Here is a 144,179-nt window from a genome sequence, read left to right on the forward strand (position 1 = left end):
GATATACCACATATAAGAAAGAAAGGGATTTCCTTGGTGGTCAGGGACTAAGACATCGTGCTTCCATTTTCAGGAAGCTCAGATTCCATACCTGGTCAGGGATCTAGATCTCACTGGCAGCAACTAAGAGATCCCGCATTCTGAAACTAAGACCCAGCTTAGCCAACTAAATATATTTTTTTAAAGTATCGCATTAAAAAAGAAGGATGGAGGTGTTTCTTTGGTGCACAAAGCATAGAACTCATCCAACTCCATGGAATAGAATTCCTCCACCACCTCCCATAGGTTCCCCACAGTCCTCCATTTGAAGCCCTCTGTCAATACATATGGACTTCCCTGGTTGCTCAGATAGTAAAGAAACTGCCTGCAATGCAGGAGACTTGGGTTCAATTCCTGGGTCAGGAAGATCCCCTGGAGAAACGAATGGCTCCCCACTCCAGTATTCTGGCCTGGGGAATTCCGTGGACAGAGGAACCTGGTGGGCTATGGTTCATAGGGTTGGTCGCAAAGAGTCGGACATGCCTGAGTGACTAACACACCCATCACTCCGTATAATTTGCATATCTTAATTCCAGTATTGTCACTGGACTTGGTGCTATCCTGCTGTTACCTTTAGTGCCCAGAGGAGAGCTGCATCCAATGGGGACTTGTCATATGCAATGAGCCCTGCTTCCTCTGCTTTCTCCAGACCTCCCGAAAGGAACCATCCACATCCCAGATCTTTCAGCCCTTTAGTGGCATCGTGTTCCTGCAGCCCTCAGTGTTCTGTGGGCGGCCCCTGGAGAGAATGACATATCCCTGCCTATCTTGTCCAGAGTGCTCAGATATGGTCTCAGCTCCCAGCTCTAGGAACATTCGGCAAGACCGATCTCTCCTTATTGTCCAAAACCCTCTCTCCCTTGGCATGCTCTACCTTCTTCCTTCTCTTTCTTGGTTTGGTTCTTTTAAATCCTTTTGCTCCCCCCTCGTTCCTGGGGTTTAAATTGTTCTCATTGCCTGGGTTATCAAATGGGGCCAGGGATTTCCAGATTCTAAAGGCGCTAGTGGTAAAGAACCTGCCTGCCAGTGCAGGAAACATAAGAGACACGGGTTTGATCCTTGGGTCAGGAAGATCTCCCAGGGGAGGGCATGGCAACCCACTCCAGTATTCTTGCCAGAGAATTCCATGGACAGCGGAGCCTGGCAGACTATCGTCCATGGGGTTGCAAAGAGTCAGACATGACTGAAGAGATTGATCACACAAAGGTAGGACAAGCAACAAGGAAGAGGCACTTTCTGTGCTCTGGACAACTGATGGAGTACCTCAAAAAAAGCCAGCCTTTCACACTGTTAAAATTAGCCTACTGTCAACATAGCTCCAATAGGCTGAAAAGACGTCTGTCTCCTTCTTGGCCTTAATTTGCATTACCAAGGCTCCTGTCTGTTTTCACAGCCTTAGTACATACCACGAGTCATAAAAGAAATGTGAGGAAAAAAACTTGCCCAGCCATGCCCTACACCACTGTGTCTCCTAGAATTTTAAAGAAACTATTTTCAGTTTTTATTTACAGAACTTCACTCCCCCTCTCTCTCCTCCTCTCCTCTGCCAGTTTTCCCCAGCACACCCTGGGCATGAACCCATGCGGAGAGTAGAGACTTGGCTCAATGAAAAAAGTGAGTAGAAACATCATGTGTTACTTAAAATCCCAACTTCCCAGTGGTGACTAAGGCTTTGGTACTAGATTAAAAGCTTGTCTGCTTCTCTCTTTAAATTATGACATATTTTAAGCATACAGAAATGCCAAGTTATATAAAAGATCCCCAGTTCAATTCCCACTACTCAGATATAATGAATCTTTATGTTCTGTGGTGTTTAATATTACAGATAAAGACAGTTCATTCCCCTAGTTCTTTCTGGAGAGGTAGCTCCTCTTTTGAAGTCTTGGTGATCTTGGTGTATGCTTTTATAATTTTACCACGTTTCTGAACATATAGCTATGTATAATATTGGTTATATAATATTAGATATACAATACATATGTATATGGATGTTAAAATATTAGCCATATTGGTTAATGATTTAATCATTATAACCAGATAAATATTGTTCACAGCAGAACCACACACATAGATTTTTCTCATCTTTTATTATATTTACTTGTCTTAGAATTTATCATGCATCTACTAACTCCAAAATGACTTCTCTGTTATTTGTTTGGCCTGGTGATCATTAGCTATTGGTTCATATTTAAAAGAAGGCACTGAAAGGCTGGCTTCAGCCTCTGAGGGTATCAACAGAGTTTGCTGACCCATGGGTATTACTTTAAGGTTATCTATTTAAATTACAATTGTCAGTGTTTGCTCTCAACTATTCTGAGTTGGGGTGATGCTATGAACCAGATGTTTGTGTCCACCCCACCCCTAAGTTTATATGTTGAAACCCTAATGTATTTGGAGGTAGGTGCTTTGGAAGGTCATTCATTCATGGATATGGAGACCCTATAATGGGATTAGTGTCCTTGTAAGAAGAGCAAGAGGGTTAGTCTTTCTCTGCTCTCTACCATGTGTAGATACAACAAGGACACATTCATCTGTAAACCAGGAAGTGGGTTCTCACCAGTCAGTCACCAGATCTTCCGAGCACCTTGATGTTGATCTTAGCCTCCAGAACTGTGGAATAAATGACTGCTATGTAAGCCACCCAGTCTATGATTATTCATGTTACAGCATCCCAAACTGAATAAGAGTGGAAGGAGAAGTGTAAAGGAGTTATAAGCAACTCATCAGGAAAAGGAGCTGCAGGTTTTCACATTTAATAACATATCAATTTAATCCTTCTGTTTTCAACCCAGTTTCCTGCTAAGTTTAGGGCTTGGAATCCAGTGGCCACTCATGACAACCTTTCCTCAGAATACATTTCAAGTCATCTTTCAGAGAGTGGAGGCATGGGAGGGACAGACCTGCCCATACGAGCCTCACACAAAATTTGATGAGGTGTATACAGCTTCCTGCTGCTGCTAAGTTGCTTCAGTTGTGTCCGACTCTGTGCGACCCCATAGACGGCAGCCCACCAGGCTCCCCCATCCCTGGGATTCTCCAGGCAAGAACACTGGAGTGGGTATACAGCTTCCTAGTCAGATGTTGAATATATTCTCTTGTTTTTAGTGCCATACCCCTTCCCCCCTGTTCACAGTTACTCCAATTCCCGAATCTCTGTAGAATTCTATTTTCTTATCAACATTTTTACTGTGAGATTAAAAAACAATTTTTTTTAATACAAAAAGTTGGCAAATAACATAATACATGTCTGTTCCAATATTACCCCCTCCCACTCCCAGTTTCTTGTTTGTTTTTTTATTTTATTTATTGGGTATTTGTCATGCAAAAAATTTTTTTGTTTGTTTTTTAAAATGAAGTAAAAAATGATGGCTTCTGTGTTTGTGTTATAAAACTCTTTCCCACTTCAGGAGTTAAGAAATACTGTCATTGGAATTCCCTGGCTGTCCAGTGGTGAGGACTCTGCCCTCTTATTGCTGAGAGCCAGTGGGGGAACTAAGATCCTACAAGCCCCACAGCGTGGCCATACGCATACACATATAGGAGTTTCCCGCTGGCGAAATGGTAAAGAATCCGCCTGTCAACGCAGGAGACACAGAGATGCAGGTTTGATCCTTGGGTTGGGATGATCCCCTTGAGGAAGATAAAGCCACCCGCTCCAGTATTCTTGTCTGAAAAATTCCATGGATAGAGGAGACAAGCGGGCTTCCATCAATGGGGTCTCAAAGGGTCAGATACGACTGAGCACACACACACAAACACAGACACATACACACAACAGCAGTTCTGTCTTTTCTTCCAGAGCTTGATAACCTCTCCTCGCCTTTAATTTTGAGAGAGGATTAGCAATTATTTTAAGATCTCAGGTAGTGGCAGGTATCCCACACAATTCTTTCTTCCCAGATGACTATTTAGTTGTTTCAGCACAGTCCTGTGAATTGTTTATTCTTTTGATGATGATTAGAAATACCACTTTTCCTTTAAATCTTTAACTGACTTAATGTCCTTTCTAGGAGGCTTCTATTCTTTTCATAGATTTTTTTTTTTTTTGGTGTGTAAATTCATGCTCCGTTATCACACTATTTCAATTATCATTGTAGCTTAATAATAGGTTTAGCTATCTGAGGTTGCTAATTTGGGGTTTAATAATAGGTTTTGCTTTCCTCCTACAGCAATCTGGAGAATGCTCTGTAAATGCTCAGGTCAAAAGCCTTGCAGTAATCCTTTCTGTTTTTCTTACAGGCTACATCCAGTCTATCAGTAAAATCCAATCTATTCTAGTTTCTTTTTTTGTGTGTGTGATTTTTTTCTAATTAGTTGGAGGCTAATCACTTTACAATATTGTAGTGGTTTCTGTCATACATTGACATGAATCAGCCATGGATTTACATGTATTCCCCATCCCGATCCCCCCTCCCACCTCCCTCTCCACCCGATCCCTCTGGGTCTTCCCAGTGCACCAGGTCCGAGCACTTGTCTCATGCATCCAACCTGGGCTGGTGATCTGTTTCACCCTAGATAATATACATGTTTTGATGCTGTTCTCTTGAAACATCCCACCCTTGCCTTCTCCCACAGAGTCCAAAAGTCTGTTCTATACATCTGTGTCTCTTTTTCTGTTTTGCATATAGGGTTATCGTTACCATCTTTCTAAATTCCATATATATGTGTTAGTATACTGTATTGGTCTTTATCTTTCTGGCTTACTTCACTCTGTGTAATGGGCTCCAGTTTCATCCATCTCATTAGAACTGATTCAAATGAATTCTTTTTAATGGCTGAGTAATATTCCATGGTGTATATGTACCACAGCTTCCTTATCCATTCATCTGCTGATGGGCATCTAGGTTGCTTCCATGTCCTGGCTTTGATAAACAGTGCTGCCATGAACATTGGGGTGCACGTGTCTCTTTCAGATCTGGTTTCCTCGGTGTGTATGCCCAGAAGTGGGATTGCTGGGTCATATGGCAGTTCTAATTCCAGTTTTTTAAGAAATCTCCACACTGTTTTCTAGTTTCAAACTATATCCTGCATCTGATCAATGCACTACTATTCTATCTTAGATGAAGCTGCCATCATTTCTCTCATTTGAGTTATTGGAGCAGACTCTGGAATGGGGTCCACATTTCTGCGCTTGGTGTCCCTATAGTTATCTCCATACAGAAGCCTGTGTTGTGTGTAAGTCAGATGTTAGCCTCCTGATCAAAAACCTCCAGTAGCATTTGATCTTACTCAGAGTAAAGACAAATACAAAGCCCTAACCTCATCACCTCCCACTCCTTCCTTCACTCAGCTGCAGCCACAGGGGCCTCTTTGCTATTCTTGAAACACATAAACAAAAAACACTTAGCATAAGTTACTCCAGGTCTTAAAAACTGCTGATCTGCCACCCATAACTTACTTCCCTCAGATGCCTATTTCAGTGGGCAGCAAAGAGGAGAGAAAGGGAGAAAGAAGCGCAAATATGCTCATGTCATAATTTTTGAATAGATAGTAGTAAGACTCTACCTAAAGAAATAGAGGAGAAAATCTATTTTCTGATAAAGGTAACAACTAAAATAAAAATATGAACTTCCCCAAACTGTCAGATGAAAAACAAAAACATGTACCAATACAGAACAAGCAGAGAGTATATAGTGAAAACCTATTGTAAAAAAACTAAAAATAGGAAGGAAATCCTTACAAAAACTATGGAACTGAGACTCATCTAACTATTGTATCCATAGGTGGAAATATGTTAAGGACTACCTATTAAACAAAAGACTCCTATTGAATTATAAAACAAAGAACTTTATGCACTTCTCTATGTATATTCTGCACATAGAGAAAGTACTAAGTTAAAATTATTCAGAAACTTTGTAAAGAAAAGGATGAACAAAAATATCCCAGGAAAATACAAATAAAAGGAAGTGAAATTTGCTCAGTTGTGTCTGACTCTTTGGGACCCCATGGAATATACAGTGGTGTGAAAGTTGCTCAGTCATGTCTGACTCTTTGCGACCCCATGGACTACACAGTCCATGGAATTCTCCAGGCCAGAATACTAGAATGGGTAGCCTTTCCTTTCTCCAGGGGATTTTCCCAACCCAGGGACTGAACCCAGGTCTCCCACATTGCAGGTGGATTATTTACCAGCTGAGCTACAAGGGAAGCCCGAGAGTCCTGGAGTGGGTAGCCTATCCCTTCTCCAGTGGATCTTCCTGACCCAGGAATCGAACTGGGGTCTCCTGCATTGCAGGCAGATTCTTTACCAACTGAGCTATCAGGGAAGCCCAAAAGGAAGTAGGGTTTATGATATTAATATCATATGAGATTAAATTCTAGAAAACAGTTACAAAGATGACACTTCATAAACTATCCAATATACAATGAAGTTCTTACAGACAGTTATGTCCAACTCATATGTACAATTTAACCAAAATGGTTGGAAATTACAGGTGAGGATGGGGGTGTGGTAGCAATGACAGAGAATCTGGAGGCCCCTGATTGCTTTCTATGGCCTATTGTTCAGTAAGTAAGTTGTGTCCGACTCTGCGACCCCGTGGACTACAGCATGCCAGACTTCCCTGTCCTTCACTATCTCCCAGAGTTTGCTCAAACTCATGTTCATTGAGTTAGTGATGTTATCTAACCATCTCATCCTTGAATTATCACTTGAGTACCATGTTCACTTTTTAGGATGTATACAGATACTGCCTGTACAGTTATTTACCTTATGCTTTTCTTTGAAGTGACATATTCTTTAACTGAAAAGTTTATGTAATATAAAAACTAGTAAATGTGATGAAACTGGAGCCCATTATACAGAGTGAAGTAAACCAGAAAGATAAAGACCATTACAGTATACTAACACATATATATGGAATTTAGAAAGATGGTAACGATAACCCTATATGCAAAACAGAAAAAGAGACACAGATATACAGAACAGACTTTTGGACTCTGTGGGAGAAGGCGAGGGTGGGATGTTTCAAGAGAACAGCATCAAAACATGTATATTATCTAGGGTGAAACAGATCACCAGCCCAGGTTGGATGCATGAGATAAGTGCTCGGGCCTGGTGCACTGGGAAGACCCAGAGGGATCCGGTGGAGAGGGAGGTGGGAGGGGGGATCGGGATGGGGAATACATGTAAATCCATGGCTGATTCATGTCAATGTATGACAAAAACCACTACAATATTGTAAAGTAATTAGCCTCCAACTAATAAACGAAAAAAAAAGAAAAAGAAAAAAAAAACTAGTAAATGTGAATGTCATATCTAAGAAAGGAAGCTATTCCTCAGGTCTGAGAATGTAGTTCTATGTTACCAAATTATTAAAATAAAGCCAAAAATCTACCTTATTCTATAAAATCTTCTGATTTCTTTTGATGTTAGCTTAAAGGGGCAGACAGCACTTGCCTGTGGCGCTTTGGGCCATGCATCTACCAGTTCTTTGTGTTCAGGAGGTGCTGGGGACACACAAAAGGAAATCTCCCTCTCCCTCTTCTCCCTTCATCCTCAGCCACTGATAACACCACCTGTGACTATTAACTCCTCTGAACTGTAAACGCCTTAAGAGCAAGCATTATGTCCTAATTGCATCCCTTTCTCCCTCCCCTCCCCTACCAGAGTTTCTGGTACTTACCAGGGGTCCATTCATTCATTTTTTTTTTTTTGTTCAACAAATGTTAGGTAGCAGGGAAACAGAAAAGATTTCACAGCTTAATTGAAAAGGCTTATAATATAATTAGGATTCAGAAAATAAGCAGAGTTCTGTGGGCTGCAAAGAAGGGACACCTAATCCTAACAGAGAGAGTAGGGATGGTTCCCAGAGGAGGCATTAATTGATTGTTTGATTCTTATTAAAAAAAAAAAAAAGTGTGGGGAGGCATTCCAAGAAGAGAAAGCAGAGTGGTATGAGATCTAAATCAGACTGGGATTGCTGATTCCTAGAGCATGCATTGGGAATGATTAATGATGGTGCTGGAGGATAATCAGCCTTGGTCACAAACAACTGTGTTGAATCTATAACTTCATATGACAGCTAGCACTCTGCACAACTTGATGACTATTCACTTTTTTTCCTCAATGGGTTTTCTTCCCTGCATTCTATAATTTCTTCTTATTTTCTGACTGGGAACATCTCATTTATCCTTCATGTACCAGTTCAAATGCCAGTTTTTTGGAAAAATGATCTCACCCTCTCTGTAACCTCTTTTATTGTTGTTGTTCAGTTGCTCGGTCGTGTCCCTAATAGTGGAATTTGAATTGATTGAACCACTGTACTTTGCACATTTATTTTAGCTGTAATTATTTTGTTTATGTGCAAGTGAAAGTGTTAGTCACTCAGTTGTGTCTGACTCTTTGCGACCCTATGGACTGTAGCCTGCCAGCCTTCTCTGTCTATGAGATTCTCCAGGCAAAAATATTGAAGTGGATTGCCATTTCCTTCTCCAGGGGATCTTCCCAATCCAGGGTTTGAACTGGGGTCTCCCGCATTGCAGGCAGATTCTTCACCGTCTGAGCCATTATAGTTATTATTATTAATTCTCAAACTAGGCTGGAATCGTTTTGAGGTCAAGGGCTGTTTTTTTAGTACATGTTTGTCTCCAAAACATCTGTTAAGATATTTCATATTTGTTCCTCTAATGACTATGTCCGTATTAGTGTCTTGGAAGTGCAAAAGCAATGGGAGATTGTCATTAACTTCTCAGGGGAGATATCATGTGTGGACATTGAACAGAAGCGATATACACAAAAAAGAGTGAAGGAGGGCATATATGCAAATGGAACAGCACAAATGAAGATGTGACTTTTTAAAGAATATAATTAATTTATTTTTTATTATGTATTTTTGGCTGTGCTGGGTCTTCGTTGCTGCAAGCAGGCTCTCTTGAGTTGCAACGCTCAGGCTTCTGTTTTTGGTGGCTTCTCTTGCTACGGAGCGTGGGGCTCTCGGCTGCTTGGGCTTCAATAGTTGTGGCTCACAGGCTTCAAAGAGGGGGCTCAGTAGTTGTGATGCATGGGCTTAGCTGCCCCTTGGCATGTGGAGTCGTCCCAGAGGGTTAGAAACTGTGTCCCCTGCCTTGGCAGGTGGATTCTTAGCTACTGGACCACCAGGGAAGCCCCCAAATAGGATTTCTTATTAAATCATTTGGATTAAAATGATTGCCCAAGTGATGAGTGGGGATAAAGAAAATCTGATAATATTTGCATAGGAGGAAGATTGTAATAAAATTCCATTTCACATTGATCGTCTTCTTCTATTACTTTACCCTTGTTCAAACATTTTTGAGGTGGTGGAGCAATTTGTTCCTGTGTGTGCGTGGGCTAGTGCAGTTGAACAGAGTACTGTGACAGGTCTTCTAGTCCTGTGTTATTGTTTAGTCACTAAGTCATGTCCAACTCTTTTGTGACCCCATGGACGGTAACCCACCAGTCTCCTCCATCCATGGGATGTCCCAGGCAAGAACAGTGGAGAGAGTTGCCATTTCCTTCTCCGTGGATCTTCCTAAACCAAGGATCAAACCCTTGTCTCCTACAGTGGCAGGTGGGTCCTTATCCCTTACTAAATGTATTTTGTTTTTGGCTCTCCCATGAAGTCTTTTCCAACTATTGAAACCTCAAGGGTTCCTTTATCCTTTCTGATTCCTCCGGACTTTCTGCTGGTTCAGTTCAGTTCAGTCACTCAGCTGTGTCTGACTCTTGCAGCACACCAGGCTTCCCTGTCCTTCACCAACTCCCGGAACTTGATCAGACTCATGTCCATCGAGTCGGTGATACCATCCAACCATCTCATCCTCTGTTGTCCCCTTCTCCTCCTGCCTTCAATCTTTGCCAGCATCAGGGTCTTTTCTAATGAGTCAGTTCTTTGCCTCAGGTGACTAAAGTATTGGAGTTTCACCTTCAGCATCAGTTCTTCCAATGAATATTCAGTACTGATTTCCTTTAGGGTTGACTGGTTAGATCTCCTTGCAGTCCAAAGGACTCTCAAGAGTCTTCTCCAACACCACAGTTTATTTTTTTTCCATTTATTTTTATTAGTTGGAGGCTAATTACTTTACAATATTGTAGTGGTTTTTGTCATACATTGACATGAATCAGCCATGGATTTACATGTGTTCCCCATCCCGATCCCCTCTCCCACCTCCCTCTCCACCAGATCCCTCTGGGTCTTCCCAGTGCACCAGGCCCGAGCACTTGTCTCATGCATCCAGCCTGGGCTGGTGATCTGTTTCACACTAGATAATATACATGTTTTGATGCTGTTCTCTTGAAACATCCCACCCTCGCCTTCTCCCACAGAATCCAAAATTATGTTCTGTACATCTGTGTCTCTTTTCCTGCTTTGCATATAGGGTTATCGTTACCATCTTTCTAAATTTCATATATATGTGTTAGTATACTGTATTGGTCTTTATCTTTCTGGCTTACTTCACTCTGTATAATGGGCTCCGGTTTCATCCATCTCATTAGAACTGATTCAAATGAATTCTTTTTAATGGCTGAGTAATATTCCATGGTGTATATGTACCACAGCTTCCTCATCCATTCATCTGCTGATGGGCATCTAGGTTTCTTCCATGTCCTGGCTATTATAAACAGTGCTGCGATGAACATTGGGGTACACGTATCTCTTTCAGATCTGGTTTCCTCGGTGTGTATGCCCAGAAGTGGGATTGCTGGGTCATATGGCAGTTCTAATTCCAGTTTTTTAAGAAATCTCCACAGTGTTCTCCATAGTGACTGTACTAGTTTGCATTCCCACCAACAGTGTAAGAGGGTTCCCTTTTCTCCACACCCTCTCCAGCATTTATTGCTTGTAGACTTTTGGATAGCAGCCATCCTGACTGGCGTGTAATGGTACTTCATTGTGGTTTTGATTTGCATTTCTCTGATAATGAGTGATGTTGAGCATCTTTTCATGTGTTTGTTAGCCATCTGTATGTCTTCCTTGGAGAAATGTCTGTTGAGTTCTTTGGCCCATTTTTTGATTGGGTCATTTATTTTTCTGGAATTGAGCTGCAGGAGTTGCTTGTATATTTTTGAGATTAATCCTTTGTCTGTTGTTTTGTTTGCTATTATTTTCTCCCAATCTGAGGGTTGTCTTTTCACCTTGCTTATAGTTTCCTTTGTTAGCAAAAGCTTTTAAGTTTCCTTAGGTCCCATTTGTTTATTTTTGCTTTTATTTCCAATATTCTGGGAGGTGGGTCATAGAGGATCCTGCTGTGATTTATGTCGGAGAGTGTTTTGCCTATGTTCTCCTCTAGGAGTTTTACAGTTTCTGGTCTTACATTTAGATCTTTAATCCATTTTGAGTTTATTTTTGTGTATGGTGTTAGAAAGTGTTCTAGTTTCATTCTTTTACAAGTGGTTGACCAGTTTTCCCAGCACCACTTGTTAAAGAGGTTGTCTTTTTTCCATTGTATATTCTTGCCTCCTTTGTCGAAGATAAGGTGTCCATAGGTTTGTGGATTTATCTCTGGGCTTTCAATTCTGTTCCATTGATCTATATTTCTGTCTTTGTGCCAGTACCATACTGTCTTGATGACTGTGGCTCTGTAGTATAGTCTGAAGTCAGGCAGGTTGATTCGTCCAGTTCCATTCTTCCTTCTCAAAATTGCTTTGGCTATTCGAGGTTTTTTGTATTTCCATACAAATTGCAACATCACAGTTTAAAAGCAACAATTCTTTGGTGCTCTGCTTTCTTTATGGTCCAACTCTCCCATCCATACATGGCTACTGGAAAAACCATACCTTTGACTAGATGGACCTCTGATGGCAAAGTAATGTCTCTGCTTTTAATATGCTGTCTAGGTTGGTCATAGCTTTTCTTCCAAGGAGCAAGTGTCTTTTAGCTTTGTGGCTGCAGTCACCATCTGTAGTGATTTTGGAGCCCAAGAAAATAAAGTCTGTCACTGTTTCCATTGTTTCGCCATCCATTTGCCATGAAGTGATGGGGATCATGGATGCCATGATCTTAGTTTTCTGAATGTTGAGTTTTAAGCCAACTTTTTCACTCTCCTCTTTCACTTTCATCAAGAGACTCTTTAGTTCCTCTTCGCTTTCTGTCATAAGGGTGGTATCATCTGCATATCTGAGGTTAGTGATATTTCTCCCAGCAATCTTGATTCCAGCTTGTACTTCATCCAGCGCAACATTTTGCATGATGTACTCTGCATATAAATTAAATAAGCAGGGTGACAATATACAGCTTTGATGTACTCCTTTCCCTATTTGGAACCGGTCTGTTGTCCCATGTGCAGTTCTAACTGTTGCTTCCTGACCTGCATACAGATTTCTTAGGAGGCAGTTCAGGTGGTCTGGTATTCCCATCTCTTTAAGAATTTTCCACAGTTTGTTGTGATCCACACAGTCAAAGGCTTTGGTGTAGTCAATAAAGCAGAAGCTGAACTTTTTCTGGGACTCTCTTGCTTTTTTGATGATCCAACAGATGTTGGCAATTTGATCTCTGGTTCCTCTGCCTTTTCTAAAACCAGCTTGAACATTTGGAAGTTCATAGTTCATGTACTGTTGAAGCCTGGCTTGGAGAATTTTGAGGATTACTTTGCTAGCATGTGAGATGAGTTCAACTGTGTGGTAGTTTGAATTCTTTGGCATTGCCTTTCTTTGGGATTGGAATGAAAACTGACGTTTTTCATACTAGACCATTCAGGTACGACCTAAATCAAATCCATTACAATTATACAGTGGAAGTGACAAATAGATTCAAGGTATTAGATCTGATCGAGTGTCTGAAGAGCTATGGACAGAGGTTCTGCTGGTACATCTTCCGCAAAGGCAGGATTATTTCTTTTGCAAGTGTATACTTTTTATTTTGATTTGTATTTGTAAAATGAGTTTTTTACTTGGAGCTGATACATGCAAAATATAAATATTTATGAGAAAGAGAAGACAAGGAAAAAATAAAAAAAGAAAAACAAAACAAAAAATATGTAAATATTTACCACATATATACATACACAGAGAGAAAGAACTGACTCTTAATTTCACCTTCCCAGAGAATTATGAGTATATTGAATCCTTCTTATCAAGAACAAAAGGGCTTTCCTGGTGGTCCAGACAGTAAAGAATCTTCTTGCAATGCAGGACACCCAGGTTTGATCACTGGGTCAGGAAGATCCCCTGGAGAAGGGAATGGCTACTGACTCCAGTATTCTTGCCTGGAGAATTCTATGGACAGAGGAGCCTGGCAAGCTACATACAGTCCACAGGGTCAAAAAGAGTCGGGCATGACTGAGTGACTAAGATGGAAAAATAAATCTTATTTCTCTTTGGAAATTAGAAGATTAAGCCTAGAGAAATGTACTTCACTTAGGAAGTATATTATTTTAAAAGTTTCCTATCATTTAAGATGTGTTTGAAGGCAGTAGGAGATTAGAAATATTATTTAATATTACACATGGACTTTTATGAAGCTCTTCCCCTGCCAGTGTGCATTTTTCTGTGCTTACTGATAAAGAACAGTCTCAGATCCACTTGCTTTGATCTGCTTATTATTTGGGTTTTAATTCTGCCCTTAGGGTTTACATTCTCTTCTTCTTAGGACACTAATAAAAACTTAACTGGATGAAACGGCTTCTTTGAAATCCAGTGGTACTCCCCATTAGTCAACAGTACTGAAGTTCTTCTCAGTTCAGTTCATTTCAGACGCTCAGTCGTGTCCGACTCTCTGTGACCCCATGGACTGCAGCACGCCAGGCCTCCCTGTCCATCATCAACTCCTGGAGTTTACTCAAACTCATGCTCAGTGAGTCAGTGATGCCATCCAACCATCTCATCGTCTGTTGTCCCCTTCTCCTCCCGCCTACAATCTTTCCCAGCATCAGGGTCTTTTCCAATGAGTCAGTTCTTCACATCAGGTGGCCAAAGTATTGGAGTTTCACCTTCAGCATCAGTCCTTCCAATGAACATTTAGGACTGATTTCCTTTAGGATGGACTGGTTGGATCTCCTTGCTGTCCAAGGGACTCTCAAGAGTTTTCTCCAACACCACAGTTCAGAAGCATCAGTTCTTTGGCGCTCAGCTTTCTTTATAGTCCAACTCTCACATCCATGCATGACTACTGGAAAAACCATAGCTTTGACTAGATGGACCTTTTTTTAAAATTTATTATTATTTTTTCTTATTTATCATTTATCTTAAAAAAATTTTTTTCCATTTATTTTAATTAGTTGCAGGCTAATTACTTTACAATATTGTAGTGGTTTTTGTCATACATTGACATGAATCAGCCATGGATTTACATGTATTCCCCATCCCGATCCCCCCTCCCACCTCCCTCTCCACCAGATCCCTCTGGGTCTTCCCAGTGCACCAGGCCCGAGCACTTGTCTCATGCATCCAACCTGGGCTGGTGATCTGTTTCACACTAGATAATATACATGTTTCGATGCTGTTCTCTTGAAACATCCCACCCTCGCCTTCTCCCACAGAATCCAAAATTATGTTCTGTACATCTGTGTCTCTTTTCCTGCTTTGCATATAGGGTTATCGTTACCATCTTTCTAAATTTCATATATATGTGTTAGTATATGTATTGGTCTTTATCTTTCTGGCTTACTTCACTCTGTATAATGGGCTCCAGTTTCATCCATCTCATTAGAACTGATTCAAATGAATTCTTTTTAATGGCTGAGTAATATTCCATGGTGTATATGTACCACAGCTTCCTTATCCTTTCGTCTGCTGATGGGCATCTAGGTTGCTTCCATGTCCTGGCTTTGATAAACAGTGCTGCGATGAACATTGGGGTACACGTGTCTCTTTCAGATCTGGTTTCCTCGGTGTGTATACCCAGGAGTGGGATTGCTGGGTCATATGGCAGTTCCTTTGTTGGCTAAGTAATGTCTTTTTTAAAATAAGCTGTCTAGGTTGGTCAGACTTCCCTGGTAGCTCAGATGTAAAGCGTCTGTCTACAATATGGGAGACACGGGTTCAATCCCTGGGTCGGAAGATCTCCTGGAGAAGGAAATGGCATCCCACTCCTGTATTCTTGCCTGGAAAATCCCACGGACAGAGGAGCCTGGTAGGCTCCAGTTCATGAAGTGGAAGAGTCGGACACGACTGAGCGACTTCACTTTCACTTTCTTTCTAGGTTGGTCATAGCTTTCCTTCCAAGGAGCAAGCGTCTTTTAATTTCATGGCTGCAGTCACCATCTGCAGTGATTTTGGAGCCCCCCAAAATGAAGTCTATCACTATTTCCACTGTTTCCCCATCTATTTGCCATGAAGTGATGGGACCAGATGCCATGATCTTAGTTTTCTGAATGTTGAGTTTTAAGCCAACTTTTTCACTCTCCTCTTTCATCAAGAGGCTCTTTAGTTCTTCGTAGTTGTACTAATCTAGATTAAATGTTAATAAGAAACTTGCAAAATGAGATTGTTCCACTCTACCTAGTACCTTGCCATAGAAATGTGTGGCCAGGGCTCCCCCTTGTGGTTATGGTAAAAAAAAGTACATGGGAGTCTTGAGAACTTTGCATTTCTCACTAGGATTTTTCATTCTTTGGAGTAGACATTAATAGAAAAGCTGCTGCTGCTGCTGCTAAATCGCTTCAGTCGTGTCTGACTCTGTGCAACCCCATAGACCGCAGCCCACCAGGCTTCTCCGTCCCTGGGATTCTCCAGGCAAGAACACTGGAGTGGGTTGCCATTTCCTTCTCCAATGCATGAAAGTGAAAAGTGAAAGTGGAGTCGCTCAGTCGTGCCCGACTCCTAGCGACCCCATGGACCGCAGCCTATCGGGCTCCTCCGTCCGTGGGATTTTTCCAGGCAAGGGTACTGGAGTGGGGTGCCACTGCCTCCTCTGTAATAGAAAAGGCTAAAGGACAAAAGGCTTTCCTGTTGGCTCAGTCAGTAAAGAATCCGCCTGCCAATGTAGGAGACAGGGGTTCTATCCCTGGGTCAGGAAGATCCCTGGAGAAGGAAATGGCAACCCACTCCAGTATCTTTGCCTGGGAAATCCCATTAGTAAGAGGAGTCGGTGGGCTACAGTCCATGGAGTTGCAAGACTTGGGCACGACTGAGTGACTAAACCACCAAAGGACAAAAAGGGAAGGAGAATAATGTAGCAACGTTTGGGTTACTTCTCTCAGCTTAAATTTCCAATCTCATTACCTTTGTGTGGTGTGTTTATTGTTTCTGTTTTTTTCCAGCTTCTTGTTCAGGATACTGATCAAATAAAGCGGGTAACAATCCAAATCTCCTTACACTCAAATCTAAATATGGTTGGTTGACTATAGTTCTAACCAAACAATAGTTTTTTTTTTTTTTATTAAGAAAAGGTTTCTTTGAATTGAAATGGTCATGGCAGATGCAATAGTAGTGATTCCTACGGCATTTTGATACACTGTTAAACAGCTGAAATTCAATAAAGGACAATAATAATTGAGTACACCTACCTGGGGCTGAGCACAGTGTGAAGTGCTTTACATGCATTTCATGTTCATGACAGCTCTGTGAGATAGCCCTATTATTGCTGCTTTATGGGGCTCAACTAGGTTAAGTGATCTGATCAAGTTCACACAGTGGAAAACACAGAGTCCCTAGCTCTTAGTCACTTCAGTTGTGTCTGACTCTTTGTGATCCTATGGGCTGTAGCCCACCAGCCTCCTCTGTCCAGGGGATTCTCCAGGCAAGAATATTGGAGTGGGGTGCTGTGCCCTTCTTCAGGGGATCTTTCTGACCCAGGGATCCAACCCGTGTCTCTTACATCTACCTGCAATGGCAGGTGGGTTCTTTACCACTAGCACCACATGGGAAGTCCTTTCACTTCACTATCTTTCTGCTTTGCTAGGGACCCTCTAGCAGGCTCATGGATGGTCAGTGAATAACTAGGATGATTTTAGTATAAATACCCACTTAACCTTCTTCAAAATTACTTTGTAGTGTAGTAATTTCAGTACACTGCAGTACCCCAGTTGTTTGGGGGTGCTGGGCAGATTTACGTAATGATTAAAATTTGAAACACTTTCTTTCCCAGGGCTGAAAAAAAAAAAAAAAGCAAGTCATGTAGCATTACCAATGTCTTGGCAAACCAGACACCAAAAGCACATGAGAATCACAGAACTGTAAAATGGACTTGTAAATCACCATTCTGGGGATACAAAGGTTCTTACAAACAGCTGAGAAAAGAAGACAAACTAAACGCAAAGGAGAAAAGGAAAGATATTCCCATTTGAATGCAGAGTTCCAAAGAATGGCAAGGAGAGATAAGAAAGCCTTCCTCAGTGATCAATGCAAAGGAATAGAGGAAAATAACAGAATGGGAAAGACTAGAGATCTCTTCAAGAAAATTAGAGATACCAAGGGAACACCTGATGCAAAGATGGGCACAATAAAGGACAGAAATGGTATGGACCTAACAGAAGCAGAAGATATTAAGAAGAGGTGGCAAGAATACACAGGACTGTACAAAAAAGATCTTCATGACCCAGATAATCACGATGGTGTGATCACTCACCTAGAGCCAGACATCCTGGAATGTGAAGTCAAGTGGGCCTTAGGAAGCATCACTACAAACAAAGCTAGTGGAGGTGATGGAATTCCAGTTGAGCTATTTCAAGTCCCAAAGGATGATGCTGTGAAAGTGCTGCACTCAACATGCCAGCAAATTTGGAAAACTCAGCAGTGGCCACAGGACTGGAAAAGGTCAGTTTTCATTCCAATCCCAAAGAAAGGCAATCCCAAAGAATGTTCAAACTACCGCACAGTTGAACTTATCTCACATGCTAGTGAAGTAATGCTCAAAATTCTCCAAGCCAGGCTTCAACAGTATGTGAACTGTGAACTTCCAGATGTCCAAGCTGGTTTTAGAAAAGGCAGAGGAACCAGAGATCAAATTGCCAACATCTGTTGGATCATCGAAAATGCAAGAGTTCCAGAAAAACATCTACTTCTGTTTTATTGACTATGTCAAAGGCTTTGTGTGAATCACAACAATCTGTGAAAAATTCTTAAAGAGATGGGAATAGCAGACAACCTGACCTGGCTCCTGAGAAATCTGTATGCAGGTCAGGAAGCAACAGTTAGAACTGCACATGGGACAACAGACCGGTTCCAAATAGGGAAAGGAGTACGTCAAGGCTGTACATTGTCACCATGCTTATTTAATTTATATGCAGAGTACATCATACAAATTGCTTGGATGAAGTACAAGCTGGAATCAAGATTGCTGGGAGAAATATCACTAACCTCAGATATGCAGATGATACCACCCTTATGGCAGAAAGCAAAGAAGAACTAAAGGGTTTCTTGATGAAAGTGAAAAGAGGAGAGTGAAAAAGTTGGCTTAAAACTCAACATTCAGAAAACTAATGTCAAGGCATCTGGTTCCATCATTTCATGGCAAATAAATGAGGAAACAATGGATACAGTGACAGGATTTATTTTCTTGGGCTGCAAAATCACTGCAGATGGTGACTGCAGCCATGAAGCTAAAAGACACTTGCTCCTTGGAAGAAAAACTATGACTACCTAGACTACATATTAAAAAGCAGAGACATTACTTGGCCAACAAAGGTCCATCTAGTCAAAGCTATGGTTTTCCCATTAGCCATGTATGGATGTGATACTTGGACCATAAAAAAAGCTGAGGGCCAAAGAATTGATGCTTTTAAACTGTGGTGTTGGAGAAGACTCTTGAGAGTCCCTTGGACTGTAAGGAGATCCAACCAGTCCATCCTAAAGGAAATCAGTCCTGAAAATTCCTTGGAAGGACTGATGCTGAAGGTGAAACTCCAATACTTTGGCCACCTGAGGTGAAGAACTGACTCATTGGAAAAGACCCTGATGCTGGGAAAGACTGTAGGCAGGAGGAGAAGGGGACAACAGAGGATGAGATGGTTGGATGGCATCACCGACTGGATTGACATGAGTAAGAGTAAACTCTGGGAGCTGGTGATGGACAAGGGAAGCCTAGCGTGCTGCAGTCCATGGGGTTGCAAAGAGTTGGACATGACTGAGCGACTGAATTGAAAGATTCTTCAGGAACAGGGACTGACCTCTAGTGCATACGCTGGGTGGCACTGTTAAATGAAGACATGTAATTCATGGTATAATATTCCCATTACAAGAGAGTCTACAGCAGGTGTTTTTCAGGGTCAGGATAGAAGCAGTAACCAACAATGCAAAGTCAATATTTTTTTAGCTTTTGTGCTAGAAGCAGCTTCCCAGTGGGTCCTGAGGAATAGTATTAAATGAGGAAGGGATGAGGTTGCTTTATATGATGATCAAAATGCTCCTTGCCCGAAGGATTGCAGAGATGGAGAAACCCAAGGTTCATGTGATGATTGCCAGGCAGACTGCAAGTTGGAAAGATAAAGGCTGACCAATTCTAAAAGTATAAAGTCATAATGATATTAAAGGGAACATATCTTATTGTCTAGAATGAGGAAAGGGAGTCAGTATCAAGAAAGTTTACGGTTAAAGAGTGCTGTGCAGAGATGGAATACATAAGTGGAACTCTACTTTTCATAGTTGGGAGATTTTGAAATAAATTTAACACATTTCGTTAGCTAAGTTTAATGGTTGATACAGACATAAAAGACCATCTCTCATGTCTAGCTTATACATGGAATGAGATGAGCTGCTGCCTAACCCAATAATGAAAATGTTGACAGGCAGTATTACCAGCAAAAAAATCAATTTATCCTATAGTAATGAGCATGTAGAGGCAGTGGGCAATGTTCAAAGTTATTTTAGATTGAAAATAAAGCTGAGAATCTATAAAACTCTATATGCTTACAAATGAAAAAAGCTTTTGAAATAGTGCTTGAAGAACCAAGACTTGACAGAAATTGACTTGTTCATCTGTAAGGGACAAGTTGAAAGAACAAGAAAGATACAGACAATCCTCAAAGACACAGGTATTACTGCACTTGAAGAACATGCAGTTTCTACATGGCCTAGCTGACAACATTCTCAGCCTGGCACTGTTCAGTTCCATGTTTGAGGTCAAATTGCCTGTAATGTTGTTCAAAGACCTTAGGACAAACATCATACCAATACCCTTAATTTATAATCTGAATGATATTTACCCATTTACTGATTAAAATTTGATTTCTAGCCTCTCCCCTTGAGCATGATTACTGGTAACTTCAGCTCATGCATGTAATTCTTTCATTTATGAAATACTGCTTAAGTCCATAAAAAAATATTTTCTCAGAAACATAAAAAATACATTTTCTCAGAAAATGCAGATGTGCAGTTAACAGTCATCCTATGTAAATCTCAGTGTTATTTTATTTAACCCTTTAATGTCATCAGTTGTCAAGGGACTAGGATGGATTGACGCTATTCTTGTTTATTTTTTGGCTGTGCTGGGTACCCACTGCTGTGTGGGCTTTCCTCTAGTTGTGTTGCGCTGCGAGGTTCTCATCGTGGTAGCTTCTCTTGTTGTGGAGCATGGGCTGTAGGGCTTGCTGGCTTCAGTAGTTTTGGTTGATGGTCTCAATAGTCCCAGCTCCTGGGCTCTAGAGCACAGGCTCAGTACTTGTGGCTCCTGGGCTTGGTTGCTCTGAGCCGTGTGGGATCTTCCTGCACCAGGGATCGAACCCACGTCTCCTGCATTGGCAGGTGGATTCTTTACCATGGAGCCAGTAGGGAAGCCCGGATTGACATTACTCTTAAGCTGGATTATGATAGTAAACTGAGTGGAAGTAAAATCCACTTTTCTTACATTAATAACTTTGCATGAAGGTTCACTCATTGTCTTAAGTCATATATGAAAAATTTCAAATATACAAACTGTCAAGATCAATGAACCTATTGTGTTAACATCTTCATAAAATAATAACTAAGTCCCAGAACCTTAGAAAAACTCCTGGTTTAGTGGTTCCCAGACTTTTAGATTTCATGGAGCAGTTAAAGTGGGAGTTAATATGGGGCTGTCAACATTTTATTTTGCCAAGAATATTGAAACCAACTAATACTACTAACAATAGCATTTCATAAAACAATACTTCAATACCATAAAAGTAGGGATTAATCATGTAATAAAAATGGAGTTCGGGTTGATCATCTGTCAACCTTTTTTTTGCCCCTTTAGGGATGCTGAAATTTTAGTTGTAGCCTAGAATTGGGGAACAAATGCCTAACAGGCCATTTTGTCCATCTGTTCTAATTAAAAGGCTAAGAGGTGGCTTTGCCTGACATCAGTTGGTGTTAAAATTGGGGAGGAAAAGCATAGCTCCTGACAACTTGTAGAGTAAAATACCCTGACAGATACCCAAGCATTAAACAGTTGCTAATTAGGAGGAACCATAACCAATTTAAAAAGTTATGTATTTATTTGGCTGAGCCAGGTCCTACTTGCAGTGTGCAGGTTCTTTAGTTGTGGCATGTGGGATCTTCTACTAATAGTTGCTGTGTGTGAATTCTTAGGTGAGGCATGTGGGATCTAGTTCCTTGGCCAGGGATTGAACCCAGGCCCCCTGCACTGGAAGTGTGGAGTCTTACCCACTGGACCACCAGGGAAGTCCTACCAATGTTCATCTTAAAATCTTTGATAACTGATATAAAATCAAATAAATCCACCTACTTGGTAGAAAGAATTGGTATACTGACTGCACCTGTTACAATGTCAAGGAAAATAACCCCAAGTCATAAATTATCATAATAATATAACCTATGTCATAGATGATATAATCCAGACTGTGAGCTTTTAATTCTATAAAGTGTTTTGTTCTCAATTACACAGTCTATAATAAATGCTTACTAAATATCTGTATGAATAGGTGTATATCACTCTAAATAGCTGCAAAACAATTTCTTCATAACATTAGAAACTTCTCAACCTGGCAGATTCTTACTGCAGAAATCCATCAAACATAAATGATATAAAGAAAAAAAGATGGTGATGGTATGGAGGAGTCCCACTTGCTTGATCTCTAATCAAAGGAAAAAGCAGTTAGAAGTTTTAAGGTGTTTAAGTGAGAGCAGTAACTGTATACAGCACTTACTTTAACTTTGTAGGTTAGTAACATGAAAAGGTTTTAAAATCCTAAAGGAATTCTAGTTCAAAAGCATGTAATAGAATTTTACATGACCCTGGAACTACATTTATCTAATTAAATGCTACAGTAGATCTGCCTTTCACAATAAGGTCATCATTTCCAATTTTACCATAAACATACTCACCCACCTATACCATTCATAAAGTTTTGAGAATTGGCACTAGTTTTTTTTCCTCCCACTAGCTATAAAAATGCATGACTCATAATTTATAATTTTAAATTCAAAATTAAGACTACAGAAGAATTCACTGGTGGTCCAGTGGTTAGGACCCACAACTTCCACAGCAGGGGGCACGGGCTCAATTCTTTGTTGGAGAACTAAGACCCCACATGCCATGGCCAAAAAAAAAAAAAAAAAAAAATACAGCTTAGTCTGTTTAAAGGATGTCCTTTCATCAGTAAATCTGGGAGCTCATAGATGTATTTTTCTTTAAAGCAATTCACCTTTAAAAGTATGATGCTATTGCTGACCTAGTCATACTTATTAAAAAAGGGGGGGGAGGGGCATGAAAAGATTCATCCTAAGAATTTTACAGGTAGAATCAGTTTGTAGTACTATTACCAAAGCTCTGCCTCTCTGTACAACTGGTGCCACTCAAACCCCAGAGATGGTTTTGGATGTAGTAGAAAGGATGACTTTTATTGTTTTACCAGGCAAAGGGAGACAAACCTGGCCTCACCCTTGAAACACTGTCTCAACTGGAGAGCTTGATGAGGGTTTTTCTAACAGTGGATCAAAGGTGGTCTCTAAGGGACTCCTAATCTTGATGACTATGCCAAAGCCTTTGACTGTGTGGATCACAATAAACTAGAAAATTCTGAAAGCGATGGGAATACCAGACCACCTGACCTGCCTCTTGAGAAATCTGTATGCAGATCAGGAAGCAACAGTTAAACTGCACAAGGAACAACAGACTGGTTCCAAATAGGAAAAGGAGTATGTCAAAGCTGTATATTGTCACTGTGCTTATTTAACTTATATGCAGAGTACATCAGGAGAGACACTAGGCTGGATGAAGCACAAGCTGGAATTAAGATTGTCAGGAGAAATATCAATAAACTCAGATATGCAGATGACACCACCCTTATGACAGAAAGAACTAAAAGCCTCCTGATGAAAGTGAAAGAGTGAAAAGGTTGGCTTAAAGCTCAACATTCAGAAAACTAAGATCATGGCATCTGGTCCCATCACTTCATGGCAAATAGATGGAGAAACAGTGGCAGACTTTTATTTTTTGGGGCTCCAAAATCACTGCAGATGGTGACTGCGGCCATGAAATTAAAAGACGCTTACTCCTTGGAAAAGTTTTGACCAAGGTAGACAGCATATTAAAAAGCAGAGACATTACTTTGCCAACAAAGGTCTGTCTAGTCAAGGCTATGGTTTTTCCAGTAGTCACGTATGGATGTGAGAGTTGGACTATAAAGAAAGCTGAGTGCAAAGAATTGATGCTTTTGAACTGTGGTGTTGGAGAAGACTCTTGAGAGTCCCTTGGACTGCAAGGAGATCCAACCAGTCCATCCTAAAGGAGATCAGTCCTGGGTGTTCATTGGAAGGACTGATGCTGAAGCTGAAAGTCCAATACTTCGGCCACCTGATGCAAAGAGCTGACTCATCGGAAAAGACCCTGATGCTGGGAAAGATTGAAGGCAGGAGAAGGGGACGACAGAGGATGAGATGGTTGGATGGCATAACTGACTCAATGGACATGAGTTTGGGTAAACTCCAGAGTTGGTGATGGACAGGGAGGCCTGGCGTGCTGTAGTCCATGGGGTAGCAGAGTCGGACACGACTGAGTGACCGAACTGAACTGAATCTTGATGAGCTACTTTGCTCCCTTTAATCTTGCCTCAGGTGATTTCTTGGTTGCTTTTCTCTTGATTTGCAACTGTTCAAATCCACCCTTTGGGACTCATGGAAGGTCATAATGGCGGGCATCTTGCCTAATAAGAAATGGGGGACAGAAAGGCCTGGGAGAAAGCCCCACACGGTCCCACTCAGTTTCAGTAACTTTAGATTTTGTGAAGATGTGTCTTGAAGACAAGTTCAACTAAGTCACGTGCACTACTTAAAAATTGGCACACACAATTTTGGGATCAACTCTATCTATCGTAATATACAAAGCCATATGTTAAAAAAAGTACCAATGACCATATTTAATACAAGAACACTGATGTTTGGTTTCACTGACTCCTGTTACTTCCAAGGAAATTCTGGGTTCTACCAAGTAGAAACCTGACTGATTACTACTGAGAATTCAAGCATCTGCAAAGAAACGAGTTTACCTGTTACCTTTGTCAATTTCCAACTATGTCTGCCTATATATGTGTGTGTGTATACATATATATATATAAACTATTCCTGTCTTCATTATTTTATTGCTCCTAATTATTTTTTCATATTTTTTTCTAAATCAGCAATGAAATGCAAAGTTACTGGTCTGTCTTTGAAGAATATTACATAAACAAAAACTTGTCTTCAAATTTTTGCTTTTAAGATTATATAATTTAAAAGAGGATATGATTCTTATTTTTCTCCCCCAAATAGTTTCTTTTGTAACCATATGCCTGGTGATTTAAAATGAGGGAATAAAAACCTTCCCATGCCTTTGATCTACACTCATCATCACTATTTCTGCCAAGGATGTGTGTTTAGCATTCAAGAGACTTGGCATTATGTGCCCCAATTCCTTCAGTGTCCCCAGTTCAAGTGCTTGCCACTCCTTGGTGAGAATTCTGGAACATAACATTTTAAGACATCCTTCATGACAACTTAAAATCTCTTATTAATTTGATCTAAATTTCCACTATTGGTTTCCTTAATGGATTGATTAAATATCCAGGAAGATGAATACAAAAAAGTTACTGTCCCTTTATTACTGACCTGGCCCACTTATAATTAAGCAGAATTAACATTCAAAGTTCATTTTGATTGAAAACACAGGAACTGTATTTTCTTAGTATCAGTACTACAATCAAGAAGAAAACCAAGGTCATAATAGTTTTTCCTAGATTGTTATTAGGAGATTAATGTAGCTTAATCACACCCATTTTACTTTCCAGGCTAAGTAATATTAAATGGTGATTAATTCTTCTTTGAAACTTACAAGTACAATCTGCACATACATGATTTTGAGAATAATTTAATACGTTAACTTTGACATACAACTATATTCTAATGTCAGTTTTAATTGTAAAGAAACATATCCTTACAAGACCAAAATAACCCACAGGCCATGAGATTGGTGTTTTGTTTTTCCTTTTTTGTTTCAAGAGATGTGCACCACAATGGTTCCACATGTAAGGCAAATGCCGTGAATATGAAAGCTATAGTTTACCACACATCTAGAACCCAGGGGAGGTGAATTAGATGGAAGTGGTAGTCATTCTAATTAAACAATCAGGAAACATCATGACAAGTTGGTTTGCAGCATCAAAAGTGTCCATTTAAGTATCTTTTTTCTTAATGATCAGAGGTCCCACGTTGTCTCCAGTTTCTTCATTGTGTTTTGTGTGAGATCCATCACAGAGTGGGAACTAGGAAGAGAAAGAATGTGAAATGTCTAACTGCAAAATCAGTATTATGTTTGGCAGAGTAGGGTGACACTTAATTCACATGTATAACTCGATATCTCAGTAGACTTTTCTTGGCTACCTTAGTGATGGTTTTCTGAATGAGCATATGTAAAGTGAACATACTAAGGAGGAGGAAGAAATTGACTTGTGGATAAAACACATTAACTGCATTTCCATTTGTGATATCTGCTCATGGATGAGAAAAACCTTTTTAATGTTTATGTATTAGTCATATTTCCTTTCTAGTGAATAGTATCCCTGACCTATCTACTGGAAAGAGTCTAAGTTCATAATTTGTTCAAAATCAGTCTGTTCATTATCCTTCTGCTAATCAACTTTATAGCAATTTTTCACCCCAGCCCTTTTTAATTTGCTTATTTGTTCATATACTTAATTTCTCTATTTTCATACAAATAAGCAAGTATTTCCCTTGTTAACATCCCTCATGGAGACTTCTTTCTCCTGGAGATGTGATAAATTTCCATTTGTTTTCCTTTTTTATTTATTTTTATTTATTTTTCATTTATTTTTAGTAGTTGGAGGCTAATTACTTTATATCATTTGTTTTCAAGATCTCACATTTTAGATAAAACAGACATTTTGGTGTCCAGTGGGAGGAAAATGGACAAAATTAAATACCTAACACGGTGTTTCCCCAAGTGAGCTCTATAAACTAAGAAGTCCTGCAAAATATTCTAATTTGGTTTCATTTCGTACACAAAAAACATATACAGTTCTCTTGATTCATAACATATACTGTTATTTTAAAGAGGATCTACTATTAAAAACACACATACATGGGGTCGGAGATGGGAGGGCTGGTTCAGGAGGGAAGGGACATATGTATACCTGTGGCTGATTCATGTTTACGTATGGCAGAACCAACACAATATTGTAAAGCAATTATTCTCCAATAAAAACATACACAGATACACACACAATTTTAACCTCAAATTTCCCAGGCTGACTGGGTTTACAAACACTTCTCCTTTGATGTCCATTATCATCATGTTCTGCGGAATGCAATTTGCAAAATGCTGTTCTAAGAACAGCACTAAGAACCTGTTGCTTCAGTATTACTAGAAGTGGTTACCTCCCAAATTGTTATACCTTTATTCAAAATTTTATCAAAATTAAGTCTACATATAAAGTGTTTATTTATAGGTTCCACATTATCATATTCATCAGCCTACTATGAGATAATGACTGTGTTTAAAACTGCTTCAATATTAGGCAGGGCTGGTTTTCCTTCACATTTCTTCTTTGTTAAAACTTTCCGATTTATCCTTTACCTATTTATTCTTCCAAATAAATTTGAGAGTTTTTGGGCCAAGTCCTATTTTATTTCTCTCTGTTCTTCATCCTCAGGTCTCATGCATTTTTCTGATAAGAACATTTCTGCTTTATATGTTTTACAGGTATTAAGTATATATTTTCATATCTGACTATTCTTGATATATATCACATATATATATAAATAAATATTTGTGTGTGTGTGCCTGTATATCACTTGTTTTTTGCAAGTATATTATATACTTCTGTTGTTAAATGATAAAAATAAGAACTCAACAATGTTTTTAGGTGTCTCCTCAGGATTTTACAATTATCAGTAAATTATTTTCTTTCCTTCTATATTTTACCTTTGATTTTTATTTCATGTCAAATGATGATACCTAGCATATTTGTTTTATTCTTTTTGTCTGGAACGTACCTTCACTCTAGAATCTAGCTTCACTGTTTGGTATAAGGTACACTCTTCCACTGAAGGAACCTATTTAGAAGAGTAAAGTACTAGGAGTCTTGGTCTGAAGAATAAAATCACCTTATTACTCCATCAAGGAAGTATAATTTTCAGTACCTGAAACTAGACAATGATGGTATATAATCTTTAACTTTGATGAAATGTGTCTAAGACTAAAATAATATTTAGTTGATGTTAAAGAAATTCAATCTTAATTTTACTATCTGTATATATTTCTGAGAGGCAGTAAATTAGTTAAAAACTACCTTGAAAAAAACTCAAAAAACCCCCCCAAACTCAAGGTATTATCATGTTGTAAATTTCTAGATGTAAAGTCTATCCTGGGGTAGCAATACAAATGTGATATATATAAAATTTATGTTGTTTCTGTCAATAAGATGTGGCACAGTATATTCGTATTAAAAACAAGTCCTTGCAGCAAAAACATGAACTCAAAGCTTTCAGGGTTTTCTTGCATGGATGACAAAACAGGCCATACAAAAATCAAATCAAAATCAAATGTATTCCACAGCAAAGAACAGCATTTCAAAGTGACATATATTTAATATACAAACACAGGTGATTTTACAGTGAGAAAAAAGGTTTGCATTGTAAAAAAAAAAAAAAAAACCCTCCATTTTTATAAATTGGGATCGACATATACACACTACTATATATAAAATAGATGAACGACTCTGTAATGATTTATGCGGGAAAAGAAACTAGAGTGGGTATACATATATGTGTAACGGATTCACTCTGCTGTACATCTGAAACTAACACAACACTGTAAACCAATTATACTCCCCTCCCCTCTCCCAAAGGGCTGCCCTTGTGGCTCAGCTGGTAAAGGATCCGCCTGCAATGCAGGAGACCTGGGTTCGATCCCGAAGCTGGGAAGATCCCCTGGAGAAGGCAACAGCTACTCACTGCAGTATTCTGGCCTGGAGAATTCCATGGACTGTATAGTCCATGGGGTCACAGAGTCTGACACGACTGAGTCATTTTCACTTATGTTTCTCCTCCAAAAAAAAAGAGTGACTAAGTAGACCTTGGCTATTTCTTAATTAACTTTTATGCTTTTTTAAAAGTATATAAAGCTTTGCATGCCTTTAAAATGTAAACTCAGGATTCAAAATCATTCTGTTCAGAGGCACATATATCTTTTAATAGTACTTCCTATATTACCTAACATTAGTCAGAATAATCTCCCAAACTTCATGTGAAGATCAGGCATTCTATATTTATCCATTAGAGATTTCTTATTTTAAGATGATGAAAAGACCTGACTTTTTTTTCCCCCACAAACAACAAAGAGCCAAAATGAGTTACTTCAAGAAAGGGTTAGCATTAAGAATATGCTGTATGTATTAAAGAAATATATTTATTAAAATTAACTCATATTCTGAATACAGTATAAACTAATGAATGGTAATTATTGGTACAAAAATTCAAGTGGCAAATTATCTGACAATATTTGTGTTTTTCAGAAAATGTCTCATTTCATTTTTAACCTTTCTGTGCAGGAGAAAGAAAACATGTGGTGGATATATACTTTTGAGCATAATCTAGGAAGTACAGCAGTTTTTGTATTAAATAATAATGAAAACATGAATTTTATTAGCCCTCTTTCATTTAAAAAAATGTGTTAAAAATGTCAAGCAAAGGGCTGAAATTAAAAAAAAAACACAAAGGGTATATTTAATTAAGTTCATGTAGTACCAATACTTAAAAGAATCAGAAAACTGATGAGGAGAAAACGTTTAGCTCACAGATGATTCTAAATTTGTTCTAAGATTTCACTGTTTGTTTATTAACAAATCCTGGAGAAAATTTTGAGAATTAAATTGGCTGAATTCTCTGTATGTTCAGAAAATATCCTATCATTTGTTAACCCAATTAGAAAATTACAAATCCCAAACAGCTTTACAACTAGAGAAGACAGGGTGTGGAGAAGAGATGGGAATAAATGTTTAGGGGAAAAAAACTCTAGAGATTCTAGAAAATCTTGGAAAGCTAGCTTGAAAATCTTGCTTGGAAAGCTAGCAAACTCGGCAGGATGTTCATAAGAAAACACAAAATGTGTTTCTTCTTAATGGTTGGTTCTAATGGTTGGTAACAGAAATTAAGCTGTTTCTGTTTTTAGGGAGATTCAACATGGAGATAAATAAATACTCCTTATTGAATTATCTATTCTACTTGTAAAAATTAAAAAAAAAATTGAATCTTCCTTCTCTAAACTCTTTATTTTTAGTTAGAGTTTGGATTATAATTTCCAAGGAGGCTGCCTGGGGCCATTTGGCTCATTACCATAAATTGTTCTGAGGAATGAACTTGTTTTGGTAGAGAAAGAAAATAAAAGCAAAGAGATCTTTCAGACTACAAGAGAGAATATGACATTTTATACCATTCTTATGTACTTAACTTTAGCAAAGTTAAGCATAAGATAATAGGAAAATACTTAAGAAGAAATTAAGACTTTACAAGACTGTCTTCATATGGATTGAGCAAGTGATGTAACCAATGTTTAGAATATCGTGTCTGTGAAGAAAGGGAGTCAGCTCTAACCATTAATGGGATGGAGACTTTCCATAATCACACCCCAGCCCCCCAAGCAGAAACAAACCCACCACAAATTCTGAAGTTGTAAAGCAAAGAAAATGATTCTCCAGTTACATTTCATTTCAGTTTCAGCTGAGCTCCTGATGAGAACTGGCTCATCTTTCCTCTTATTTCCTGGTCCGCTTTCTCCTTCGGTCCTTGTTCAAACTTTCTCCTGCCTACCCAACGGCCACCACACAACTGAGTAAATGATGTAACCTATTGGAGGTGCGTAGGGGGTGGGGATCTAGTAAGACTGCTGAACACTGTTCCCTCTGATATCAAGGTTCCCTCACCTTGTCTGGAAAGACTCTTTCTTGTTAAGGCCAAGTCTCAAATCACTGCTTATACTCTTGTTTCCTTCCACTGTCTCCACACACCACTGTCTCCGATGGGATTTCTCCCGGTAGTTGTTCTAATCATTTCCTCGGTAGTGGCTCCCCTTTCTCTCATTTTACTTAGGGATAGCCCTCTTGTGAAATACCAAGAAACAGGCCAGTTTCTGAAGAGCAGAGCCAAGCCAGCGGGGCGGGGTGTGGGTGGGAAGAGAGGAGCATGCATGTTAAAAGCATGTCATTTCTGAACATGACTAAGAGATCTGATTCATTAGGTCTGAGAAAACTGCTCAAAATGTTAGAAACACCCAACAGATTACTAGTGACTGTACCTTAAGAATGAATGAGAGGAGAGATGGACAAATTAAGAGTATGGGATTAACAGATATAAACTACCACACATAAAAAACAGATAAGCAATATGGATTTACCATAGAGCACAGAGAATTATATTCAATATTTTGTAATAACCTATAATGGAATATAATCAGCAAAAACTCCCCCAAACTGAATCACTACAGTGTACACCTGAAACTTACACAGTATTTTTTTTAACTTTTTATTTTGTATTGGGGTATAGCTGATTAACAAGCAGTGTTGTGATAGTTTCAGGTGAATAGCAAAGGGACCCAGCCAAACATATACATTGAAACTTACACAATATTGTAAACTGACTATACTTTGACAAAAAAAGAAGGAATTAAAATTGAATTAGCTTATATCACATGCAACTCTTTTTTTTGGATAGGAGTTTAAATTTTGTTACATTATTAATATTATAAAAAACTGGTTTATATGAAGAAAAACTACTGAATATAAACAATATAGCCATCTAATCAAAGTTATTGGTTATAAGCCTTCTGTGCATAGACATGTAAACATATGACTTGGCACCTGTGTGACAACCTTAAGAACCTCAGGAATGTGCGGACTTTCCAAAAATTTCTGGAGAGCAAGCACATCCACTAATTTGGAAAGCATTCAAAGTGATCTCTGAATTCACTCATGTGGGAATAAAAAGTGCCCAAGCTTCAGTGAAAATTTAGAACTGACAAATCATAGATGCAAAGAGGATTAATAATGACATAAAAGACTAGCTTAAAAAGAAAGAAGACATTGAGAAAATTGAAACATTTAAACCATTAGCTTGTGTCCATTTGTGATTTTTCCTGAAATACTTGAGATTTTAGTTTGTAAAAGTCCATATTTGAAAAAAAAGTCCATATTTGCTTTACTGACCTTTTGTTGCTGTTGTTCAGTCACTTAGTCGTGTCCAACTCTTTGTGATCCCATGGACTGCAGCATGCCAGGCTCCTCTGTCCTTCACCATCTCCTGGAGTTTGCTCAAATTCATGTCCATTGAGTTGGTGATGCTATCTAACCATCTCATCCTATGCCACACCTTTCTCCTTTTGCCTTCAGTCTTTCTCAGTATCAGGGTTAATTCCAATGAGTTGTGTCTTTGCATAAGGTGTCCAAAGAATTGGAGCTTCAGTTTCAGCATCCGTCTTTCAAATGAATCTTCAGGGTTTATTGCCTTTAGGATCAACCGGTTTGATCTCCTTGCAGTCCAACCAACCAACCAAAGAAAACACTCTTTACTTGGCTTCACTCAAGCAGTCATTGTATTTCTTTTTCTTTCCATTCAGTGTCATATTTACACATTCATACTGGAACCAACTTGGACACAGCTCCTATTCTAATTATTCTGTCCAAATGATGCCAAAAGGTCAATTGCTTAACCCCACAGTCTTAGTATAATAGTCCATTCACCTTCTTGTCTTTTGCACATGCTGATGTTTATAACAAAATCTTCTTTGAAATTTTTCTCTTTTTCACACTGAAGCCATGATATTCTTAGTTTACATTTAACTCTGGTGTCCATTTCATCTCCTTTTTTGGCTCTTTTTCCTTTTTAGAAGACGCAGAAAATTCTCCAAAGATTTCTTACTTAGCCCTTCCTTGATTTTTATCTCTATCAAGGATCTGCTGCCTTCCTACCCTTGACTCACAGTTCTGCTGATTGCCATCTCCAAGCCTGATGTCTCAACTTTAGTCCCACACTTTAGACTGTCTGCTGTATGTTTCCATTCAAATGTCACCTCAATGTCACTCTTTGAAATTGCACTCTTCATTGGTGTGCTGAAAAATCAGCCATTCACTCCAAATTCCTTATTTCCATTGATGGTACCATCTCGTCTAACCCTACAATCCTACCTTAAGCAAGACACTTCAGTGAGCTTCAGTTTTCCTCCCTCAATCTTCTGCACAAATCATTCACAGCTAATCCTCCCTTCACTGGCTACTCCTTCCTTCAAAATGTTTCATGTATCTGTTCATTTTTCTTCATTCCCACAGTAAGCACTCTGGTTTAAGTATAACTTTATGTCTGAACTCCCTGACAGGGAGCTCCCCCATGTTGGGAGGCAAACTCCTTGCGAAGGTGCAACAGGAAGGAAGGGGGTAGGGCACAATCTTGAAAAGAATGACGTAGCCCAAGGACATGACATAAACTGATTAGAACCAAACAGGTCCAAGATGGCGAACAAGTCGACTTCCACTAGAACTTAAGCCCCCATATAAGATTACTGTAATACTGGGTTCCAGTCCCCACCACATGGGTTTAAGTCCCAGCCACATGGGCTACAGTCCCAAGCAGGGTTCTCGCTGAGCTCGAGACCCAGCACATGGGTTCAAGTTCCAGTCTGAGGTGAACTGTTTCCTTGGTACTTAAGATTTTTGATTTGGACTTATTCTTTCGAGGAAGGAGGTGCAAGGACCAGACTAGAGTCTTCACTGATTCGTCTTCCCAGGGGGCAATTGAACTCCTATGGATATCACTACGTTTTTCCAGAAAATTCGAGCCCATAGTGTAACAAGCTCTTTCTTTATTTAAAGCACCCACAGTGCACCAACTATACATATCTATGACACCTGCTGTTTCACTATTTAAGTGTTCCCACGCATGTATCTAGTAATAGAAGCTAAATGAACTATTTAAGATCACTGACTAAAGAACCAATACAACTCTGGACTTAGAAATTCCTTAATTTCTAAAGATATTACTATTTATATCTTGGTGAGCAACTACAGAATGAAACCTATTATAGGTGTTAATTAAAAAAAAAAAACAGATCTAGTCTATAGAATATTATTGAGGATTATTTTCTAGCAACCTCAATAGTATGTATAAACAATCCCACACTCCAAATGAACAGTGCTCTTCTGAAGGAACAATTTGTTGTAATGTGACTATTAATTTTTGGTTCATATTCCGTATGTTTATCAAGCAGTTTTCAAGCAGAATGACATAATCTAAGTGGTCTATCACCTTTGGATTATACAACATCAACTGCAGCCAGAGAAGGGGGTAAGTAGAATATGCTTTCTAGTATCTGGTATGTGACTTCTTCCTTATCTGCAACATGTAATTTGTGATAATGGCTTTCCACTGTGGGACAAGGTCCCTGATACAACTTGCTTTCAGAAATAGACACATCATTTTTATTGTCTATGTTCTTAGGCCTGATGGTGTCAAATCTATTTTATTTAAATGCTAAATAGTGGAAGTACGCACAGTATGTCATCATATTTCTCTAAATATACCAGAAATTCTAAAGTCATTCAATGTATGAAGCTTTTCAAGATGACCCTAGAAGAACATTTTACCATCTTTAGGTCACTAGCTGTCATCACAATCTAGAAGCTGCAGGTATCACAGAGATACTTCCAAATGGAACTTGATAAAATGCAATTCTCACAAAAGAAAAAAAGATACAAAAAAATCTTGGGTTAGATATTCAAATGTAGGAGTTGCAACTTAAAGAAAGCTTAGGATACAGGGTCAGTACTAGGTAAGAAATCTTCAGGGGCAATTTTCTAACAGTTTCTCTTGATATTTCTTTTTTTTTAACCTAGCATTTAATTTTTATGTTTAAAAAGAAACAAACTTTTTATTTTCTGTTGAGGTATAAAGCAAAGTAAAGTGAGTCACTCAGTCATGTCTGACTCTTTGCGACCCCATGGACTGTATAGTCCATGGAATTCTCCAGGCCAGAACACTGGAGTGGGTAGTAGCCTTTCCCTTCTCCAGGGGATCTTCCCAACCCACGGATTGAACCCAGGTCTCCTGCATTGTAGGTAGATTCTTTACCAGCTGAGCCACAAGAGAAGCTTAAGAATACTGGAATGGGTAGCCTATCCCTTCTCCAGGGGATCTTTCTGACCCAGGAATCGAATCCAGGTCTCCTGCATTGCAGGAGGATTCTTTACTAACAGAGCTACCAGCTGATTAACAAACAATGTTGTGATAGTTTCAGGTGAATCTCTAGATATTTTCAAAACTTGTCCTAGAATCCAGGAGCTTGAAATCCCAAGAGGAAAAAAAAAGAAAATGAACCTCTTCTATTTCTCTTTGTATTTATTATTTTATTTAATTTTTTGTTTTTCTTTTTATTTAGGCTGCATACTCCTTTTCCTGGGATAGTGGACACTAAGACACACTTGGGGAGGAAATTCTAAACATAAGCAAAGGAATTTTTCCCTCTTCTTTGGCAAAAAATATGGTTACATTTACCTAATTCAACGAGGGTGTGATGTAACTTTACTGCATGGTGGTTATATATTTCAGTAAATATATTTCTGAAGAGTACACAGAAAATAGAGAAAACAGAGATTCCATTAAAAAGAGAAAGAAAAGAAGAAGGGGTGGTGGTGGTGTAGTTGCTAAGTCGTGTCTGATTCTTGCGACCCCATGGACTGCAGCCCACCAGACTCCTCCGTCCATGGGACTTTCCAGGCAAGAATACTGGAATGGGTTGCCATTTCCTTCTGCAAGGGATCATCCCGATCCAAGGACTCCAGGTCTCCTGCATTGCAGGTGGATTCTTTACTGATTGAGACACCAGGGAAGCCCAAAGAACAGATATCTTAACAATTCTTGATGATGCCAGCTTGACAGAATAGTTTAAAAAGAAATGTTACATAAACATGACATTGACATGAAGGACTTGTTTCTCTTACCTTTTTGGACCTCCAACAACGGCAGTACACGGCTTTATCTCCCAAATCCTCCATGTCAAAAGCATGTACTACCTTGGGGTTGTCTTTCTGGATGTGAGGGTTTACCATAGATTTGTTGCGATGATCTTTAACATAAAATCTTTTGTAAGCTAGATAACCAATTGCAGCTGTTCCAGCAGCAATGGTAACAGCTGCGATCCATTCAACTAGAGTAGGGAAGGAAAACAGGAATAATTACTAAAACCAAAAAGCATACTAACAATCTAACAAGAATGTTCAGGAAATCCAAGTTTTGAGTATTAAGCATCCCACAGTCAAAGGTTTTTAATGTTAACAAAATGATCAGAACACACTGGTGTAGTAGTCCCTTGTTAGAACTTTCCCCAGCCCTTACTGAGGCAATTGTATATTTTCTATTGAGTGACGTTAGCTAAATTAAGATAGAAGAGAGAAACGTAAAAATTATTCCATGGTTGGAGAAGGAAAAACAAGGCTTAGTAATCATTTAAAAGTGTTCATAAATAGATTTAAAGTAACCTGTGAGCCTGCACATACCTATTGCTTAATAAAAAGAAAAAAAGCAAAATAACTCTGATACATAACGAAATTCAGATTACAAAGAAGGCCATAAAAATTCAGGTTACAAACAAGACCCACTTATCCCTCTTACTATCAGGAGGTGATTATGTTAACAAAATGACTCATCAGAGTTCATTTAAACAGTAGGTCCTTTAGTCATTTAAAAATGAAAAACCTCAAAAAAATGCTATCCAAAGAAAAAGCAAGAAAGGACAAATAAAATTAAACCAACCCTTAATAGCAAACATTCAAAGGAATATATCCAGCAGTATTCTGGTCTTCAAGTCATGCAAATTTTTTTTGTTTGTTTTTTAATTTCAAAGTGTCTCATTAAAATAAAAACCAGAATATACTAATTTCATAGAAAACATAATTACAGTTAGATCCTCCTTTAATAAATTTTAAATTTCCATGATCCACTTGTGGATGATATGAATTCTCTACAAATTCATTTTAAATTTAATGACTGTTTGTATGGCTGAGTCCCTTCACTGTTCAGCTGAAACTATCACAACATTGTTAATAGACTAAACCCCGATACAGAATGTTTTCAGTGCTAAAAAAAAAAAAATTAATGACATTTTCCTGCCCAATTATTTGCTTGACTAATAGGCCATCTATTTATTCTTTTTTAAAGTAGCTTTTCAAGGATCCGTTGGAAATCCAAGCACTTAAAAACTACCCCAGTTCCAGAGAATTGTGGAGAGAAGAGGGTGCTGCATAGTCTGGTTAGCTTCAGCCTCAGAGGAGAGTTGTCTAGTCCCAGCATGGACTGGACTGCAGGAAGAAGTTGAACAGGGGTCAGGATAAACACACTGGACTTCGTCCCAGCATTTCCTGAGTCAGATCTTCTCAGTGTTTGAAATAAGTTCCCAGTCTATCAAGTAAAGCCCTAGAGAAATAAGTACAAAAAACACATTCCAAAGCCAAATAAAAACATAAAATGAATAATTAACTGTATGGCTTACTTGCACTACTGAGTCAAATTTCTTATTGTACTAATGTGAGTAATCACTGAATCTAATTGTACCTTACATAAAATTGGAGCTCATTCTTACAAAACTCTAGTGGAAGGAAACAAGCATTCTACACTTAGTTTCTTTTATCTTAGTCTTCTCTTCTAGCTTGTTTAATAATTTAGTTTTTATCAAGTGTTTCTAATTAGTATGTTTCTTGGCTCCTGTTTTCAACCACAGTATTTTTCTCTGCGAAAAAATTTAGTTTGTTTTTCTGGCAACATAACCCTTCTATTCCTCCCTGCTATAATCCCCTAAAACAAACATTAACTTTATACCCTTCCCATGTGCTGCATGACTGAGAAAAGTTAATAAGTCATTTGAGAGTTTCAAACCTTTGGCCTCATTGAAAGATATTTTCAGCTACACACCTTGTATAGATTTGTCTTGAATGTTATGTCTCATTAATCAAAAATGTTTACAAAATTCCTTTCTGTATTACAAATGTTATTTTTTTCCCTCAGTGATAAAGGATATATATTTTTTGTTTTTGGTGCCACTGTATATCTTATGGGATCTTAGTTCCCTGAGCAGGGATTGAACCCAGGCCCATGGCAATAAAGGCATGGAGTCCTAACTGCTGGATTGACGGAGAGTTTCCTGCCTTGAATTTTACCTGCTTCATAGTATCATTCTGTGGCAAATCTAAGCAGGGCTAACACTAGCTCTGATTTCTAGTTTGATTCAAGATCTTCCTTTCTGCCGTATTTTTTCAATCACGGAATTCCCTTGAAAAAATGTCAGGAGGTATGGGAATCCACTTCTTAGCTAAGGGAAAGCCACTCTGAATAGCTAATTACCCATCACAAAATGGGCTAAAATAGAGCTTTGAAGGTATATTTTCAATTATGTCTTCTGAATGCTGAATCCTTAGGGCAAACTTAAAAGTGGGAAACAGCCAAAAGACTGAAATAAAATAATTCCCTAAATGCTGTTGATCTTAGTTACTCCTTACTTTTGAGGTGAAATCTGAAGTATTGCTAACGTATTTGTTTTAATGGTGCCTACATAGTACATGAAGGTCTGAGATTGAAAAAGAACTACAATAGGCTAGGATTAATTTGTCTCAAAACATGTACTCTGTTACCCTAACCCAACGAGGGTCACTTATGACAGTATATAAATTTCACGGCACCATATGTGTGCTAGGGAAATGTCTTTGCATTTGCTCCAATGAGTTTGATAGAATCATACAGTCAGATAAGGTCTTAAGAAAACAACTTCCATCCCTCCCTCCTTCCCAAATTCTAATTCTCTAACCTCATTAGAGACAAATGTAAAAGTTCCCAGAATAAGAAAAATGTTGCTGTTTTATCATTTCATTACTGCAGCCTGAATCAGTCTTTCTGGCAAAAAGCTATGGATGCCACTGGCAACTCTAGGGAAAAGAGAGAAAAGGGAACTATATGGAGATAGACAAGAATGATGGATTCAAAAGTCAACAATTACAATGGACAAAGAATTGAAAACTCAAGACAGTAAACAGATAAAAGCAATAAGCAAAACCCAAGTAACATTTAGTTCTTGATAGTGTATACGTCTATGAAGAACAGACACAATCTCAGGGTAAACAAGGGATTTTATCAAGACCTTATTTCTAAAGATATTTCAGTTGGCACCTTTCAGACATTCTTTCAAAATTGGGGTCCAGAAATATCCTAAGCTTTATTTCTGCCTCTTCTAGTTATCCTTACTTCCCTTTTTTGTACGCCTATCTCAATGTACAGTAGTCCTATAGTTAGATCAAATGCTTACTTTGCTTAACAATGCTTTCTATCTATACAAGTATCACATGTGCCAAAATAGAAAATACAAAAAATACATTTCGAAATAATCCTTCCCTTTCTTACTCTTCCCTTGGTTTACAGTCTTTGTATATAATCTTTGGTTTTCTTAGTATTAATTACAGATAGAGAAAACATCAACTTATTCCCAAATCCCACACCCTCATTTATAACTTATTTCTTAACTTTTCTTTACTGTGGGAATCATTTGCTTTAACCCAAGACAGAAACCTCACCCTGCTTCTTTTCCTTTAGCCCCTTTTCGGCCCCAAACTGTCCTCTCCTGACCAGTGTCAACTGCCATGGAATCAGAATGTACCCTCCGCCTCAGGAGACGGGGCGGGGAGCTGGGCTTAAATCTCTGCCTTTCTCGGGTCTCCCTCAGCTCCGTAGGCTATGCTTGGTAATGTTTTTCTTTCCAGGCCCAGTGTACAGGCAGTGTCCAATGTTAGTTCAATAAAAAGATATAACAGATTCCTAATTTGAATTTGCTACTCCATTTGTCCATCCTACTATCACATTGCTCTCACAAAAATGACTTCTCTATGGCCTCATCTTATCCTTCAGTATCAAAGTGTGGAATTCAAGTACTTCCTGAGATTAAAAATAAAACTTCATGATGGAACACTTCAGACCAACACAGAAAATAATGTACTAAACTCCCATTTATCCTCACTCAGCTCCAACAAATATCAATTCTCTGCCAATCTTGTTTCATCGATAGCTCCCAAGTCCCTTCATTATTTATTGCTTATAACCTATAGGAGCTATCGCCTTTATTTGCAGTATGATCTGCACATCCCTTCTCAGATAAAAAAACAAATCCTTGAATAGTTACTTTAAATGACTCAATAAATTTATTGAACCCAAGCAGTATTTTTATATGTTGAGATTAAATGGAATGGAAAATTAGAGTTAGTTTCAATAAAAGAGACAACAATATAACGGTCAGAGGATTAGTTTTGGTTACATGCATTGTAGTGCTGATGGCTTCCCTGATGGTTCAGTCGGTAAAAAATCCCCCTGCAACATAGGTTGGAAAGATCCCCTGGAGAAGGAAATGGCAACCACTCCAGTATTCTTGCCTAGAAAATCCCATGAACAGAGGAGTCTGGCGGGCTACAGTCCATGGGGTCGCAAAAAGTCAGACACCACTTGGCAACTAAACCACCACCTCCATTGCAGTGCTCAGGGTTTGGGTTACATAACAAAGCACAAGGCAGATAGCCTAACACCTATTTCATACCTTGAGAGTAAAGTAGAAGGAAAGGTATTAAGGATGGGAGCAGATTCAATGAGTTTTAGAGATACAGAGGAGCAAGAAGTTTAGTAAACTTCCTAGAAGTAACCTATTGGGTATGAGGAAGACTCCTTCGAGAATGGGACTCTGTAGCAGTGAAAGCTGCTTAATGTTTCTTATAGTTTCTAAAACTGTAATAAAGATTTGGTGTCCTATAAAAAGGGGTTTTTCAGGTGGCACTAGTGATAAAGAATCTGCCTGCTAATACAGGAGATGCAAGAGTCTCAGGTTCAATCCCTGGGTCAGGAAGATCTCCTGGAGTAGGAAATGGCAACCCACCCCAGTATTCTTGCCTGGAAAATTTCAAGGACAGAGTCTATCAAGCTATAGTCCATGGGGTCACAAAGAATTGGACACAACTGAGCACACATACAAATACACGCTCACAGACATTACATAAAAAGTATGTTTGGTATAAGAATGTCAATTATACATCAGTAAGGAAAAAAAGTGGGTACCAAAAGCTATCTCTCTGACTGGGATTGTTGGATTATAATTCCAATTGCTCATCCTCATTGCCTCTCCCAGATTCAAGTCCTGACCTGATCTGCATTCATTTTATTTCCAGCCCAACCATTATTTTTTAAAATTTATTATTCTTATTGTAATTTATTTAATTTTTGGGTGAGGCGAGTGGCATACAGGATCTTAGTTCCCCGACCAAGGACAGGTCCCAGGACCCCTGCATTGGAAGTGAGTGAGTGAGTGACGGTCTCTCAGTAGTGTCTGACTCTTTGCAGCACCACGGACTGTAGCCCACCAGGCTCTTCTGTCCATGGAATTCTCCAGGCAAGAATACTGGAGTGGGTTGCCATTTTCTTCTCTAGGGGATCTTCCCGACCCAGGGATCAAACACAGGTCTCCAGCATTGCAGGCAGATTCTTTACCATCTGAGCCACCCCGGAAGCTTACTATTAAGAGACACTTCTAAGTATAAAGATAGGTCAACTTAAAAAGTATCAGCAGATACCTGCTTGACTTTATCTTATACCTATAGACAATATATTAGAATATGTAATGAATCCACACACCTTTTCCAAAGGCATACCTGAAATAGAAGTAGCAATAAAGTTATAAATGACAATCATCAATCAGATGAAATAATTTAGATAAAGATTTTCTCTAAGAGATTTGCTACTCCATCCGTCCGGAGTCCTAACCACCAGACCCTCAAGGAAGTCTCCCACCCATTATTTCTTTCCCTGAATATAAACAAGAATTCTGCAAGCATATACACACCCTTTTATTTTTTATTTAACATTTATTTATATCGCGCTTTGTTGTTATGGTGGGTTTAGTTGCTAAGTTGTGTCTGACTCTTTTGTGACCCCATGGACTGTGGCCCACCAGGTTCCTCTGTCCAGGGCCAAATGCCATCCTATTCCCTTTATAACAGTATAATATATATAAAAACTATAAAACACATATATATAAATATATAATTCACTTACTTAACTGAGGAAAGACATGATCATCCTCCCCCAAATCAAAAGATTTAAGCTGATTTTCAATCTATAGCAATGAACAGGTTTGGTTTAAAAACAGAGTAGAAGAATTTGAGATCTAAATGGATATTCTGTCCCTTGCCACACCACAGTATTTGTGGAAGACGGCACCCATAGAGGTGATTTACAAAGGCTTTGGGCCCCTCCCCATAGTCCTCACAACAATCCTTATGCTTTTAGGTGAAATAAAAACTTTCGAAACTTCAAAATAAGTTGTGCAAATAACCAGCTCTTCTATACTGCATTAGTAACTTAAAAATGTCATGCGTTATCACTCTCATTCAATTAGGTGACTTTTGGCTACAAATGAATTTGCCAATTTATAGAATCTATTACAAAATTAGGGCACAAGTTATCAGGGATCTGTTACAGAACCTGGCAGTAAATGAATCAATAATGCTATTTTAATTAACTTCTGGACAATCTCTTTACCTAACTAATTTTACAGGCAACCAAACCCCGAGGTGTGGTGTTTTATATCTGGGCAAAGATTACTTCTATCACGCACCGGGTATACATTATTATATTAACAATTATATTACCACTAAGAGTTGCTATAAAGTGAAGCTCCATACTAATTGACTTCTAGAAAGTCCCTTAATTTTAATCGGACCTTCTGTGAAGTAAAATTTCAGAAAACTAGGTAGCAGCACTAGGGAAGCAAGGTTGAGAAACGTGAAGGCTCAACGAGCTGTTTTCAAATCCTCTCTCCTGGACTACCACCACCTAGAGCCAGATGCCAGGGGCATAATTGAAAAAAAAAAAAAAAAAAAAAACAAACACCCCCAAACTGGTAAAACTGAAGACTTCGGATTGCGTTTCTTCCTTTTAAAAAAATGTGCAAAACTAAGATGTGATTAGTCATGCCTCGCTTGAGAGCTGCAGGAAACCCACGTTTTCACTCCACGGTGATTTAAACCTTGAGAAGGGGAAGGGTTTTTTTTTTTTTTGCTTTTGTTTTCACCTTTCCTTTTCCCCAAGCCCTGTGACCTAACAGAGAGGAGTTTCAGGGAAGAACAAGAAAAGCTAGCAGAGTAGCGGGATCATTAGGATTTAGAGTTTGGCTAGCTAGGGGAAACGAGGTCTAGACCTGGGTAGATACCTGCATGGCCCCCACGCCATTTACGCCCCGCGATCGTAGCCTGATCTCGCCCCTTTGTCCCATGCGGCCCGGGGAAGCTGCAGGCCCGTGGAGCTTTTGCCCTTCTCTATTTCAAGGTTATAGGACTGGCGGGAACGCACGGCAGCAGTAACAGTCCAAGGAGGTGCTGAGTAAGCTGCAACCAATGCGCAGGCCGCCAGGCGCACCCACTCCCATGCCCCACTTCACCTCGTACGCTGGAAGTCATAGTCATGGCGCCGTCACTTGCAAGGGTGTGCACAGGACACTGAGCACAAACCGGCTCGCGCGGACAGCAGGACTCAAGGTGCGACAGGCGTACGTCCTAAGGTCACTGACTCCAAGCAGCTACGCGCAGGCGCCGCGACTGGCCGTCAGCACGTGTGTATTAAGCACCCGGGCTGATACTGAGCATGCGCGGAGCTGAGTCCCGGCCCTTTAGGAAGTGTGGACTACGGATTTTGACAGCCACAAGAGGAGGGAGGAGGAAGAGACCTAGAGAGACAGCAACTGAGTTTGCGCAATCCTGAGGGGCTTGGTCCTAGGGCCCAGCGGACCCACCTTTGGAATAGGGAGTCCGGGCCAGGTTTTATGTCTCTCCCAGGTGTGCGGATTTATGGGGGCGGATTGTCTGTGCTGCTATAACACTTGCCATAGTCGGATATCTAAGATTTCACTCCCAAATTTCTTGCTTAGTCTGGTACCTGGAAGGCCAGGTCCAGTTTTCATTTGAAATGCCAAACACAGGAACCAACTGTGGTGTCCCATCCCAGAATCTCCCCCTCGCTCCCAGTGTGCACCCCCGCCCCTTTATTTTTCTTGATTTCGACACAATTCTCCATCTTTTGAGCATCTTGGAACTTGCTCTAAGGGTCCAGTGGGAGAGAGGAAAAAAAATGCGGCTCATTTCTGTTAAAAAACGTTCTCACTTAAAAAAATTTAAGATTTCCTATCTTCTACAGTCTGAAATTAGTGTCGGTTTCAAAATTTTTTGAATAAGTTGTTTATAGCTTGTTATAAGTTGTTTAGAGGCACCAATTTGGTGAGGAAGTTAGGATTACTTAAAGGGTGTTTCGAAGGCTGCCTGGTTTTACTCCTATTGTATCTTTCCGGAGCGGGAATTGGAGGAAGGTGATTGCGGTAAAAGGTGGTCTCCCAAAACACCCAGGGCATCGCTTCTGTCTCCCAACTCTTAACCAGTGACTGACTGACCCTTAAGACTGCGAGAACCAGACGTCTTTAAGCCGGGGACGCGCTAAAACGCGTACTGAATGAATGAAGGACTAGCCCGTGCTGCACCAAGAGGCCCATCGGGTGGGGGTGAGAATAGCTCCGCTCGTGCTCGCCCCTTCCAGGTCCTTCCGCTCGCCGGGGCAGCGCCGAGCGCGCGCCCCGCCGCGGGGGTCCCGTCGGGCGGCCTCTGGGCATGCTCAGTAGCGGCGGCTGCCGCGGGTCGCGCAGTAGGAAGCTCGCGGCGGAGGCGGCCGTGCAGGCGGCGCTGACGCGCGCGCGGCAGCTAAGGGGACTGGAGGACGGCGGGAGGGGGCGGGGGCGCGGGAGGTGGGGCTGTCGTCGCCGTCAAGGCCCCGGGGAGCGCGGGGCGCCGCCGCCGCCGCTGCTCTTGGGCTTGGATCTGTCTCCAGGGCTGCACCGGGATCGGCAGCCGCGGCGGCAGAGAAGCGGGAGCCGAGAGCCGCCCCGCGCGGAGAGTTGGGCAGGGGAGCGCCCGCGCCTCCGCGGCGTCATGGGCCCCCTCCCCGGGCCACAGCGGGCACCAGCCGCAGGAACCCCCGGGCCTCCTCGCGGCCGAGCCTGAGCGACCCTCGGGTTCTCCGGCGCCCTCTCCCTCCACCCTATTTTTTTCCCTGCTCTCGCCGCCGCTGCCGCCTCAGCTCTCCGTTATGGCAACGGAGCCGCCATCCCCTCTCCGGCTTGAGGCGCCCGGCCCCCCAGAAATGCGGACCCCACTGGCGAGCGAGACCGCCCCCGAGGGCACCCCAAAGCCGGCGGGCGGCAGGCTCCGCTTCCTCAACGGCTGCGTGCCCCTCTCGCATCAGGTGGCCGGCCACATGTACGGGAAGGACAAAGTGGGTAAGTGGGGGTGGCGCGGGGCGCGCCGCTCCCCTTCCGCCTTCGCGAGACCCCGGCCGGCGGAGGCACCGGGGGGGCTCACTGACTGGGCAGGACGCCTGTGCTGGGGTGCACGTCGCACCCTGGGTCTCTTTCGCTTCCCCCCAGAGCCTCGCGACCGGTGCAGCAGGGGCTCGAAAAGTGGGGCGATTTCTGGGATGTGGGGTGTCAGGCCCGCAGTGGGAGGTGGCGAGAAAGGAGTGTCTGGTCTCCCCAGGGAGGGTGGATACTGATTGGAGAAGGCGTTCGTTGTTAGTGAAAATAAGGAACTTCGTTTTTACTGGATGGGGAAGTAAATTTTCCCTTGAGCACAAGGTCTGTTTATTATAGGCGGGTAGCTAGTATTGCAAAAGAAAAGGAATGAAACGCAGATGATGCTAATCTAAGGGCTTCTCTTTTCGGTGCAGCTGCATAGCTGGAGGGGAAGAAAAAAACAGTTTTGTTTTTTTAATGTTTGTTTGTTTGGGTTCTGTTTTGTTTTTGGAAAGCTTGTCCTGGTTTATCTCTCTCCCCCGCCCTTTGGAGAGGTTATTCTGATAGCTCCTGGATTTCTATGGGAGGCGTGGTTTCAGTACTGCTGAAACTCGGTTTCACGGTCGAAAATACACCCTGCTGTTGTACTAGGATGGTACACAGTTAAGACAGTCATTCTTGATCATCTTTTTAAGACTGTATCTTTAGCTTGTGTAATACATTTTTTGAGTCACAGCGTTCAAAGCACAGTCCAGGGCCTTATTATTCTCTTGGTGATGTGAAAGTTCAGTTTAGGAACTGGAATTCACCTAGCTTACTCACACTGGTTCCTAGGCCATGATTACTGGGAGAATAAGATGAGTATGTGAGTAATGCGGATCTTTGACCTGGAAACCACTGAGGACGATTTGGTTTGTGCTGGTAAGATGATTCTGGTTTAGGCTAGTAAGACAGTACTGACATTTTAAGGTGAGATAACAGGCCAAGGCTGGTTAAGTGACAAACCTAAGGTCATACAGCTACTGTGTGGAGAATCTAGAAACCAAGGGCCCTGCCTGGTAGCACTTTTTTCCCACCATGTTCTCAGGTGGCCCAGTGGTAAAGAATCTGCCTGCCGCTTCTGGAGACTGTGGAAATGGGTTCCATCCCTGGGTGGGGAAGATCCCCTTGAGGAGGAAATGACAACTCACTCCACTATTGCCTGGGAAATTCCATGGACAGAGGAGCCTGGCAGAGTGGCTACAGGCCATGGGGTCTCAGAGAGTTGAACAGGACTGAGTGAACACACACACATTGTGCTTGCAGAAAACCACTCAAGGATTTTTGAAAGTGGATGGGACAATGTATGTGTGTTAATTGTCAAAGAACAACATTTCCCAGTTCTTTTCTCTGCTTTTCTCTTTTTCAAAGTTACGGGTTAATGATGAGTCAATTGTATTCCTTTTTTTCCCTTTAAATTGTTAAATTGTTACTTCCTTAGAGACTGAATCTGTTTATCCCAGCTGCCTCCTGCGGCCTGTGGCTCAGTTAAACTCCGGAAATGTTGAAAGAGTGAAAATTATCAGTTCTCTTGATACACCCAGGTTAGAAAACAAATAATTGTTCTCAAGTGCTTAGCTTAAATATAAGGAAACATTATCAAGGTGCTTAGAAGAGAGACATTCTCCTGTTTGTCCCCTCTGTTAATGGAAGTTAGTTATGGAATAGTTTTTAATAGATTTATACTGCATACCTATTGATTTATATTAATGAATTGTAAGGATGCTATTCCTAATAATATTCTAGAAGCATGAAAAAAATAATTGCTTCCCTAAGGGCCCCTAAGATGGACTTACATACAAAGGAGAATGAACAAAATATCCGAAATTAAACCACAAACACGTTAGTGTAACTGCTGCTTATTAAAGTATGTAATAGTGAACCTGTTCAGAGTTATCTCGGACTAATAGCAAATGTACCTTAAAGCTACATTGCAAACAGTGACTGAAAGAGTTTGTCATTCAAATGAACTAATAAAAGGAATAGTAAAGATTCTGGAATCTGGAGTCCTTACTTATTATTACATTTAACTTAAAATGTTATTAGTGAAAGGACACCTGAATGATGATAATCTACTTTATTCATAGCATGGACAACAAGATGGTCAGTAATTCAAAGTTCAAATTTATTATGTCTCTGTACTATCATAAATCACTTAGAGTTGTAAAGTACATCTTGTGGTTCATACTTTGGCTATCAACTGAAATTCTCAGAATAAACTTTGCTAAAGACATTATGGAGTTTTTAAAAAAAAATTATTACTACCCTTTAGTAAACAGGGTTTTTCAGTTTAGGATTAATGTCTTACCTGTTTCCAAAAGGGATTTGTTGGCTTTATTAAATTAAAATTTAAAAACATAGAACTAATAGCACCAAGTACTTGAACAGAAAAATAGATCTTGTTATATCATTATAACTGCTTAAGAAGCGTATGTTATAGTTCTGATATCAAGAGCTATATTTTTTGTTCTTCAGTGAAATCATTTCATCCAAGTATTTTTATGTCTTATTTTTAAGAATACAAAATATTTGCATTTTCAAGTTGTAAATTGTACATGATCTTTCAGGAAAAAAAGTTTAAACATTATATCAGTGCCTTTCCTCCTGTTTTCCCTCTCCCAGGGCAATCACAAACACTGGTAACTTTCTTGTGTATCCTTTCAGGCCTTTGTTTCTGGTCACATATGTAAACACATTAACACACTTCTAATTTTCATACAGTATATCTGCAACTTCTTGCTTTCATTTTGTATTGTGTTATATAGTATGTCATTTTCATGCTTATAATATACTTCATCTATAAAACTTTTGTATTCTATAGTGTGGATATGAAATTTATAGTGTGATGAAATTTTAGATTTTCACTGTTAAAAATAATGTATTACACATTCTTGTACATTATAGTATACCTTGCACATTATACAGCCTTTTTTTTTTTGGCCATCCTGCGGGCCTTGTAGGATCTCATTTCCCTTAACCAGGGATTGAACCTGGGCTTCAGCAGTGAAGGCCTGGAATCCTTACCACCAGGGAACTCCTGGGTCTTGTTTTATAACTTTTTCTATAGGTATGTTTCACAAAAATGTAATTGCCATCAATTTGAAATCCCAAAGCATACCAAAATGTAAAACCCTTTTTTGTTTTGATATTTGACATGTACCATTAATTTCCTTCAAACGTCCTTGAGGTTTTATAAACAAGTTGAAATCAGGTATTTGTATCTTAATCCAATTTGGGATATAGAAATGAGATAGTCTATAGGAAAAAGAAGGATTTAAACTGATATTGTTCTGGGGGGAAAACCCACAACTATTTTGGCTTACTGCTGGTCTATTTTTTTAAAGATACTCTGAAGCTAATTGAGTTAAAATAATTTCAAACTTACAGAAAAGTTACAAGAACAATATAGAGAATTTAACATTTTTCTGAATTTATCTCTCTGTATATACATACTTATTGTTATCTTGGGCTTCCCTGGTGGCTTCTGTGGTAAAGAATCCACCTTCTAGTACAGGAGATGTGGATTTGATCCCTGGGTTGGGAAGATCCCTAGGAGAAGGAAATGACAACACTCGGCAGATTTATTGTCTCTGAAATTCCACAGACAGAGGAGCCTGGTGGGCTACAGTCCATGGGGTCACAAAAGAATCAGAAATGACTTAGCGACTGAGCAACAACGTTTTTCTTAACTATTTGAGAGTCGGGTGCATACATCATGCGCCTTTCTTTACACAGTAATACCTCAATGTGTAAATCTTAAGAATGTACTTTAGTGTGTATTTCTGTGACCACAGCACGTTTATCAAATACGGAAAATTTAAGAGTTTGATAGGGTGACAGAGCCGTGGAGCACAGCCCTTAGCAGCTGACTGTCGCTGAGCTCCATTACCGCCTCACAGCAGACGCCCCCACCCCCAAACAGGTAGCGGTCCTCTTCTGCCATTGGTTGACACCACAGTGGGCCCCTCCCACAAGCAACCAACTGTCAGTGAGCAGCCGGTAGTGGTCCTGCTCTGCCATTGGTCGGTGCTGTAGTGGTCCCCGCCCACGAGCAACCTGCTGTCGGTGAACTACCGTTAGTGGGGGATTCAGCCAACAGTTGGGGGAGTGGTGGTCGTCAGGTGGAGAGTGAGGTAAGAGGCAGACCCCAGCCTTCCCCTGGGGGGCCCTCCAGCTTACCCAACCTTGGGCCGCTGGATGATCTGGGGGGCCCAGGGGACAGACCGGGGGCTGTATTCTGCAGAACTCCAGAGCCCTGGCCAGGGCACCTCAGTGAACTTCCCCTCTCCCCCTGCCTGTGCCTACTAATGGCAGTAGTGATCTGCATGGGGCGCCATCCGTGGGCGCCGGCCCCTGCCATTTGGACGGCCTGAGGGCCAGGTGGGTCCAGGGCACTAGGCTCCCTCACTGATGACAGTTGGGCAGGGTCTGGGGACCTGGCCCCGCGGAGCCACCAGCTGAGGCCTGCCTCCTCTAACCAGGACCTGGATCTCAAAGGGTGAGATTTGTGCCTTGGGATCTGGTTCGTTCTTGTCAGAGCAGAAAATAACACATTAACACATAATCTGGTGGAGATTTACGGGAACATCGTTACCTGACCTTGACCTGACCTCAAGAACAAAGGATCTGACCACACAACAACTAACCACACCCCTCGCTCACCTTTCCTTTAACAGTGCTTTGCTGATAGCTCTTGGGAAGTTTGGGGTTTTTGAGGCATGAACCACGGATCTCCTTGCATGGCCCTGCAGTAAACCTTTTTCTGGTCCAAGCTTGTTTTGGTATCGTTTGACCTCACTGTGTGTTGGACACACTAACTTGTGTTTTGGTAGCAATACAGTACTTCCATCTGTAGTCCATATTCTAATTTTGTCCACTATTCCAGTAATGTCTTATATTTGGTTTTTTCAGGATAGGGTCTAGTCTATAATCATTGGTTGCATTTAGTTCTGTTGTCTCTTGGAATTTTATAATTTGTAAGTTTCTCAGCCTTTTTAAAAATGATAAGATTTTGAAGAGTACAGGCTAGTTACTTAATAAAGTATTATTTAATTTGGATTTATGATGGATTCTTAGGATGAGATTCAGGTGATGCTTTTCTGGCTGGAATGTTATACTAGTGATATATGAGATATCCTTTTTAGGGTATCACATCTAGAGGTCCACACTGTCTATCTGCCCTTTATTAGTGATGTTAACTTGATCATTTGGTCCAGGTGTGGTTTGGCTTCTCCAGTTAATATTTTCTCCCTGTATGACTAAGCTGTCTGTGGAGAGATATTTGTAAGTTCATGCAAATATTGGGATCCTCATACTTTACCCCTAGATTAGACATCTAATGATGATTCTGCCTGAAGCAGCCTTTACTCTGATAGTTGAAAAATTGTGATTTTTCTTTTTTCATTCTACCACTATTTTAACAGTCAGCATTCTATAGTCATTGAGGTTGCAAAGAGTCAGACACTACAGAGTGACTGAGCACTGATTCTAAGAAATAGCTCCAGGAGAGTGCAGGGGGTGGGGGCAGCCCCTCCACTCAGAGATATAGAGAGCAAACTAATGATTATTAGAGGGGATGGGCACTGGGGAGGAGTGAAATAGGTGAAGGGGATTAAGAGATACAAACTGTGAGATATAAATTTGGTTACAATGATGTAATATACAACATAGGGAATATAGTTGATATTTTATTTATTGAAGCATAGTTGACTTTGCAAGAAAATAAAAATAGCTCTCTGTTATTCCTGTGTATGTGTGTTCTTTTTTATGATCAATTTGGAGTCATGCATTTTTATTTTATAGTGTCATAATCTATTATAGAACTTGTTTATTTTGCTCTTCAAATTGTCCCAGATTTGACCAGTTTGGAGCACTTCCTTCCTTTCTGTCAAGCTATTTTTTTTTTCCAATAATTTTTTTTGCAGGGGGGTGGGGTGACACACCACATGACCTGTGGGGTCTTAGTTTGCCAAACCAGGGATTGAAGGCCTGCATTGGAAGCATGGAGTCTTAACCAATGGACTGCCAGGAAAGTCCCCACAGCTCTGGAACCTGCCATTTCTCCAAGGAGCCCTGGTTCATTTTTAGTGGGAAATGGTTTTTAGAAACCAAGATCTGGGTGCAGGTTTGCTTGTTACCACTGGAATGTCATTGCTTCCAGGTCTTTTCAATGGACATTACTAAAAAGTGTGTATAAATATTTTAGAAATCATAATTGCATACTGATACTTCTAGTTTCATTCCAACTTCATGGAGTTCTTTTCCTTTTCCTTATTCTAAATTTGTATTTTCCATTTACCTCAGTGAGAACCTGGCTGCCAGCAATATTAATTTTTTTTTTAATCCTATGATCTTCAGAATTTCTATACCCATACTACTGTAGAAAACAAACCTAGAATAAAGAATTCAAGATTAGATTCCCTTTCATTGAGGATATGTGGTTGGAAACTTTTCAAAAGCTATTTGGATTAGGATTTTTTGTGTGTGTGGTTATTTTTACTTCCCTCTTCTCATTGGTAATATTATTCACTTGAAATATGTTTGTTTCTGTTTAAATTCATTTCTCTTCCTTCAGTGATCTGGTTTTGAATGCTTATAAAATTAATATGCTTCCAAAAGCAAAACTTTACAAAAGTATATCAAAAGTGTCACTCTCTTCTGTATCACTCCATCCCATTTCTCAGCATCCCTTGTAGATAACCAGTTTCATTGTTTCTGATTTATCTTTTCTCAATTTCTTGTTGCAGAATTAAGCAGATCTCTTATTTTCTTCTTTTCCTTTCTTCTGACAAAAAGTAGTATGCTGTATATACTCTTTTGTACTTTGTTTTTTAAACTTAGCAGTATTTCCTAGAAATCAGTATTAGCAGTTCATAGAGTGCTTCCCTATTGCCTTTTTACAGCTTATTAGTACTCCATTGTACATATATACCTCAGTTCTTTCAGTTTCATATTGGACTTGTTTAACTGGTTTATCCTAGCAGTGATACCTCACTGTCTTAAGTTAAGCTGCTGTATAATAAATCTTGATGTATGGTAGAGTAAACATCTCACTTCTGATTGTCTTGACTATTTCTGGTCATTTGCATTCAGTGTAAAAGTCTTACACTAGATTTTATTTAAATAATTGATGCTACTATATATGATACTTCTTTTTTAAGGAATTAAAAAAATTTTGTGCTGGGAAATTTCAAACTTAAAAGTTGGAAATATAGAACAACAAACTAACATATTACCATTCATCTGGATTTGCTTATTAATATTCTGCCACAATTGCTTTATCGTGTATGATAATGATTTTGTGGAACCATTTAAAAGCAAGTTGCAGGCATCGTGACTTCTTGTCTATCTCCTAAAAATAAGAACATTTTCTTACCTAACCTTGGTAAAATTATCAAATCCAGAATATTTATCATTTGGATTTTGCCACAATTCCTATAATATTTTTTTATAGCAGTTTCCCCCCATCTAAGGTTATATACATTGCATTTAGTTGTTATCACCCTCTAGTTGCCTGTCATACAGAGCAGTTCTTAAAATTTTATCTTTATCTTTTTTAACTGTGAAATATTTGAAGACTATAGGCACATGACTTTTAGAATATTCTTCAAGAGTCTCTAATTATTTCTTTATGATTAGAATCAGATGATTGCATTTTTTATAAGAATACCAAATGAATTATGTTGTTTCTTGAAGCATCATATCATACAGCACAGGATGTCAATTGCATTACTGGTGATATAACTTTGATCGACTGATTAAATGATGTCTGCCAGATCTTTCCACTGTTAAGTTTAATTTTTCCTAATGTAGGTAAATAATTTGAGAGGAATATTTTGAGACTGTTAAACATCCTGCATATCATTGGCATTTTTGCCAAATGTTACAAGCACTCATTAATATTTGACCAACTCAACTAATTACCGTCTTAGCTGGAAAATGATGTTCTAATCTCTTATTCCTGTTACATTTGTTAGTTGGCATTCTTCTTTAAGGAATATAGATTTTTCTTCTCTCTTTAATTAGTAGGATGGACTGCTGGGTTTTTCAAACTTCAACGGATGGATCTTAGCCTTTATTGTTGCTGCTTAATTTTGATGCTCAATTGTCCCAGAGTTTGGCAGTGGGAGCTTCTTCAAGCTGGCTCCTGTGTCTTTTTAATGTTCCCATATTTTAAAGCATTTTCTCACTTTGTGTCATGAAAAGATGTCCCATGTTCATCTTATACCTTTCGGGTCCCAGCCTTAGAATAAGACACTATTTTCTCAAGAACCTATTTCATTTGAGGGTTGTTGTTCAGTTGCCCAGTCATGTCCTGACTCTTTGCAACCCCATGGACTGCAGCATGCCAGGCCTCCCTGTCCCTCACCATCTTCTGGAGTTTGCCCAGTTGGATTCATGCTTATTGCATCAGTAATGCTGTCCAGCCATCTCATCCTCTGATGCCATCTTCTCCTTTTGCCTTCAGTCTTTTCCAGCATCAGGGACTTTTTCAATGAGTCGTCTGTTCGCATCAGGTGACCAAAATACTGGAGCTTCAGCATCACGGCAGAGTAGTGTCTCTGTTTTTCAACACACTGTCTTGGTTTGTCATCGCTTTCCTGACAGAAAGCAATTGTCCTCTGATTTCATGGCCTGTAGTCACTGTCCACAGTGATTTTGGAGTCAAAAAGAGGAAATTTGTCACTACTTCCACCTTTTCCCCTTCTGTTTCCCATGCAGTAATGGGACCATTGCCATGATCTTACTTTTTTTAATATTTAGTCTTAAGCCAGCTCTCTACTCTTTTTCACCAACACAAGAGAATACTTTACACATGGATGTCACCAAATGGTTGATACCAAAATCAAATTGATTACATTCTTTGTAGCCGAAGATGGAGAAGCTGTATATACAGTCAGCAAAAACAAAACCTGGAGCTGACTGTGGCTAAGATGATAAGCTTCTCATAGCAAAAGCCAGGCTTAAACTAAAGAAAACCAAGAACAACACTAGGCCAGCCAGTATAATTTAAATCAAATCCCATATGAATTCACAGTAGAGCTAATGAATAGATTCAAGGGACTAGATCTAGATAACAGTGTACCTGAAGAACTATGGACAGAGGTCTGTAATATTGTGTAGGATGTGGCGAACAAAACCATCCCAAAGAAAAAGAAAAGCAGGAAAGTTAAGTGGTTATCTGAGGAGGCTTTAGCGGAAGAATGAAGAGAAACAAAAAGCAAGGAAGAGAGGGAAAGGTACATCCTTTGGGGATAAATGGTATTTAAAAACCAACATCTGGGCAACAGGTATACTCATTGCTCCTTGATTGTTATTACTCTTGGTCCTTTCAGCAGAATGAATTAAGAAATAATTTTTTATTGGTAAAGATTAAAGTTAATATTCATATCTGTAATTAAAATCTAATATCACAGAGTTCTTTCTTCTCCCTGTTCTATATTCATACCTCCTTTTTTCTCAGAAAACTGTCTTCCCAAACATCAATATGTTTACTCATCTTGGAATATTTAAATCAACTGTGCGTTCCTAGATTAAGGTCCACGTGGTTGTGATAAATTGTTGTTGTTCAGTGGCTCAGTCATGTCTGACTCTTTGCAACCCCTTGGACTACAGCATGCCAGGCTTCCCTGTCCTTCACCATTTCCCAGAGCTTGCTCAAACTTATGTCCATTGAGTTGGTGATGCCATCCAAGGATCTTGTCCTCTGTCATGCCCTTCTCCTCCTGCCTTCTGTCTTTCCCAGCATCAGGTTCTTTTCCAATGTGTCGGCTCTTTGGAAACATCAGGTGGCCAAAGTATTGGAGGTTCACCTTCAGCATCAGTGTCCTTCCAAAGAATATTTAGGATTGATTTCCTTTAGGATTGACTGATTTGATTTCCTTGCCGTCCAAGGGACTCAGAGCCTTCTCCAACACCACAGTTCAAAACCATCAATTCTTCAGCACTCAACCCTCTTTTATGGTCCGACTCAGACATATGTACGTGACTACTGGAAAACCGTATCTTTGACTATAGGGACCTTTGTTGGCAAAGTAATGTCTCTGCTTTCTAATATGCTGTCTAGGTTTGTCATAGTTTTTCTTCCAAGGAGAAAGCATCTTTTAATTTCATGGCTGCATGATTTTGGAGCCCAAGAAAATAAAGTCTGTCACTGTTTCCATTTCCCATCTATATGTCATGAAGTGATGAAAGCAGATGCCATGATCTTAGTTTTTTGAATATTGAGTTTCAAGTCAGCTTTTTCACTCTCCTCTTTCACCTATATCAGGAAGCTTTGTAATTCCTCTTCATTTTCTGCCATTAAAATGGTATTATCTGTGTATCTGAAGTTATTGATATTTCTCCCAGCAATCTTGATTCCAGCTTGTGATTCATCCATCCTGACATTTCACATGATGTACTCTGCATACAAGTTAAATAAACAGGGTGACAATATACAGCCTTGATGCACTCCTTTCCCAATTTTAAACCAGTGTGTTGTCCATGGTTGGTTCTAACTGTTGCTTCTTGACCTTCATACAGATTTCTCAGGAGGCAGGTAAGGTGGTCTGGTACTCCCATCTTTTTAAGAATTGTCTACAGTTTGTTGTGATCCACACAGTCAAAGACTTTAGCATAGTAAGTGAAGCAGAAGTAGATGTTATTTCTGGAATTCTCTTGCTCTTTCTGTGATCCAGCAGACGTTGGCAATTTGGTCTCTGGTTCCTCTGCCTTTTCTAAATCCAGCTTGTACATCTGGAAATTCTCGGTTCATGTACTGTTGGAGCTTGTCTTGGAGGATTTTGAGTGTAATAACCTTGCTAGCATGTGAAATGAGTGCAATTGTGGGGTAGTTTGAACATTCTTTGGCATTGCCCTTCTTTGGGATTAGAATGAAAACTGACCTTTTCCAGTCCAGTGGCCGCTGCTGAGTCTTCCAAATTTGTTGGCATATTTGGATTTTGTTTCTTAGTGTTTTTATTAAAGATGTCTGTGACTGTATTCATTTGAGATATTTGCCTGTAGTTTTAAGTCTTTGTTGAGGTTTTTAAAAATGAATATGCTGGCTTCATAAAGTGAGCAGGGAAATGTTCCCTACATTTCTTGGTAAAACTGGTATCTTTTTCTGTAAATGTTGGATAAAATTTACTAATGAGCACATTTTGGCTTCACTTGTCTCGGTACATTTAAAAATATGAAATCAATGTTTTTGGTATACATAAAAAGTTAGTGCTAAGTCGTGTCCGACTCTTGTGATCCCATGAGCTGTAGTCCGACAGGCTCCTCTGTCCATGGGATTCTCCAGGCAAGAGTACTGGAATGGGTTGCCTTTTCCCTCTCCAGGGAAACTTCCCAACCTAGGAAATGAACCCAGGTCTCCCACATTGCAGGCAGATTACCAACGAGCTATGCAGGAAGCCCTTGAGTTAAGTTCAGTCACTCAGTCGTGTCTGACTCTTTGCGACCCCATGGACTGCAGCACACCAGGCCTCCCTGTCCATCACCAACTCCAGAAGTTTACTCAAACTCATGTCCATTGAGTAGGTGATGTCATCCAACCATCTCATCCTCTGTCATCCACTTTTCTTCCCGCCTTCAATCTTTCCCAGCATCAGGGTCTTTTCAAATGAGTCAGTTCTTTGCATTAGGTGGCCACAGTGTTGGTATACATAGGACAACTTAAATTTTTTATTCTCCGTCTAAAGGTGTTTGTACACTTTATCTGTTTTTTTTTAAATTTTAATAATTTTTATTTGTTTTTGGCTGTGCTGGGTCTTCATTGCTGCATAGGCTTTTCTCTAGTTGCAGTGAGCTGGGGTTACTCTTTGTTGTGGTGCGTGGACTTCTTACTGTGGTGGCTTCTTTTGTTGCAGAGAATGGGCTCTAGGTGCGTGGCCTTCAGTGGTTGCGGCGCGTGGGCCCAGTAGCTGCGATTCCTGGGCTCTAGAGTGCAGGCTCAGTAGTTGTGGTACACGGGCTTAGGTGCTCTGTGGCCTGTGGGCTCTTCCTGGACCAGGGATTGAACCTTTGTCTCCTGCATTGACAGGTGAATTCTTTACCACTGAGCCACCGGGGAAACCCCTATCTAAGTTGTTGAATTTATTGGTGTGAAGTTTATAATTCTTTTATGCTTTTAATGTTTGTAGCATTTGTAGTGACATCTCATCTTTCATTTATTTCTAATAATGATTATTTGTTTTCCTTGATCTGTCTAGCTGGAGGTTTATTAGTTTTATTGATCTCAGAGAACCTTTTAGTTTCACTGATTCTTTTTTGTTGTCCATTTTTATTGCACTGATTTTTTTTTTTTTGCTCCTGTCTTTCTTTAATATCTTTTTTCTCCTGCATCTTAAGTTGGAACCTTCTTTCTTTTGCAATATAAGCATTTAAAACTACACATTTTTCTCTAGGCACTAAGTGGTACTTTTAGGTGCATTCCATAATTTTGATATGTTGGTTTCATTATCACCTAGTTAAAATATCTCCTAATTTCCCTTGTGAATTTTGATCCATGGATTAGTTAGAAGTGTGTTTACTTTCTGTCTATTTGGTATTTTCCCAGATGTCTTATATTACTACCATTGTGGTCAGAGAATATTCTCTGTGTGATTTATTTTCTGTAGTCCAGCAGATGGTCAGTTTTGGTAAAAGTTCCATTTATACGTGAAAAAATATATATATTCTGTTGGACGTAGTATTCTATAAGTGTCAGTGTAGTCAAGTTGTTTGATACTGTTGTTCAAGTTTTATATATCATTACTAATATTCTGAATATTTGTTTTTATGAATTATTGAGATAGTAATTGTGAGTCTATCTTTTCAGTTCTTGTTTAATATAGTTTGAAACTGCTACCATTGTGTCTTAATGAATTGACCTTCTTATCATTATGGCATGTCCTCAATATTTCTTTTCTTGAAGTCTATATGATATTAGCATAGTTTGATATATAAGAATGTTAATATATCAACTTTCTTATGAGTAGTATATCTTTTTTTAACCCCCCATCCTTTTAACCATTTTTGTTTTTGTATTTAAATTTTCTTTTTAAATGTCTAGGAGGTTTTTTTTTTCCCCATAGTATTTATGATTCTCTGGGCTTCCTGGCTCTATAGTTTGTTTTTATTAGTTTTGGAACATTTTAGACATTGTCATTTTGGTTATTTAAAAAAAAGTCTTTTTAATAACTTGGTTACATAATTGAGATTATACGGAGTATGTAAATATTTAGCGTATATGTTTTCCTGTGTCAAGTATGTTTTCTATTAATGAAAGCAAAATATGTTTATTGTAGAAATTTCTGTTAAAAGTTACCAAAAAAAAGTTAAAAATTACCTAGACGATTCCATCCACAGATAGAAATTTTAACATACAGTTATTTTTTTTCTCTTTTTGTGTTTCAGTTTGGGTAATTTCTGTTGCATGCATGTGTGTGTGCTAAGTCACCTCAGTCATGTCTGACTCTTTGTGGCTGTGGACTGTGGCCTGCCAGGCTCCTCTGTCCCTGTGGATTCCTTGTCCCCACATTTACTGATTTCTTCCTCTGTTGTTTTATGTCTATTGGTAAACCAATAGAAAGCAGTTTTTAATCTCTCTTACCATGTTTTTTATTTCTTACATTCCGTTTAACTCAATTTATCTGTGCTGAAATTCCGCACTTTTTCATGCATGTCTTACCTTTTCTGTTATAGTTTTTAATAGATTAATTATGGTTATTTTAAGTTTGATAATTATAACATCAGTGTAATCTCTGAAGCTGTTCTGTATGTTGCATTATCTCTTGGCTGTGTTTTTTCCCTTAGTTTTTTATATGACTTGTGATTTTTAATTAAAATCTGGATATCATATGTAGGACTGAAGTAACTGAGGCAAACAGTATTTATGCCTGAAATGAATATACCTCTTCTGCTAGGCTGTTAATGTTGGCGATTGAACCAGTCTAGTCAGGAGTAGAGCCAAGTTTGAATTCTGTTGTAGTTACCCTCTGTTGTGGATTGACAGTTGTGCCCTCCAGAATTAATGTATTGAAACACTAACTCCCAATTTGATTGTATTTGGAGACAGGGCCTTTCAGATTAATGAGGAGAGGCCTCAACTCATCTTCAGTTAGTTCAGTCGCTCAGTTGTGTCTGACTCTTTGCGACCCTATGGACTGCAGCACTCCAGGCTTCCCTGTCCATCACCCGCTCCCAGAGCTTGCTCAAACTCATGTCCATCGAGGTGGTGATGCCATCCAACCATCTCATCCTCTCTGCCTTCTGCTCCTGCCTTCAATCTTTGCCAGCATCAGGATCTTTTCCAATGAGTTAGTTCTTTGCATCGGGTGGCCAAAGTATTGGAGTTTCAACGTGTCTTGGCTCTCTCTTTTTATAAGTTTTATTTCCTTCCTGCTCGCCTCCCCTATGCAAATTGGGCTAGCTAGGAAGGGGGCGTGTTTGTTTCACCTGAGGTATTGGTACTTTGATTTTCTTTTGTTCTATTTTTGAGGGCTTTCCCCTTGATCTTTTAGCTATTCCTTTTTCTTATTATAACTAAATAAGATCATAAGGTGGGGCCTGATCCGGTAGGACTAGTGTCCTTATAAAAATAGACATGAGAGAGTATACTCTTGTTTCCCCACCATGAGAGGACACAGTGAGAAGGTGACTGTCCACAGGCCTGAAAGACGGCTCTTGCCAAGGTACCTGGCACCTTGATCTGGGCCTTCCAGCTCTATAACTGTGAGAAAATAGATTTGTGTTATTTAAGCATCCAATCTTTGGTATTTCAGAAGTACAGGCAGACTAATATACCTTTAGTGTATCATGGGCTTGAAATTCCTCTGTTGTAATCTTATGTTTAGAGTGAGAATGACTTGCTGGAATATCTTTCTCAGTATTCCTTTCCAGCCTTCTGCTTTAGGTCTTCTTTGCACCCATGCTCCAAAATTGTTTTTTCTCTATGTTCATGCCCCTCCTCCATATGTAGACTATTATTGCTTATTGGTGACAGACCATGTCAGAAAGTGAGAGCTGCCTCAGGGTGTGGGGGTCTTGGATTTTAAGGGCTCAGTAATTTCATGTGCTAATGAGGGTGGTGAGTATTCTTGTTAGGTCTGGGAAGGGTGGGGATTTCCCAGGGTTTGGGCCACTGCCCACCTTCTGAACTTTTATGATCTATCTTGTAAGTGTCTCAGCTTAAGTGGGGGTGATTTTTAGTACTGGTTGTGGTTGTTATGTGTTCAGTTGTGTCCGACTTTTTCAACCCCATGGCCTGTAGCACACCAGGCTCCTCTGTCCGTGGAATTTTCCAGACAAGAATATTGGAGTGGGTTGCCATTCCCTTCTCCAGGGGATCTTCCCAACCCAGGGATCGAACAAACCCATGTATGTCTCTTATGTCTCCTGCATTGACAGGCAGGTTCATTACCAACTGTACCACCTATTGCAATGACGGTATAATGAATTAAGGTCAACGATTGGACTGTTCTCAGAGCCACCTTAGTTTTAGCTGGTTCCAGCCAGTCTGTATCCCAAGGGTTGCACCCCTTCATTTATCTAGCATGTGTGTCCTACCCTTTTCCCTCCTGTCTCCTGCTCCTTTTTTTGTGTGGGAGACAAACTCTTTAGCAAGTGAGTTTCTTTTTTTTCCCCCAGCAATAGACCACCTCTGGAGTCAGGACTCATCATGCTTTTCTGTTCCCTCTTTGCCTCCAGGATTAAAGGATTTTTTTCTCTATTTTCCCCATCTTTGTGCCTTGGGGGCAATATGATTTACTCTCTTACCCTAGAAGCTTAAGAATTTTGTTCAGAGGGGAAAAGGTTCTGGGAGGAACTGTTTTTTCCTATAGTCGTGTTACCTGAAAAATTGGGTTTCTCTTGGTGGGTGTTAAGCCAAAAGACATAACCAAGTCAAAGATTGGAAGAAGAAGGATTTATTCCTTGCAGTAAGTAAGGAGCTCTTTCCCAAAGCAGTGTCTCCCTAAATGGTAAAGTTGGGCAAACTTTAAGTTAAGGATGTATGGAATATTCATGAAGGGGCTTGAGCAGAGAATTCAGTATAGAATTGGGGCAGAGATCAATAGAGTCTGAGTTTTAGTTGATTGAAATCGCAGAGGGTTCGAAAAGGAAACCTCATCATTCCATCCTTCACTGGAGTAGGGGTGTAGTTCCTAACAGCTATGATCTGTACCATATTGTTATATGTATAACTTGAGGAGGAACTGGGACTTTATCACTGAACTATTGTTTCTTGGGGCTTCCCTGGTGGTTGAGAATGTAAAGAATCCATCTGCAATGCGGAAGATCTGGGTTCAATCCCTGGGTTGGGAAGAACCTCCGGAGGAGGAAATGGCTACCCACTCCAGTATTCTTGGCTGGAGAATCCCCATGGACAGAGGAGCCTGGCAGGCTACTGTCCATAGGGTCGCAAAGAGTGAAACACTAGTGAGTGACACAGCACATTGTTTTTTGACTGTTTTTACTTTGTTCCTGCAATCCTTCACTTCTCATATTGTTCAGTTGCTAAGTCGTGACTCTTTGTGACTCCATGAACTGCAGCATGCCAGGCTTCCCTGTCCTTCACTGTCTCCCAGAATTTACTCAAACTCTTGTCCATTAAGCCGGCGATGCCATCCAACTTCCCTTAAGATTGTTAATTACTGGGTCCTGTTCAAGGGCAAGCATTGTGGCCAAGCTTAGATCCCCAAAAGACTTAGACCTGAAATGGTTTCTCTTATGTCAAAAAAGCTGTGCCTGGTTCTTTTTCTCAGGGACTCCCTGCCCTATCCACTTACAGGAATGGTGTCGGCTTCCTCAAGGACTGTACCTTTGAGGGTTTTTTTTTTATCTTTTTATTCAGTTTTTTTCTTTTTTTCTTTTACTCAAGTCTTTTCTTGGACACAGAAAAGAGTTTCTGAAAAAGATGTTGAAAGTGTTTTGTAACTTTTCGAAGTCAGTATTCTCTCCCTAACCTGTATTTTGTTATTGTTAACTGTTTGTTAAAAATATTAGCTGAATTATTCTTACTGCCTTGTAAGGTAGTTGCATCTTCTTGCCGTGTGCTACCATAAGCAAGGGAGTGCTTCTTATCGTAGTGGTTAGATTATATGTTTGTAGTTTACAATCTCAGTGCTCTAATGGTTTCAAGAAAAGTTATAATTTTGTAGATTATCTAACTTTTCCTTATTTTTAGATGGGAGTGGGTGTTCTTTCAGCTTTTTGTATCCTATGTAGAAGTGGAAGTCCAGAATTATTTTTCTGACCCATTCTCTTTTCTCCTTATGATACTCCAACTATGTGTTTGTTAGAATGCTTGATATTATCCTACAGGCTACTAGTGCTTTATTCCTTTTTTCTTTTTAGATACTTTTTCTCTCACTGCACTAATTTAGATATTTTCTATAGACCTTCCCTTAAGTTTATTATCAGTCTCTTTGATTGCCTATTCTTAACCATCTGCTGATAATTGTATTTCAGATACTGTGTCTTTTTACTTCTACAATTTCTTTTGTTTCTTTTTTAGACTTTGCATTTCTCCTGAAGTATCTATTCAGTGTTATATCCATTTTTCCTGTAGTTTCTATTGCATCATACTTATAATTGTTTTAACATCCTTGTTTGGTAGTTATAAGTACTTGTTCATCTATGCGTCATCATCTGTTGACTGTGTTTTCTTTTGGTTATACATCACACTTCCTTCTTTTGGTGTGTCTCAATTTTTAAATTGAATTTTGGATACCTTATTTAAAAAACAGTGGGAAGAAAGAAAAGAACCCTGGGAAGTAAAATATATTATTTTTTGTTTTGTTTTATTCCACATAGAGTATAAGCCCTTCCCTCTGTTTAGAGTGAGGGACTGATAACTCATACTCCCTTTAGAATTTAGTTGAACTGGTGCTGGGCTGCATTCTTAGATTCAGTTCATGTGGTGTTGGCTCAGCCTTCCAAGATGTTTCTTTTCTTATCCTGACTGTTTTTCAGCTGTGAGGGATTTGGCTGCAGTGTGAGATACTATTGGTTTACTTTTAGATCCTATAATTCATTCACTGGGAGAATGCCTGGTATTACTATCTCCTTCTCCATGGCTTCTTTCTCTGAAAACCTGGAGTGGTATTTTTCAGAGTGAATAGTGTGGGAGAATTGCTGGATCAAGCAATCTGTTTTTGTGTTAGGACTATTGTCTCTAATCCATCCTGCTACCCCACACTGTTGTCTACAGTCTGATTTCTGCTTGCCCGCTAAAATGTTTGTCTAATGGCAGATTCACCTGTATCTAGATGAGGTGTCTGCCTCAAGTTGGGGAAGCTTCATAGTTCTCTCTTCACTAATGAATGCTCCCTGCCCCCTCCCAATTCAACTCACCAGTCCTTTTTTTAAAATAAGATATTTTTAAGGTTTATTTATTTACTTATTTTTGGCTATCCTGGGTCTACGTTGCTTCACACGCTTTTGTCTAGTTGCGGAGAGGGGGCTAAACTGTAGTTTTGGTGCATTAACTTCTCATTATGATGGCTTCCCTTGTGGAGCACAGGCTCTAGGGCTCATGGGCTTCAGTAGTTGTGGCATAAAGGCTCAGTATCAGCTCCCGGGCTCTAGAACACGGGCTCAGTAGTTGTGGCACAGGGGCTTAGTTGCCCTGCAGCATGTGGGATCTTCCTGGATCAGGGATCGAACCTGTGTTTCTTACGTTGGCAGGCTGATTGTTTACCACTGAGCCATCAGGAACCTCCAGGGCTTTTTTGTATCTATCTTTATTTGTTAGCCCATTGAAAATGTTTGTTACCATGGACGTGAAGGCTTTCCCAGACTTTGGGAACAATATTTCTCTTCAGTAACTTTTAGCTATGTTAGACTGTTCTTTGAAGTCCCCAAATCTTTTCATTGCTTACCAACCAATCTTACCCATATGAATTAATGTTTACTTTCCTTATATTCTATAAGTAGCACTTAAACAAACTTGATTACTAAATCTTTTAGGTTGATACTTTGTTGATTAAATTCTGCATTTTTGTCCTTAAAAATCGCAGACGCTTGCCAAAGAAATAGAAACTTAAGTAATGTGTTTTATCAAAATCAGAAATAGATTTATTTGAGCTCTGTTGTGTTCTAACTGGCATGATTTTATGAAATCTCAGTATATGAAAATTTAAGATTTTCATATGTAGATGAAAAACAGTCTCCCCTTTGAGTGGGTGTATCATGAAGTGGTGCCCCTTCTTGTCCAGGCTTGGCGCCTGATTTCAGCCCCTACATTTCGCATTGGCTTGGTGCACTCATGCCATCAGTACAGCTTTACACAGTGTGTCTGACTCAGGAAAAACTTCAGTTGCTTTCTTATAACAGATGAGAGAAACTTAAAAAAATGAAAAAATGGGAAATTCATACAGAACCATTGTTAACATTTTTCTGTTTGCTTATAAAAGTGGAATCAGTTTATGCAACTGCTTTTAATTTGCTTCTTGAAAGTAAAGGTCACTCAGCCGTGTCCGACTCTTAGCGACCCCGTGGACTATACAGTCCATGGAATTCTCCAGGCCAGAATACTGGAGTGGGTAGCCTTTCCCTTCTCCAGGGGATCTTCCCAATCCAGGGGTCAAACCCAGGTCTCCCTGGGCATTGCAAGTGGATTCGTTACCAGCTGAGCCACAAGGGAAGCCCAAGAATACTGAAGTGGGTAGCCTATCCCTTTTCCAGTGGATCTTTCCGACTCAGGAATTGAACCAGGTTCTCCTGCATTGCAGGTGGATTCTTTACCCAACTGAGCTATCAGGGAGGCCCAATTTGCTTCGTATTTAACTATAAATTAACATCTCCTGGAAAGTCTATTACTGAAGAATTTCTATAAAAATTTAAATATGTTCTATTTATTACAAAGTCTGAGGGAGCTATAAGGGGCATAATAGGTGGAGACAACAAAAGCAAGCTATTTAGAATTTGTGTTCCTGGTGCTTTGCCTCTAACAGGCACTGAAATATGTTGTTTGAATGTTTCAGTTTCTGAAATAAGTAAAAGGAAACTGTTAAATTTATGAAATTGGCTATTAAAACATTTTAGAATATCTTATTTTTGTTCTGTAGGTATATTGCAACATCCAGATGGCACAGTTTTGAAACAATTGCAGCCGCCTCCAAGGGGTCCAAGAGAGCTGGAATTTTATAATATGGTAAGTGAGGTAAGATTTGTTTTGTTGTATTCAAAGTGCTTTTCATAGTTTTCTGCTGCTGACTCAGTAAGAAATACATTTGATAGCATGTCTTAGTATACTGTGTATGTGACTGAAACAACAGCTCAGAAAAAATACAATGTTTATCTTTACCAATATATTCTAGTATTTTCTATTCTATTTCATTTTTGAGGGATTCTTATTTTGATATACTGAATTAATTTTGATTGATGAGTTTTGACCTACATTTTTGAAAAACACTTAAATGATAGACTGTATTTTTCAGAAATGCTGAGTTTAAATAAGTATTTTTTTACTACAGAATTTCTTAGAGCCTTGAACATGCTAGTGTGTACTATGAAACTCCAAAGGAGGGTAGAGGGGAAGGGTTGGGGGACAGTTAACATTTAATTAGCCTTATTACTAGGAATAATTTTTAGAAGATGTTTTGCAACCATCACCTCTGCTGCTGCTAAGTCACGTCAGTTGTGTCCGACTCTGTGCGACTGCATAGATGGCAGCCCACCAGGCTCCTCCATCCCTGGGATTCTCCAGGCAAGAACACTGGAGTGGGCTGCCATTTCCTTCTCCAGTGCATGGAAGTGAAAAGTGAAGTGAAGTCGCTCAGTCATGTCCAACTCTTAGCGACCCCATGGACTGCAGCCTACTAGACTCCTCCGTCCATGGCATTTTCCAGGGAAGAGGACTGGAGTGGGGTGCCATTGCCTTCTCTGAACCATCGCCTCTATCTAGTTACAAAACATTTTCACCACACACACAAGAAAAACCCTGTACCCGTGAAGCCACGATGTCCTATTCCTCCCTCACCCCAGTGTCTTCCACCCACCAACCTGCCTTCTATGGATTTAGCTATTTTTGTGTCTAGCTTCTTTTGTTGATCATGTTTTTAAAGTTTGTGGTAGGCAGTAGTAATTTGTTCCTTTTTGTGACTGAGTAATACTCTATTAAATTCACACACCATGTAATGTTTATTCATTGACTCATTGAAGGACATTCGGATTGTTTCCATCTTTTGGCTTTTGTAGATAAGGCTGTTATGAACATTTATGTATCAGTATTTGTTTGAATACCTGTTTCTAATTCTTTTAGATACTAGAATTGGCTATGGAGTGAAATTACTGGGTCATATAGTAATTCTACATTTAATTAATTGAGAAACTGCCAAAAGTGTTTCCCAAAGTGGCTGCCCTATTTTACATTTTCACCACTAATATATGAGGATTCCAGTTTCTCTGTATCCTCATCAACACTTGTTAGTTTTGCTTTTGTTTTTAAATAGGCATTCAAGTGAGTGTGAAGTGTTAATCTTATTGTAGTTTGCTTTGATTTTCATATGTGACTTGTAAATATTTCCCCTATTCTCTGGATTGTCTTCATTTTCTTGTTAGTGTCTTTTGAAGTGCAGACTTGTAGTGTCATATTTAATGTCATGAAGGTGTATGCTCATATTTTCTTCGAAGAATTTTATAACTTTACCTCTTAAATTTAGGTGCAAGTAAAAAGATAATGCAAAACAAAAACCAAGTATTTGCTATTAATCCTTTACCAACTCATTTAACAACAACCTGTGAGTTAGAATACACTGTTATTATCCTCATTTTATAATAAAATATGATTAGTTTAAATAATTTGACCAGGATCATTGAAATAGTTAATGATGGTCCCTGGATTTGAACATAGGCAGTCTGGCTCTAGAATATGCTTTCAATTGCTGACACTTCCTCTTTTTCAAAGAAAATATTTTATATTTACTCTGTAAAAGTCTTGCACATACTTTCTTGGATTCATTCTAAGTTGGATTTATTCTTATTTTTTGTTTCTATTGTAAACAGTATTTTTTTGAGTTACATCTTCCAATGATTGCTAATACATAGGAATGAATTAGATATTTGTATGGTGTTCTTACATATAGTATTCTTGGTGAACTCTTAGTAACTTATATTTATCTGAGACTTTCTAACATTTTTAGTTGCTTTCTGTATAGATGGTTACATCTTCTGTGATTGGAAGCTTTATTTGTCCCTTTTGAATCTATATACTTCTGTCGGGATTTCTATATAGTTCAGTATGATGAAGTAAAGCAATGGTGGGGGGATCTTCTCATTTGGTAAAAGTGCTTCTAACATTTCCCTGTTAAAGTATGATTTTCAAGCTAAGTTTTTGAGAGATACTTCTCCACAGATTTAGGAAAGTGCTTTCTTTGTGAGTTAAGATTCTCTCAAGGAACAAATGATGCATTCTCTCAGTGTCATAAAAGGACTGTTTACCATGATGTAGTCAGAGTTTAAGGTCACCTGCAGGAGATAAAGCTATACCGTCTGTAGGCCTGGTTAGCGTGGAGAAGGAGTGGCTGCTAGAACTCAGCGAGGTAACTTTAAGACAAGTCTTGGACTGATAAGGAGGGAACTAGAGAAGTAAATAAGTGACTTCAGCTGTTCACCAACCCCCCAGTTTCTTGTGCCAGGAAGAGACAATGTAGGAAGGCGGAGATTTTCTTATCTGTTGAAATGATCATGAGTTTCCTGTTTTAATCTGTTAATGTGGTAAATACCCTTGTTCATTTGCTATGTTTTTTTCTGACTCTTTTGACCCCATAAACTATAGCACGCCAGGCTTTGCTGTCCTTCACTATCTCCCAAGTTTGCTCAGACTCATGTCCATTGAGTCGGTGATGCCATCCAACCATCTCATCCTCTGCCGCCCCCTTCTCCTCCTGCCCTCAGTCTTTCCCAGCATCAGGGTCTTTTCCAGTGAGTCAGCTCTTCATATCAGGTGGCCAGAGGATTGGAACTTTAGCTTCAGCATCACTCCTTCCAATGAATATTCAGGGTTGATTTCCTTTAGGATTGACTGGTTTGATTTCCTTGCTGTCCAAGGAGACTCTCAAGGGTCTTCTCCAGCACTGCATTTAGAAAGCATCAGTTCTTTGGCACTCAGCCTTCTTTATGGTCCAACTCTGACATTCATACAGGACTACTGGAAAAACCATAGCTTTAACTTAGACGGACCTTTGTTGGCAAAGTGATGAATGTTTTAATACGCTGTCTAGCTTTATCACAGCTTTTCTTCCAAGGAGCAAATGTCTTTTAATTTTGTGGCTGCAGTCACTGTCCGCAGTGATTTTTGAGCCCAGAAAAATAAAATCTGCCACTGTTTCCACTTTTCCCCCATCTATTTGCCATATAGTGATGGAACCAAATGGCACAATTTAGTTTTTAAATGTTGAGTTTTAAGCCAGCTTTTTCACTCTCCTCCATGGAATTCTCCAGGGAAGAATACTGGAGTGGGTAGCCATTCCTTTGTCCAGGGGATCTTTCCAACCCAGGGATCGAACCCAGGTCTCCTGCATTGCAGGCAGATTCCTTACCATCTGAGCCACTGGGGAAGTCACTGGTAAATGCCATAACAGATTTCTAATATTACATTACCTTTGAGTTTTGAAATAAGATGTACTTGGACATGTCATTTTTATTTTTTAATAATATGCATTACTGGGTTTTGTTTGCTAGTGTTATATATATAAGATTTTTTCCAGCTATGCACATGAATGAGATTATTATTTTCTTTACATATTGTCCTTGTCTAGTTTTTATACCAAGTTTCTTTTAGCTTCATAAAATGAGTTTTGAGGGGTGTTCCTTTTTCTTTTTTGTGGAAGAATTTGTATCAGATAAGTATTTGATTCCTTAGACTTGATAAAACTTACCTATAAATTCATTAGAGCAGCCTGTTGACTTGTCTCTTTTTCTTCCATAAGTCATTTCCATCTTTCCTTTCTCTCATTTGTTCCTGGGAAGGGATATATTTTTTAACTAATGATTCAGTTTCTTAAATGTTTTGATTTTCTTTGTTAATGTGGTATTAAAATATAGATTATAGTTTTACGTAATTGTTCACCTGGTAAAGTTCTTCATAGTTTTTTTTAAAATGCTATGCTAGTTTAATTATGACTCCCTTTTTATTCCTGATATTGTTTATTTGCTGTTTTTTTCTGTATTAGCTTGGCCCAGAACATTCTTTACTCTTGGAGTATTCTTTTTTCCCTCTTTGAGTATCTCTGTCCTCATCTAGGACTGGTCCTAAGTTCAGAGATCCTTTGGTTCAGGTCTTCAGAGTGGACCTCTGAGCCCAAATATCACTGCTCAGCTTAGCACTTTGGGTTTCCTCTTTGTTTTAGGTCTCTGTGAATTTCCTTTTTTTAATCATGGGAGCTCAGCTATGCATTTAAGGAAATATTACATTTCATCCTACATTTCTAGGTACAAAGTTGTTTAGGTTATCTTATTTGGCATGTTATAGTAAAAATCAGTCTTACTACTTAAAAAAAAAATTTAACATAAGAGAAAGTTCACCTTTCTACTCTAATTCTTTTATCTTTTCACCTATATCATGGACTTCTTCAGGTAAGCACATAGAGATGTATTTGGCTCCTCCATCTTGTTAGGTCATCATGAACACTGTGTCTTCAATGTCTTGGTGCCAGGAACAAAGAGATGATCAGGTACACCCTGCTTTTAATTACCTTGGCCAGGAAGTAACTGATATCATTTCTGCTCACGTTTCAATAGGGGAAGCTGGAAAATACAGTATATCACGTTTGGTGAGTTTCTGCCATACTTGAGTTTATTCAATAGAATTTTATGTCATATATAACTACTTGATGTGAATGTGGTTTGACATATATAGTTAGAATTCTGATACTGAGATTTTATAAGCCTTTTACATGAGTAAACCAAAATGGTTTTGAGTATTTAGGTAGACCATATTTGGCAAGAGTTAATAGGTAAGGTGTCTTGCTAGTCATTATTATTAGTAGACCTATTTGGCAAGAGTTAATGAGTAAGAGGTCTTGCAAGTTATTATTATTATTAAACCTTTTTTTTGTATTGGAGTACAGCCGATTAACAGTGTTGTGATAGTTTCAGGTGGATGGCAAAGGGACTCATCATACATATACATGTATGCATTCTCCCCAAACTACCCTCTTATCCAGGCTGCCACATAACGTTGAGCAGACTTCCTGTGCTATACAGTAGGTCCTTGTTAATTTTCCATTGTAGATATAACAATGTGTACCTGTTATCCCAAACTCCCTAACCATTCCTTTCACTCACCTTTTCCCTGACAACCACAAGTTCTTTCCCTCAGTCTGTGAGTCTGAAACAAAAAATATTTTCTTTCTGCTTTTCTAGAAGAAAAATTAAAAATCTAGTTCCAGGATATCTGGATATTTCCATTGGTTTCTAGAATTGTTACTGGTTATAAATCAAATAATTTAATGAACAATACTTAGACTTACATTGAGTTAAATGATACTTTTTTTAAGGTAAAATCACAATTTCCTTAAAGATATAAAATAAATATATGTTAAAGATTTTATTTAAACTCATTTAATGAGGTAAGTGATGCAAAAATATTGACTCTGTGTGCCAATGCCAAACAGAAATATGGAAATAGTTATGGAGGAGAGAAAAAAAGTGGCTTTATTTCTTTGCCAGGCAAAAAGGGAACCCAGCAGGCTATCCTCTCAAGAACTGTGCCCCCATCCCTGGGCAATAGGGAAAGGTCTCAACAGACAGGAGGTGGGGGTAGGTGATAAGGATCAAAGCAGTGACTGGCTTGCATTCTTCTGATGAGTTAGTGGTGAGGTAAGTAGGAGTCAGTGTCATCAGCTTTCAGGTTCAAACTTGTCTGGGGTCAAAACAGCTCAAAGATAGTGTTGTGTGTATCCCTTGATGGGGAAACAGGACCTTCCCCCAAGGCTGCTCTTGTCTGTTTCTCCCTGGTCTCACTTCACCTCTGTTTCCTATTTAGTAACTGCTTGCATCTGCCCATTGGGAAGGTCATGGAGGCTGAATGAAGCCTCTTTCTTTTAATCAAAGAAATGGGGGCTACGGAAAGGCTTTGTGCTCAGGAGCCCCACAGGGCCCTACTTAGTGTCAGAACTAGGCAGACATTAAAACTAGTTCAAAAGAAAAGTCAAAGAAGCACAAATTTATATGGCATAAAGGGAAGGTGAAATGAGTGTACATAAGAACACTGTAAACTCTCCCCTTCCAGAGAGGTTGGAGGGAAGTCAGTAATCCTCCTCTGTTGCTGTTTAGTGGTCAGTTGTGTCTCACTCTTTGTGACCCCATGGACTGCAACCCGCCAGGCTCCTACGTCTATGGAATTTCCCAGGCGTAAGTATTGAAGTGGGTTGCCGTTTCCTTCTCCATAGGATCTCCCTGACCCAGGGATTGAACCCATGTCTCCTGCCAGTCTCCTGCATTACAGATGGATTCTTTACCACTGAGACTCGGGAGGCACAGATCTTGCTTTGGCCAGAATTTATTCTTTGTCTATGGACAGGAATTCTTTTGCATTTGCTAAGAGTTATCTACAACTTACTTTGTTGTAAAATAGTTCAAGGACAGTGAAAGGCTCGAATTAGATAACCAAGAATATGCTCTAAATAATACAGAGTTTCTCATTGGAGACACATAGAGATTTTTTTTTTTTGGGGCTTATTCCAGACTTAAACTCATTAAATTCCAGTTAAAATTCATACTAGATAAATTATGATTCAGTGTATTGTGTTATTTGAGAAATGTGTGAAGCATTAGAAAGCATTACAAGGAACTAACTTGCAAATGTTCCATTTCTCTTTGTTTCAGGTTTTTGCTGCTGATTGTACTGATGATGTTCTTTTAGAGCTACGAAAATATTTGCCAAAATATTATGGCATCTGGTCACCTCCTACTGCACCAAATGGTAATCTTTTCTTTAAAATCCATCTTTTAGCCTTAATTCATGAGAATTGCTTTTTAAAAGATTTAAGTAAGATTAAGCCTAGTATTATAAAAACAGAATATATGTACTTTTCTTACTACTCTTTCTCTTATTCATTAAGAAAACTTATTAATACTTTTGCTTTTCATAATCAGTTTCTTAAATAGCATATACAAATTAATGACCAGTTTCTTAAACAATTGAATGAACATATGTATATGTATATATATACACTAGTACTTAATACTCTTAATTATCAGATGTTCTTTTTTCCAAACATTTTGAGCAATTTCTTTTCCCATTTTGAAAAAAGAAAAATCAAGAAATATTTTCTTTGTCTAACGTCCTTCCTATCTTCTCTCTTGTTCCTTGATTCCCTACTTGCACGCTTTAAAAAATTTTGGTAATTTTCATATAGAGGACAAAATTTTTTACGTAAGGGCACAGAATTTCTCTCTTAATATTAGTTAATACTTTAAGCAGTATTTGCCACATTAAGGCCTTTGACAGAGCAGATTAAAGTCAGTTAAACTGGTAACATGACTGCTAACCATTGAAGATTCATGAGTGAGGGAAGAATTTCAGACTTGACTGAGTTTAAGAAAAACCCATAGTCTTGCTAAAATGCAAATTAATAGGCTCAACTCCCAGACATTTTGATAACGCGTATCTGTGTTGGAGTTCATGATATGCTTGTTAAATGAAAGTGTGTGGTTTTTTGTTTTTTTTTTTAATGGAGATAGTGCTTGAACCACATTTTGAGAACAGGAGGAGATGGGGACTCCAGTTTGAGCTTCTTCTTTCCCTCAGGTCTTTGTCACTACTTGTGCTCGGTTTCATTAATAAGGAATCATGGTATCTCTTGTGAGTATCCTCAGATAATAGTAAATCAGTGGTTCCCCAGGATTTGTAGTATTCTTCTGTGCTTCATTTGGGGAGGCAGGGGACTTGAGCTTTGCTCTGCTCTGCTTTTCCTTTCTTTCCCTCCTTCCTTTCCTCCCCCCTCTCTTCTCACTTTCCTCTTCTTTCCTTTCCCTTTTTCTTTTCTCCCTCTTTTTTTTCTTTCCTTGCCTTTCTTCCCTCTTCCCTTCCCTCCTTTTTCCTTATCTAATCTATATCTAGATAGTTAAATGTAAAGTTTAAAAAATTATTTAGAAGGGGTAGAGAGAATTCTCAGGTGGTCTAATGGTTAGGACTCCATGCTTCCACTGCAAGGGGCACAGGTTCAATCCCTGGTCAGGGAACTAAGATGCTGCATGTCACAAGGCACAACCCAAAAAAAAAAAAAAAAAAGAATGGGTCAAATAACTGAGCCAACAGCATCATTATTTTGAAAAGTAGAGTATACAAGAAGAATTTGGGTAAAAGAAGAAATGTTTTAATTGAAACATTTTATAGTCTAGAATTACATAATTTAAAATAATTTAAAAAATCAAAGACTTGCTAGCAATCAATACCTTTTTGGTTTTCAATACCAAATAGTCCTGAGGGATATCTATGCTACCGTAGAAAGATCAGTAACTGAAGTCGGAAGGCTTGGCTTCTCCGTTGGTTATTTCCAAATTTTGTGAAATACCCTAACTCTAACCTTTTGAAGCTCCACTTTTTCTTCTATACAATGAATGAAAATAGTATCACGTGGAATTGTGAAAATGCATGTTATTTTATGTGAAAATGCTTTCTCAACTCTGAAACTCTTATTTGAGTATAAATGGAGATGTTGGTAGTACTTAGTTGAAGAGATGAGGTGAGGAAAATGAGAAAAAAGAGGAGAAAATAGAAATAGAAGTATAGATGTAAATAGATGTGGTCCTGTAATACGAACAATTGCCTTCGGAAATATCCTATTCCTTTGTAATCCTTTGAAAAATAATTTATTGTTTAAAATTAAAAACGTATTTTTTCTTTTTGGCCACACTGTGCAACTTCCTGGGAGTTCCTTTGATCAGGAATTGAACTTGGGCCACAGCAGTGAAAGTACTGAGTCCTAACCACTGGATAGTCAGGGAGCCCCCTTCCTTTCCAGTTTTTAGCTCTGGAAGGAGAACTGCCCCATAGAGATTGTTAAGCTTTGATTTTGCTAGAGAATTCATGGAGTCCTCTTTCTGTTTTTATCATTTTTATTGTAAATGAAACAAATATAAGAAGGGAAGCTTTCTGACATCTTTAGCCCACAGGATCATGAAAATAAATATTTTCTTAAATTTTAGTAGAACACTGTGATTTGCATTACTATACTTTACACAGTATTAAATTGATATAATTTATTTCTCGACTCTTTCCCCTCTTTCTACTTGAGCATCTTTATTTATTTATTTATGACTGTGCTAGGTCTTTGGTTACTGCGTGTGGGCTTTCTCTGCAATTGTGGTGAGCAGGGGCCACTTTTTGTTGTGGTAAATGAGCTTCTCATTGCAGTGGCTTCTCTTGTTTTGGAGCAAAAGCTTGGGGCTTCAGTAGTTGCAGCATGCATGCTTACTTGCTCAGAGGCAGGTGGAATCTTCCCAGATCAGGGCTCAAACCTGTGTCCCCTACCTTGGCAGGAAGATTTCCTATCTACTGCTCCACCGGGGAAGTCTCAAGGTAAAGTGTTATACAACTTTGCATAATTCTTAGAATCCAAAGTTGTAAAACATAGAAAGTACTGCCAGTTTGCACAGCAAGTTATTGTCACTTAAGGGAAGCATAAGGATGTTCTGACAACAGTTTCTTACCTTTCAAAATTTTTATGGCAGTTTTATTGACATTTAATTTATGTACCATAAATTAAACTGTATAGTAGTTTTTAAATGACAGTCATAGAGTTATACAAACATCACATTAGCAAACCTTAGAATATGACTAGTAATTTTTTTTAAGGTAAAGCTTTTGTTTTTGTTACAATTATATTTGAAGATTTGGAATTAGTTACATATATTAAATCTCATTTTACTTGTGTATAAGCACATAGATACCTAATACATGTACCATCAAAAACTTATTTGGAGGAACAGAATAGTATATCTTCAAGTAGGCTTGAGCAAATTGAGAGTTCTCAAATGTAATCTCTACTCTCATTGATTGATAGGTTTATGGATCTCTCTACTAGTTAGGTTTTGAGAAGCATGAATTGAAATAAGCTGTTCCCCTTTTCCCCTTTCACCCCACATTTGGAGACTCAAGGTTTTTCTATTTATAATTCCTTATACTTCAAGCTTCTGTTGCTCTCGGAAATAGCTGATAATTGATGTGAAAGGCAGAAGAAAGGCATCCTCTGTTTTTCCATTTGGCTTCATAAATGGGCAGGGTTTCACCACCAGGCCTTTTTTACATTTTGGGAGGTTCAGAAATGAAGATGGTAGCCAATACTTAGATAGGGTGGGAAGGAATGTGATGAAACTTGGAACCTATGTTGTAATAATATATATAATCAATATTCATTAAGAGGATCTGAATAAATCTTCAACCCTCTAAATGTCCTCACCTTTGTCTTTCCTTTAAAGGAATAGTTATCTTTACTATTTAGTTATTTGCAGAGCTTTCAGTTTTCCATAATATTTCAAATGTTTTTATTTTTTCTCCTTTGTTACTGGGGAATTTTCTGCCTTTTTTTTGTTTTCTTTTTCTTACTATCAGGACTGTATTCCAGCAGTAGAATTTTTTTATGTGTAATATACTAGAAAACAATGTAAGTGTTGAATTTATATTTATATTTAAGATAATTATATTTAATTGTATATATTTAAATAGAAAATATATTTAAAATAGAAAAGCTTTTTTGTTGTTAGTAACCTTGTGTAATCTTAAACATACTATCGTCAATAGCATGAAATAATAAATATTTTGAGCATGTAAACCTTGCCATTGGTACAGCCACTAAGTCTTAACTTAATACACTGCTTATAAAAGCATGAAGTGGTATATTTTGGACTACCTGGTAGATATTTTTATGATTTTTACATTAAAAATTAAAGAACTATAGAAATTCTATATACATTTTACATAAATTAATAGATAACAGATTTCTCTCTTATAGCCATAGAGAACAATACTTCTAGTCAGTGTGACTTCTTATAATGAGATCCATATATTTATGAAAAGTAGATGTCCCATTATTTATTACACAAATATTAAGACTAAGCTTAATGGAATATCTCTTAGATTTGAGGTTCACAAATGTCAGTCTTTAGACCTCTGACAGACTGACTGGCTTCATCAGAATCTATTGTACTAAATAGAGCTTTTAAGAATTAAAAAAAGTAAATATAGTTATTTTGCTGTCTATATGATTTATATACACATTAATTCATATGTATATAAGAAAAATCAACTTTATTTTTTAATATTTAAAAATGTTTAAAGTTTTTTAATTTTTGCTTTCCTTACAAGTTACATCGTAGCAAATAGTCATTATTTTCCAAACATCATATCAATATAGTTTAATTTATTTCCTCGACTTTGGTCAAAATGAACCTAAACTATTCCAGATAGAACACTATCTTATTCTTAGTCCATCAGATTTTTGGAACATATTCTCTATATACCTAAAAATTGAAAACTATTGTACCATTCTATACCCAGAGGGGCTTAGCTGAGTGTCCTTTGTTGTCCAGTCTGTAGATTTGCCTTAAAAATGAGGCTCTCCTGTAGTTAAAATGCCTTTGATCATTTAAGTTATTGTTTTGAGATTGACTTACTTTGAATTAAGCTCTCTTGCATTTTTTTAGATAGAATCAGTATTCAGATTTATTTCTAGTGATGATAACCTGAAAAAAAGTCAATTTAAATCTCAGTTCTCAGATCATGTCTCATTTCCCTGTTTTATTCAGAAGCAACTGTGGCAAACTGCTAGATATATAACATTTTTTAAAAAAAACTGGTCATCTCTAAAGCAGGTTTTGATGTTGATTTTTTATTTTAATAACTTAGAGGGAAAGAGAAACAAGAATCTCAAAATTTCAACTTTTCACGTAGAGAACTAAAAGAATACACTAAACCAACTCTTAGTAGGCTTTAATTTGAGGATTATGAACTTAAGGCTAATAATCAATAATTTAGCCATTTTATATATATATATGTATATTTTATATGATTTGGTAATTCAAATCAGATAAAGCATATCAAGAATCTGAAAGTAAGATAAAAACACATTTGCCTAGTCAAGAATTAGTCACTCAGTCATGTCCAACTCTTTGTGACCCCATTGGCTGTAGCCTGCCAGATTCCTCTGTCCATTGAATTCTCTAGGCAAGAATGTTGGAGTGGGTTGCTATTTCCTTCTCATGGTGGTCTTCCCCACCCAGAGATTGAACCCAGGTCTCTTCCATTGCAGGCAGATTGTTTACCATCTGAGCAACCAGGGAAGCCCTTGCCTAATCAAAATAAATGTCAGATAAAACTTGATGATACTTAGGCATGTTTACTCCCAAAGTCCCTCTGGGCAGAAAGAGAATGAATGAGAGGGCAAACGTTGATTCAGTCAAGCAGACATTTATTACATTCCTGCTGTAAGGAGAGTTTGCATTTGTATTTTTCTCTTTCCCAAGAGAAAGGGATTTGCAAAGTCTTTAGCTTCTCTTGTTTCTGTTGTATGGCAAAAAAACAGTTTTTGTTTTTAATCACCACCAAATTGGCAGGTAGAAAATAATAACCCTACACCGAACTGTAGATGCTGTGATATTTAGCTAGATTTGCACACTATCTTTTTCTTCTCATGTGTAGCCTTACCTCACCAAGGCCTTTAGGGTTTCTTGAGTTATGGAAATTAATGATGATAAACTTGTGAATGCTAATGATTTACAGCATTAGGATCTAATTAGTCTCTTCTGATATTTGAAACATAAGCCTTGTTACTGAAATTTTTATGCAATTTTAGGGAGAGGATGAACCCCTTTCTTTCTCTTTCCTCAAGGTAGCTGAACATGGGAAGAGTGTGAAGGGGACTCCTCCTTCCCCATCTTATCAGACTTTGCTGTGGTTATCTTTTAAAGTACAGAAATGGGTGGGTTCCGATTTCTTGAGCAGGATATTCCTACTTCTCTCATTATCTCTCACCATCAAGAGGTTCATGTCTGTGTCCAGACCTTTTATCTTGTTGAAAATGTCCCTTTGTTAGAACCTTTCTTTTAAATGTGGCATGCTCCTTTTTGTTTCTGTGAGTGCTAGTCTCTTGGCTACAGTTCATTTTTTGTCTTTACTTCACCTGGTTCTACACAGTCCTCCCTCTCTCCATTTTCCTTTGACTAGGGGATAAGATTTTAAAAAATAAATTCATTTATTTCAAAAAATCAAACCTTGTTACTTTGATAAAAAGTAAAATATATTCTATTTGTAAGGAAAGGTTTTTACAAGAAGTGCTTTTTATGACATGACTGAAATTTGTGATCTCATTCAGAATTTTGTTTGGGAAGATTTATTCACCTGGGAAGGGTGAAAGACTTTCTTTCCTTACTTCTTTCCCTCAGTGTACCCGGACCTGTATTTTCAACCTAAAACTATAAGGTCAGCTACAGTGTATGATAACTGAGATGTTTATACTCTTTTACTTGAATCTCCCTTTATAATAGTTTTCTGAGGGAAGGTGTATACAGGATGCCAAAGTTACTTACAAATGAACTTTTGAGGGACTTTTTGTGTTCTAAAAAGCAGGGCGTTTCTTTTTCCTTTAGGACTAGTAAGCCTAGAATGTATATTTAGCATTAACATCATTTGGATTGATTTACCTTTCTTAACCTATACCTGTTGTATCCTCTGTGGAAAAGGTTTATTCCTTTTACTATTCTTAAATGAAGAATTTAAAAAGTTCTTAATACTAAGATGCCTGCTGAGGTACATAGGATGTAAATCACGTTCAAAAGGACAATGTATTCAAGGACAGTTTTTAAAAATTATCTCATTGCCTTTTTAATGTTCTTGGAAGACATATCTAATCCATACCTTTTATTTATGGTTAAATATTTATTCCGTCTCTTGTAAGAGCTTCTCTGTGATATTTATACCTGTTATAAATTTATTAGTCAGCCTTTTTTTTTTTTTTCCTCCAGCTGAAGTAATAATAATTGTTGACTCTGGATTTGTTTTAACTTTTTTCTCAGTTTTAAGATTTCCTCATTTTTGTTTTCTCTTAAGTAGTAACTTGTTTTCCTATTACTAATTAGTGTTTTTCTTTAATAACAGATTTATACCTAAAACTGGAAGATGTGACCCATAAATTTAATAAGCCCTGTATAATGGATGTAAAGATAGGGCGGAAAAGCTATGATCCTTTTGCTTCATCTGAGAAGATTCAGCAACAGGTCAGCAAGTACCCATTAATGGAAGAGATTGGGTTCTTGGTGCTTGGCATGAGGGTAAGAGTGATTTTTAGTGTAATACGTACATCTCTCATTACATGTTTTCTTGAAGGTTACAGATGTCACATATATTTTAGAATTAGGTTATCCATAACTCCTCAGTGCAGGCAGAGATTTTTATCTCTTTTGTTCACTGGTATATGGGCAGTGTCTGGGTTTATTCTGGGACGCAGTACATGATTAATAAACGAATGAGTGGCTGAACCTCAAAGCTCTGACTCTAGTAATTTTGTTTTAAAGAAGTTTTAAGTTTTGTGCAAAAGAAATGATCTGATAAATGAATGTGATATTATTTGTGATTTTTTTTTTTCCCACGAGAAAAGTGCGAGTAATTTTTCTGTATATTTAAAACAAAAAAGGGGAAATAAGTTCCTGGTTTAAAAATGTGATTTAAAGCCATTGTTTTCTTGGCTTATTTTTCCCTGGACTGGCAATTTGAGCTGGGCTCAGGTGGTCAGTTCCGATCTCCTCCAGAGTCCCTCTTGTGACTATACTCACCTGATGGCCCCTCTGGGTCTAGTTGGTCCCAGTGACCTTACTCTTATGTCTTACAAGTTGATACTAACTGTTGGCTGGGCTCTTTCCCATAAGGTTCTTCCCAGAAGGCTGACTGGAGCTTTTTCATGTACTGTATACATTTTAGGAAGGCAGGAATGAAAGCTACAAGGTCTGTTGAAATGTAGGTTAGGAAGTCACCTTCTATCACTTTTATAGAACTATATAGGTCGAAGTATGTCACAGGGCCAGTCCATATTGATAGGGAGGAGAAGACTCCACTTCTGGTTGTGGAAAAAGGGAAGTCATAATACGAATGGCAGTGTGCACGAGGATGTTGAGGCCCTCTTTGCAAACAGTATGCCACAGTTAGGTAATGTGGAATAAAATTCTATAAAGTGTTGCCTATTTAAGCCTTCACTGTTTTCAGATCATTCACCCCTCCCCTTTCCTCCTTTTAGGAGATAATTTTGGCTTCTGCTTCAGAAAAAATAAGCCATTATACATGCTTTCCTTTAATTTCCTGCAGACAGACGTACACATTTAACCTGCATATGCTTTCATTTCCTCGGTATTCCTCCCTTCATTGAAGAATTTTCCATCCTCCTGTCAGAGGCAGCCCTTCCCTTTGCCCTCTGGATTGCATTTCTCTTCCGCCTCTTCTGAACCTAATATTGTTGATTCTTTCTTGTTATTTTATTTTATTTTTTATCTTCAACTTTGGTCTCTCTTTAGTTGTTTTTCCTTTTTGTTTCAAATAATGTTCAAATAACTCTCAATTGAAAAAGAAAAAAATCAAACCCCACTTTTATCCTGCTCTGTTCTCTAGCAGTGAATTTAAATTGCTTCCCCTTTGTACCCAAACTTGTTATGTTTGTTACTGTTCCCTCACTTCCCATGCTGTATTCTTTAACCCATTTAAGTCTGGCTTTAGCTTCATCATGCCACCAGACTGGTGCCTCGTGAAGGTCCGTTAATGACATCTCTGTGTCACTCAATTCAGATGGCATTTTTCATTATTCATCTTACTTCCCTTTTAAAAGCACTCTTCAACATCACTATGTCCTCCTTGAAACATTCCTTTTTGTGTCCATAACATTGCAGTCTCTCTTGCTTTTTCCCTAAGAGCATTTTGCAGTCTTTTTTTTGCCAGCTCATTTCTTTGTTCTTTAAATGTTGAGGTATTCCATTTAGCTCCATTTACTGCCTTCTGTTTCTTCTCAAGCAGTGCCCTTTATTCTCATTGATTCAGTTTCACTTACACCGATAACTCCTGAACATACATATCTAGCCTCTGTGTTTTCTTTGATCTCCTAATCTATATAGCTAACAGCCTATTCAACATTTTACTTGGATAGCTTAAAGACATCTAGGACTAACATGTAAAAAACTGACTTACATCCCTTTTGCGAAATAACAACCAAAGCCATAACAGCAAATCTCTGTTATTCTCTGTCTCAGTGAATGACATTATCATAAGTCCAGTTTTATGAAGGAGAAACCTTTTAGTACTGTCATCTCTCAAAGCCATCCATCAATTTTGTTGATCTTAATTTTCAAGCTCCTGAGCCCCATTTTCAAAATTATTCCTCTCTAGACAAGTATCTTAACTCTTAATTTCAGTGTTGTTCTCTTCTGGTCTGTTCTCCAAATATTATAAAATGTATATCTAAGTTTGACATTCCCCAGCTTAAAAATTCTTCAGTTGGTTTCCATTGCCTTTATGTGTGTGTGTGTGTGTGTGTGTGTATAGACACACAGTAAAAATAAATAAGGCACTGCATGATTTTGCTCTCTGTGTTATTTCCCCAAATAGATGTTCCTCTGTTTGTATTTTTTATTTTATTTTATTTTTTTGAGTATTGTTCAGAAATTTTATTTTTTATTTATTTATTTTTAAACTTTTCTTCTTTTTTCTTTCCATTTATTTTTATTAGTTGGAGGCTAATTACTTTACAATATTGTGGTGGTTTTTGACATGAATCAGCCATGAATGTTTGTATTTTTTAATAACATTTTTATTGAGATACGATTTACCCACCATTCAATTCACTCATTTAAAGTAGCAGTTCATTGGTTTAGTATACTCATAGAGTTGGGCAGCCATCAACGTATTCAACTGTAGAACATTTTCATCACCTGAAAAGAAAAGCTATACATATTATCTGTCACTTACTTCCTTTCAACTAACTAGCCATAGACAGCTCTAGTCTACTTTCTGACTGTATAGCTTTGCCTCTTCTGGACATTTCATATAAAGGGAATCATGTAATACAGTAGGTAGTTTTTTGTGACTGGCTTCTTTCATAATGTTTTCACAGTTTGTCTATTTTGTTAGCATAAATCAGTATTTTATTCTTTTTTGTTTTTGAATGGATATACTACATTTTGTTTATCCATTGGTTCATTGATCAACTTTGGGTTGTTTCCACTTTGGGGCTGTTATTAATAATGCTGTTATGTATGTTACGTACATATGTTTTTTAAGGTATATAGTTACTGAATTTGAGATTAGTGGATGCTGTGACTAAATTTAAATTTTAAAGAAACTGCCAAAGTGTTTTCCAAAGTTCTTGCACCATTTTGCATTTCTACAGATGATGTATAGGAGTTTCAGTTTCTCCCCATTGTTACCCAAAGCCCAAACCTTGTTATTCTGTCTCTCTTCTTTTTTCATAAGGCATTCTAGTGGGTGTGACATTGTATCTCATTCTGATTTTTATTTGCATTTCCATAATGGCTCATGGAATTGAGCCTCTTTGCATGTGCTTATTGATCTGTGTGCCTGTCTTCTTTGGAGAAATGTCTATTCTGGTCCTTTGTCCAATTTTAATTTGGGTTGTTTTTTCACTTTTTTGATAATACCTTTGGAGTACAAATATTTTTAATTTTGGAGTCTAATTTAATTTTGCCTTTTGTTATTTGTGCTCTTGGTTTCATGGCTAAGAAGCCATTGCCTAACCTAAAGTGATTAAGATTTACTCCTATATTTCTTCTATAGTTTTAACTGTTACATTGAGATATATGTATATTTTAAGTTAGTTTTTTTGGGTATGGTTTGAGGAAGGAGTCAACCCTTCTCTTTTGCTTATGGATATCCAGTTGTCCCAGCACCATTTGTTGAGACCATTTTTTCCCTCATTGAATGCTCTGGACATACTTGTTGAAATAAGTTGACCATAAATGAGAGTTTATTTCTTGACTCTCAATTCTCTTCTGTTGATTCATATTGTCTGTCTTTATGCCAGAACCACAGTCTTTTTTTTTTTTTCCTTCTTCAGCTTTATTGAGGTATCATTTACACAAGGTATTTGAAGTATACATTGCGGTGATTTGAAATACCTACACGTTGTAGAAGGATTCACTCATTTAGTTTATTAACACATCTTTCACCTCACTTATTTATCTTTTATTTGTGTTTATGAGAACATTTAAGTTCTACCCTCTTAGCAGATTTCAGTTATGCAGTAGTGTTATTGATCTGTCACCATGTTTTACATTAAAAATGCTTTATTGCTAAAGAAATGCCAAAACAATTATAATAGTAGCATCGAAGGTCACTGATCACAGCTAACATAACAATACAGTAATAATGAAAAAGTTTGAAATATTGCAAGAATTACCAGATGTGACACATGACATGAACCGAGGCAAATGCTGTTGGAAAAATGGCTCTGGTAGACTTGTTCAATGTAGGGGACTGGAATGCAAAAGCAGGAAGTCAAGAAACACCTAGACTAACAGGCAAATTTGGCCTTGGAGTATAGAATCAAGTAGGGCAAAGGCTGATAGAGTTCAGCCAAGAGAATGCACTGGTCATAGCAAACACCCTCTTCCAACAACACAACAGAAGACTCTACACATGGATGTCACCAGATGGTCAACACCAAAATCAGACTGATTCTATTCTTTGCAGCCAAAGATGGAGAAGCTCTATACAGTCAGCAAAAACAAGACTGGGAGCTGACTGTGGCTCAGATCATGAACTCCTTATTGCCAAATTCAGACTTAAATTGAAGAAAGTAGGGAAAACCACTAGACCACTCAGGTATGACCTAAATCAAATCCCTTATGATTATACAGTGGAAGTGAGAAATAGATTTAAGGGACTAGATCTGATAGACAGTGTACCTGATTGACTATGGACAGAGGTTCGTGACATTGTACAGGAGACAGAGATCAAGACCATCCCCATGGAAAAGAAATGCGAAAAAGCAAAATGGCTGTCTGAGGAGGCCTTACAAATAGCTATGAAAAGAAGAGAAGCGAAAAGCAAAGGAGAAAAGGAAACATATTCCCATTTGAATGCAGAGTTCCAAAGAATAGCAAGGAGAGATAAGAAAGCCATCCTCAGAGATCAATGCAAAGAAATAGAGGAAAACAATAGAATGGGAAAGACTAGAGATCTGTTCAAGGAAATTAGAGATACCAAGGGAACATTTAATGCAAAGATGGGCTCGATAAAGGACAGAAATAGTATGGACCTAACAGAAGCAGAAGATATTAAGAAGAGGTGGTAAGAATATACAGAAGAACTGTACAAAAAAGATCTTCATGATCCAGATAATCACGATGGTGTGATCACTCACCTAGAGCCAGACATCCTAGAATGTGAAGTCAAGTCAGCCTTAGAAGCATCACTACGACCAAAGCTAGTGGTGGTGATGGAATTCCAGTTGAGCTTTTTCAAATCCTGAAAGATGATGCTGTGAAAGTGCTGCACTCAATATGCCAGCAAATTTGGAAAATTCAGCAGTGACCACAGGACTGGAAAAGGTCAGTTTTCATTCCAATCCCGAAGAAGGCAATCCCAAAGAATGCTCTAACTACTGCACAGTGGCACTCATCTCACACGCTAGTAAAGTAATGCTCAAAATTCTCCAAGCCAGGCTTCAGCAATACGTGAACCGTGAACTTCCAGATGTTCAAGCTGGTTTTAGAAAAGGCAGAGGAACCAGAGATCAAATTGCCAACATCCTCTGGATCATCGAAAAAGCAAGAGAGTTCCAGAAAAACCTCTATTTCTGCTTTATTGACTATGCCAAAGCCTTTTTCTGTGTGGATCACAATAAACTGTGGCAAATTCTGAAAGAGATGGGTATACCACCTGACCTGCCTCTTGAGAAACCCTGCAGGTCAGGAAGCAACAGTTAGAACTGGGCATGGAACAACAGACTGGTTCCAAATAGGAAAAGGAGTACGTCAAGACTGTATATTGTCACCCTGCTTATTTAACTTATATACAGAGTACATCATGAGAAACGCTGGTCTGGAAGAAGCACAAGCTGGAATCAAGATTGCTGGGAGAAATATCAATAACCTCAGATATGCAGATGACACCACCCTTATGGCAGAAAGTAAAGAGGAACTAAAAAGCCTCTTGATAAAAGTGAAAGAGGAGAGTGAAAAAGTTGGCTTAAAGCTCAACATTCAGAAAACTAAGATCATGGCATCTGGTCCCATCATGTCATGGGAAATAGATGGGGAAACAGTGTCAGACTTTATTTTTGGGGGCTCCAAAATCACTGCAGATGGTGATTGCAGCCATGAAATTAAAAGATGCTTACTCCTTGGAAGGAAAGTTATGACCAATCTAGATAGCATATTAAAAAGCAGAGACATTACTTTGCCAATAAAGGTCTGTCTAGTCAAGGCTATGGTTTTTCCAGTGGTCATGTGTGGATGTGAGAGTTGGACTATGAAGAAAGCTGAGTGCTGAAATATTGATGCTTTTGAACTGTGGTGTTGGAGAAGACTCCTGACAGTCTCTTGGACTGCAAGGAGATCCGACCAGTCCTCCTAAAGGAGATCAGTCCTGGGTGTTCATTGGAAGGACTGGTGCTGAAGCTAAAACTCAGATACTTTGGCCACCTCATGTGAAGAGTTGACTTATTGGAAAAGACCCTAATGCTGGGAGGGATTGGGGGTAGGAGGAGAAGGGGACAACAGAGGATGAGATGGCTGGATGGCATCACTGACTCGAATGACCTGGGTTGAGTGGACTCCGGGAGTTGGTGATGGACAGGGAGGCCTGGCGTGCTGTGGTTCATGGGGTCATAGAGTCGGACACGACTGAGCGACTGAACTGAACTGATACTGTGAAGGTTTACACAGTATCTATGAAGTGCAATAAAATGAGGTATGCCTGTACATACAGCATCTTTATCCTTTCATTCATTGATGTACAGTTAAATTGTTTCATATCTTGGCTATTGTGAATCATGCTGCAGTGAACAGGTAGTGCATGTAGTGCCAGGATATTGTGTTTTCTTTTTCTTGTGTGTATATTTTTAAGTTTTTGAGAAACTTTCATACTGTTTTTTATAGTAGCTGTACCATTCCTACTAGTCGTACTCAAGGTTTCCCTTTCCTTCATATTCTTGACAACACTTGTTAGTTTTTCCTGTCAAATTGTCTGACTTTTTTATATGTTTTGAAGATTAACCCTTTACCAGATACATTGATATGCAGCAGCTATTTTCTCAGAGGCACACTGTGTTCTGTTTTTTTGGCTGTACCACTTGGCTTCGTAGATCTTAGTTCCCCAATCAGGGATTGAACTCTGGCCCATGTCAGTGAAAGCAGAGTGCTAACCACTGGACCACCAGGGAATTCCCGAGAACCACACTGTCTTGATTAATGTAGCTTTGGAATAACTTTTGAAAGTAGTAATTGTTAGACTTTCAACTTTGTTCTTTTCCAAGATTGGACTACCTAGGGTCCCTTCAACTTCCTTGTGAATTTTAGGATCAGTCTATCAGTTTCTGCAAGGAAGTGTCCACCTGGGATTTTGGTAGGAATTATGTTGAATCTGTAGATTAATCTGAGTTCTCCTAATTTTATTCTCATGGCTTTCCTTTGTATAGTAGTTAGCAGTTTATAATTACATATAATTTGCTTGTCTGAGAAAGGATATGATTGCAGTGTGAAATAATGAATGAGAATAAGAATGTAAATATTGACTAAATTCTGTAATTCTAGAATATTAAAATTGGGAGACATACCTTGAATTTTAATAGGAATTCTATTAGGATTTTTTTTTCAGATAGTTATTTCTTTAGTGTCTGGTAAATTTATTAAACTTTTCAATCACAATAGGTTTATAGATTAATACTAAAGATAGAGTTGGATAATTTTAGAATCAGTGTTTCAAATTTTAAAAATTTTCCTCCAAGACAATCATACCTAATTTAAATTAAAAAACAAAACAAAACAAAAAAAACCCAAAACCAAACCTTACTGAATATACTGAAGTTTACCAAATATATCAGTTTTAAACTTTTTCTGTTATGTTTAACCAGTAAGTAGGAAGAGGTTTGGTGGGCAGAAGAAAATGCCAATTTAGAAATTCCTTATATTTAATTAATTATATGCCAGCAAAGGTCTGTATAGTCAGAGTTATGGTTTTTCCAGTAGTCATATATGGATGTGAGAGTTGGACCATAAAGAAAACTGAGTGCTAAAAAAAAAAGAAAAAAAGAAAACCAAGTGCTGAAGAATTGATGATTTTTGAACTGTGGTGTTGGAGAAGACTCTTGAGAGTCCCTTGGACTTCACAGAGATCCAACTAGTCCATCCTAAAGGAAAAATCACTCCTGCATGTTCGTTGGAAGGAGGGTCTGATGCTGAAGCTCCAGTACTTTGGCCACCTGATGCAAAGAACTGACTCATTGGAAAAGACCCTGATGCTGGGAAACACTGAAGGCAGGAGGAGAAGGGGATGACAGAGGTTGAGATGGTTGGATGGCATCACTCACTTGATGGACATGAGTTTGAGCAAGCTCTGGGAGTTGGTGATGGACAGGGAAGCCTGGTGTGCTGTAGTCCATGGGATCAGAAACAGTTGGACATGACTGAGTGACTGAACAGAACTGAATTATTTATAATTATTTCTTATATAAATATAAGGAATTTATACATATAAATATATTTATAGGAGTTTATTACATTTAAAGGAATTTATTGCATATAAGTACATAAATTCCTTATATAATTACCCAAAATTAATTCATTAAATCTTTTGGCTGCACTGTGCAGCATGTGGGATCTTAGTTCCCTGACCAGGAATCATACCCATGCCCTCTGCATTAGCAGCATAGAATCTTAGGCACTGGACTGCCAGGAAGTCCCAGGAATTCCTTGTTTTTAAATGACTGTCAACAATTACACTGTTATTTCCTTGATCCCAAGATGGTATAGATGATAAGACTCATTTTGATTTATTAATAACAAAAGATTTATTAAGATAATTTGTAACAAAAGAGAAACAAAATAGGAGCTATAAGAGCAAAGCAGTCGAGAGAGGCGGAGTATAGAGTGACTTTGGAAAAGATAGTATTTTGAGCTGGCAACAGGGAAAATAGGTAGAAAACCAAGAAGCAGAGCATTTTTTGAATTAGTTCATGAAAGGTGACTGTAAGTTTATGTAAGGAGCATATTATATATAGGCAGGTGGAGTGTATTTTAGCTTAAAGTATCAGACTTGAGAGAAGTAAATATATCAGCAGCTTGCTTTGAGACTTTCTACCTTTTTCAAGTAGCGTTCTTAGTGGTCAACTATTATGTGAATGAATGGTTGTTTAATTTTCCAGTTTTGTATTGACTTTTTAAACATGTGCTGTATAACTGTGGGGATTATTATATTTATTGGCCTTCCCTGTTGGCTCAGGCAGTAAAGAATCTGCCTGTAATGCAGGAGATGTGGGTTCAGTTTCTGGGTGGGGAATATCCCTGAAGAAGAGAATGGCTAACAACTCCAGTATTCTTACCTGGAGAATTCTGTGTACAGAGGAACCTGTTGGGCTACAGTGCTTGGGGTTGCACATAGTCAGACATGACTGAGAAACTAACATTTAAAATATTAACCGCAAGTAATTGAAATACAGTTTGTAGAAATTCACCTGAAATTTCTTTAAAGCATATAATTCAAGATTTTAGTTGATTTATACTTGTCATTTTCTCCCCCTCCTCATGTCTTTCAGGTTACCTTTCCTTTAAAAAAAAAAATTAAGCATCTTTTTTGTTACCTGTTAGATATTTTCAAGGTGGTACTGTTAACTTTTGATTTACAAATGTCTTTGTAACTGACCAAGACTGGGTAGTGGGTTGAGATTGGAGAAGTTCTCAGATCTCTTTACATTCTAGCCTTAATTAGTAAAGTAGGAATAAACAGACATGCCTGAAATGAATACAACTTTGTAAATCCACTATAGTTCAATAAAAAATAAATGAATAAATACAATTAAGTAAATAGAATATAAATAAATGAGACCTATGAAACTAGTTAGCTTTAATCTGTAGGTGAAATCTAGATTTTTCATATGTGAAATTTAATTTACCTCAGAAAATACCTCCCTGGATAGTAGAATGGTGAAGTTTTGAGAATCCTTTTTTGGGGATTCTACAAACATTTCCTAGTTGGTAGTTTACATGACTGGGTATTTGAAAATTCTTCTCATTTATTTTTTGTATTTAATTTTATCACATTATTAATTTCCTCAGTTTCATCTTTTTATTGCAAGATAAGTGACACGTGACATTGTATGTTTGAGCTGTACAGCATGTTGATTTGATAAATTTATATATTACTATCTTATGGCCATATAGTATTAGCTAATACCTCTGTCACTTTGAAAATCCTCTTTTACACGTATTTCTGGGCATAGAGAACATGAGTACTTTTTAAAAAACACTTTACGAATATGATTAACTGTCCTTATAAAAATAATTTTTCCTGTAGTCAAATGTAATTTTGGTATACATATAAAGTGTTTTTCTTCTATTCATAGTAACACTTTGTTCAAGATAAATTGTCTTTCTTTAAATAGGCTGCTAAGTGTGTGTATTAAAAAGAACGCAGTTCTATTTGGATTTTTTGAATAAAGTGAAGCATTTGAGATAGAGAGTAATTAGCCATATCATACTGAAAGTTGTAAAATACCAGTTCTAAAGCAATGTATTCTTAATGCTTCTTAAAGATATTTAATTAAAAATTGATGAAATACATCACTGTATGGTTCAGATGCCAAAAAGTATAAACATATACTGCGAGAAGTCACCCTCCCCACACAGGATATTATATTTATAGTGATTTTTTTCCCCTCACCAATGTACCCTTCCAGAGATATTTGTTCCTGTAATGCAAAACCATCTGCTTTGAACGCTGTTCTGTATCTTGCTTTTTTTCTGTTTAATGTAGCATGGAGATTTTTCCATAGTGGCATTACCAGCTGTCTTTAATGGATCTTTTGACTTGTTTCCAGTCTCTTGCTATCACAAATAATGTTAGAAATGAGTGACTGGAGGCCTTCCTCATTTCACTGGTGTGCTAGGGTATTTATGGATTAAGTACCTAGAGGGGAGTTGAGCTTGTATGCATTTATAATTGTGGTAGATATTGGCAATCTGCTTGATACAGAGCAGTGATTTTGAACCAGTTCAGTTCAGTTGCTCAGTCATGTTCAACTCTTTGCGATCCCGTGGACTGCAGCATGTGACTATTGCAGCATTCTAACTATTGCTTCTTGATCTGCATACAGTTTTCTCAGGAGGCAGGTCAGGTGGTCTGGTATTCCCATCTCTTTAAGAATTTTCCACAGTTTGTTGTGATTCACACAGTCAAAAGCTTTGGCATAGTCAGTAAAGCAAAAGTAGATGATTTTGAACCTGGGGCAGTTTAATTTCCCAGGGAGTCATTCGGCAGTGTCTGGAGATACTTTTGGTTGCCACAGTTTTGAGGTAGTCTGTGTTCCTGATATGTTTGAGACTTGATTTCAGTGAATTCTTCAGATCCATTGTTCATTTTCCCATGAGTAAACATGCTCTTTGTTCATCAGTTAAATTTCAAATACCTTTTTTTTTTTTTCTGTTGGTCTTTTGATTTCTGAATGGCAAAAACACTATCAACATTTTAAAAAGCATATTATATGTGGTAGATTGAGTTTTAGTTGGAAATACCTTCCCTAGTTACCAGTTATTCAAGGATTCTTCCATCTTGAGGTGGGGAGACATTTTATTTTGTTCATTTTGGTCTTTGATGTATTTGGATTATTATTAATATTTTAGTATAAGTTATAAATGCAACTTATTTTTTTCCAGATCGCCACTTAGTGATACTGACACCATTTAATATTCATCCATCTTTTTCTACTGGTTTAAAATACCATGGTCACATACAGGCTTCTCATATGTTTTTGATTCTATAATATGCTTTAATAGAATTATTATCCTGAAGAGATATCTCTACTCCTGTGTTCATTGCAGCATTATACACAATAGCCAAGATGTGGAGACAACCTATCTGGGAGCAACCTAAGTGTTCGTCTAAAGATTTATGGACATAGAAAGTGTGGTTCTTTATGCAGTGGAATATTATTCAGCCATTATAAATAAGGAAATCCTGCCATTTGCCGCAACATGGATGAAACCATGCAATAAAAATGCAGTAAACCAAAGAAAGACAAACACTGTGTGGTGGCACTTACATATGTAATCAAAAACAGAAACTCAAAAGACAAAGCTGATTTCATAAAAACAGAAAATGGAATGGGGCTTTCCAGGGACTTTTGGAAGCGAGAAATGGGGAGATCAGAAGATAAAACTGTCAGTTATAAGATAAGTTCTTATAAGCTAATGTATAGCATAGTGTCTACAAGTGTGCTAAGTCGCTTCAGTTTTGTCCGACTCTTTGCGACCCCGTGGACTGTAACATGCCAGGCTTCTCTGTCCATGGGATTCTCCAGGCAAAAATATTGGAGTGGGTTGCCATCTCCTCCTCCAGGGGCTCTTTCTGACCCAGGGATTGTAGCTGCGTCTCTTATGTCTCCTGCATTAGTAGGTGGGTTCTTTACCAGTAGTGTCACCAGTTAATAATACAATATTCTTGAAATTGGCTGAGAGTAGATCTTACGTACCTACACACTAAAAATGGGTTAACTATATGAAGTGGTACATGTGTTTATTTTTTTGATCTTAGTAATCATTCTACTGTGTTTAGTTATTCAGTTGCTTAGTCGTGTCTGACTCTTTCAGACCCCATGGACTGCAGCACACCAGGCCTCCCTGTCCAACCCACTCCAGTATTCTTGCCTGGGAAATCCCATGGACAAAGGAGCATGGCACACCACAGTCCACGGGGGTCTCAAAGAGTGGGACATAACTGAGCGATTAACACTGTCACTTCTCCATATAATCTCTTTTACATTTTATCTTATAAGTACTTTGCACATAAGGTTCATGCCTTCTGTATTATTCCTTTGTTTTATTTCTTAACTTGATTTATAAATGGAGTCTTACATTTTCTAGCCAGTTGTTTGTATATATGAAAGCTTATTTTCTATTTACTAATTTGTACTGTCACTATTCCAGGTTTTTATTGTTTGTGTTACTTTTTAAATTGATTTTTCCAATTATATAACCATTATGTACAAAGGGTAATATTTTTTTCCTCCTTTTCAAATTATTCATCTTATTTCTTTGTAATCTGTTTGGATTTGCTAGAAGCTCTGGAACAATATTAGGTAATAATAGTGATAAAAGGTATTGTGGTAGAGTAGTTTTTTTTTTAATTCTTTTTTTCCCCATTTATTTTTATTAGTTGGAGGCTAATTACTTTACAATATTGTGGTGATTTTTGCCATACATTGACATGAATCAGCCATGGATTTACATGTGTTCCCCATCCTGAACCCCTCTCCCACCTCCCTCCCATTCCACCCCTCTGGGTCATCCCAGTGTACCAGCCCCGAGCACTTGTCTCTGCATCCAACCTGGTCTGGCGATCTGTTTCACACTTGATAGTATACTTATTTCAATGCTATTCTCTCAGATCATCCCACCCTCGCCTTCTCCCATAGAGTCCAAAAGTCTGTTCTATACATCTGTGTCCCTTTTTCTGTTTTGCATATAGGGTTATCGTTATCATCTTTCTAAATTCCATATATATGCGTTAGTGGTAGAGTAGTTTTTGTGGAAGTTTCTTCTGTTTTTAAGACAGATGCTTCCTTATTTCTTTTTTAAACTTGAGACTAACTTTTGATGGATTGAAATGGATAATTTTTTTCATATTGGAAATACTTATCTATCTTTTTAGAGAGTTTTCATCAGTAGTGGATATAAATATGCTAACTGCCTTTTTAGCATCATTGATATGACACTATGACTCTTTTTTCATCTTAAATCCATTAGAATGAATTATATGAGTAGATCTTCCCATCTTTAGCCATCCTTTCATTGCTGGGATAAAACCCCCAGGGTTAAGGAGTATTCATTTTTAATATTCAGTATTTTTTCTGACAGGTTTATCATGTTCATTCTGATAGCTATGAGACAAAAAACCAGCACTATGGAAGAAGCTTAACAAAAGAAACTCTAAAGGATGGTAAGGATTGAAAAACCATACTTCAGTGCCTTTTATTACTATAGAATTAATCAGAATAATTCTAAAGTGATTTCAGTTTTAGTTCTTCTTTGGTGTAGTGATTCAATTCTCAATACTGTCTTAATATATACACTTCTAAAACAGGTATGGCCAAGATATTATAAAAGCAATGATAACAGACTTCCAGATATAATGTTCTTTAAAGTTTATTATTAACTGTATCCAGGATGAGGAAGAAGTTGAGTAATGTAAATAGTTGAAAAAATGTTTATGCTTACAAAATACTCATCTATGATGTGCTCTTATCAATTGATATTTGCCTTGGTATACTTAACCAATAGCAAGATAACATTCAGATTGGCTCTATATTAAAATATTTCTGAGGCCAATATGAATATATTTTTTAGCAGTTTCTATCCCCAAGTAGGGGAACAGCAAAAATCAAATTCCATGAATTCCCAAATATGATAAAATATGCATAAATAATTTTAAAAGAGGCCTAATATGATAGGTTAAAACATGAAGTCTCAATATTGGATAGCATATTGGACTACTGATAGTCTCCAAACTGAGCTCACCTTTTGTGAAAAGGTTGGTTTAATTATTATTTTTGAGAGCATAAAAAATTAAGTACAGTTATGATTTGGTATTTTGGTAATGGGCTGTTGACATAATTGGAAATGGTTATACTTTGACTCTAGGTTCTAGATTAGTTCATGATTCTAATAAATGTACAGTCTTACTATAAAATTCCTCATAATAGCAAATGAAACAAATCTTGGAATCCTATTCCTTAAGAGAATATATATAGAGGGCACTAAACTAGTAGTCTACCTGTAGTAAATTTTTTGTCTAAATAAGGTATTTTGCTTTACATAAGTGTCATCTGTATGTTTTCTAATAAGAACATCTTCAGCAGAAATTAAGTTGAGCTCCAAGATTCTATGTTTAACTGGAATCCTTATCTGTTCACTTCATTGCAGGGGCTGATGGGAGAAAGTTTAAGATTTGTATCTAAGATGAAATTACTTCCCAAATGATGGTTATTTCATAATTTCATTGTAATCCTAGTATTTTCCTCTTTATAGGAGTTTCCCGTTTTTTTCATAATGGATTCTGCTTAAGAAGAGATGCTATTGCTGCCAGTATTCAGAAGATTGAGAAGATTCTCCAGTGGTTTGAAAGCCAGAAGCAGCTTAACTTTTATGCAAGTTCATTACTATTTGTTTATGAAGGTTCATCTCAGCCAACTACTACAAAATTGAATGACAGGACTTTGGCAGAAAAGTTTTTGTCCAAAGGACAGCTCTCAGACACAGATGTACTGGAGTACAATAATAACTTTCATGTGTTAAATTCTACAGCGAATGGAAAAATAGAAGCTTCAGTGGGTAAAAGCTTGTCCAAAATGTATGCTTGTCACAGAAAAATGTATTCAAAAAAGCACCACAGTCAGACTTCATTGAAAGTTGAAAATATAGAGCAAGACAATGGGTGGAAAAGCATGTCACAGGAGCGTTTAAACGGAAATGTACTTTCCCAACTGGAAAAAGTTTTCTACCATCTTCCCACTGGTTGTCAAGAGACTGCAGTAGAAGTGCGAATGATAGACTTTGCTCATGTGTTCCCTAGCAACACAGTAGATGAGGGGTATGTTTATGGGCTGAAGCATTTAATTACTGTCCTGCAGAGCATATTAGACAACTGAGTCGTTTGCTGCAGTCTTTTAAAGGGTGGGGCAGTCCTAATGAAGAGCAGCGGTTAACAACTCTGCACTTGTAATGCTGTGTAAACAATTTGTATTGTGAGTCTACGTTTTGTCTTTATACTTTTGGTAGAAGAGTTAACTTTTTTATAATCTTACTCAGGAAAACTAATTATTTGTTCATTAGAAAACTATAAAGAGTAAAGAAACTTAGGAATGTTATGCAGGGAATGTGGTGGTACGTGGCTTAAATGTCTGTTGGCTCAAGCAAAATGCAAACCATTATTCAATCATAATGAGTTTAGTTTGTTTTCTGTAGCCATTTATCATGAAACCTCTGTCCACCCGGCCATAGTGAGCCATATCTATAACTCATTACATTATTAGAACACTTTAAAAAATGTAGAAAGCATAGGCTGATATCCTTAGTATTGCTATGTATGAAGTTATTAAAACTGGAGAAAATTCTACAGAAAAAAATTACTCTTTAGGTTTTGTATTAAAAGTTCAAACCAGCATATCAAAAGGTGCTTCTTAGTAAAATGATTTAGAATTATTGCATTCCAAAAGCAGATTTTTTCCTTTCATTTTCACTTATATACATACTTCATGAAAAAGATCATTGAAATGGATAAAAACAACAACAACAAAAGTCTTGAAATTAAGGGCACTTATTAGTCTTGCCAAGGTTAGGGAAAAGAGAAGATATTTGCAAGGAACAAAATATTTTTCTTTTAAAATGTTTAATTTATGGGAAAATTGGAATATATCTTGCCTTTTACTCTGTAGCTTCAAAAAGATGGATGACTGAAGCTCTTTTTATTTCCCCTTTAAATAACTCATTTTGAGGTTTTTCTTTTATAATTCATGTATTTATATGTCCCCATTTAGTTAAGCAGTGGTATGACTGTATGTTACTAAAAAGTGTTTCTCAGAATTCTAATAAGCAGTGAAGGACAACATTCAGTTGTCAAAAATACCATGTGTAAATTAGTATGTCATACTAATTTACTAATTTACTAATTGGTGTATATCTAAATTCATGCTTCTGTTTCATTCTTACTCAAAACAGTTTTATATCATATTCAAGAAAGAGATTATAATTTAATTTCATGAAGGGGGCAGTGCTAATTTTCTTGAAAAAAGTAGATCTGTAAGTATTACCTCTATTTCACATTCACCACCTTTAAAAAAAGTTATTATCAGAAACATTTAAAATTTTGAAATTAAATTTGCAAAAATGTTTGTTTTCATTGAACTTTGATTCACTAACAAAATGTCTTAAGTAGTTAACAGTCTTGTCATATTCTTGGAAGTTGTTTTAGAGTTGTAAACTGTTAGACTCTTCCCTTTCTTTCCCCCTCAGAATTAAAATACCCTTTTTTAGTGTGAAGGAAAGTATCACAGTTTTATCTCACCTTCCCAACCCTCTCTCTCAATGTAGTTTTGCAATCATCTGAGCACAAAGAGAAGTATGAAATTAATTCTATGCTTAGTAAATTTATTAAGCTTGTACACCTTTAAAATTCACATGCACTTACTATAGCAAAATTTGATTATCTTACATCTTTTGTTTAGGGTCAGTGTAGGTATTTTCCATAAGGACTTCATATTTTTGCCTATTGCCTAAATGGGTATTGCTGTAGCTTTTTTTGTGGGGATGAAATTAAAGTCATAGTGAATAGAAATTTTTCAGTTTTGCTTTTTTCATCCTACAATGTGGACTTTTGTTGTTGTTGTTACTTGGATAGTGATTCAGTAAATCTTAAGCTCAGATAATTAAACACTATTTTGAATTTTAACAAGATACTTTTTAGTATGGGATAGTATCAACCTATTACAATGAATTAATAAATTTAAGTATTATCATATTTTTTGTGCATTTTAGCTCAATAAAATGTGAATCTATTGTTCCAGATTTTCTTTATCCATATTTAGAAATAATAGATTTGTAAAATCAGCGTCTTACCTTTTTGATAGATAATGTTTTGTTTTCATAAAATGAGAAATACTTTTATCTTTTGTTCTTCAGGGAAGGGATTCACATTTTATTCTGTTTACATTTTTTTTTAATCACTGTTATTCACTGCCTATTTGGTGTTACTTTATAAGTAAGCTTACATGTAAGAGAACAAGTATTGGTTTGTGTTTATCTACATGTGACTCTTTTGTTGTCTAGTCCAGTCATTTAACATTATGCTGAAATTTACCACTGTGGGGAGGAATTATCACTAGTCACCAAGCATATTTAAACATTTAAATGTTTAAGAAATAATAATAAGGATATAGTTTGGGTTAATAGGATTACCATAGTTTTTTCTCCCTAGGAATCATAAATAATGATTTTTGTGTATTTCTTATGAAATGCACTCATGAAAAAGACTTTAATTATGGATAGTGAATAATACATTTCTCTAATAAAAATTTAAATTGTATAATAGTTTTATAATAAAGTATTTACAGTAATCAGTATTTTAATATGGATGAAAGTTGCATAGATTCAGATAAATTTAAAATTGATGATAAATGCTAAATATTTTATCTAAATAGTTTTTCAAGAATCAGTTGTGAAAATGTGTGTATTAAATGACTAAACTGGAGCATGTGGTATTTTCAACTCCGTATTCATTATTTGTTTAATGTGTCTGGAAATTGTACTTACTGTGCCTCTTGACACTACAGTTTGCTGTTGTGGGGCTTTAGATTGTGTTCAACTGAATAAGATCTTTTTTTGTGATTTTGATTGAGTATAATTTACTGTTTTATGATTTCCAAGATGATCTTCATATCTCTGTACCATATATATGTATATATATCAAATTTATAATGTAACTTAAGATAAAATTAATTTTCAGAGATATTTCAGTTGCAGTTTTCTTATTTCATGCAACTGAAAACTCTTTTGTTTCTAGGATTTGGAATATTAACGAGCTTGTAGGATGAAAAAAAATGGTAGAACAACGAAAACTTTATTTGTGAAATTACAGAAATTTTGTCCACTATTTTAAAACATTGTCATCATTTTAGTACCATTTGCTCTTAGTAGTTTGGCATTTGATACTGTAAAACTTGATTTGCTTTAAAAATTGTTTACAATGCTTTGTAATAATCTTCCTTATCCAGTGCCTTTAACCTTGATTTGATATATTTGTAGCCTTGGTTATCCTTCCTTACATCCTGTAATGTCTTCATAGCCTAGACTTAAATTTAGAAAAAAGTCCATTTGGTCAAGTGAAGAAGTAGCAATTATCTGCCAATGCTTTGGGAAAATAAGTAATGTTGTCTATGGAGGCCAGGCATCTTAGTTCATTCAGAAATATAAATGGGACAAACTTTTAACCCCTGAATATATAGTTGTGATCCAGTCAGACAAAGCCCTAATATTTCCAGCATTCTCTCTAGATTGATTGGGTTCAGGGCTAAATAAAAATAGAGATATGGAGAAATGCTTATTTAAAGGTAATAGTTAACATTCAGCTTCATGGAAAGATAAGTAATTGAGTTGAGATGAAGCAACTAACAATATGTTAGAGGTTAAAAATAATAGTTTGCAGCATTGTAACCTCTATTTGACATTTGAGTTCAGCTGTAATTACTGATAGCATTAAAAGGCCTTAATTTTTCCTGCTGGTAAAGGTACGTGTACTTAGGCTGATCATTTAGTGTTTTAACATAGTATTACTGTGAAAAACATTCCATTACAAATTCACAAGCAAATTACTGCACATTTTAAAAATTGTACTTTTCAATTTACTGCAAGTATTTTAGGTCTCTGTCTTCAAATCATAGGTATTTTAATTTGGCAATGAATATGAAATTACTTTTTGACTTAAATGATCATGTTACTAAAATGCTTATTAATATTTTAAGAAGGTTGGAATCTCCATCTTTTTGGATTTAATATTTAAATTCTTATTACTTATTTTGATAGTATTTAGTAAGAGAAAATAGTACCCATGCAATTAAACAAATTAGAATATATTGTAAAGAATTTTTTTTTTAATTGTTGAAATTGGTCATCACTGGGGTTAAATTTTGGCCTGGTATTCACTTACAATATACATTAACACATTTAATTATGAAGTAAAATAGTCTTAAGTATGATGTATGATGCACCTATATATAAATGAAAATGGTGTGCACAAAGACACTTTACTGTGGGAACTGAACTGGAAGATTTATGAAAGCATGTGAAATTGCACCTAAAATTGTGTTGTTAGTGACTATGCTAAATTTATTGTACTTGATGAATGAATGTATTTAGTCTAGTCAAAGTTACTTTGGTTTAAATGTCTAAACAATGTCTTTTTTAAAAAAATGTGTAATTTGTACTATTGATGAGGGGGGTATTCTTGGACTGCAGGGGTTGTTGTCAATGTGTGATTTGTGTTTTTATAGAGTCATCTAATGTGATATATACCAATTTTTATATAAGTGATATTTAGGTAATTCTAATAACTGTATATTTGACCACCTATTAAAATGTTTTGCATTGGAGCTTTTTTCATTAATTGTGATATGCTCACAGACTCCTGGTAGTTTGAAAATAACTTACTCATTCAACAAATATTTGAGTACATGCTATATACCAAAAACCGTAGGAATCATTGGAGAGTCAAAGATGATTAAGACAAAATATTAATAGGTAGAAGCATATGCATTGAAAATGAAAGTATGTAAACTATTTTGTATTAATTTTTTTCTATCATAGTCTGAAATCTTTGGAATCAGTCTAGTAGGAGAAATAGACTATAAGAGAAAAATATTGACTTAACTGTGAAAATATATACTAAATTTAAAACTTCAGAAATAGGTAAGATATTTTTGCATGTATTTGAAACTTCATGAGTCACTTACTTAGTGACCAAGTTTTTTTGTTTTTGTTTTCCTTTCATTCATTTATTAAAGAGAGCACAATCCGACATCTACCTACCCTGTATCAGGCACTGTATTTGGCCTTGGAGAGTCTAAAAAGTTGAATAAGGGATCTAGTACTTGCCCTCAAGATATGCACTGTCTGATAAAAGAAGAACATGTAAATGTGGGGAACATGTTATTGGGGCTATGATGCATACTTATCAATATCCAGCAGAGATGGAGAAGGGGCATCGATTCTGATGGCATGTAAGAGGGTGAACACTTCACAGCAGTTGTGAGTCAGAGCTCTCAAAGGCTGTGTGGCATTACTCATGCCTGGCCCTGTGGGGAGGAACAGTGCTGTGTGAAGTACACTCCTTCAGTATCTTTGGCATTGGTTTCAGGAGCCCCCACGGATACTAAATCCACAGGTCAAGCCCCTCATATAAAATGGCTAGTACAGTCAGCAGTCCATATTCATGGGTTTCAAATCCACAGATATGGAGGACCTGCATACACTTATCTAAAAACCATATGTAAGTGGACACACCCAATTGAAACCTACAGTCTTTTTAAGACAGGCTCTTTAAAGAATAAGAAAAAAAGACTGCCTGCCTAACCACTGAAAACAGTAGGGAATCCCACTGCTGTAGTTTCCAAGTTATGGCTAAGTATAAGAACTAAATAGAGCCTGAAATGAAATAGTAAATGAAAATAATAGTAGTATAATTAACAGTGAAAAGTAATCACTTGGAGATTTTTAAAAAATGCAGATTCTGATTCAGCATGTTTGGATGGGGTTTGTGATATTACTGATACATGGGCCACACTTTGAATAGCAAGGTTTTCAAAAAATTTTTTATAAAAGAGTAGCACCTCACACATGTTGAAGAATATGAATTTAAGTTAAATGTATAGGCTTAATTTACAGATTATAGAGCTTGGATCCAGTTCAAAGACTCTTTGTTGTTGTAAATTTGTTTAGAAGCTATAATATAACTTTAAGTTCTCATCCATCTTAACTTATGTTTTTCACTCTAGTATGGTTGACTCTAACCCACTGTGGTTTGAGCAAGCTCCGGGAGTTGGTGACAGACAGAGAAGCCTGGTGTGCTGCAGTCCAAGGGGTTGCAAAGAGTCCGACACGATTGAGCGACTGAACTGAACCCATTTAGGCAGAGAGGACAGTCTAAGTTGCAGTAGCCTGACTACCCTGTCAGCAATTATTGCTGCAAACACCCCAAAATGTAAGTGGTTTAAACAACCGACCATCTTTTAATATTTGTATGGATCTGCAAGTTAGTTGAGTGGTTCTGCTAATCTTGGCTGGACTTGGGCACTTACAATCAGCTAGCAGATTGGCTGAGTGGGGCGTAGTGAGGATGGGTTGTGAGCTAGTCCAGTCAGGCAAGTCCAGGCATTTTCTCTTAATAGTAGTTTCGGGTCCAAGAGAAGATTGCCAAATCCTGAGTCAGTGAGGGAGGACTCTACAGAAGGACTTGCCAGGAGGCCACAGTGCAATCAACAGCATGCTCTAATCTCAGACCAGCTCGCATGGGGCTCCAGAAAATCAAGTCGTGTTATGTCATTCATGGTCCATGATTTTTCATCAGGAAGAAGTATTAGATCAGGTTCAGTTCAGTTCAGTCTTGCAGTTGTCTCTGACTCTTTGTGACCCTGTGGACTGCAGCACGCCAGGCCTCCCTGTCCATCACCAACTCCCAGAATTTACTCAAACTCATGTCCATTGAGTCAGTGATGCCATCCAACCATCTCATCCTCTGTTGTTCCATTCTCCTGCCTTCAGTCTTTCCCAGCATCAGGGTCTTTTCCAGTGAGTCAGATCTTCACATTGGGTGGCCAAAGTGTTGGAATTTCAGCTTCAGTATTAGTCCATCCAATGAATATTCAGGACCGATTTCCTTTAGGATGGATTGGTTTGATCTCCTTGCAGTCCAAGGGACTCTGAAGAGTCTTCTCCAACACCACAGTTCAAAAGCATCAATTCTTCAGCTCTCAGCTTTCTTTATAGTCCAGCTCTCACATGCATACATGACTACTGGAAAAACCGTAGCTTTGACTAGATGGACTTTTGTTGGCAAAGTAATGTCTGTGCTTTTTAATATGCTGTCTAGGTTGGTCATAACTTTTCTTCCAAAGAGCAAGTGTTTTTTAATTTCATGGCTGCAGTCACCATCTGCAGTGATTTTGGAGCCCCCCAAAATAAAGTCTGTCACTGTTTCCACTGTTACCCCATCTATTTGCCATGAAGTGATGGGACTGGATGCCATGATGTTAGTTTTCTGAATGTTGAGCTTTAAGCCAACTTTTTCACTCTCTTTCACTTTCATCAAGAGATTCTTCTTCGCTTTTTGCCATAAAGGTGGTATCATCTGCATATCTGAGGTTATTGATATTTCTTCTGGCAATCTTGATTCCACCTTGTGCTTCACTGAGCCTAGTGTTTCTCGTGATGTACTCTGCATATAGATTAAATAAGCAGGGTGACAGTATACAACCTTGACATAATCCTTTCCCTATTTGGAACCAGTCTGTTGTTCCATGCCTGGTTCTAACTGTTGCTTCTTGACCTGCATACAGATTTCTCAAGAGGCAGGTCAGGTGGTCTGGTATTCCCATCTCTTTCAGAATTTTCCAGAGTTTGTTGCAATCCACATCGTCAAAGGCTTTGACATGGTCAATAAAGCAGAAGTAGATGTCTTTCTGGAACTCGCTTTTTCGACGATCCAGTGGACCTTGGCAATTTGATCTCTGGTTCCTCTGCCTTTTCTAAATTCAGCATGAACATCTGGAAGTTCACAGTTCACGTACTGTTGAAGCCTGGCTTGGAGAATTTTGAGCATTACTTTACTAGCATGTGAGATGAGTGCAATTGTGTGGTAGTTTGGTCATTCTTTGGCTTTGCCTTTTCTTTGAGATTGGAATGAAAACTGACCTTTTCCAGTCCTGTGGCCACTGCTGAGTTTTCCAAATTTGCTGACATATTGAGTGTAGCACTTTCACAGCATCATCTTTTAGGATTGAAATAGCTCAACTGGATTCCATCATCTCACTAGCTTTGTTCATAGTCATGCTTCCTAAGTCCTACTTGACTTTGCATTCCAGGATGTCTGGCTCTAGGTGAGTGATCACACCATCGTGATTATCTGGGTCATGAAGATCTTTTTTGTACAGTCCTGTGTATTCTTGCCACCTTTTCTTAATATCTTCTGCTTTTGTTAGGTCCATACTGTTTCTGTCCTTTATTGTGCCCATCTTTGCATGAAATGTTCTTATGGAATCTCTAATTTTCTTGAAGAGATCTCTAGTCTTTCCCATTATATTGTTTTCCTCTATTCCTTTGTATTGATCACTGAGGAAGACTTTCTTATCTCTCCTTGCCATTCTTTGGAACTCTGCATTCAAATGGGAATATCTTTCCTTTTCTCCTTTGCCTTTTGCTTGTCTTTTTTTTCACAGCTATTTGTAAGGCCCCCACAGACAACCGTTTTGCCTTTTTGCCTTTCTTTTTCTTGGGGATGGTCTTGATCCCTGCCTCCTGTACAATGTCATGAACTTCCATCCATAATTCTTCAGGCACTCTTGTCTATCAGATCTAATCCCTTGAATCTATTTATCACTTCCACTGTATAATTGTAAGGGATAAGTCATACCTGAATGGTCTAGTGGTTTCCCCTACTTTCTTCAACTTAAGTCTGAATTTGGCAGTAAGTAGTTCATGGTCTGAGCCACAGTCAGCTCCTGGTCTTATTTTTGTTGACTGTGTAAAGCTTCTCCATCTTTGGCTGCAAAGAATAGAATCAATCTGATTTCTGTATTGACCATCTGGTAATGTCCATGTGTAGAGTCTTCTCTTGTGTTGTTGGAGGAGGGTGTTTGCTATGACCAGTGTGTTCTCTTGGCAAAACTCTTATTTGCCTTTGCCCTGCTTGATTCTGTACTCCAAGGCCAAATTTGCCTGTTACTCCAGGTATTTCATGACTTCCTACTTTTGCATTCCAGTCCCCTTAATGAAAAGGACATCTTTTTTGGGTGTTAGTTCTAGAAGGTCTTGTAGGTCTTCACAGAACCGTTGAACTTCAGCTTCTTCAGCATTACTGGTTGCGGCATAGACTTGCATTACTGTGATATTGAATGGTTTGCTTTGGAAACGAACAGAGATCATTCTGTCATTTTTGAGATTGCATCCAAGTACTGCATTTCAGACTTTTGTTGACTATGGTGGCTACTCCATTTCTTCTATGGCATTCTTGCCCACAGTAGTAGATATAATGGTCATTTGAGTTAAATTCACCCATTCCAGTCCATTTTAGTTTGCTGATCCCTAAAATGTTCATGTTCACTCTTGCCATCTCCTGTTTGACCAGTTCCAATTTGCCTTGATTCATGGAACTAACATTCCAGGTTCCTCTGCAATATTGCTCTTACAGTATCAGACTTTACTTTCATCACCAGTCACGTCCACAACTGGGTGCTATTTTTGCTTTGGTTCCACCTCTTCATTCTTTCTGGAGTTATTTCTCCACTGAGCTCCAGTAGGATATTGGGCACCTACTGACCTGGGGAGGTCCTCTTTCAGTATCCTTTTACCTTTTCATATTGTTCATGGGGTCCTCAAGGCAAGAATACTGAAGTGCTTTACCATTCCTTTCTCCAGTGGGCCACATTTTGTCAGAACTGTCTACCATGACCGTCCATGTTGGGTGGCCCTACATGGCACGGGTCATGGTTTCATTGAGTTAGACAAGGCTGTGATCCTGTGATCAGGTTGGTTAGTCTTCTGTGATCATGGTTTCAGTCTGTCTGCCCTCTGGTGGAGAAGGATAAGAGGCTTATAGAAGCTACCTGATGGGAGAAACTGACTGAGGGGGAAGTGGTCTTGTTCTGATGGGTGGAGCCATGCTCAGCAAATCTTTAATCCAATTTTCTGTTGATGGGCGGGGCTGTGTTCCCTCCCTATTATTTGACCTGAGGCCAAACTATGGTGGAGGTAAAGGTCCCGTGCACCGTTGCACTCAGAGTCCCCTTCCCTGCAGCAGGCCTCTGCTGACCCATGCCTCTGCCAGAGATTCCTGGACACTCATGGGCAAGTCTGGGTCAGTCCATTGTGGGGTGACTGCTCCCTTCTCCTGGGTCCTGGTGTGCACAGGGTTTTATTTGTGCCCTCCAAGAGTCTGTTTTCCAGTCCTGTGTAAGTTCTGGTGGCTCTATGGTGGGGTTAATGGTGACCTCCTCCAAGAGGGCTTATGCCGTACCCAGGTCTACTGCACCCAGAGCCCCTGCCCTTGCAGCAGTCCAGTGCTGACCCATACCTCCTCAGGAGACACCCAAACACAGTTCTGACAGTCTCTGTGGGGTCTCTGGATCCTGGTGTGCACAAGGTTTGTTTGAGCCCCCTGAGCGTCTCTGGTGGTATGGAGTTTGAGCCTAGATGTGATTTTGCCCCTTCTACCGTCTTGCTGGGGCTTCTCCTTTGCTGTTGGACGTGGGCTGTCTCCTCAAAGTCATTCCAGTGCCGCCCGGCCTCTGCTCCTGCTGTGGTGCTGCACATCAAGTTTTAAATATGCAATATATCAAATATCCAATGGATATATTGTTATTAGTTATCTCACCATGCTGTACATTATATCCCCATGAATGACTTACTTTATGGCTGGAAGTTTGTACTTTCTGACCCCATATAAAAGCTGACTTAAAACTCAACATTCAAGAAACAAAGATCATGGCATCCAGTTCCATCACTTCGTGGCAAATGATCGGGAAAATGTGGAAACAGTAATAGTTTTCTTGGGCTCCAAAATCACTGTGGCTGGTGACTGCAGCCATGAAATTAAAAGACGCTTGCTCCTTGGAAGGAGAGCTGACAAACCTAGACAGTGTTATTAAAAAAGCAGATCACTTTGCCAACAAAGGTCCGTCTAGTCAAAGATATGGTGTTTCTAGTAGTCATGTACACATGTGAGAGTTGGACCATAAAGAAGGCTGAGTGCTGAAGAATTGATTCTTTCAAACTGTGGTGCTGGAGAAGACTCTTGAGAGTCCCTTGGACAGCAAGGAGATCAAATCAGTGAATCCTAAAGGAAATCAACCCTGAATATGAATTGGAAGGACCGATGCAAAAGCTGAAGGTCCAGTCCTTTGGCCACCTGATGCTGGGAATGATTGAAGGCAAAAGGAGAAGGGAGTGACAGAGGCTGAGATGGATGGATGGCATCACTGACTCAATGGACATGAGCTTGAGCAAACTCCAGGAGACAGGGAAGGACAGGGAAGCCTGGCATTCTGCAGTTCATGGGGTCGAAAGAGTCAGAGACGACTTAGTGACTGAACAACAACCCATTTTGCAGCCCTGGCCCTCCACCTCTGGTAATCACCAATCTGTTCTTTGTGTCTATGAGTTCTTCTTTTTTAAATCCACATATAAGTAGGTTCCAAAGATCCTACTGAAGGATCATGACTGAAGCAACTTAGCACAGTAACATAAGCAGGATCAGGTGATGCTTGTTTTCTCTGTTTTTTTTTCCAGTCATTATAATACCTTCAAGGTCCACTATGAGCAACATGGAGGTACTCTGCATGGTAAAGAAGACGTTGAAAAGGCCGAGACTAAATACTGGATTATTTCTATTTGAGAGTACTACCTAACACAGGAGAAGAGTTTAAATATATACTTAATTACTTTATTAAGATTGTATACATGAATTAAAAATTTTAACTTGTAGCTAACCAGAGAGCTTTTTTATGAATATATAAAGTATATGTAAATTTCAAGATGTGCCATGTATGGAAATGTTTATTTTAGCTTTTTTCCTCTTTTTACTGTTTTATTGAAGTACAATTCAAGCTGGTTTAGCAAAAATTTATGATTTAAATTTGTGAGCCATCACCACAATCCAATTTGGGAACTTTTTCATCAACCCCCAGATTTCCTTTAAGCGTATTGCACTTTTCTCACCATTCTTAACAGGACCGAGAGAGGACACACACACACACACACACACACGCACGCACACACACGTCTCACTTTAAGGGAAAAGAAAAATTACCTAGTACCACCTAGTGGTTTTTGAGTAGATAGCAAGTTGATATCTGAATTCCTGAAATCCTCAGATTCATGTTTCCTTGTTTTCTTCCATGGGATCACTAAATCAGCTATAAATATTTATGGTTTATGAATAAAATTCAATTTGAAAGTGTCTACAAAATTATTTAAAACCATTACTAGATAAATTTTAAATGCTTAATTAAAAATTAATGGCATTCTTCAAATGAAAGTTTACGTGAAGTCTCAATATGTTTAGCTGATAAGTACTTCACAACTGAAGCAGGGTTGGGGACTGCTTGTTCCCCTACTTGATGAAACTAATTTTATAAATACAAGACTGGAGAAATACACAAAAAATAAAACAGAGTGATCGGGTACTGGGAAATGAATAAATTCTTCCTCTTGGTCTTATTTCTGTCTTGAGTGTGTGTTTATAGTTGAACACTTTTATTTTTAAAGGTGAATAGCAAATTTTAAAAATATTGCAAAAATATCCAGCAAAGTCCATGAAAGATAGTAATTTTCCATTACTTCCCCCTTCTGGATTCTTCCCTATTGGTGGCAGTAAATATATCACTCACAGGCTAGGACTGAAGGCAGTAGCTAACTCAAGGAGCTCCTGACTCAGCTTCACAGCTTGACGTTTTTGCTGGAAACCCCACACGTTACCTGAGTTCATTGGAGTTCAGTGACCCAAAATTAATTAAATTGTGATCAACAGTGTAATATTTATATGGTGAAATGCACATCATTCTGATAACATTCCTAAAAATCAGTACCTTATTCCAGAAATATGTTTCAGAGAAACAGTTATTTCAGTTATATAATTAGAAGTGTCAAATCGAATAATAATAATAATTACCTAATATAGGTTCCAGTGCTGCCTTAACTCTTACTATTTGCATGATCTTGGGCAAGTCACTTGACCTCCTTTTGCTGAATATCTCTCAACTAAAAGCTGGAGATAATAAACAATGCATGTATACCTATAGTAAGAACACAATGGATGTTAGATATCATTGCTATTACTTTACTATTAGTATTATTTTCTTAGAGTGGTGTATGAGGGATGACTTAACCTGTGACTGTAGAAGAACTCTGATCACACCACTTCCATAGGTGTAAAAAGTATGGGCATGGTAGGGTTCAGGTGCTGTCCTTGGTTCTGAAACTACCATCTCTCAGGAGGGCAAGAAACCTTAGGATACTGGTGATTTCTAAGTGAAGGGAAATGTGTACACTCACACACACACACATGGAGAGAGATAGGGGGAGAGTGTGAGGAAGAGAGAGAAGCGCAGCTCTGGAGAATTTGCCAGGATGATGAGTGGGGAAAAAAAATGGTGCTTCATATTTTCAAATTTCATTGCTTGCCATCATGAAGACAGAAATAAATCCCTTGCTTTCGGCAGAAAGCTATGGGCATGTATGTAGGGGGTAGTTTACATATTTCTTCCCTTGAACTATCATTGTTGTATTTCCTTCTCACACTAAGTAATTGCTTTGAGATTAGTATTTAATCACTAAGCTGTAAGTCCCCTGAGGGCAGAGACTGGGTCTTGTGCACCCTGATGAGAACAAAGAATAATGCCTGTTTCTTAGTCAGCTTGAGCTGCCTTATCAAAATACCATAAACCAAGTGGCTTAAATAAAAATAATTTTTTCCCTCACAACTCTGGAGGCTAGAAATGTGAAATCATGGTGTCAGCATGGTTGAGCCTCTCGCTGTGTCCTGATATGGTGGAGAGAATGAGTGAGAGAGGAGGCCTCTGGGGGCTCTTCTTATAAGGATACAGATCCTATCACTGGGGCTCTAACCTGAGGACCTCATCTAACCCTGATTACCTCCCAAAGGCCCCACGTCCGAACACCATCACACTGGGATTTAAGGCCTAAACGTGGACTTTGGGGGGGATGAAAACATCAGTTCATGACGGCATGGAAAGTGGGAAGTACACAGTGCTGTCACGCTAAAGGCCGTTAGGAAACGGTGGTTATATGCAGGGGGAGAGTCGTCATCTGGGTCTCAGCATTTCAGTGTCACTATACAGTTCTTTTCCACATTACAGGTCACGTGTGACGAACCAGGTAGCAACATACAATTGTCTTTGTCATTGTCTTTGTTCCTTAGCTGCATGCACCAGCTCAGCATGGAAGATGTTCAGACTGGCTCTGCTGGGAGAGGCAGTGAGACAAGAGATGCAAAACACAGCAGGATGGAGCCTGAGCACCAGAAAAGGTCCTAGCTACTGCTTTCAGTAGAACAGCTATTGGCTGGAGCCTATGTGGACTGCGTTCTGAAGGTAGTTTAACGTAGCGTACAGTCATAGGGAAGACTTGCAGAGCTGTTATTATGTGCCAGTTATTCTAAGCTCTTAAATATGTTGACATTTTAGTAATTACAAAAACTCTTTAAGGGGTAAAAAATTATAATTGTAATTTCACAAATGGGGAAACTGAGGTAAATATATGTAAAGGACACAGTTCAGCTTGTGACACCATCTTTGCCCAACTTTGGCGTTTATAGCTCCTCTTAATCATTTTCCATTTTTGCCTATCTTGTACCTACACTTCCCTGCTAAATCTCTTCCAAGACTTCAGAAGTAGGCTTGGGACCAGTGAAGGGTAATGCCTCTCTGCACGAACACATTTCAGAACTTGGGACATGGGAAAATGTATGTGTCATGTGAAAGAAGCTTATTTTCACTGGCTACAGTTAGATTCATCCCTAGGGTATCATGAATTCCTTACCTGGTATGAGCACTGACTCTGATAGGTAGCTGGTGGCACCCCAGGAAAGAGATAGTGTTGCCACTTCCTACATTATTCTCTCTTTTATGTACTTTTGGGGAACAAATGCAAATGTTAGATGGATTTTGCTTGTGTATCTACATTTCTTTGAATGCTATGGGGGACAGCAGAGAAGAGGTAGAATAAAAAGTGATATTTCATCCCTGTTCAGTCAATGGGGTGAGGATCTTGGACCCTTGATCAAGGATCTGCTGACCCTTGATGTAAGTGCAATGACCTTGAACTCTAGTGCTAGCACCTTGTTTTGTATCACAACCCTCCATCTCTTGGCTTTTGCTTTTCTACCCATTTATTCTCATTTTCCTGCTTGCTTCTATCACGAGTCAGTCATAGGTGACAAGAGGTCTCTTGATTCTTTCTGTGTGTGACAGAATCTTAAGATTTTGCCTTGAAGGTTGAAGACTAGAATGTTTCTGTATAAAGAAATCAGACTTTTATAAACTGATAAGCCTGGGCTATCTTGTTTCCTGGGAAATAAGTGGAAAGGGTCTGAGAGAGGAAATTATGGCTTTTCACATTAATTGAGAGGTGTCAGTTATTCCAAAGAAAATATTCTGCTCTGTATTCAGTTAAACAGTTTATGTGTCAAATACCCATTCATTTAACAGAGATACAAAAGAAGTGTTAAAAGTTCTTGTCATAGCATGCAAGGAGGTTCATACATTTTTCTTAGGGTGGAAGAATTGAAAAAATAAAAACATTAGTAAATCATGGAATATCATGAACAGAAATGCAAAATAGTCTGATTTTAAGTATACATAGTTGACTGCCATCAATCCTCAGGGTCTGAACTTCCTAATCAGTTCCACTTTGTAAGACCACAGATAACATTAATTTGAACACTCCATAAAAGGTACATGCTTAAAAATTAAGTACTGGACTAAAGAGTTTCCTAGAGGAAAATTCCATATATATATTTTTTTCTTTCCAAGCTACTTTTGGCATGTTTTTCAGATCCAAATCTGAGCAGCAAAGACTTTTTTTACAACTAAATGCGAACATCAGAGGGAGCTGGAACCTTCATAGAAGTCCAAAGTAAAAAAAAAATAATTCACTTAACTGTGACAGAGCATGCCAGCTCTCTGCTCAGTATCCATTCTCTGCTCCTTCACCAGTAATGTAAAACGCCAGTTATCATCTTGGTATATGGAAGCCATACTATAAAGTATACATATCCCAGACCTCGAGAAAGTTCTGAGGTGTCATGTATAGTCATGTGACCAAGTTCTGGTCTGTTGGTTTTGAGCTGTGGTTATGTGTGTATTTTTCAGGCCATGTACTTTTTAAAGGAAGGGATTTTCCATTCCCCTTCATTTCCTTCTTTTTCTGATGTCTGGAATGCAAATGTGGACTATGCAGATGTGTGTAACAAGCCAGCCTTGTATCTCATTGTTTTCATTTGCTTATCTCTGAATATTAATGAGGTTGAGCATATTTTTCATATACTTATTAGTCATTTAAGCACAGCATCTAACTCAGTGAATTGGGAAAGGGTAACAAAGTACATCCAAAGAGGTAAGAAGAAAAGTAATACAGATTTCTATTTTTAACCTTAATTCCTAATGAGTGCTTGTAGAACAATCAGTTTCCTTCTAAGTGTTGGCTTAGCTATGTCAAACAATTTTTTACTTGAGTAGTGTTTTGTTCATGTTCAGTTCTAAGCAGATCTTTATTTTCTCTGTTTTTGTTTTTAACTCCATGAGTTGCCTGGTCTTATGTTATTTAATTCTCAAGCATTTGAAAGGTCTTAATAACTATATATTTTTTTGGCATTAATTTCAAATTATGCATTATGGTCAAAGTATTCTGAGTTGTATATTGATCTTTTGGGATTTATTAAGATTATTTTAAAGGCCTAAAATGGTTTACTTTTATAAATGTTGTATGTGTATCCAAAAAATATATATTCTTAATGGCTCTGTGTGTGTGTATTCCAACATTTAACATATTTGATAAATCCAGTACAGTGTTAATTGTTCATACCTTTGATATCATCACTTATTCTTGTCTATTTGTTATATCACTTTCTGAGAGGACTATGTTGTAAATATATAACATAGTTTTAGAATTATAGTTGTTCTTCTTAGAATAATGCTTTTTGCAATTATTTTGATGATCACCTTATGCTTATTCTGGTGTTTGCCAAACAATTAGAAGTTGATTGTGTTTATTTCTTGGCTTGATTAGATCTTTTCAATGATTTTGGCATTTGAAGGGCATTCTTGAGAGGGAAATTTTATTTTAGTTGTTATTTCTCTCTCTCCTGCTGTTCTTATCCACTCTTCTTTAGTGGTTTCACAACTGTAAAAAGAAGTGTGAAATTTCAACAAGAATGGATATTTTCAGGGAGTTTTACCCAGAATGACAACATTCCTAAAAGATTCAGCTGAAAATGTGGGGACTGTGATGAATGAATGGTTATGCTTAGTACTGGCAGCATTGTGTATCTCTGGGAGGGGAGTGTAGAAGTGTATGTTGAATCCATGTTAGCAAAAATCTTTGAAATGAGGCTTTTCATTTCATTCTGCAGACTTTGTACAGTTCTGAAATACTCTGTTGGTTTGGCTTTGCTTCTGGTTTCTTAATAATAGAACAGGGAAAACATTTACTTAATATTATTCTCAACGTTGTCATGTAAACTACTTGTGACTATTTGTGACATTATTTGATGATCTGAAATGATAAACTCCCAATGTCTGAAAAATTATCTCATTAGTTCTCTAAAAACAATGTCTTCAGTGAATGTCTACAGCTATATAAGTGATGTACCTAAAGTCTCTGGCTGACACAGTTTGACTTTTATCATGATTTAGTATTCTTCCAGATCAATGATTCCCTAATTTGACAGTGTTATCAGGAGACCAACTTGAATTATAGCTGCTTAGAGTTCCAGAAATATAAAGCCAAACACATCATTCCTTTATTTTGTTTTATTATCACTTACTAGCTTGTATTGCACTATAATTATTTAACTCTTTGTGTTAAAAACTTAGTTTTCCCCCAGTATTCATTGTTTTCTCCCTAATTTTTAAACTCCAATTTTTGGTTCAGTGCTTGGTTACTCAGAAAAAAGAACAGATTTCCCAGCCTCTTTTGTAGCTGCTGCTGCTGTGAAGTTGCTTCAGTCGTGTCCAACTCTGTGACACCCCATAGACAGCAGCCCACCAGACTCCCCTGTCCCTGGGATTCTCTAGGCAAGAACACTGGAGTGGGTTGCCATTTCCTTCTCCAATGCATGAAAGTGAAAAGTGAAAGTGAAGTCGCTCAGTCGTATCTGACTCTTAGTGACCCCATGGACTGCAGCCTACCAGGCTCCTGCATCCATGGGATTTTCCAGGCGAGAGTACTGGAGTGGGTTTTTGTAGCTAGATATGGCCAAATGATTAGGTTCCACTCAATGCGATGCATCTGGAAGTAATGTATACAGTTGAGGGGGGAAAATATGTCTTCTTTTATACTTTCTTATATTTGTTAGGCAGATAAAGATGTAATAGCTGGAGCTACAGCATTTATCTTAGACAATGAGGTGACCTTTAGACTAGAAATCCTATAGAGAGCAATAACAAGATAATTAAGTTTGATCTCTTATACTACAAGTGCTTTAACAGTTCTGATATGTCTACCATTTGGCTTCTTGAATATGAGAGAGAAATAAACTTCCATTTTTGTTTAAACCCACTATGATTTTTAGCTATTTTGGCACTCACATTCTAATATAATCTTAGCTAACAGACTCTACAATGTTTTTGCATGTCAAACATACACTTTCCATTCTTCAGGATATACTATCTCAATTTTCCTATTCTTATATATGTGATTAGATGAGGCTGAGACTAGTCCCCCTGTTTCAAGGAAGGGCATGTGAGCCTTGCCTCACCAATCATAGCATTCCATCTAGTGGGTCACAGTGATTGGTTCACAGATAGTCATAGGATCCATCCCAGACTAATGAGGTGCAATCTGAGACTTTTGTTGGAACTAATAGGAAGGAGAAGCTCTTTTTCCACCACAGTTGATAAACTATGAGGACTTGAATCTGAGGCTCTTTTTAGCATAAACAAGGGCTTGTCTGAAAGAGAGGCCAACACAGGAAAAATATTGGCATGGAGTTCACACACACACACACACACACAAAGACACCAAAAGATTGTAACATCATTTGAGCATTTTGATCTAGCCATCCCTGAAGCTAAATATTCCTGGCCTCTAATTACTTGAGTCAATAACTCTCAAGCCATTTGAACTTGTCATTTATGTCATTTATTCCTGGTTATTACTTCTCTTCTTTACTTAGTTACAGAATGTTTTGCATGTGCCATTTTCTTATTTTAATTCTCAAAATATACATATCAATTAGGTAGGAAAACTAAGACTGGATTTTATTCTTTTTTTTTTTTTTTGCACTTTTCATAGGCAACAGTATCTTCAAGAAAGCTAGTACTTAACAATGGTATGACCAACCACTATCAGATATTTAATTTTATTTTGAAGGTCAGAACTCATAGAATGCTTATTACTATTTCCAAAGTAGTCACACTGGGGTCTTTAAACATCTTTCAATAAGTGTTACTGCCGCTGCTCAGTATATTTAGAGAAGTGGTCTTATAAATTGCCTTCAATATCTGTGGCATTTTTTTTTTCTTTGTAACTCAATATGAATAAGCCTTTATCATGTGAAAATGACTTGGTTTCTGCAAACAGCCAAACTTGAGTTGAAATTAAGTCTGCTAAGTTTGGAGAGAAAGAGACTCAGGAGCAGAAGTGGAAGGAGGTATACTAGAAAGGAAATGAACTTTTAATCCATTTTGTTAAAACTCATTAATATATATTTAGTAGGCATCATTAAGTTCAGTTTACCTAAGAGAAGTTGTGTAAATGGTCTGAGGGTTCACAGTCCATGTAGCCAGGGCTAGGACCCAATCTCAGATCTGTCTCACTCCAAAGACTGACTTTTTCTTTCCACCATTTTGCGTCCTTAAGGCTGAGTTTGTTTGATAAGATTGGGTACATTCAGGGTGGTATGGCCATAGACAAGACTGACTTTATTTGGAATAAAAACTGCTGGTGGTGCTAATGGTAATGAGCCTCCCTGCCAATGCAGGAAATGTAAGAGACTTGGGTTCAACCCCTGGATCAGGAAGATCCCCTGGAGGAGGACTTGGCAACTCACTCCAGTATTATTTCCTGGAGAATCCCATGGACCTAGGAGCCTGGTGGGCTACAGTCCATAGGATCGCAAAGAGTTGAACACGGCTGAAGCACAGCATGAAAAGCAAAGAGACTTACTTCCTCTTGAGTTTTGTCATGTAAGTGTCATGCCATGGGGTAGAGCCAAACACCTCCAGGGCCACAAGGGGTAAGGATCAAGTGAAGTTTATTAGGGGAGATTTAAAGAAGGTCAGCCCATCATGTGTAGGGTGCTTAGTTTAGGCTTAGCAGGATGTACTGCTGAAAGCAGCCCCTGAGAAGAATCCTGCCACTGTACTTCTTGGAAAATGGAGAATGCTGTGGGCTGAATATTTGTGTCCCTCCAAAGTTTACAAGTTGAAAACCCAATGTCCAAGGCAATGCTATTAGTAGGTGGGGCCTTTGGGAGGCAATTAGGTCCTAAGGGTCAAGCCCATGTGAATGGGATTAGAGCACTTATAAAAGAGGCTCCAGAGGGCTAGTTTGCATCTTTCACCACATGAGGACACAGTGAGAAGTCAGCAGTCTGCAACCTGGAAGCGGCCCCTCACCAGAACCCGACTGTATTGGCATGTTGTTCTCAGACGAATAGCCTCCAAAGCTGTGAGATACATGTTTCTGTTGTTTATAATCTGTTTTGTTATAGCAGCCTGAAAGGACTAAGAAAATACTGAAAGGGAGCAGAAAACACTTGTTTGATCATGTACAATGAGAGTTTTCTAGTGGCAAGAAGTGGCCTTGCTGAAAAAAGAGTGTTCAGTGCCCAGGGGTCATTAGTTTAGGGGGTTCACATGCCAGAAGCTGGTCGGAGCTACTTACCTTGTAGAGCTTCAGGTGAGCCAGCTCACTCCTGCTAGGCAAACTCTGCCAGATCACCAAAAGGATGGGCAGTGATGAGGGGGACGGTCAGGGGGCAGGTGTAGGTGAGCCACCGGGGCCATCCATCAGGTTTGCAGTTTGTCTTTTTTCAGCAAACCTGTACTTTCCTGACATGACTAATTTATTTTGAATGGATATGTTTGTTTGTTCTAGAATGTGCCCCCAAAGGGTAACTTACAGATTGAGTACTCTTGAAAATGAGCTGCTGTAGGGTGTGTTTTAGGCATATGTGACCTAGGACTCAGCATGTTTGCTTGTATGTTCTAGAGTGTGGATATGTTTGGTTTGTGCAAACAAAGGGTAACAGATTCAATTCTCTTTGGAAAATGAGCTGCAGAGAGAGTATCTAAGGCATATATGACCCAGGACTCTTAGCTTGCTGTCTATTTGAAAGAAAGGCTCCCAGGAGCTTCAACAGAGAAGAGAAATATGCCATGGTTATCTTGAGCATCTGTGGTGATAATAAGTGACCAGAATACCCCAGGGTAACAAAAAGTCCAAGACTCTGTGATAGTATTGTATTTTCTCTAACTGTTCTTTTGAACCTAATCCAGAGATGGGGATAGAGGCAATGAGTCAGCTGTCTTGATGGATGCATGTGTTGTTGTCTGCAGATAGGGGCTGTTATTTTTAAAAAGGTTGTCTTAGCCTTTGGGCAGGGGATTTTTATTTTACCTGCTTCTTCTCTACCACTAGTGACATCATTTTCCAGTTGCGACTGTGGTGTGGAGCACTGTCACGTTCTGTATCTCTGTCTGTTGCCTGTTCAAGAAGTGGCTGGAAATTTTCTGCAATTGCAGCATGTAAAAGACAGCTCTGCCGTGGTGCCTTTTATAAAGGAAAGGATGGGCCAAGCTGCTTCTGGCTTTTGATGAGGATCGCAGGAAACAATACCAGGAGCATAGGGAGGGGAGGGGTCTGGAAGCAGGTAGTTGGGAGATAAAGGGAGATCAGATGTGAGCTGCTAACAGACACAACTACTGTGGATTCCATTATCTCCTGGCTGTGTGGTCCTGCACAAGTTAGTGATCCTCTCTCTGCCTCACATCTGTCTGAAAATGGGAATTATAATAATACCTTGTTGGTTTGAAACCTTAGAGTTCCCTCGGCGAATGTTAAAACTGGCCCCCATACATGGAGGGACGGAAGAAACTGAAGCAAGAGGCTGACCACTACAGATTGGCATGTGGCCGATTTAGTAAGCAAGAAAATATACATGTGAGGTTTGTTTTCTGTGACCACAAGATGAGTAGATCTCTGTACCTGCACAACAGAATCTTAAAAGTTTATACAGAGGTCTTCAGGGGTTCAGTCGCGTATTCCATCCAGAGGATCTCAACAACTCCTTCCTCTTTTAAGGCTACATCCTTGAATGGGCTGCTAGTAGCGGGACAGTAAGCACAGGTTCATTCCAAGGACAAGGAAGTGGGTGGGGAGCCTCCCACTGTCTGGGTCCAGCCCAAGGGCCAACCTGCAGCACATCCTCTCAGTGACCTCCTCCAGCACGTCTACCCCATAAAATTGTTGAGGAGATTAAAGGATTCGATTTCTGGAGTCTGCTGTGTAGAGGTATGATGGTAAGCAATAAAAGTGCTATTTTCTGTTAGGATGATGATGACAGTAATTATAATTATTAAGGGCATCATGGTGGCTCAATGATAAAGAATCCATCTGCACTGCAGGAGATGGGGGTTCGATCCCTGGGTTGGGAAGATCCCCTGGAGTACCAAATAGCAACCCACTCCAGTGTTCTTGGCTGGGAAATCCCATGGATAGAGCAGCCTGTCGGGCTACAATCCATGGGGTCACAAAGTCAGACACAACTGAGCACACGTGCATGCAAGGATGTCATGGGAGAGGATGGGCATTTTGAAGGCATCTGGCAAAATACATCAGTCTGTATCCAATCTGGTGAGAGAAACCACAAAATGATTTAAACAGGGGTGTGTCATATAAAGACCTATTAAATGCTGAGAAAAGCATAACTGTAAGATAAAAGAAGACTTTTAAGCGTTTTAAGACTTTTTAAGGGTTCCTAGACTGAGGGAGAGTACACAGGAAAGACACACCTGTAAGAAGGGCTCACCCTTAAGGCTGGGGTTCAGATTTTGTTGGAAAAGCTGTATTTACAGCCCACTAGATGGTAAAAAATTTTGACTTGCATGGTCTGCACATTCTGGGCAAGCAGGAAACAACTCTCCAGGAACATGTTGGGTACAGGAGAGCTGTAGCCAGCTGGCTGGCGTGTGGCTGTGCAGAAAGAGTGAGGGCTCCATTGTGGGTTGCCTTCGCTGTTGAGAGGGCTCTGAGAAGGTGATCGCTAGGTCAGGCTGAGGCTGCAAGGTTGTCAAAGACCATACATTTTGGTAGCTGGCTCGAGTCAAGTACTACATTTTGCCCTCACACCAACAACAAGGACTGATCCTGCAGCCACAGCCAAGAGCAGGTATCTTTCTTTTAGACATTTTCCTGTAGCACCCTCTACTGAAAATGTTTTAAAACTGCACTCACTCTAAAAGAGAAATGCATTAAGAAAATCCACTTATTGCAGAGCATGTGTTGAAGGGGTGCATTTAAGGTAAAGCTGAGAGGCAATACATTGATAACTGGCACACAGGGTTTTCTTGTGGTTCATAGTAACTGTTCAACAAATGTTGGTTTGATCCTTTGCCCCAAGCCAACTGGATGAGCTAGTCATATTTGACATGGAACACTGGCTTGAAAACCCTCCCTCTAGCATTACTTTTGTAAACCTGGACAAGTGACTTATCTTCCCCAGACCTTAGCTTTTTCATTTATAAAACAAAAGGGGTGGGCTAAATGCATAGTCTCCAATGTTCACCTTTAAGATATAAAAATATTAAAATACAGTGCAAACCCCCCTGGCCTCCAGAATCAGGCAATCAAGGGGTGTCCCTTGGGCTGTAGCCACAAAATCCAGGCCACCAGTTGTGCGTAGAAGCTCCTCTCCAGGAGATACTGTCACTCTGGAGGTAGCAGAGGGAGAGCAGGAAGGCGGCATGTACCAGTCTTGGTCCCCTGAGTGTTCAGCAGGCCTCTGCCCCTCAGTCCAATGCTTGAAAACTAGCAAATGAGCCTTTTTCACAGGAAGTCCAAGTGCATTGCAAAGGGCTGCTTCTGTGCTGAGCCCTGAGGTGAGTAAATTGTGTGGGGACCTAGGAAGAGCTGTTTCTCAGTTCTCCATAGCCCTGTGGGTCTTGTGGATGCGAGCTCCATTGGTTTTCACAGCCAGATTTTTTTGGGGATTGTCTTGCAGGTCTTGGCCTTAAAAGTTGGGGTGCCCAATGTGGGATATAAACCTTTCCTTCCTCAGGGAGTTCCAGGTTTCTAGTTTCCTTCTGATTGTGGTTCACCCCACAGTGGGTATGGTTTATGATGAGATTGTGTCCCAGCCTCTCTTACCCTTTTGATGTGTTTTTTCCTTATTTGTCAGCTATATTTATTTTTTTAAATTTATTATTTTTATTTTTAATTTTTTAACACCAAAATCATTTTGTATTGGGGTATAGACGATTAACAATGTTTTGGTAGTTTCAGGTGAACAATGAAGGGACTCAGCCATATGTATATATGTATCCATTCTCCCCCAAGCCCCTGTTTCATCCAGGTTTGCCAGCTATTTTTTATTTATTTATCTTTTTTAGTTTTTTTTTCCCATTTATTTTTACTAGTTGGAGGCTAATTACTTCACAGTATTGTAGTAGTTTTTGCCATACATTGACATGAATCAGCCATGGATTTACATGTGTTCCCCATCCTGATCCCCACTCCCACCTCCCTCCCCATCCCATCTGTCTGGGTCTTCCCAGTGTACCAGCCCCTAGCACTTATCTCATGCATCCAACCTGGGCTTTGCCAGCTATTTTTTAAGTTTTTTTTTTTTTTTTTTCAGAGGAAATTACTGTGTATATAGCTATACATGAGTGTGCTACTGGGGGAGGTGAGTTCAGGATCTTGCTATGTCACCAGCTTAAATTGGAACCCCTGAAATACAATAAAATTTGAACAGCAGCTGTTTAGTTGCTGAGTTGTGTCTGACTCTTTCAGACCTCCTGGACTGGGGCCCACCAGGCTCCTCTGCCCATGGAATTTCCAAGGCAAGAATTTGAATAGCACAATCCCTTTAATACTGCTGTGATAAGATGGTATATCAATTATCTTATTGAACATCATCTTGCAATAGATGAGGATATTGATTTATACGTGTCCTTCAGTGTCTGTGGGACACTGGTTCCGTGACTTCCTTGGATACCAAAAACCTGTGGATGTTTAAGTCCCTTATATAAAATGGTGTAGTATTTGCATATAACCTATAAATATCCTCCTGTGTACTTTAAAATCCTCTCCAGTTCAGTTCAGGTCAGCCGCTCAGTCATGTCTGACTCTTTGTGACTCCATGGACTGCAGGATGTCAGGCTTCCCTGTCCATCACCAACTCCCGGAGCTTGTTCAAACTCCTGTCCATCAAGTTGGTGATGCCATCCAACCATCTCATCCTCTGTTGTCCCCTTCTCCTCCTGCCTTCAGTCTTTCCCAGGATCAGGGTCTTTTCCAATGAGTCAGTTCTTTGTATCAGGTGGCCGAAGTATTGGAGTTTCAGCTTCAGCATCAGTCCTTCCAGTGAATATTCAGGACTAATTTCTTTTAGGATAGGCAGGTTGGATCTCCTTGCAGTCCAAGGAACTCTCAGGAGCCTTCTCCAACACCATAGCTCAAAAGCATCAATTTTTTTGGTGCTTAGCTTTCTTTATGGTCCAACTCTCACATCTATACATGACCACTGGAAAAACCATAGCTTTTGCTAGACAGATCTCTGTCAGCAAAGTAATGTCTCTGCTTTTTAATATGCTGTCTAGGTTGGTCATAACTTTTCTTCCGAGGAGTAAGTGTCTTTTAATTTCATAGCTGCAGTCACCATCTGCAGTGATTTTGGAGCCCAAGAAAATAAAGTCTGTCACTGTTTCCATTGTTTTCCCATCTATTTGCCATGAAGTGATGGGACCAGATGACATGATTTTAGTTTTCTGAATGTTGAGTTTTAAGCCAACTTTTTCACTCTCCTGTTTCACTTTCATCAAGAGGCTCCTTAGTTCCTCTTTGATTTCTACCCAAAGGGTAGTGTCATCCGCATATCTGAGGCTATTGATATTTCTCCTGGCAATCTTGATTCCAGCTTGTGCTTCATTCATCCTGGCATTTCGCATGATGTACTCTGCATATAGGTTAAATAAGCCAGGTGACGATATACAGCCTTGATATATTCCTTTCCCAATTTGGAACCTGTCTGTTGTTCCATGTGTAGTTCTAACTGTTGCTTCTTGATCTGCATACAGATTTCACAGGAGGCAGGTAAGGTGACCTGGTACTCCCATCTCTTTAAGAAATTTCCATAGTTTGTTGTGATCCACACAGTCAAAGGCTTTGGTGTAGTCAATAAAGAAGTAGATGTTTTTCTGGGACTCTCTTGCTTTTTTGATGATCCAGTGGATGTTGGCAATTTGATCTCTGGTTCCTCTGCCTTTTCTAAAACCAGCTTGAACATCTGGAAGTTCACAGTTCACGTACTGTTGAAGCCTGGTTTGGAGAATTTTGAGCATTACTTTGCTAGCATGTGAGATGAATGCAATTGTACGGTAGTTTGAACATTTTTGGCATTGCCTTTCTTTGAGATTGAAATGACTGACTTTTTCCAGTCCTGTGGCCACTGCTGAGTTTTCAAATTTGCTGACATATTGAATGAAGCATATTCACAGCATCATCTTTTAGGATTTGAAATAGCTCAACTGGAATTCCATCACCTCCACTAGCTTTATTCAGAGTGATGCTTCCTAAGCCTACTTAACTTCGGACTCCAGGATGTCTGGCTCTAGGTGAGTGATCACACCATCATGGTTATCTGGGTCATTAAGGTCTTTTTTGTATAGTTCTTCTGTGTATTCTTGTCACCCTTTCTTAATATCTTCTGCTTCAGTTAGGTCCATACTATTTCTGTCCTTTATGGAGCCCATCTTTGCATGAAATGTTCCCTTGGTATCTCTAATTTTCTTGAAGAGATCTCTAGTCTTTCCTATTCTATTGTTTTCCTCTATTTCTTTGCATTGATCACCGAGGAAGGCTTTCCTATCTCTCCTTGCTATTCTTTGGAACCCTGCATTCATATGGGTATATCTTTCCTTTTCTCCTTTGCCTTTAGCTTCTCTTCTTTTCTCAGCTATTTGTAAGGCCTCCTCAGACAGCCATTTTGCCTTTCTTTTTCTTGGGAAGGATCTTGATCACTGCCTCCTGTACAATGTCACAAACCCCTGTCCATAGTTCTTCAGGCACTCTATCAGATATAATCCCTTGAATCTACTTGTCACTTCCACTAGGTAATCATAAGGGATTTGATTTAGGTCAAATCCTCTCCAGATTATGTATAATACCTAACATAACATAAATGCTATGTAAATGGCTGTAAATGCAATGTAAAAGCCATGTAAATAGTTGTTGGTACCTGGCAAATTCATTTGCCTTTTGGAAGTTTCTAGAAAAAAATTTTTTTCCAGATAGTTTTAATCCACAGGTTGGTTGCATCCATGGATGTGGAACCTATGAATAGGGTGGGCTGATTGTATTCCTTTCATTTAATATCCCAAGGAGTTCCTCTCACATATTATACTGCTATGATAGTTGTAATCTTATTTCTTGTGATTATGAAATAAGAATTTTATTCTTTCCTTTTATTGGTTTTCACATGAATCATTCAGAAAAAGCATAAAGTTACAATACGTTTTTTCTTGTCACCATCACTCAAGGATCGTCTTTTTCTCTAGGAAGAAAGATATAACAAACAGAAAAAGTTATTTAGAACTGTTCCTCTTTTTTTTGACATTTTCATAAGGAAATAGCAAGTTAGTTAAATTTCTCTCCCTCTAGATGTGACTAAATGTTCTTATGCTTTACAGTCCATTTTTTGATTAAAAGAATATCAAAGAGGTAATCATATTTCCTGCTGTCTTATAAAGGCATCTAGCAATATATTTTTGTGTGTGCTACCATGGGAAAATCACACAGAAATCAATTTTTATTGTGAGAGGAATAAATTTGGAACTTGTTGGAAGAATTTAACTTTCAAATGTTTGACATTACAGTACAATATAGACCCAAAGGTCCAAATGATATATTTCTGCTGGTAAGATAAATCAGTTATCTTTCATTCATATGACCAAATCAATATTCATATAGGTGAAAATGCATTTTCTTTGCCAGTTAATGAGTTTTCTTTCCCTCAATCGCATGTGAACTTGGATGATTTCCAAATATCCGATTAAATAACATCTTGCTTAGGATGTCATCTTGACTGATAACTTAAGAATGTCAGTCCCTTTGATGTGATGCATATTAAAGCAATTGGAGGGTCATAGCCCTTCTAGTTTAAATAGCCAAGAGTCAGAGGGCTGAGGGAGAAGCCTTGAAGAAGGGGCCATTGTTGGGCTACATAGAGCCTGGAAGCAGAAGCAGATTGGAGAAGATGCTCCTGATTTGGTCTACTTGGGAGCCAGCAGCAACCAGAGGACAGGCCATGCACATGCAGTGACCTTCCTTCAACTTCCCCAACTAAGACAGGTCATTCCTCTTCTCTGGTGGAAGCAAGTGAGGGAAAGAGGAACCAAGGGTTGGCAGAAACTTTCCCCGTAACATTTAGGGTAAAATTCATTCTGAAAGTTCCCATTAAATGACCCAATACAGGAACAAAGAGAAAGAAAGAGAAGGGCTCCTCTTGTGGTCTGGAGCAGAGGGTGTCAAACCTGACTGTCCATCAGAATCACTGGGAGTTTAAAAAAATTATATTGGTAAATATTGGGCCCTCAGAAGAATTAGATTCAGATGCTTCAGGATGGAGTCTGGAAGCCTGTATTTCTGAAAATCTGGGCAGGAAGTTTTGATGATTAGCCAGGTCTTGAACTATTGACTTAAACCCTGGGAGCTCTGTCTTCCTAAAGCTATTTCACAAGCCAGATGCACATTTTTTTTTCTGCTGGGAGGAAATAGTCCAACATATATGAGTAAAATGACTCCAAAATGAGAAATTAAAACCATGGAAATTGCTCACTGATTTAGATTATCTGTACATTTTTTGTCTTAAATTGCTTGGCAAACTAAATATTTGCAAATGTTTATAAATAATGTGAATGCATTATACTGATATTGTCCAATCCAGTAGAAAGGAACTTTAAATATTAAATAGTGGTCATTTTGTGTAACCAAGAGAAGGACTGAGGCTGTGAGATGGACACCATTGTTAGGGCCCGGACAGCCATCCTGGGCTTGCTGCTGTCAGAGCTGGTGGCCCAGGAATGGTTTTGTGGTTTCCTCCTTCATCATGGCACTGAACCATGCTTTCAGGAACAGCTGTCAGAATTAGGGTAAGAATTAGACATTTCTGTAATGATTTTCTTTCTTTCTTTTTTAGGGAAAAGTGGAGTTGTTCAGTGTCTGATTTAAGTTTAAATGGCATCAGATTGAGATATTTCTCTTTTGTTTTTACTGGGCTAAGAATAAGCTGTCAGGGAGAATGTATAACATTGTGCTGCAGAAGGGAAGTGTAGTGCAGTGTTCAAGAGCCCAGATTCTAGAACTGGCTGCCCATTGCCTGGGTTCAGTCCTAGCATCCTTAAAAACTTTTATCCTAGTTCCTAGAGTCAATTGGCTTTTGGTACCAAGGAAAATTGGAATGTGGGAATCCCCTGGATGTAGGAAAGACCTTTAGTTCTTCCAGGTTGACTGGCACAGGGTATTGACAGTTGATTCTGTCTCACTGGAGTAGTAATGTAGGTGAATCACAGGGCCTGGTATGTCGTAAGTGCTTGATTGATACCAGTTAATTTCAGTGGTGCCTGGATAAATTCTCCTGATAGCTGTTAGCCCTTTTTCTTCTTGAACCTGGAAGAGTGCAAAGAGGATAGACTGCATTGTAGAGGTGGCACCACGAGGAAGAAAGAGTTAGTTATCCCCATAGGTTTCTCTCTCTGAATCCATTACCTGGTGATCCATCCCCACTTACATTAGCTGCAGGACAGCTCTTACTCTGGCTGGGGAAAGGGCATTAAACCACATAAGATACACCTATGTCTTTGCTTTGACAAGATCCTTTACCCCTATATCTAATAGCTGTTCCTCAATATCTCCCTGTAAGTTCATGTTTATTCTATTTAGTGTCTTTATAACTATCATCCAGGGAGAGAGGGCTGTTTAGTCTGCTGAACTGTGAGCCCCAGGCATTTCCTAGGGACAGAACATTTTGATTGAATTGTATTTTATGAAATGTAAATTTCAGCACCAAAATACTATAGTCCTTAGTGAGTGAGTGAGTGATGAGTGCAAGTGTTTGTATTTTTAGGTTTAGTGTTTAGGTATTACTCAGAAATAATACCTACCACTGTTACCCCCAAGCATTCTAGAAACAACCTTAACTAAAGAAAGTAAAACTGAAGTAGGCCTGAAATAAAGCAGTCTTCCCTGAAGACTAACAAAATGTTATGCTAGCTCTGAACACTAGGTGGCAGACGTGCTCTAGTTAAGACGACGATTGAGTTTGGAGAGCTGCTTTGTCCTGCCAGGGACAGTGCTCTTTCTTAATTAAACAGTCACCTCCTCACACACAAAGGCCACACAGGATGTGCCCATCGAAATAGACATCACTTTTGCAATCCGCGGGGACCACGTTTTTACATTATTGATGGCTTGGCTGAGGATGCTTTCTTGAGGCCTTTCAATTCATTTCAGTAATGGAACGGAGTCACGCAGGCCTCAACCTCTCATTCATCAATGGTGAGCATTAGGAGAAAAATGAAATCTGATTTAAGGCCTGGATGTCATGCTTGGTACTAAAAATCAATGCCTAAAAATTTTGGGGCCTTAAAAGAGGCTAACAGAACAGACAGTAATTTTCTCTCATGATTGTGGAGAAAGAGAAGTTTCACTGAATATCAAAGAACTTGAGAGACAGGTTGACCCTCAGTGGTCACCTGATTAGAATATCCACAGAGGGAGTCAACTTTGATTGTGGTTGAAACTCACCCGGGTGCTTTCAAAAAGTACGGATGCCTGGATGCTAGATGCAGCATCCCTGGAGGCGGAAACAGCCACGAGCATCTTCCGTTTGAGAATGGGTGAATCTGGAGTGAAATTTCCACCCTAGAGTAACTCTTGTAATCTCTTAAGCATAAAGTAAACACATTCTCAGGATCAACTTCACAAGCTAACAGACCACAGTGGTGGTTTCAGGAGCACAGAAAGAACTCTGGGGTCCCAAGTTCGTTCTCCCTTTCAGCCTTCTCGCATCATTAACCTTTAGCTTAATAGTTCTGATTTGCTTATTGTGTTATTAAAAGCAATCGGTAGGGCTTTCCTGGTAGCTCGGTGGTCAAGAATCCACCTGCCAAAGCAGGAGACAGGGTTTGATCCCTGATCCGGGAAGATCCCGCATGCTGTGGAGCAGCTAAGCCTGTGCTCTAGAGCTTGGGACATAAAACTACTGAGTCCACATGCCGCAGCTGCTGAAGCCGGTGTGCCTGACATCCTGTGCCCCTCAACACACTGCAGTGGGAAGCCCACGCACCGCTGATGGAGAGTAGCCCCCTCTCGCTGCAACTAGAGAAAAGCTTGCCCAGCAATGAAAACGGAGCACAACCAAAAACATCAATAAATACAAATTTTTAAAAATCTTGAAGAAAAGCAGTCAGTAAAGCACTGGACATTAAGCACTAGGTTGCTCAGAAATGAGGAAGTTTTAGGATTTTGGTGTCTTCTTGGGAAGGGCAGGCTTGGCTATGGGGACATAGAGAAATTCACTGGACACCGGAGCAAAACAAGGCAGGAGAAGAAGTCTGGTAAGAAGGTCTGGAGGTTCCCTAAAGCAGAGTTTGTACGTTTTCTAATTTTGCAGTGTACTGCCCCAGGCACAATTCTTAGTGTGGAGGAGTCCACTGTATGGTATACGTCCTCCTTTGGGAGGGATGAAGAAGCTAAATCCAGTGGTGTCAAAAGCATGTTCTAACATGCATGCATGATTTGCATATATTGAAGAATCCTTGTATCCTTGGGATAAACCCCACTTGATCATGGTGTATGATTCTTTTAATGTTTGTTGGATTCTGTTTGCTAGAATTTTGTTGAGGATTTTTGCAGCTATGTTCATAGTGATATTGACCTAAAATTTTCTTTTGTGTGTGTGACATTTTTGGAGAGATATATTCTGTTCTTGAGTTGGAAGAGTCGATATTGTCAAAATGATTATACTACTCAAAGCAATCTACAGATTCAATGCAATCCCTATCAAATTACCAAGGGTATTACACACAGAACTAGAACAAAAAATTTCACAATTTATATGGAAACACAAAAGACCCCAAAAGGCCAAAGCCATCTTGAGAAATAAAAGCAGAGCTGAAAGAATCAACCTCCCTGACTTCAAATTATACTACAGAGCTACAGTCATCAAGACAGTATAGTACTGATACAATAACAGAAACATAGATCAGTGAAAGCCCAGATAAACCCATGCACCTATGGGTACCTTATCTTTCATAAAGGAGGCAAGAATATACAATAGAGAAAAGACAGCCTCTTCAATAAGTGGTGCTGAGAAACCTGGACAGCTGCGTGCAAAAGAATGAAATTAGAACACTTCCTAACACCATACACTAAAATAAACCCAAATGGATTAAAGACTTAAATGTAAGGCCAGAAACTGTAAAGCTCTTAGAGGAAGATATAGGCAGTAAACTCTTTGACATAAATTGTACCAAAATTCTCTCTGATCCACCCCACAGATTAATGGAAATAAAAAATAAACAAATGGGACCTAATAAAACTTAAAATCTTTTGCATAACAAAGGAAACTATAAACAAAAATGGAAAGACAACCTTCAGAATGGGAGAAAATGCAATTGAAGAAACTGACAAAAGGTTAATCCAAAATATATAAGCAGCTCATATAGCTCCATATCAGAAAAACAAACAATCCAATAAAAAATAATGGGCAGAAGGCCTAAACAGGCATTTCTCCAAAGAAGACCTACAGATGGCCAATAAACACATGGAAAGATGCTCGACATGACTCATTATTAGAGAAATGCAAATTGAAACTATAATGAAGTATCACCTTACACCTGTCAGCATGGCCATCATCAAAAATCTACAAACAACAAACGCTGGAGAGGATATGGAGAAAAGGGAACCCTCCTGCACCATTGGTGGGAATGTAAACTGATACAGCCATTATAGAAAACAATATGGAAATTCTTTAAAAACTAGAAATACATCTACCATATGACCCAGCAATCCCATTACTGAGCATATACTCTGAGAAAACCACAGTTCTAAAAGACACATGTACCCCAATGCTCACTGCAGCAGTATTTACAATAGCCAGGACATGGAAGCAACCTAGATGTCCATTGACAGATGAATGGGTAAAGAAGTTGTGACACATTTATACAACGGAGTGTTATTCAGCCATTTAAAAACAAACAAATCTGAGTCAGTTGTAGTGAGGTAGATGAATCTAGAACTCTTATACAGAGTGAAGTGAGTCAGAAAGAGAAAAACAAGCATCATATATTAACGCATATATATGGAACCTAGAAAAATGGTACAAATGAGCCTAGTAAAGAAAGGACTTGTGGACACAGAGGGGGAATGTGAGGGTGGGGTGAATTGAGAAAGTAGCCTTAACACATATACTACCATGTGTAAAATAGATACCCAGTGGGAAGTTGCTAAAAAAATACAAGGAGTCCAGCCTGGTGCTCTGTGATGATCTAGAGGGGTGGGAGGGGAGGGAGGCTCAGGAGGGAAGGAATATATATATATATATGAAAGTGAAGTCGTGTCCGACTCTTTGCGACTCCATGAACTGTAGCCTACCAAGCTCCTCAGTCCATGGAAGCTTCTTCCAGGCAAGAGTACTGGAGTGGGTTGCCATTTCCTTCTCCAGGGGATCTTCCCAACCCAGGGATCGAACCCGGGTCTCCCACTCTGCAGGCAGACGCTTTAATGTTTAAAATATATATATATATATAAATTATATATATATATATACAATTATATATATAAAATTATAACTGATTCATGTTGTTGTATTGCAGAAACCAACACAAAATTGTAAAGCAATTTTCCTCCAATTAAAAGACAAAAAATTTAAAAAAAGATTAGTTTTATATGAATTTCACCTGAATAAAACAGATACCCAGATACACACATGATAACTGGAAAGAGCATTTCCCACTTGGGGGAAACTTTCTGTTTATCAATTCTAAATTAGCCATCTACCACATGTCTGTTTTTTATCACTAGAGTTTTCCTCTGTATTGGTTTTTATTATACTCAGGGAATGCAATCATAGAATATTCAGGATATAGAATGAACTGTGTGCAGTGACATTTGGTGGTCTCTGGGTGCCCATGTGGTTAATCAGTCTCAGAAATCTTTGGAAATCGATTTGCTCAGCCTTCCAATATAAAAAGTGATGCCATCCCAGTCCCTAATTGATGGGCAGGTTGTAGCCACTTTGTAAGAATCAGGATTGATCAGAGAGGCTTCAGCCAGGGCAGTCTACATCAGCACTCAGAGCAGCCCAAGCCTCCGAGTTTTACCTGCGGCACCCAGGCAGCCCTTAAGGTTGGAGAGATGAGCCCTAGTTCTCTTGTATCATAGATTCTAAAGTTCTGTGAACCCCGAAAGAAATATACATTTTTCAAACTGGTTATATATATTTTTTACAACAGGCGGTTTTGGAGATTGCAATTCTTTCTCGAGGGAAAAACATCTCATAAATATTCCTTTGGAATTTAGTCAAGTATTTATAACTTTAGCTCAGAGGTGGAATTGTTGGCAGCTGTAAATATTTCTGACATTATGCCTTAATGCTTCTCCTCTTCAAAGTCACAGAAAGCATGGTCCAGGGCCTGCCATTTGTTGGAAAGAGTAGTACGGAGCTCACAGGAGTGCAATGGGTAGAATGAAAAACTGGCTTCTCAATCTACCCGGATGAATGCTATTTAAAATCAGAGCATCCAGAGTGATTGGATCCAACCAGATGCCTGAAGGATCCTCCTTTTAAAGAAATAACATAAAAGTGATTTACTTTATTCATGGAGAAAGCAAATTTCTCTCATTTTTTTTGTATTTTCAATGACAAATCCATTACAAATAAATTAGATAATGTGGATACTATCTATTTTCTCATGATTGATTGGATAAAAAGAGCTTTTGCTTGGCTTAGTCCTTCACAGTCAGACTCCTTTGCTTAATGAAAGGTGCTTTCAATGATGAACTGACTGAAATAACTCAAGTGGCAGAAAAGGTTGAGCTATTTGCATAGAGCCTCTGTGGCTTTGCCTGATAAATGTGAACTGCTTTATCTAGGTTTCCAATAAATAATTTGCCTACATTGTAATGAAAATGATAATGGAATATCCCAAATGCTATGCCAATGCCCTGTTCATCATGAATTGTCCATGTAATTACTACAGTTTCTTTGCATTGTGTGAATGATAGGGATCAGGCCAACAGATGCTTTGCAAAACAGAAATTTGCTAATGTAATTTGACTGGGAAGTAGGAAAGCTGATGATAAATAGTGAAAAGATCTCTCCCCCTTAAGTACCTCATAAATCATAGAGCACATTTAAGCCTGAGAATTAATTTGAGCTTAGTTTTGAAGTGAGACAGAAATTTTCACATGTTTTGCATTATTTTGTTAATTTCATATAGTTGCAAGTTGATGTAATCTATGCCAAAATCATCCTACAGATGTGTTCTGTTTAACCTTCATGCTGTTCCCCCCCCCCAAATTTCCATTTATCATCTTGTTTTTCTTATAGTCGGATAAAAAGGAAAATACAATTAAGTCTTAAGAATATTTTCCCATTAAAAGTACAGAGTGAAGTAAGTCAGAAAGAAAAACACCAATACAGTATATTAACATGCATGTATGGAATTTAGAAAGGTGGTAATGATGACCCTATACACGAGACAGCAAAAGAGACACAGATATAAAGAACAGACTTGGACTCTGTGGGAGAAGGCAAGGGTGGGATAATTTGAGAGAACAACATTGAAACATATATATTACCATATGTGAAATAGATGACCAGTCCAAGTTCAATGCATGAAACAGGGCACTCAAAGCCAGTGAATTGGGACAACCCAGAGGGAGGGGATAGGGAGGGAGGTGGGAGGGGTGTTCAGAATGGGGGACACATGTGCACCCATGGTTGATTCGTATCAATGTATGGCAAAACCACCACAATATTATAAAGTAATTAGCCTCCAATTAAAATAAATAAATTAATTTTTAAAAATTAAAAAAAGGAAGGATAAGCATAAAGTTCTAAAATTCCTGCTCCGACAATTTATGATCCCATATAAAGAAACAAAATAAAACAAAAAAAGTAGAAAAGTAAAACCCAGACCTAGAAGGTCATGGCTTTTCTAGAAGAATCAAAGAACATGTGTGTGTGTGCATGTGTCCCTGTGTGTGTATATGTAACTGGAGGGTACTCTATATGCAAAGAGGGTCTTTGTCAAAAGTAAACTTAAACCACCATTACATAACAAACCTTGTCTGTTTCTTTTCTTAACATTTTCTATCTGAACCCTATATGTCATTTTAGTTTGAGAACATTATTTTAAATAAGAATGGAATTTTCTCTTGATGCTTTGTACTTTTTTTCCTTCCTGATTTTTTCTACTTTTCTGTCTCTTTAGAAAAAGTGATCATGTCTTTAGTAAAAAGTGAACAATGTCTCAATTTATTATTATTTTTTCTTACTTCTGCCTATTCTGTATCTAGTTGTTCAAGGTCCTGAAACATTGCTTGAGCATTGGTCTTAATTTTGGCTGAATATTGGAGTCCTCTGGAGAGCGTGAAAAAACAAACAAACTGAGTAATATTCTATGGTGTATATGTACCACAGCTTCCTTATCCATTCGTCTGCTGATGGGCATCTAGATTGCTTCCATGTCCTGGCTATGATAAACAGTGCTGTGATGAACACTGGGGTGCACGTGTCTCTTTCAGATCTGGTTTCCTCGATGTGTATGCCCAGAAGTGGTATTGCTGGGTCATATGGCAGTTCTATTTTCAGTTTTTTAAGAAATCTCCACACTGTTTTCCATAGCGGCTGTACTAGTTTGCATTCCCACCGACATTAAAAATAATTCATTTGAATCAGTTCTAATGAGATGGATGAAACTGGAGCCCATTATACAGACTGAAAGTAAGCCAGAAAGATAAAGACCATTACAGTATACTAACACATATATATGGAATTTAGAAAGATGGTAACGATAACCCTATATGCAAAACAGAAAAAGAGACGCAGATGTATAGAACAGACTTTTGGACTCTGTGGGAGAAGGCGAGGGTGGGATGTTTCAAGAGAACAGCATCAAAACATGTATATTATCTAGGGTGAAACAGATCACCAGCTCAGGTTGGATGCATGAGACAAGTGCTTGGACCTGGTGCACTGGGAAGACCCAGAGGGATCGGGTGGAGAGGGAGGTGGGAGGGGGGGATCGGGATGGGGAATACATGTATATCCATGGCTGATTCATGTCAATGTATGACAAAAACCACTACAATATTGTGAAGTAAAAAAAACAAAAACAAAAACAAACAAAAAAAATCAATCTCAATTTAAAAACAAACAAACAAACAAACAAACCACCCCACCAACCTCATATATAAGTCTCATCTCTACAGAGTCTGGTTTAATTCATCTTTCACTAGGGAGAACAAGATGGTGGAAGAGTTGGTGGATGTGGAGTACATCTCCCTCCACGGATACATCAGGAATACACCTTCAGACACAGAAGTGCATGCAGAACACTAGCTGAGAGTGGACAGGAGGACCTGACCAGTGGAAAAGAATATAGAGACCCACACAAAACTCAGTAGGATGAAGGAACTAGGAGGAAAAACAGGAGTGTTAGTAGGACTGGACCACCCTCAGCAGGTGGGGGAACTGAAGCAGGGGTCCAATCCCCACATCGGGGCAATTGTCTGAGTCAGAGGAGAAACATTTAAGGCTGAGAGTGAAACAGAGAAGAAACATTTAAGGCTGAGAGTGAAACAACTGATCTGTGGCAGCCTAGATGGATTGAGAATCAGAAAGTCCTTGCTGCAGCCATACAAACCCTGGACAGGGTCATAGATCCCCTGGAAGGTACAGAGGCTGGGAGCTGGAGTTTAGGGATTGTGGAGCAATCCCAGGGCAAGGGCTGCTGTTGACTGCAGAGACATGGATTGAGGGGATGTGAGGGAGGGGACTGTGGTGGGAAATGCCTGTGGAGGAGGAAAGTCAGGCAACCATGGAAGCAAGGTGATACTGCTGAGTCATACGTGGTGGGTGGAGTCATCACCACAGCCTCTCTCCCCCAACATGCCAGCATTGGCAGCTAACAATAGAGAGGCTGGCCCATCAAATGCAGATACAAACCCAATCATCAGCAGACAGGATTACCACCTCACTCAGCCGTGCCCATCAGAGGAAAAACAAACAAACAAAAACTCAGCACAAATCTCACCCTATACAAAGCTCAGACAAACCACTGGACCAAACTTAGGAGGGAAGAAAGCAAAGCGAAGAAAGAATCCAACCTTGAAGCCTGGGGAAAGGAGACCTCAAACACAAGTTAAAAAAAATAATGAAAAAGCAGAGAAATACTACACAAATGAAGGAATAAACTAGAAACACAGAAGTCCAAATAAATGAAGAGGAAATAGGCAAACTCCCTGAAAAAGCATTCAGGATAATGATAGTAAAGATGATAAAAATCTTGAAAACAAAATGGAGAAAATGCAAGACTCAATTAACAAAGACCTAGAAGAGTTAAAGAATAAACATACAGAGACAAACAGCACAATTACTGAAATTAAAAATACTCTAGAAAGAATCAATGGCAGAATATCTGAAGCAGAAGAACAAATCAGTGAGCTGGAAGATAAAATGGTGGAAATAACTTTTGAAGAGCAGAATAAAGTAAGAAGAATGAAAAGAACTGAGGATAGTGTCTCAGAGACCTCTGGGACCATATCAAACACACCATTTGAATTATAGGGGTCCAAGAAAAAGAAGAGAAAAAGAAAGGGATTTGAAGAGATTATAGTTGAAAATTTCCTCAACATGGAAAAGGAAATAGTCAATCAAGTCCAAGAGGCACAAAGAGTCCCATACAGGATAAACCCAAGGAGAAACACACTGGGACATACACTAATCAAACTAACAAAGACTAAACACAAAGAAAGAGTATTAAAAGCATCAAGGGAGAAGCAACAAGTAACACACAAGAGAAACCTCGTACGCTCAACAGCTGACCTTTCAGCAGAAACTCTGCAGGCCAGCAGGAAATGGCAGGATATATTTAAAGTACTGAAAGGGAAGAATCTACAACCAAAATTATTATACCCAGCAAAGATCTCATTCAAAATTGATGGAGAAATAGAAAGCTTTTCAGACAAGCAGAAGTTAAGAGAATTCAGTACCACGAAGTCAGCTTTACCACAAATGTTAAAGGAACATATATAGTCAAGAAATACAAGAGAAGAAAAAGGATCTACAAAATCAACCCCAAACAATTAAGAAAATGACAATAGGAACATATATATCAATAATTACTTTAAATGTAAATGGATTAAATGCTCCAACCAAAAGACACAGACTGGCTGAATGGATACAAAAGCAAGACCCATATATATTCTGTCTATAAGAAACCCACTTCAGACCTCAAGACACATATAGACTGAAGGTGAGAGGATGGAAAAATATATTCCATGCAAATGGGAAGCCAAAGAAAGCTGGAGTAGCAATCCTCATATCAGACAAAATAGACCTTAAAATAAAGATTACAAGAGAGAAGGAAGGACGCTACATAATGATAAAGGGATCGATCCCAGAGGAAGACATCACAATTGTAAATATCCATGCACCCAACATAGAAGCACCTTAATGCATAAGACAAACACTAACAGACATAAAAGGAGAAATTGACAGTAACAGAACAATAGTAGACTCTAACACCCCACTCACACCAATGGACAGATCATCAAAACGGAAAATCAGTAAGGAAACACAAGTCTTAAATGACACATTAGACCAGATGGATCACATTGATATCTTCAGGACATTCCATTCAAGTGCAGAAAAACACACCTTCTTCTCAAGTGCACATGGAAAGTTCTCCAGATAGACCACAGCTTGGGTCACAAATCCAATCTCAGTAAATATAAGAAAATTGTAATTTTATCAAGCATCTTCTACCACAATGCTATGAGACTAGATATCAATTACAAGAAAAATCTGTAGGAAACACAAACACATGGAGATTAAACAACACGTTTCTAAATAACCAACAGGTTACTGAAGAAATCAAAAGGGAAATCAAAAAATTTCTAGAAACAAATGACAATGATTACACGAAAACTCAAAACCTATGGGATGCAGCAAAATCAGTTCTAAAAGGGAAGTTTATAGCAATAAAATCCTACCTCAAGAAACAAGAAAAAGATCGAATAGACAACCTAACATTATGCCTAAGTTAACTGGGAAAAGAAGAAGAAAACAAACCCAAAATTAGTAGAAGTAAAGAAGTCATAAAGATCCAAGCAGAAATAAATGAAAAAGAAATAAAAGAAACAATAGTAAAGATTAATAAAACTAAAAGCTTGTTCTTTAAGAAGATAAACAAAATTGACAAGCATTTAGCCAGACTCATTAAGAAAAAAAAAAGAATCAAATGAACAAAATTAAAAATGAAAAAGGAGAGGTTACAACAGACAATTCAGAAAAACAAAGTATTATAAGAGACTATTATGAACAACTATATGGCAATAAAATGGATAACCTGGAAGAAATGGACAGATTCTTAGAAAAGCTTGATCTTCCAAAACTGAACCAGGAAGAAGTAGAAATTATGAACAACCAAATTACAAGCACTGAAATTGAAGCTGTGATAAAAAATCTCCCCAAAAACAAAAGCCCAGGACCAGATGGCTTCACAGGAGAATTCTATCAAACATTTAGAGAAGAGCTAATGCCTATCCTTCTAAAACTCTTTCAAAAATTGCAGAGAAAGGAAGACTTCCAAACTCATTCTACTAGGCCACCATCACCCTGATACCAAAACCAGACAAAAACAACACAGGCAAGAACACTACAGGCCAATATCACTGATGAACATAGATGCGAAAATCCTCAACAAAATTTACATACACCATGATCAAGTTGGGTTTATTCCAGGAATGCAAGGATTCTTCAATATACTTAAATCAATCAATGTGGTACACCATATTAACAAATTGAAAGATGAAAACCATATGATCATCTCAATAGATGCAGAAAAAGCCTTTGACAAAATTCAGCACCCGTTTATGATTAAAACTCTTCAAAAAATGGGCATAGAAGAAACCTACCTCAACATAGTAAAGGCCATATGTGATAAGCCTACAGCAAACATTATTTTCAATGGTGAAAAACTGAAAGCACACCCACTAAAATCAGAAACAAGTCAAGGGTGTCCACTTTCACCACCACTGTTCAACATAGTTCTGGAAGCCCTATCTAAAACAATCAGAGAAGAAAAAGAAATAAAACAAATCCAGATCAGAAAAGAAGAAGTAAAGCTCTCACTGTTTGCAGATGACATGATACTGTACATAGAAAACCCTAAAGACAGTATCAGAAATTACTAGAGCTAATCAGTGAATTTAGCAAAGTTGCAGGATACAAAATCAATACACAGAAATCACTTGCATATATACTAACAATATGCTAACAATTTCTATATACTAACAATGAAAAATCAGAAAGGGAAATTAAGGAATCAATCCCATTCACCATTGCAACAAAAATAATTAAATATCTAGGAATAAACTTACTCAAGGAGACAAAAGAACTGTACCCAGAAAATTATAAGATACTAATGAAAGAAATCAAAGATGACATAAACAGATGGAGAGAGATTCCATGTTCCTGGGTAGGAAGAACCAATATTGTGAAAATGACTATACTACTAAATGCAATCTACAGATTTAATGCAATCCCTATCAAATTACCAATGGCATTTTTCACAGAACTAGGACAAAAAACTTCACAATTCATGTGGAAACACAAAAGACCCCAAATAGCCAAAGCAGTCTTGATAAAGAATGGAGCTGGAGGAATCAAGCTTCCTGACTTCAGGTTATACTACAAAGCTACAGTCATCAAGACAGTGTGGTACTGTCACAAAAACAGAGATGTAGACCAGTGGAACAATATAGAAAGCCCAGAAATAAACCCATGCACCTATGGGTACTTTATTTTTGACAAAGAAGGCAAGAAAATACCATGGGGCAAAGATAGCCTCTTCAATAAATGGTGCTGGGAATACTGGACAGCTACATGTAAAGGAATGAAATTAGGACACTTCCTAACATCATACACAAAGATAAACTCAAAATGGATTAAAGACCTAAATGTAAGACCAGAAACTATAAAATTATTAGAGGAAAACATAGGCAGAACACCCGAGAACATAAATCAAAGCAAGATCCTTTGGGACCCACCTAGAGTAATGTAAATTAAAAAAGGTAAACAAGTGGGACCTGATTAAACTTAAAAGCTTTTGCACAGCAAAGGAAACTATAAGCAAGGTGAAAAGACAACCCTCAGAATTGGAGAAAATAATAGCAAATTAAACAACAGACAAAGGATTAGTTTCCAAAATAGACAAGCAGCTCATGCTACTCAATACTAGAAAAACAAAGAGCCCAATCAAAAAGTGGGAAAAAGACCTAAACAGACATTTTCTCCAAAGAAGACATGCAGATGGCTAACAAACACATGAAAAGATGCTCAACATTGCTCATTATTAGAGACATGCAAATCAAAACCACAATGAGATATCACCTCACAGTGGTCAGAATGGCCATGATCAAAAAGTCTAAAAACAATAAATGCTGTAGAGGGTGTGGAGTAAAGGCAATGCTCTTGCACTGTTGATGGGAATGTAAATTGATACAGCCACTATGGAAGACAGTATGGAGATTCTTTAAAAAACTAGGAATAAAACCACTATATGGCCCAGCAGTCCCACTCCTAGGCATATATCCTGAGGAAACCAAAACTGAATAAGACACATGTTCATTGTTCATTGTAGTTTGAACACGGAAGCAACCTAGATGTTCATCGACAGATGAATGGATAAAGAAGTAATGGTACATATACACAACTAAATATTGCTCAGCCATAAAAAGGAACACATTTGAGTCAGTCTAATGAGGTGGATGAACCTAGAACGTATTATACAGAGTGAAGTGAGTCAGAAAGAGAAAGGTAAATATCATGTTCTAATGCACATATATGGAATCTAGAAAAATGGTACTGAAGAATTTATTTACAGGGCAGCAATGGAGAAACAAGCATAGAGAACAGACTTATGGATATGGGGAGAGGGGAGGAGAGGGTGAGATGTATGGAAAGAGTAACATGGAAACTTGCATTACTATATGTAAAATAGACAGCCAATGGGAATTTGCTGTCTGGCTCAGGAAACTCAAACAGGGGCTCTTTATCAACCTAGAGAGGTGGGATGAGGAGGGAGATGGGAGGGAGTTTCAAAAGGGAAGGGATATATGTATACCTATGGCTGATTCCTGTTGAGGTTTGACAGAAAACAACAAAATTCTGTAAAGCAATTATCCTTCAATAAAAAAAATAAATTAAAAAGGAAAAAACAAAGCTCACTACGAGGTTGTAACATGTGAATCAAGTTGATAGCATGTTTCTATGACCGTGTTGTTTCAGTCTGGTACTGCTGCTTCTCCCTCTGTGCATAGTTTGATATTTTTGTTTAAGAATTTTCTTTTTTGGTGAAGATAATTTGTGATTTTTTCATAGTTCTAGGAAAAACAGAACTTTATGTTTCATGACACATAAATAGAAGTTTTGGCTGACCTATTACACTTCCGTCAGATACAAGAATTTCATCCTCTTGGAAATGTTTTTACGACACATTAAAAAATCATTTCTGGGCCTCCGGGGTGGCTCAGTGGTAGGAATCTGCCTGCCAATGCAGGAGACATGGGTTCAATCCCTGATCCGGGAAGATCTCACATGCTTTGGAGCAGCTAAGGCTGTGTGCCAAAGCTATTGAGCCAGCACTCTCGAGCCTGGGATTTGCAACCACTGATGCTGCAACTACTGAAGTCTGAGCACCCTGGAGCCTGTGTTCCACAAGAGAAGCCGTTGCAATAAGAAGCCCACGCACCACAACTAGAGTGTAGCCCTTGCTCACTGCAACTAGAGAGAAGCCTGTGCAGCAATGGAGACCCAGCACATCTAGAAATAAATAAATAAATAAAATTAAAAAATATTAAAAAATCAATCCTGATATTTCATGGAACAATATCATAATTATATAGAAACTAATTTCTAGCTCATGCCTTGCTAAAGATGTGGGGGGAAAGGAAAAGGGAAAGAGCACGATTGTGATTGGAGAGAAATGTGGTCTCTGCAATTTGTGAGAAATATCATGCAATAAGAGGGTTGTATATGACCTAAAACCTTGGAATAAATACCATTGCTATTTGATCATTCAAAGTTCCCAAAGGGAATACTTATGAACAGGATAAAATGGTGGGACCAAGAAGCATTCTTTATTATCCTCTGGCTATGACCCTTAAACTTGTTGTAGAACTATAACAATCTGTACTGAATCAAAAAGAAAAAAATTTTTTTTCCTTCTCAGGGTGGTTCTGAGTTTTGGAACCAAAACAGGTTATATAGCCTCTTTTGCTAGTTGCCCATTGGAGTGATCTGAGACTTAAAAAGCACTGGTTTTGTTTTTTTTTCTTTTTTTTTGGTTCTTCTCTTTTCTGCCACCAAGATACTGGCTGATTTGGTATAATATGTGGCTTGGCCAACAGAACTTTAAAAAATCTATCAAGGTGGATTCTAACGTGTAGTCAAGGATAATAACCACTAATCTATTCTGCTTCCTTCCCATTAAGTGCACCCCTGAGTTTCAGGTCTTTCTGCTCCAATGGCAGGGGCCAGAGTGCCCAGCAATGAATAAAAGCTCTAGAAGCCCTCAGGAAGGAGTCATCAGCAGACACATCTTTCCTTACCAGGTGGGATGCTGTAGGTCTCAAAAGGGAGAAAGGGGCCAAAAGGAAATGGAGATGGATATATTTTATCCCAGGACAGAGCAGGTCCTGTTTTTGTTTTCCTTCTCCAACTTCAAGGAATCAAGGGAATACAAGGAAAGAACTTACATGTATGCTCATGATCTTTAACTTCCTTGAACATACACATTTAAGGACAGAGGTCAATCCAGAGATAAACCTTTCCTCCTTAGGAATAGCATGAGATGTGAAAGTCAGGAAATGTTAGTGTCCTGACCTCACTGAGATCACTGGCTCACTCTCTGAGTCTGCATCTGTGACCATGAAATGGGCAGCTTGGTTTTTCAAGGCTTTTGTGACATTGCCCGAGAAACCTTTTTGAGGTTAGACCCAGCACCATTCGTTCTGGTACCTGAGAAGTCATACTCTTCTTATTTTTTACTTGAATTTTGTTGAAATATGTTTTAGTTGATCCTTGTCAAGATGATAGACCCTAGAGTCTTATCACTGGGATTTACATTCCTAGAGTCACTAATTACTATCTGTGTTGACCTTAGTAAAATGCTTTCTGAATCTCAGGTTCACAATTTTCAAAGTAATAGTATCTACTTCATAAGGTGGTGCTAATAAATAATAAATAAAAATTCAAACACATAGTAATTGGGGCTTTCTAGGTGGCTCTGGTGGTAAAGAAACTTCCTGTCAATGCAGGAGACATAAGAGACTTGGGTTCCATCCCTAGGTTGGGAGGATCCCCTGGAGGAGGGCAGGGTAACCCACCCCAGTATTCTTGACTGGAGAATCCTTGTGGATGGAGGAGTCTGACAGGCTTCAGTCCATAGGGTTGCAAACAGTCAGACACAACTGAAGTGACTAAGCATGCGCACACATAATAATTGAAAAATAAATCAAATTTTAAAATGAAAAATCTATGTCTTAACACTCAGCACTGGGTCTAGCACAGAGTAAGTGCTCATTCAGTGCTAGGTGTTCCTTATACTTGCCTCCTTCTCCAACCCAGTGAGCAGATAATGTTTTGCAATTTACCCAGAATAAAGTCCAGAGAAAATAGTAATCATTAATAATAAGAAGACCTAACATTTACTGAGAAATTATGATGTGCTAGGTAATTTTCAGGCATGATTTAACTCAATTCTTAAATTAACTTTTTGAGATGGTTAGCATTATTATTTCATTTTACATGTGAGGCTCAGAAACATTCAGTAACTTACTGAAACAACATGCTAATCAATGATGGATATAAGATTTTAACCCAGGTTCATCTGCTTTATAATGCTATAGCACATTAACATAACATTGAACAATATGAATTTCCCTAGTAAGTCAATTCCTGTTTCACCAGAGAAATTAGTATACTAAACTGAATCTCATTTCTTCTGTTGCCACAGAAAGAATAAAGTCCCCATATATGTATAACAGCCCTTGTTTTCTTGGTGGACTCATCTGCTGTCAGTGGTGGCTTACTGGGATTTGGGTTTCTCCTATTGCAACTGACTTCTTCTGGAGCTGAGTTTACTCCTGAAACACCACCAAACATCTAAAAAGTTGAGTTTAATTCCAGCTTCTACATGTGTCCTGCAGTTCTAGAGTTCCAATAATATATATAACACATAAAATTGCAGCAACTTACATTCCTGCTTCAGCCGTTCTCAACTACAGTAGCAGTTTCTTCAGAGAGTAGCATGTCCTCCAACAAAGTATTAGTTGGAAATTAACATCTATTATATTCTACATGGTTGATATGAGCCATGGACTAAGAGATTTATGTGGGAGAAGTTGATGGATAGCATTAACAGGAGAGCAAAAGACAGAGATTCCTTGTTTCCAGCATTAAAGGTGGTGATGAATCCATGCCAGTTTTCTAGAGTGGAGGACATGTGAACTTACAACTCCACTGGAAGGAAACTCCCATCAGGAAGTTAATTGTGGCACAACAGCTCTTGTACTCCAGGGGGAAATCTGCCCCTGTTACAAATTGTCTTTTCTCCATGAGGGATATCTAAAGCTCCTGTCTTTTTGTGAAATTTAGCAACCTGCTAGCGTGGCATTGCCCACCCTCAGTTCTTTTCTGAAGTCTCCGTCTTCCTTTTGGTGTCCATTTTCTTGTTTAAAACTCCTAAATTTTCTTTCCAACTTCTTGATTTCCTACTTTCTTGGGTTCCACCGTTGAATTAGTGTCTGTATTAGTCAGGTGAGGCTGCCATAAGAAGATACCACAGACTGGTGTCTTAAACAACAGAAATTAATTTTCTCATGGTACTGGAGGCTTGAAGTCCCAGACCAAGGGACTGGCAGATTCAGTTTCTGGTGAGAGTTCTCTTTCTGGGTTGCAGATAGAGAGTTGCCTTTTTGCCATGTACTTACATGGACTTTGCTCTGTGAGCACATTGAGAGAGGAAGACAGAGACATGAGGGAAGGAGAGATAGAGATAGAGAGAGAGAGAGAGAGAGAGAGAGAGAGAGAGAGAGAGGGAGGTAGGGAGAGGGAGAAACAGAGAGAGAGAAGGAGAAGGAGGAGGGAGGGGCAGAGACAGACAGAGGGAAGGAGAGAGAGAGAGACCTCTCTGGTATCTCTTCTTCTAAGGACACCAATCTTATGTGGTTAGGGTCCCACCCTTAATATTACCTCCATCAAGGCTTTGTCTCCAAATGTAGCTGCACTGGGGTTCAGGGCTTCAAGATATGAAATTTGGGGGCACACAATTCAGTCCATACAGTGTAGATTCTCTCTAGGGATTTAGTGCTCATTGCCTCTTGCGGCAAGACACTACATTTCTAAAGTCATGCCCCTGAGAGTAGCTCCAGGATTTGTGTGTTTTTCTGTCTTGCACAATTCTTAAACCTTTCTGGGCCTTGCAGTGTCATTATGCCAGAGTACCTTTACATCTGGAATTGTGAGAATTTTATTATGAATGAGGAGATCTCTTAAGATATTTCTGTTAATTTGCTTTCTTCTTGCATTTCCTCCAATTTGAGCACTATTTTTGTTGGTTTTGTGTGTGTGTGTGTGTGTGTGTGTGTGTGTGTGTGTGTAGGAGGGGTTCTTTTTATGTACAATTCAGTTCATTGTTCAAAATCAGTTGCTTGAGATCATCTTGCTTTCTCTCAGTCCAAAATAAAGTTTAGGATTTAGTCAGACCTTCTTTGAGCCAATTTCACCTGTGCCCTCTTGAACCTCTAGGAATAAAGCATATTTAAAGAGAAATCATGATCATATATGCTTGAACTTCAATCCCTTTGAAAGATCTACTTCTTGGAGCTGCAATCCAGGAACATGACCAGTCTGTAACAATATTCCTTAGTCTTTGGGATGAAGTAAGAGGTACTTGAAAGGAATATGAACAAAGCGTGAACCCTCCCCAGTGAAATGTCAGAGCATGAAATAGATCCTGAATTCACCCTACACTAAAAATTTAGGGATTCATAAGGAAGCTCTGGAGATAGTGAAAGAGAGGGAGGCCTGGTGTGCTGCAGATCCTGGGGTTGCAAAGAGTCAGACACGACTGAGCGATTGAACAAGGGAAGCTTAGTCAGGCACCTGCACTGCCATTTATTTGTCAGGCTCTCTATATAGTGTTTTACTTTATGAGCATTTCTATCCTTGAAGTTATATAAAAACCCCTTAACTCTGAATGTAAAATGAGGTATGCCACCATGGATGTGCTTGCGTTTGATTGTGGAGAAGTACCTTGGATAGGCAAGTTTTGTAGTGGTTAAGGACATAGCACTAGTTTCAAAATCTGCAATTGCAACTTATTAGTTGTATGAACTTTTGGTCCAATGGATTCAACTATCTAAGCCTCCTTTTCTCATCTGTAGAATGAGGATAATATTAATACTGTAGGTACCTAGTAGAATTATTGTGAGAATTAAATCAGATAATGTATGTTAAACATCCAGCACAGGATATAGCCCATCATGAACACAAAATGAATTGCAAACCACTCCTCTCCCTCTAGCCCATCATTATTATCATCATGAACATCGTCTCTGGGGGATGCAAGATGATGGGAGGCAAAGAAGGTTTAAGAGAGCACAGTATAGGGAGAAAGAGACAGCCTATTAGTTCAGTTCAGTTCAGTTGCTGAGTTGTGTCTGACTCTTTGCGACCCCATGGACTGCAGCACGCCAGGTCTCCCTGTCCATCACCAACTCCCGGAGTTGACTCAAACTCATGTCCATTGATTCAGTGATGCCATCCAACCGTCTCATCCTCTGTTGTCCCCTTATCCTGCCTTCAATCTTTCCCAGGATCAGGGTCTTTTCAAATGAGTCAGTTCTTCACATCAGGTGGTCAAAGTATTGGAGTTTCAGCTTCAGCATCAGTCCTTCCAATGAATATTCAGAACTGATTTTCTTTAGAATGGACTGGTTGGATCTCCTTGCAGTCCAAGGGACTTTCAAGAGTCTTCTCCAACACCACAGTTCAAAAGCATCAATTCTTCAGTGCTCAGCTTTCTTGATAGTCCAACTCTCACATACATACATGACTACTGGAAAGACCATAGTTTGACTAACGGACCTTTGTTGGCAAAGTAATGTCTCTGCATTTTAATATGCTGTCTAGGTTGATCATAACCTTCC

At 38.5% G+C, this 144,179-nt stretch overlaps 2 protein-coding genes across 8 annotated transcripts; one reads left to right on the forward strand and one right to left on the reverse strand.

The window, feature by feature from the left end:
* Positions 1–24,982: 24,982 nt before the first annotated feature.
* Positions 24,983–43,007, reverse strand: CISD1 (CDGSH iron sulfur domain 1). 5 transcript variants are annotated; one of them, XM_070470557.1, is made up of 4 exons: positions 42,846–43,007; positions 36,593–36,687; positions 35,332–35,537; positions 24,983–25,593 (listed from the first exon to the last, which is right to left on the reverse strand). In XM_070470557.1, the coding sequence occupies exons 2-4, from the start codon at positions 36,630–36,632 to the stop codon at positions 25,504–25,506; spliced, it is 336 nt and encodes a 111-aa protein (XP_070326658.1). In that variant the 5' UTR covers positions 36,633–36,687; positions 42,846–43,007; the 3' UTR covers positions 24,983–25,503. The 5 variants fall into 5 exon arrangements, with proteins under 5 accessions (XP_070326658.1, XP_020759387.1, XP_070326657.1 ...); XM_020903728.2 differs by having other exon boundaries at positions 36,593–36,802; XM_070470556.1 differs by lacking the exon at positions 42,846–43,007 and adding an exon at positions 38,947–40,289.
* Positions 43,008–44,235: 1,228 nt separating this feature from the next.
* Positions 44,236–99,111, forward strand: IPMK (inositol polyphosphate multikinase). 3 transcript variants are annotated; one of them, XM_070470559.1, is made up of 6 exons: positions 44,236–44,726; positions 64,814–64,908; positions 71,577–71,673; positions 78,847–78,965; positions 92,814–92,895; positions 93,984–99,111. In XM_070470559.1, the coding sequence occupies exons 1-6, from the start codon at positions 44,537–44,539 to the stop codon at positions 94,601–94,603; spliced, it is 1,203 nt and encodes a 400-aa protein (XP_070326660.1). In that variant the 5' UTR covers positions 44,236–44,536; the 3' UTR covers positions 94,604–99,111. The 3 variants fall into 3 exon arrangements, with proteins under 3 accessions (XP_070326660.1, XP_070326659.1, XP_020759407.1); XM_070470558.1 differs by having other exon boundaries at positions 44,240–44,726; positions 78,847–79,019; XM_020903748.2 differs by having other exon boundaries at positions 44,240–44,726; positions 64,814–64,899; positions 78,847–79,019.
* Positions 99,112–144,179: the final 45,068 nt, after the last annotated feature.

The sequence above is a fragment of the Odocoileus virginianus genome, chromosome 7 (genome assembly GCF_023699985.2).
Source record: "Odocoileus virginianus isolate 20LAN1187 ecotype Illinois chromosome 7, Ovbor_1.2, whole genome shotgun sequence".
Taxonomy (NCBI): Eukaryota; Metazoa; Chordata; class Mammalia; order Artiodactyla; family Cervidae; genus Odocoileus; species Odocoileus virginianus.

Coding starts and splice junctions, on each gene's coding strand:
- CISD1 (XM_070470556.1), bottom strand. CDS start 39,014: ATGGCAGTTGACACTGGTCAGGAGAGGACAGTTTGGGGCCGAAAAGGG. Junction 36,688..38,946: donor GCTAAAGGAAAAGAAGCAGG/GTGAGGTTTCTG, acceptor TTCTTCCTGCAG/TCCAGTCCATGCTGGGACTA. Junction 25,594..35,331: donor GTTGTTGGAGGTCCAAAAAG/GTAAGAGAAACA, acceptor TTCTCTTCCTAG/TTCCCACTCTGTGATGGATC.
- IPMK (XM_070470558.1), top strand. CDS start 44,537: ATGGCAACGGAGCCGCCATCCCCTCTCCGGCTTGAGGCGCCCGGCCCC. Junction 71,674..78,846: donor ACCTCCTACTGCACCAAATG/GTAATCTTTTCT, acceptor CTTTAATAACAG/ATTTATACCTAAAACTGGAA. Junction 92,896..93,983: donor AAAAGAAACTCTAAAGGATG/GTAAGGATTGAA, acceptor TCCTCTTTATAG/GAGTTTCCCGTTTTTTTCAT.